The following is a 144,179-nucleotide window of genomic DNA, read 5'->3' as shown; positions in this document are numbered from 1 at the left end:
TACGAAGCTGATCAGTAATTAGTACAGATAATTACTACATGGCAGCTTAGAAACCAGTGCAACGAGCATCAGAATTAAATAATCAGCCCTGTATTATATGACAAAACATTTTCTGCTAAATAATTTGCAACAACCTCCCAGAGTCGGAGACACTTTCCAAGATAGGGAGCTCCTGTGACAAGTTTGAAGTTCTGGATTATTGCTGCTACAGAGATGCAGAAACATAGGCTGTTGGCAGTACGTACTGTGTATAAGATATGGTAATTTTAGCCATAGTCATTTTTAGGTTTAGTTCTCCTTTAAAAGTTTACAGTTTAATTGTATTTACTTTCTTATTAGGGCCTTGGCCTATTTGAAGCATTTTATGTATTGTATAGGTAATAGTGCTGATATAAAAACATGAACACAATAGTTATTACAGCAATATTCACACCACGCTTCGATTATATCGCTGAAATATGGAAAACAATAAAACAATACAATAACCCTTGAAAATGAAGTTCACTTACTTCTGGAAGTAAAATGTATGTGCACAGAAGAAGTCACAGGGATTATTTTGCAATTACAGCGGCATCTTTAGTTTCAGGAGATCCATTTTTTCACAGATAAAGTTCAATGAATTTTCAGTATTGATTTTTATACAATAATTTGCTTTTGAGGGATCTACCTGGCTGTCAGGATGATTAGAAATCCATGCTTATATTAATAATTATGCAAATTACATATTTGAACCGTGGCAAGATTTTGTATACAGTATTCCTAGGTATTATGTAAATAATGAATGGCAAAAAAATATATTAGTTACATGGAAAAATACCTAGAGATCCCAGCCCAGCTGGATCCTTACACTTTTCTAATATTGTTTTAAGAATTGCTGTATTACCAACAGTGATGAGCGAATCTATCCGTTTCGCTTCACCAAAAAATTTGCGAATCTTTCAAAAGATTCGAAAAAAAATCGCGAAACGGCAAAAATGTTGCGCGTCACAAAAAAAATTGTCACCAGCGACTATTCTTTTGTTGCCCGCAGCTATTCTTTTGTCACCCGCGGCTATTCTTTTGTCGCCCGGGGCTATTCTTTTGTCGCCAGCGGCTGTTCTTTTGTCGCCCATGGCTATTTTTTTGTCACCCGCGGCTATTCTTTTGACACGGGCGACAATTTTTCCCAGCGAATCCATGCCTGGCGAAACATTTCGCCCATCACTAAGTACCAACCCTGTAGGCCACTTGGTACATAAATAGCTATATAGATTGTACTTTTCTGATCAAGAAGATAGTTTTCCTGTTCTGTGGCAAGGCCCACAGATAATTTTGCTTGGGCTTCTTTAAAAAACACGAATGTAGGGACCCATAGGGTTAAGCTCCCTATGGCTTCATATCCCTACCTTTCCTTATCTGTGCTGTTATAGGGCAGAGCCCTCTACTCTCAGGTTACAGTTGAAACACTATCCTTAATAGGTTTAGCCAGGTTGACCACTCCCCCTACAGGCTGATATAGTGTCTGGCAGGAGGAAGTGTCTTTCTCTTTTGGCTGCATGCTGGACCGGACATGGGCCCAGAAGCCATTTTGTACCCTAGGGGACCTCATACCCTAGAGAAAAGTCGGGGACAGGGCCCCGTGAATGAGAACAAGCCAGCACAGTCAGTTATATATAATAGCACCCTCTAGGAGTGGTGAGCATAGTCAGCTTATTTAGTAAGGGCAGCACTAGCCCCATCAAAGGACTGTAAGGGTTTAGTCTAACCCAGGCTCTGTATGCCTTGCTGTAGGGACCACAGTTAAGACGTAGGTTTCAGGCAGTACCTTACCCTGAACCATAGTTGGCTGGAGGGGATCCGTTCCAGTAAAGGGCATCCATTCCTGGGCTCACAACTAATACTCTGCATATCCTTCAAGTGGGTTATACTGTTCCTTAAGTGTCACATCTGCTGTATCCATTGTGACCATTCAATCTGCTGTGTCTGTGAGTAATACCCTGTGTGCACTATCACATCTATCTTGCTGGACAATAAATCTGTATTATAGTTTACCATAAAGAATCCTCTGGCGTCCATTAATATCTATTGCACCACACTACTTCAGCTAGTTGTAGTTCAACAACACCCTCAGCTCCATTATATAACTCCCACCTAGCGGAGGCCCACTCCTGTGCATTAAGGTCGCATGTAACACATGCTCTACAGCACGCTACTAGTCTGGGTTGGCCATATTATAGCCAAATAGGTGTTACACGTACTTAGTAGTAGTCTATCAGTGATTTTAAAGCAAACGTTCCCTTTAACAATGAAAACACACAGTTCTCCCATGCAAGGACTAAATCTTTTTCTTATTAATGTTGCTCATTTGGCACTAATTAATATTTAAAATTTTTTGTACTCTTCAGGAAATCTTAAATTATTTTAATGTCTGCAACAAATATTAATGTTCTTAATTTCTATAGAAGCTAGTATTTGGAATATGCGATCTCAGACTCTACTGTTGCCACATATTTGTTGCTGCTTTTAGTGTCACTAAAGTATAACTGCATTTTTTGCTTTCTTTTTTTACTTGTCAAAGAGGGAAATGTATAATTGTTTTAATCTTCAGAAACCATTGTCCAACAACAAACTCCCATAGCCCTGTGCTATAAACCCCTTACGAGAAGTTAAAAGGAAGCAAAAAAGTTATTACCACTAACATTGTTTACTGAAAAGAACTGGAATGAACTATACATTAAAAATTAATACACAAAATAAGGTACAAAAAAAAAGACTCAAGAAGTCATGAATGAGAGGTTAATGGGATCAATGGGGACATGACAGGAAATAGGTGCATTCTAGACTCACCATTAACATGAAATAAGTGTTTGAACCACCCCTCAAACCAGCACTACTGAACACAGGTAGCACGGTATACATCAGGAAAGAGCAGGTTCATGCACTCCATTCTTCCCAAGGACCTGTGTCTGTGGGCTGGGTGTAATGTGCAAAAAAATGCAAGCTTTGCTCCTGTTTTTTGAACTTTACACCCTGCCCTGCCCTTCATAAATTTGCCCTGCCATTAATAGTTGACCATTTAGATGTTTAAAATCTTGAAGATAGAGTAAAAGCCTCAGTGAATGCTTATTTGCAAGGTCTCTGCTTGAGTCTTCTCTAGTGAGTTTTTTTTCAGTGTATTTTATTTTTAATTAAACAACCATTCCATTGCAAACAAGCAAGTATTTTTACTGACTAATATTCACTGTGATAGTAAAATATTATTATTTAGTTATTTACAGGCAAAACTATATCACAGACACAAGGCATTATCCCCCAATAGTAAGAAAAAGCACTAAGTTTGCCAAGGTGCAGTAACTTACAGGAACCAGCGAGATGTTTGCCTTTAAACAGGTGACCAGTAAATGCTACCCACTGATTGGCTGCTATATGCGATAAGAAATGTAGCAAAAGTAGTAATCCAAAATATAAGGCTTGGCTAATCAGTATAATGCCTCACAATGGAAAAAATGGTTGTTTTCATTTATTTTTATTCCTTACATCAAAATCTAAAAATAACATAAGATAAAAGCTTGCCTTCCTCTGAACAAACTGAAACCTAATTTATTTTAACCCATTAAAGGAGAAGGGAGGGTTAACACATTATCAGAAAGGTCTATGCAAATACAGCCATAAACACTTACAGAACCACTGCTCTGGGTCCTAAGCGAAAAGAAACACCATATTTATTTCCTTCTATTCTGTACACGTGATCTTCTGTGTCAGACTTCCTTCTCTTAGCAGAATCCTTTAGGGCATGGCACAAACCTGTGTAGCCTTCTCCTCGCCCCTCCCCCTCCCACCCCTGCTGTAATGTGAGCTTAATGCTGTGCAGGCAGGGAAGTGACGTCAGACCAAGCTAAAATGGCAGCTGCTATCTAAAACAAAGAGAGAACTTCTAGAGCTGTTAATTCAGGTAGGGGTAGTGTTCTAGCTTGCACTATTGTGACTAATATATTGGCAGTAAAATATCTCCTTGAGATAAACTTTTTTAATTGAATATGACACATTAGGCCAGATTCAGTTACATGAGAAAAACCTTGTTAGTCTTAAACTCTAGGGGCTAATATACAAGATAACGGGGGGCACTGGCTTGTGGGTGAGTTTGGGGTATTTTGAAATATAGTTTGGGTTGGTAACATGTGGCAGCCTTTCCCATACTGCCCCCCCCCCCATAGAGAAAATGTCACACGGTAAAAAAAAAATTTCCAATGGGGAAATGCAGAAATTCGCCGTGAATCCATGCCTGCCAAATTATTTCGCCCATCACTAGTGCTGTACAATAAATTAATGTATACACTGAACATACAGATTACATATACACAAAAAATACACCTGATAACTAATACAAGAGGTAAAGAGGACCTTCATGTCAATTTTCCATACAACTTGTGGATTTTATATGTATGGTTTTAAAATGGTGGTTCCCTCTTCCCCCTTTTTACCTTTCTACATTATGTTCCAGTTTCAGGTCGTAACAGTTTTCAGTAGACCACCTCCCTCTCTGTGACATTTGTGGGAAAGAGGATTTCCTGTTATTTATTTATTTATATAGTGCCTAATTATTTTCATAGCACTTATCCACATATCCACATGTGCTTAAAATATTGATCAGAAAACAATGAAATCTGTCAGTAAATGTAAATTACAGGAACGTATAATTTTTATTTCATGTGTGGATGATGTCATCATCAGTAACAAACATAGTTAAGTTGGATGTAACCCCTCTAAGTGAACCCCAACGCTTGTTCCTCAGTGGTGACAGTTAAAGGAAAACTATACCCCAAACAATGTAGGTCTCTATAAAAATATATTGCATAAACAAGCTCATATGTAAAACCCTGCTTCATCTAAATCAGGGGTTCCCAACCTTTTTAGCCCCGCGGCCCGGTAGGAGGCACAAAATCTTTTACACGGACCGAGGGGGGCAGGGCGCGGCGCGTAATACATGCGACGCGCTGGGGGGGAGGGGGCGCTGCGGCCCACTGCCATGCCGTCCGCGGCCCGGCAGTTGGGGACCCCTGATCTAAATAAACCATTTTCATAAACATATACTTTTTTAGTAGTATGTGCTATTGGGTGCTCCTAAATTGAAAACTGCCAGTTTAAGAATTAAGGGCCACCCCCTGGGATCATAGGATTCACAGTGCACACAAACAAGCCAAGGCACACATACATGCTAGGCCACATCAGCCAATGAATGGACAGAGTTCTGCATTTTGCTTCCACACTACTTCCTGTTACAGTCAGAGCTGCATTATTTCTGGTCATGTGATCTCTGAGGGAGCACACAGCCCATCACTAAATGGTGGATTAAGGGAAAGGATATAAAAGGGCAATATTTACTTATACAGGTATGGGACCTATTATCCAGAATGTTCGGGACCTGGGGTTTTCCGGATAAGGGGTCTTTCCGTAATTTGGAACTTTATATTTTAAGTCTAGTAAAAAATAATTTAAACATTAAATAAACCCAATAGGATTGTTTTGTTTCCAACAAAGATCAAGTATATCTAAGTTGGTATCAAGTACAAGGTACTGTTTTATTATTATAGAGAAAAAGGAAATCATTTTTAAAAATGTGAATTATTTGATTATAATGGAGTCTATATGAGATGGCCTTCCCGTAATTCTGAACTTTCTGGATAACAGGTTTCCAGATAACTGGTCCCATACCTATATATATAATCTAGTTTCGTGAGAGTCTTTAAGAGGTCACTGAACATAATATAAACTATCTGTTGGTTAAGTATTCATTCTGGGGGTATAGTTTTTCTTTAAGATAGTAGCAACATGACTACATTTATGCATGTATAACATTTTGTGACTATTAATTGGTAAAAAAAAGTCTTGTGGCTTTCCTGTAGTGAATGTAAAATGTCACACTGAATCATTTTGCGCTATTGTTTTTTTTTATCATGGATGGCTGTATCACATGGATATGGAGAAAATGTTTCCATGTATGCCCCCACTTTAAAGTGCTTCTAAATCTGCTACATCTAAAAAAAAAACCTTGATCTGGCATAATAAGCACAAAGCATCACAAAAAGCATTACATTTAACTGTGCCTGACAAAGCACAAAAGTTATTGTGCACTCGGTTGATGCCGCCGCCTTTACTGTCTCTTCTCTGCTTCCGATTAATCTTGATTAAAAAAGAACACACTGTGCGATCAATAATACAGTTAGTGTTTTACAACTAACTGCTTTACAAACATATTTCCTCAGTTACATTTTAGATTCACTTTAAACCCTTTGTAAAGCCTTATTAGGACCACAGAGATCAAATAGCAGTCAAAAGGAAAGAAAGGAAAAAAGTCTCATATTTGTGAATTACCTATACAAGAAAGAAATGAAGACTCTGTGCAGCATATACACTCAACTGTATTAGACTGTACTGTACTAATGTTTAATTAAGCAATATAAAAGTTGAAGGCAGAAAACATTTAATTATGCACTTGTGCAGCTAATACCCCATACACCATAATTCCTTCATAAAAGAAGACATTAATGTGTAATGCAATTGTATTGGCCTGTTGGCAATATCTTTATGATCTGCCATTATTACGGGGGAAGTACATTTGCATAGATCAATAAAGATGTACAATAAATACAACCAACAAATTCATTTTAGCTTTACCAGAAGCACCATGGTACATCATGTTTTCACTAATAGAGAAACATTATGCTTTTATTATGTTTTAGTATGATGTAAAGTGTCCATGTCATCTGATTATTAAATAGACCTAAATCTTAATGACTATGTGTCTTTCATTGTATTCTGATACTGATATATGCATGTATAACTTTATTTATAAAGTGCTACATAAATACACAGAACTGTACAAATTTACAGTGTAGAAAAGTACACACAGGGAAGACAGGCATAATAATAATAAATAAGTAACAAGCCTGCTAATAAATAAGAATAAATGTATTCGAGTTAAAAACTCTAAAAAACTCAAATTATCTTTCGAGTTTGCAAACTCCAAAAATTTGAGGTATTCGAGTTTTTTATTCCAACAAGTTTTTCTTATTAATTAATTAGCAAGCAAGTTGTCACCCCGTGTGACAACTTTGAAGGCATGGATCATTACTACCATAGAGATGCTGGACATTTAGGCTGGTGCAATAAGTTCAGTATATTAAAACTTTTAGGGTTTTGTTTTCCTGTAAGTCCCTGTATTAGCAGCACTAAGAAATAGGAAAGGCATGGCACACCTGTATATATGCCAGGAAGGCCTCAACTAAAAGAGAGTGACCATGCAAGAAGGAGACTAGTGAGAAAGGCCACCAAGAGACCTGTGAGTAAAAAGCCCCCTTGAGGAGATTGCAGAGACATGTATAAATGCATACAACACCTGGTGCCCTGTTGCTTCACAAGTTGCTTTATGGGAGCATGGCAAAAAGAAAGTCACAGTTAACTAAAACTCATATGTCATCTCTCCTACAGTTTGCCAGATAGCAGTGGATGACTCTGAAGTCAGCTGGAAGATATTTGGGGTAAGCCAAACATTGCACATCATAATAAACACATTGAAGCATGATGGTGGCAGCATTATGCTGTGGGGATGCAAAAGAAAACATTGTGAAATTGTGGGGGAAAGCCTGATGTAGTCGCTGGAAAACTGAGCCTTGGGAGAAGATCTGTAAAAACTTTACACAAATGGCTTGAAAACAACAACATTAATGTCCTGGAATTGTAAGGCAGAAGTTCAGATCTTAATCCAATAGAGAGTTTCTTGCTTGACTTGATAAAGCCTGTCTACGTATGATCCCCATGCAACCTGACAGAGTTTCAGAATTTGAAAGGAATAGTTCAGTGTAAAAATGAAACTGGGTAAAATAGATAGGCTGTTATTGATGCCAAAGGTTCATCTATTACTATGCTGACTTGAAGGGGGTGTATATTTTTGCAATCAGTTATTTTAGTATCTCTTTGCTGAAATCAGTTTTTATTTCGACATGAAAGAGTCTATTTCTGTTGTTCTAGTATTAAAAAACAAAATCCAATGTTCAGCATTCTATGACACATAAAATATGTCAAGGGGGTAAATCAATTTTTATAGACACTGTACAGTGTACTGGACATTTTTGTTTAAAAAATCCCAAGAATATTCTTGATTGCAGACACAGTGGTTAGTAGGCCTCTGGACCATGCAGTTTATAATCTAATTAGGTGGATAACTTTAATACTCACATTGTAGATTAAGTTGAATATTTCTGTACAAATAAATTTAAAAATAACGATGCAGTCGGTGATATAATAGATTTCTGATATTTAGATCTTAGTATTTTTTTAACCACTGACATTTAGAATGAGTTGGATAGCTTTTTAGCTAGGAAGGATATATAGGGGTTATTGAACATAGCTCTAAGTACAAGTTGACCCAGGTACTGGTCCTACAGCCATTTTGGAGTGAGGAACTAATTTATGCCTCTCTGAGGCAAATTCAAGAGGCTTCAATAGGTTTGTTTGCCTTTCTCTGGATCAAATAGCAGTTAGATTTTATATAGAAATTGCAGGTTGGACTTGATGGATGGGTTTCAACCTACAGTAAGTTACTATGTTCTGCAGCTCTCCAATTTTGAATTCACACCATTATCTGGTTGTGAGGCACAATGATCCTAACAACAAGGCAATGAGCAATAACAATATTATTAATAACAATGTAGCCTTACAATCTGCATTACAGAGGGGATATTTTATGGGCCATTTACTTACTTTACCCCATACATGATTTAAGGTTCTTGAGTCAACAAGTACTCCTTGGAGTTACATATTGTTGCTCATTTCCACTGCCTTTCTGCTGCCTCGTGACACAATATTCTGACACAATTACATCCAATGCAAAAAAAAGCACATGGCTATTGTGTCCAAAATTGCACTTTACACAATGCAGTATGGTAAGCAACACCTTTTATCTTTCTTAAATTCTTTTAGATTAACTTTAACTATGCTGTAGTGGTCTTTATTTTTATGGTCTTTCAGTTATTTTGCTTTTTGTTCAGAAATAACCTAGCAACCAGCAGTCGAAAGACAGAAACATGAATAGAGTGACCCCCATTTGAAAAATGGGAAAAGTCAGAACAGGAAGGTAAATACTTGAAAAATGAAGAAAAATAAAGACCAATTGTAAACTTACTAAAATAGGCCATTCTACAACTAAAAGTTTACCTAAAGGTGCACTATCCCTTTAAGAAAGCTGATAGAAAAAGAAAAATACATTTAAAAACAAAAAGATGAAAAAAAAACTATCCTTATTAAGAGTTACATTTTTAACATGCAAATAAAACCTAATTTTAGGATGCACTACCATATGTAGGATTCATTTATTTATTCAATAAACATATTCTTGCGCTTTTATAATCTGGTTGGTTATCATTTATTCGTATCATTTATTTATTTATTTGTGAGAGTTTTAAAATATTTTTTCAGTTTCTAGGATATTTGAACTATAAAACCTCAAAAGGCAAATATTTTGATATCCAGAATATTGGATTTCAAAGGATTCAAAGAAAGAACACTTATATATAACACTCAGGCGTTTCTTTAGTAGCATTATGTTTCAGTTTTGTAATGTGCAAGGTCTGTAAATAATCTTCTGTGCACGAATGGTAACAGCACATCTGTGATGCTCAGAGGGCTTTAAATGAATGCAGAAAGCACTAGAGATCTAAATAGCAAGAGGTTCAGTTAATGTATCATTCATGTGAAGTGATGAGATGATGATATGCACAAAATGGAGCAGGAGAAATGCTGTACAAGAATACCTAAAGGGCCTCTGTCTTGTCTTCCAGTTGGTGCTTGTTTGAACTGACAAGTAGTTCAAAATTCTAGTTGTAATTCAGTGAGCTGAACATGCTGTATCTTGTTTTTTAACCATGATATTGATGATATAGACTTTTATTTTTGCCTTAAAAACTGTTTTGACCCTCAAAATGTCTTTCTGAAAATAAACATTTATAGGTGAACAGAGTGAGAGCAGATCTGCTGAATGGTTGTCTAAGCTATTGAAGACAAATATATATTTATATTTAATCTGCATTATTATCACCACTTTGAAATATGAGGTGGGACTGGAAAAACAAGCACGGCTGTTTTTAGATCATTTAGATTTACATTTAATTTGGATATTGAATGGGGAGAGGACAAGTAGGGACATTGAAGAGTGATGGAGAAAAAAAGAGGCAGAGGCAGCAGGATGCTGTAAAAAAATTCAGTGGGATTGTAATAAAGCATAACCATGTCACAGCAACAGTTACTGATTTAATATATTCCTTTTCAGTTATCTTGCGATTGCTGCAACACATACAGTAGCTGCATTTGATATTTTACAAGTAGTTTCTCTGCATCAAGTGAAGTCAAACTCTACTGCTGGGCGAACTGTCAGTTTTGTGCTAAAGCCTAGGGAGAAAAGAACACATTTTTTAAATGTCGGTCTGTTGTTTTAAATAAAACAAAATGAATTATTATGCCAATATTTTATTGTTTAAAAATCAAGGACAGTCCGGTATCTGATCATTTCATTGCTCAAGCCAAATAAGAGCATTGTCTGTTTTCTTCTAAAGCACTTTAATTTCTAATATACTTGACACCAGGTCACCTGGAAGTCATCTGGTTTCTATATTATGTCCATTACTGTTTGTAAGAGCATATCATTTATACATTAGGGTATTCATGGACAAGTGCACAGTATAAATGGATAAAAGCACTTTGGAATTTCCATTTCATTATTGACTCCAGGGTAACCTGACCTATAAAATATACAGTGGTGTGAAAAACTATTTGCCCCCTTCCTGATTTCTTATTCTTTTGCATGTTTGTCACACAAAATGTTTCTGATCATCAAACACATTTAACTATTAGTCAAAGATAACACAAGTAAACACAAAATGCAGTTTTTAAATGAGGGTTTTTATTATTTAGGGAGAAAAAAAATCCAAACCTACATGGCCCTGTGTGAAAAAGTAATTGCCCCCTGAACCTAATAACTGGTTGGGCCACCCTTAGCAGCAATAACTGCAATCAAGCGTTTGCGATAACTTGCAACAAGTCTTTTACAGCGCTCTGGAGGAATTTTGGCCCACTCATCTTTGCAGAATTGTTGTAATTCAGCTTTATTTGAGGGTTTTCTAGCATGAACCGCCTTTTTAAGGTCATGCCACAACATCTCAATAGGATTCAGGTCAGGACTTTGACTAGGCCACTCCAAAGTCTTCATTTTGTTTTTCTTCAGCCATTCAGAGGTGGATTTGCTGGTGTGTTTTGGGTCATTGTCCTGCTGCAGCACCCAAGATCGCTTCAGCTTGAGTTGACGAACAGATGGCCGGACATTCTCCTTCAGGATTTTTTGGTAGACAGTAGAATTCATGGTTCCATCTATCACAGCAAGCCTTCCAGGTCCTGAAGCAGCAAAACAACCCCAGACCATCACACTACCACCACCATATTTTACTATTGGTATGATGTTCTTTTTCTGAAATGCTGTGTTACTTTTACGCCAGATGTAACGGGACACGCACCTTCCAAAAAGTTCAACTTTTGTCTCGTCGGTCCACAAGGTATTTTCTCAAAAGTCTTGGCAATCATTGAGATGTTTTTTAGCAAAATTGAGATGAGCCATAATGTTCTTTTTGCTTAAAAGTGGTTTGCGCCTTGGAAATCTGCCATGCAGGCCGTTTTTGCCCAGTCTCTTTCTTATGGTGGAGTCGTGAACACTGACCTTAATTGAGGCAAGTGAGGCCTGCAGTTCTTTAGATGTTGTCCTGGGGTCTTTTGTGGCCCCTCGGATGAGTTGTCTCTACGCTCTTGGGGTAATTTTGGTCGGCCGGCCACTCCTGGGAAGGTTCACCACTGTTCCATGTTTTTGCCATTTGTGGATAATGGCTCTCACTGTGGTTCGCTGGAGTCCCAAAGCTTTAGAAATGGCTTTATAACCTTTACCAGACTGATAGATCTCAATTACTTTTGTTCTCATTTGTTCCTGAATTTCTTTGGATCTTGGCATGATGTCTAGCTTTTGAGGTGCTTTTGGTCTACTTCTCTGTGTCAGGTAGCTCCTATTTAAGTGATTTCTTGATTGAAACAGGTGTGGCAGTAATCAGGCCTGGGGGTGACTACAGAAATTGATATTGAAATTGAAAATTGAAATTGATAAACCACAGTTAAGTTATTTTTTAACAAGGGGGGCAATCACTTTTTCACACAGGGCCATGTAGATTTGGAGTTTTTTTTCTCCCTTAATAACGTAAACCTTCATTTAAAAACTGCATTTTGTGTTCAATTATGTTATCTTTGACTAATAGTTAACGGTTTTTGATGAGCAGAAACATTTAAGTGTGACAAACATGCAAAAGAATAAGAAATCAGGAAGGGGGCAAATAGTTTTTCACACCACTGTATATCCTATGGCATGATGATGCCATGATGGGGTGTATATCACTGTGCATTAAGCCTGTCACCCACTGCACTGATTCATCTTTGACTATTTTATACCATAAATATTTTTTTGTGAATATTGTAGCTAATTTCTTAACCTTATATAGAATAAAAAAGATTATGTTTCTAACAACCTAAACTTACTGGGTGCATTTAAGTTAGTTGTATAACTGTGAGCTTGACATTATCTTGTTTCACATTCTACTATATGGTATTCACAATCCAAGGTGGAAGGCTTTGTAGTGATATCATATAAGAACAAGTCAAGAAAGGAGTGAACAGCCAATAGGCAAGTTTTGGTTTACAGTAGAATCTCTATTTGCGATTTTTTTATCTAGTGCAATGTGAAGAGTGGAGCCAGATGTGCTCTCTGAATGAGCAATAACAGGCACAAATTAGTGCTGCTAGAACATTTAGTTTGTTGCTTCCACTACAGCACTGAGCAGGGCCGCCATCGGACGGGGGGGGGGGAAGAAGTGGGACTGTTGCCCTAAGCTCAGTTAGGGAGGCCGAGCTGTGTAATGTTTCTAGAAAGGGTGGGCGATGACACAAAATGCAGCTGGGAAATCATCTAAATAGGCGGTGTGCGACAGATCAGCCAGTGATCCAGAAGAAATTTAATGAGGTGGGGAAGGGGAGAGGGCCTACCTGTAAGCAGGAACCAGGGGTGGAGAAGAAGGTAATTGCAAAAATGTAATAACGGCCCTGTCGTTAGCTGGTATTTTACAGGCTAGGCCATTGAATCACTAGCCAGATCCTGTAGAAGTGAACGTTATTTAGATTGCATAAGTTCCTTATGTTATGTTAAAATTTACAAAATTGATATAACTTCAGTAAAAACTGCCATGACTTGCCTAGAAACTCACATAGAAGCTAACCTATGTATCAAGAAATGACAAGGCAAAGAAGCTTGGACAAGGGCAGGTAGGTGGGTAGAGTTTCAACTCTATGACCACCAATAAATTTCAAAACTTGGAATCTATTTACTTATTTACCCCTAAATGTATGCAATGTGAATTGCATTGTAGAAACTTCTGTAATTTGGGTATCAACCATTGACAAGGCAAATAAGGTGATGGGGCAGGAAGGTGAATAGGGTTTAAACATAGGGCAAACTCCACTGACCCCCAGTGAACTGAACTGACTGAACTGACTGACTTAGCTCATTAATTTTATATAAACTACTTATTATAGACTAACATCAACTATTTATATCGGGATCTATATAAGCTATCACCTACATAAAAGAACGACTAGTTATTGAGCCCCTAAACTCTGGTAACAAAATATTTTTCATAAACTTATACAGCAGCTTTTTATCAATCCCTGCCCTCCCCCAGCTTCAACGGTTACAGGCTCTTTTTTTTCTATAGTTATAGTTGCTTTTCAGTAAAGGAGTTTGTATTATAGCAGCTGTGGATGTAAAAAAATACATCCAACAAGTTCAAAGTCCTAGCAAAACCTACCTACCTGCTAGTTGATCATGTGTGTACCAAACAAGGGACAAGGCAAAATGCACCAAGTTCAACTATATAGAAATGTAAGGACATAATCACCCCATGAGGTTCAAATCAAACATGAAATCCAGATTCCTTTTTTATTAATGCACCTATACCCATTATAAAGGCATTAAAAAATCCCAGCTGTGAATCATATATTGCCTGCCCCACCTTTATGCCTTAGGCATAGAGGCGGGACAGACAATTCATTTCTCTTTCCATTCATCGCTTCTAGATGTCACTCCTTGCTTTCCCCCTAAACAGACAATTGTGTAGCCAGTGCATGGGCATTAGGTGCCTCATTCTGGTACATAAATAAGATTTTGGCATGATGCAAAGCTTGCCTTAATAACAAAATGGCACCTGCCTGCTTGCTTTAGTTGTGTAATTCCAAGACTGAAGGAAACAAGAATTACACAATTTATATAGTATAAGTGAAGTTTATTGTGCTTGACTAATTTGGAATTGTTTCTTAGGGTGACAGGTCCCCTTTAATATCTGAACATGGCCTGATCCATATCTTTTTCCATCATTTTCCCACATACAAAGGGCAATAATATGCTGACTTGTCATTGTTTGGCCATTTTAAAAATGTATTACTATAATATGGCATTTTGTTCCTAGCTCAGTCAGTGTGCATGTGTGCCACTGGAAGAACCGTTTCTTCATTCTACTCATCATTTTCAAATTTTGGATTTGTCAAAATTTGATCTGAGTCAAATTCAAATGTAAATAAATCTTATAAATAAATAAATAACTGCTTATCCCATTGAACTAGCACAGGTTAGTTTAATGAGATAAGCAGTAACATACAAACACAATGCACTATAGCAAGCTGTTAACACATATTATACAGGAGCCATGGTCATATAAAATTAGAATGCAGTACTGTTAGGTAATAGATATATGCAATGGCATGCAGGTTTCTAAAATAAAATGTAAAATCTTGTCTGGTTGCTGGAATCAGTAACATCCAGAAACCACAGAGTAGTTTCAACCCAAGGCTAGATTTATTATTTATTATATTATTTTGATTTCAGACCCTCTGCTTTGGATCTTTTGATATCTTTCAAACTCCTAGCTGGTAGGTAATGTCAAAGGGATCAAAGCCTCCAAGTAGCCTCCAAGTACCAAACTAGAGAGCAATAGGAAAAAAGTTAACTGAAAAACCAAAAGATACAAAACTAATTGGATATCACTATCTACAAAATGTTAAATTTTAATTTTAAGGGGAAAATTCTCTCTGAAATGTAATTTTTGTTTATTGTATTTCATTAAACATATACGAAAGTATGGACCCTGCTACAAAAGGAAAGGATAATAAGTGCTGAAGGTACCAGCTGAAAAAAACATCATCCTACACTGCACTTGATGTTCAAGCAGAGCACCTGTACATACATAAAATTTTCCTCTTTGTATTAAAATCTGAAAGTGGTAAGAATGTACTAGCTGAGCTGTATATAGTCTCCTGCGGTTCTATTAAGGACTCTAGTGCTATTTATGCATTTCTGCAGTGTGGAATTTTATTATTATTACCCATTAGTTTGTTTTTTTTTTTGTGGATAATTCACACTATAATTCAGCCACAGAAGACAAATATTAATTATGCATGAGTATTTATTAAATATGTGTATTTAAATACTCTGAATGAATGCCTTAAATAAAACTAGCATGCTTTAAAATAGTATGCCTGTGGGTCTTGCGGCAGAAGACCATAAAACATAAGCAGTGCTAAGAAAACACCCTGTATTTTGGGGAAAAAAGTTTGTAAAAAAAATGCCAGTGTCGGGACATGGATCCCTCCCTACCTTGTGTGTATGTCACCAGTGGTGGGAAAGACAGTCCTTCTTGGCCCAAATGGCCTAAGATGACTTTATACTTGGCTTTTGGTTCCAAGTGGATTTAAATCTTAAAACAGTTTGAGAAATTGCAGCAGGTCATAGAAATTTTTCAGTGTAATTGCATAGCCCTCTTTGGAAGTGTGTGTACAATTGAAGTTAATTGCAAAATAGCTTAGAAGTCAGCCCTGAGCTTGTGTCTGAAATGGGCGTTATCTGCAAGGAATTAGTATATTCTCCCCATGCCTGTTTGGGTTTTCCTCCAGTATCCTCCCATGGAACAAAAACCTACAGGGAAGTTAATTAGCTCCTGATCAAATGTACCCTTGTCTGGGTAGTTAAGTGGTTAATGTGAGCTCCACTGGAGCAGGGACTAATGTGAAATACTTCATGAAATATGCTGTTGGTATATATAGGGTAATTACACATACCCCCATATGTAATAAAATGCATAACATTAGCCCAGGTGCAGTAACGCATAGTAACTAATAAGATATATCTGTTTAATAGGTGACCAGTTAATTCTACTTGCTGATTGATTGCTGCAGACCAGTGCTGTCCAGCTGGTGGCTCACCGCCGCCCTCTGTGTGGCCCCCACCTGTCTGGCTGCAGTGACTCCTTACCTTAGTGAAAACTTTAAAGGAGACATATTGGATAATAGGGATGTAGCGAACATCGCCAAAAATGTTCGCGGACCCATTCGCGGACTTTCGGCAAAACTCGCGAATATTCGCGAACTTTGCGAACCCCGTAGACTTCAATGGGAAGGCGAACTTTAAAACCTAGAAAAGCCATTTCTGCCCAGAAAACTGATTTTAAAGTTCTTTAAAGGGTGCCACGACCTGGACAGTGGCATGCAGGAGGGGGATCAAGCAAAAATTTCTCAGAAAAATACTTTGTAAAAAAAACGCAAAAAAAAAACACAAAAAAAACCGCCAAAAAAAAACCGCCAAAAAATAACGACAAAAAAAACCGCAAGCTATTCCTATGTATACGCAAAGGCGAAAAACCGAAGCAAAAAAACGCGGCGGAAAAAACCGAGGCGAAAAAACGCGGCGCAAAAAAAAACCGCGGCGAACCCAAAATGGCGAACATCGCCAAAAGTTCGCGAATTTCCGCGTTCGCGAACACCTGATGTTCGCGCGAATTAGTTCGCCGGTGAACAGTTCGCTACATCTCTATTGGATAAATGGGAAAACCCCTAACCCTGTAGGCAATTATGAATAATATACGGTGCTGGTTTCACTTTGTGCTAAAAATTAATCCTCTCTGTAAAAATGGCCCCTTTATTGGAGCTCCCTATAGATCCTATCACTTCTCCGTCCAGTGTGAAATGAAGAGTGGGCGTGTCCTAATGGTCCCTGTCAGAGGCACAGTAGGAGGGTGAGAGCCAATCACAGCCCTGCAGTCACACAAGCAAAGACAGGCTTCAGTTCCCTATCAGGTCAGCCTAGCTGCTGATTGGTTCCTATCCTACAGTGCAGTGTACGGAGGGCCGCCGGCTCCCCAGCTCATCCAGAGAATTCAGCCAGCAGGAAGTGGAACTGATGGGCGGGGCTAGTGGGGTTTTTGTGGAATTTCTCAATAAATCAGTCAGAAGCACAATCCTTCTATATCTAGAGGAGTATAATTCACTGGTACATTCTTAATTTTTATAGGATATGTCTCCTTTAAATGGTATTAGTACTGAGATTAACTGGACCCTTGAATTGCTCACACCTCAGATTCAAGCTGTATCTCTTTTCACATATGAATAGAGAGTGATAGCCCTACAGTGAGCACCAACCATTTGGGTTTTTGCTGTGCTACCACCATTAATGTAGGTATTGTCTTAAAAACATGGGTGTGGTTTGAAGTGGATGCAGTTTAAAAAAGGGGAGTGGTCAAAACTAGCTTCCATTATCGGCCCTCCACCATGTAGGCCAGAAAAATTCCAACCCTCAGTACCACAGAAGTTGGACAGCACTGCTGTAGACAATTAGACCTGTAGGACACTTTGCACCTTTTATTATGTTAGATGATATGTGAGGGTAACAACAAGGCCATAATCAGTGCTAAATTGCAGCAATGTGTTTTAATCAGTCTATTGCACATTTGAAAATGAAAATAAAGATATGATTAGTTGCTATTGGTAACTGCACTGCAATTAGCACCTATGTCAATAAATTACTTCCAGTGTAGCCAATTTTCTGGTATATTAAGGCCCAGCTGATAAAAATTATTTTTCATGCTGGTGTTTTTTTCAGAAAATATGGCAATTCTACTACAACAAATGCCTTTACCCAAGAGAAGGATGTGGTAGGAGTTCTAAGCATTTTCTTACATCTTCTGGTACCATAAACTGCATACAGCACAAAGTCTAAGCACTGAACCTTGCTGTTGGCCACAAGGCAGCCCTGTACTAAATGACTGTCACGAGCAGGTGTTAAGTACAGGGCTCTCCTACACATTGCAACCTATGGGGCTCCTTAGCCAGCATATCTGAATAATATGATAGCTAGGGGTCGTTGAAGGACACACCCACAACCTATTCCTCATATAAATACAATGATGCCTGACACAGTCAGTGTTTTTATCGGAAGTTGCAGCTCTTTTCACTCCATTTCATGGGGCAAATTGAAGAATTCTGTTTTTATTTTCAATGTACCAAGCACAATTTGTATAAAAAGTTAAATCTTGTTTTAACTCATGAGAAGTTGGGGGATGTTAGGGAAAGTATTGACAGGAAACTCAAGGAGGCCCCTAGAGCCATAAAACCTGTTAAATTTTACACAAGCCAAGTAAAAAAAACAGCAGCGATACCCTTTTGAATTCTGCTAAAATGTATTGATTTGGAAATGTTATTGATGTAAAATGTAGAAGTACAACAGAAATATCTAACAGTTATGTTTTGCAGTTCTTTGTATAAAGTATAGTATTACAATAATAGTGCAGTATAAACAGTGCCATAAGAGATAATTAAAAGGAAACATAATAAGGTTGTGTACACAGTATAGCTTATACAGAAAAAAAAAATCTGTTTTTCTATGAAAGCTGACTGTTCGTTAATTCTCTAGTTACCAAATTTGCAGGATTTGTATAAGGTTGCCTGGAAAGTTGAGTTGTGATCAATTTCCCCCTAACTACCTTGAACTACTAGCCCCTTGAGTCCAGATTTTCCAGTAAGATCAATATATAACAACTTTTTACATTAAAATCCATTTTTGTCTACCAGCATACCAAACAAATATTAGTTCTGCTCACTTCTTTAAGCTTTAAATAGCAGTTTATTGCATCAAACAAATTAGATATCAAGATACAGTACCTTTTGACATGAGCCCATGAGTCTAAACTGTTAAAAATAAATGCATATTAATTTTTTTTACACAGACATTTCTACTTGATTGCACTGTTTGAAAGTTAATCATGTAAATTAAGAAATACACTAACTTGAATGGACCATATCCCTTCAGGGCCAACTCCCACCTCATCATGTTCCAAGTCAAAGCGGTGCATTCAGAGAATCAACATTCTTCTTTCTTTTCTGAGAGGACTGCGCATCACCCACTCTACCTCCTTAAAGTTATCATCTGGTCTGAAGCACTTCGGCAGCTTTGGAAGCAAAACTGAGTATTTATTATAATATTTATAAATATTAATATTTAGGAGAATTTGACTTGGTTGTGTCTGCATTTATTTTAGCAAAAAGAAGCAATAAAAATACATTTGACAATAACATATATAAAAGAATCTGCAGTTTGAGCAACAAGTACAGACTGTCTAATAACCTAGATCAGTGCTGTCCAACTTCTGTGGTGCCTAGGGCTGGAATTTCTCTAGCATACATTGTGGAGGGCAGCGAATGGAAGTCAGTTTTGAACACTTCCCTTTTTAAAATCATACCCACTTCAAACCACACCCATGTTATCACAAAACCATGCCCTCATTAATGGTGGTAGCGCAGCACACACCCAAATGCTTGGACCTCACAGCGGGGATATCAACCATCATTCATATGTGAAAGAATTATATTATGTCATATTAAGGCACACTCTTAAATCCATATGCCTCCTCCTCCCCTTTGGATAGCATGACATCCCCCAGCACATAATTACACACCTTAAGGATCATTTAATGGCTATTTTCAACTGCTAACAAACTCCCAGAAAAAAACCCCTGCCAGGTTCAACTTCCACAGGCAGCATAGGACAGGCAGAGTATGGCACACACAGGCAGCATAGGTCAGGCAGAGTATGGCACACACAGGCAACATAGGGCAAGCAGAGTATGGCACACATAGGCAGTATAGCCTGCCCTATGCTGCCTGTGTGTGCCATACTCTGCCTGCCCTATGCTGCCCCTGTGTCGCTCAGGTGATTTTATTGCAATGCAATGTCACTACTATGTGTAACGTGTTTGGTGCACTACTATGAATAACAGCAAACAGCACTGGACACATTAAAGAACAGTAAGTTAAATTAAAAAAATTAAAAAAAAAAATTTATAATAAAAAAAAGTGATCTCTGGTTGGTGCTGGGGGTGAACTACTAGGAGCAGCACATCAGTCCCCCACAGCTAGACTAATAGCACTGGGCTCTATAAATTACAGTAGCAAAGTAAAAAAACACAAATAAAAAAAATGATGTGAATGTGTGGTTGGTGCTTAGTTCACTACTATGAGCAGCACACCTGTCTCCAACACACACAGACAGAGCTGCAGTACACAATGAAAAGAAGAGTAACAGTAATCAGAAAATAAAAGCAGTCCTTACAAGGACTATTGGGTTACAGCAAATGAGATCAGCAGGACAGCTGCCCACAGCAGCTACATACAGAGCAGTAGAAAGTACTTTGTAGATTACTAGTCAGCAAAGCTACCTAAACTGTCCCTCAAACCCCTGCACAGCTCTCTCCCTATGCTAACTCATCAAGCACACACATGCAGAATGTAAAATGGCTGCTGGGCTTCGGTTTATATATGGAAGGGCGTGGTCCGGGGGTGGTCCAGGAGGGAGAGCTGCGTGATTGGCTGCCATGTATCTGCTGGCTCTGGGGTAAGAGGTCAAAATTTGGCTCCAGCTAAGGCGAACCCAAAATTGCGAACATCGCTAAAACTTGCGAACACCCGATTTTCGTGCAAATTAGTTCTCCGGCAAACAGTTCGCTACATCTCTACCTGTGTATGCCATACTCTGCCTGCCCTATGCTGCCTGTGTATGCCATACTCTGCCTGCCCTATGCTTCCTGTATGTGCCATACTCTGCCTGCCCTATGCTACCTGTGTGTGCCACACTCTGCCTGCCCTTAGTTGCCTGTGTGTGCCATACTCCGCCTGCCCTTAGCTGCTTGTGTGTGCCATACTCTGCCTGCCCTTAGCTGCCTGTGTGTGCCGGACAGAGAGATCGGAGGGGGGGGGTACAGTCCTGACGAAACGAAGCAAGCGGGTGCTGGTGGGGGGAGAGGCAAGGAGGGAGCGGACCAGAGAGAGAGATCGAGCGGAGGGGGGGGGGGTGCTGACAAAATGGCGGCGCCATTCACTGCAACAAGTATGTAGAATGTAGCAGGTGTATCTCTGTAAATCTTTCATTAGGCAAGCCAGAATTATAGCGTTTTTACACAGCGATAGTAGTACTATTTAATAGCGTGCTTAATAGATTTTGACTTTCTATGTCTTTTAACATGAAATTGGGAGTGAATGCCTCTGCTTTAGGAAGCCTGACTTGAAGGTCATAGATATACATCTACTGTACATATACAACACACACATTTATGTTTCAAAGTACTTATATAGCTGTTCCAATGATTGTAATGATTGTACTGTTGATCATTACAGTATGGCTAAAATCATGACATTGATGCATGTTACTTATTTCGAAAAAGCTATCAATTGGAACTTGCTCAAGACATACTTTTTTGTCTTAAAGGAACAGTAACACCAAAAAATGAAAGAGCTTTAAAGTAATAAAAATTTAATGCACTGTTGCCCTGCACTGGTAAAACTGGTGTGTTTGCTACAGTAACACTACTATAATTTATATAATAAGCTGCTGTGTAGCCACGGGGGCAGCCATTCAAGCTGGAAAAAGGAGAAAAGGCACAGGTTACATAGCAGATAACAGATAAGTTCTGTAGAATACAATAGTGTTTTATCTGTTATCTGCTATGTGCCTGTGCCTTTTCTCCTTTGAATGGCTGCCTCCATGGCTACATAGCAGCTTATTTATATAAATTATAGTAGACTTTCTGAAGTAAACACACAACTTTTACCAGTGCGGGGCAGCAGTACATTATATTTGAGTTACTTTTATACACTTTCATTTTTTGGTGTTACTGTCCCTTTAATGGAAAGTTTACCTTAAATGTAACAGAACTACTAGGATATAGTCAGTACTAAAAAGGACAATGCACAGTATATATATCTTTCTGCTGTATCTATGTATGAATTCATAATCAATGCTTTAGCACAGAATATTCTGCAGTTAGAAATACATATATAAATCCCTATGCAGATAACCTATTGAAATATAAAACAAAAAAACCAAGAGACAAATATCTAACAGTACAAAACTTGTAAAACTTGGCAGAAGTTAGAGCACAAGTGCTGTGCTACATATATTACCAAATATAGATAATATTTCAGGTTTTGTAGTGTTTAATAATAAAAGTACACAGTCTCATAGCAGACAAAAACCTTTTTTTATTTAAAGCAACACATTGAAAGATCAATGTGGAACATGATGTTACACGTATATTATGGCTAGGAACATGCTGATCTAGAAGCTTTTCTGATTTAAGGCAACTAAAATTGCAACTAGAAAGGGAAGTTTGAGAACAAACTTCATGTTGGGTTGAAAAACGTGAAGTCACTGAATGAAATCTGATATGTTGTTGACTTTGCCCACTTTTTCTAACCTTAGACCACAGTTATATAGAAAAAACCACTGTGAAAAGTTTGGGTACCCTGGTTTTAATAATGTCTGAATGGCAGCAATTTAAATTTCCCCACTGAAAGTCGAGTGATATCTGATTGGTGGTTGGTGGCTCCACCCACTTTTTCTAACCTGGAACTGCAGTTACCCAGTGACTAACTCTGCAAAAGTTTAGGGACCCTAGGATTAATAGTTAAATAATGGCAGAAATTTAAATTGAAACCAATAAAAGTCAATAGGTAAATTGTGATTGGTGGTTGTGCCCACTTTTTTCTTTTTCAAACCTTAAGTCAAAGTCACCCAGTGCCAAACAGTGGGCACCCTGACATAAATAGTGTGAGGATGACAGCATTTTAAATTTAAACCAAGAAAATTCAATCATTGAAATCTGATTGGCTGTTAGTGGCCCAACCTACTTTTCCTATTTTTGAACTGCAGTACCCAGTGACCAACTTTGGGGACTCAGGCATAAAAATTGTGGGAAAGTAAATAGGTGAAGTGGGATTGGCTGTTGGTGGCTCCACCCACTTTTTCTAACTTTGAACCGCAAATACCCAGTGACTATCTTAGGAAAGTTTAACAACCCTGTAATTAATATTATAATGGTAATGGTATAATAAATAATGGTATCAGTTTAAATATAAACCAATGAAATTTAATGAGTGGAAATGGATTGGCTCTGCCCACTTTTTCTAACCCTGAATATGTAGTCAGCCAGTGACTGACTGTCAAAGTCAATGGGAAAATTGGGGGGTTCAGAGCGGCGCCACAAAAAGATGGGGGTGGGATCGCTTAGAAAAGCAACCTGCTACACTATAGGGCGAAGAAGTGTGGAGAGTTTGGGTATTGTACCCCTAAAACTGTAGGAGAAGTAGAAAAATGGGGGACACTAAGAATAAGAAGAAAAAAATGGAAGAATAAGCTGTCGGCTTTTTAACCCAACATAGTTACATAATTTACCAGGGCAACCTCAAACTGAATACATATTCAGGCCAGAGTACTCCCTTCAGAAAAAAAGCATTATTCCAAAAAGCTTTGGTTAGAATATGCATGCCCTGTTTCAACCAAAGAGGAAACAAATATTTGCTTTATTGTTTTAAGTAGTAAACAGCTGGAATGGACATGAACCATTCTGGATCATGACTGTTATATTATTTCTAGCCATGGTAATTTATAATTTTACAATTTACTTTTTTGGCAAGTACATTGCTCATAACCAGGCAGGTATTTCCAAATTACAAGTAAGCTATTAGCAGTGCAACTGCTTTCCCTTAGGGAATCTGTTGCTTTAGTATTTAAAATTGTATCTGTCTGAAAACATGACTCATTCTGATTAATTACAGGAGGTACAAAATGAGTTTATTTTCAGCTCCAAAATATATGGCTTTATTTAGAAAACAACTTATTTAAACTGGTTTCAAGAGCTTGTGGATTTTTTTTTCAGTAGAGGTGATAGTGGAAATGTGATCAGCCACTTAAAGAAGTAAAGTGGGGTTGGGAGGTATCCCCACTAAACAGTCAGTGTAGATGACTTACAGGGGAATGTAAAAAAAGTTGTTAATGGAAAAATATTTTTTAATGCAGAAATGTATGCCTCTGTTTGTACAAATTTTCAAGTGTATCTTAAAAGTGTGCTATGGGCAATTAAAACTCACAGTGCAATAAATATTGAAAAATATTACATTGTGAAATGCAAAATTTAGTGCACAATTAAAACATTTTTGTCTTATTTTACTTTTTGTAGCTTATTTTGAGCCTTAAAAGTCTTAAAAAGTGAAACATAGACACCCCAGTAATAATGCAAAAGGCTACATATGTATCTCAAATAGTATTGCATCTTGATTGTAATTCCTAGAAAATAGTAGATACAGATATAGGATCTACTACCTGGAATGCTCGGGACACTGGAGTTTCTGCATAACGGTAATTTGGGTCACCACACGTTAAATCTACTAAAAATCATTTAAACATTTTTGCCACCAATCTTAATTCAAGTATCTTTTTACACCATATGTCTCTATGGAACCACAAACGTGTAATTTACCCCAGAATGAACTACTAAAATATTTCACCACTTCACTGAGTTCACATTCTGAATCAACATTGAATATACACATACCTCAAACACCAAACATTTTACCTTGGTTTAACCTTCTAATAAAGCCCAGCTACACTTTTGTTCCCCCTACACTCCTATGGCTATCCTTCTTGTCCAAAAATGAAAGAATAACTTTTCAGCCACAATTATCCTCTGCAACCTGTCCAACAATGAGACAAACATATAATTATGCAATAGTCACATCTCTGCTTATACATCACAAAAACTTACCTAAACATTTTTTCCCTTTTTAAAATGTACACTCTGCTCTACCACTAACTTTAAACCACCCAAACTCATTTGTTTGCAAATTGTACTTAGCCCCACAATGTTTATGCACCTCATTAGTCTATCATTCAAACAGAATTGTGCAGTCTCCAACATCTATATATGCACCTAGATGAAAAAAGATGCAACCTCCCCTATTCCTCAAGCTTCTTCCATTCCTCAGGTCTCCTGCATCCAGCAGACCCCTCTAACATCTTAACAAACTGGTAGTGTACCTAGTAGGGACTTCTGTGGCCAGCTACAAGTCCTATTCACCTGTGGGAAGATTGCTTTTTGTAATGGAATGCAAGTAGAATTTTGACATGCCACCTTGATCATGTCACCAAAAATAAATCCTGATCAACTGAACACTACCTTATCAGTAGGGTACTTTTTTTTCAATAAAAGAAGTGCCACCTTACCATTAAAGTTCCTCCTGTGGCTACATCGAATACAAACGACATCAGCTACAAACGAATGTCCCTCTCAGACAGTCATCCATTAATAAATTATGCTTTAAACATGTGGGATTCTCTGAAACACTGAGCAGAAATGATGTCAGCTAAATCACTATTTACCCTTTTGATACACAATTCAGATTTTCCTCCAGGCCTTCTAAAAGGATATTTCTCTACTTGGCGACAAGGCACAGTCTTTCAAATTTTTCAGTTGTGTCCAAGAGGGACCCTTCCTAAGCTGGGAACAAATGAAGAAGACATTTTTGCTAGCTCCTTCTGACTGTTTTAAGTATAAACAACTCGCAAGCTACATCTCTCCGATTCTCATTACAGGGGATCAAGTTTATACCAACTGAAAACCTGTGTCGACCAACGCAGCCCCCTCTATGCATCATCTCCTCATTATATCCAATCCTTCTGCTACACGCCGCCATCCCATTAACCAGCTTGCCCCATTTTATAAAATGGGGGAAAACCTTAGGCAAAACCTTCTCAGATAAATGCTGGCAATATGAACAATCCACCGGAACAATGCTGCACATATTTTGGGAATGCCCGGAGATACAAAAATTTTGGAACGAGATTATAGATATATGCTAAAACAGTACTCTCTGCCTGGAATCTCTCCCCCCCCCACCCAGAAAAGTTTTCCAACTCTCTGCTATGTGATCGGTAGCACAGATGTTTATATTTTTCTTTATCATTTAAAGTATGCTGAGATACTGGGGTATAACTTGGCTCAGATATTAACATTTGTACAAATAATGTCAATGTTTGAGTTGGACATATGTAAAAATCCAATAAAAACTCAAAAATTAAAAAAAATAAAAAAAAAAACAAAGTGCCACCTTTAAGCACCTTCTCTTCACATAACCTTCACACCATGGTTCCCAACTCTTCAGCTGACATGAGCGCTGTTGTTAGTAGAGTTAATCCATGACTCCACACATCTCCAGCCACACAAAATGCAACTTCTCTCCCTCTCACATCCAGAGAAGTACCATGTATGTCCTACTCACACACAAGTAAACAAACACTGTTTGCTTTCCTTTACACAGTGAGAGATCATACAGTCTCATGCACTCTCATACACACAGACAGCAGCACCATCTATCATTTCAGGTTTATTTCTTTAATGGGTTCAACCCCATTACACACCTGGCAATTGTTTGGCTAGGAGTCAACTGTAACCCTGTTTTCTACCCAACAACACCTGATGGTGCACTGGCTGCCCCAAATTCATTTTCAGGATGTCCCATAGAATTATATTTTACAAAGGTTCAACCCCTTATGAATCCTATTTAGAAACTCTAACTATAATGGTTACCCCTAAAAATTATTTGGGATAACCAGTGCACCATAGGTAGTTGGCAAAACAGTTTGTCAATTTGGATTTATGACAATGTGCTTGAAAACCCTATGTGTTTGGCCAGTAAGTGTACAGAAATATATGGACTGCTGGTGTGTGAGAGAGGCTATAAGGTATTGTCTGGCAGGAAAGGGGAGGGGGGAGAGCATGCAATTTGTCACTGTTCTGCCAGTCAAATTATATAGCAAAGCTATTTGACCCTTCTGCTTGTGAACTTTCTGAGCCAAACCTAATAAAGCTGTTTTTAGAACATTTTCATTACACCATTAATCTACATTTCAAATTACATCAATGCATGATTCAAAAAGAACAGAAATAGTTATGTAATTATTGTTTGTAGGTCCCAAAATAAAAAAAAAGAGGATGTGTTTACATGAGCCACAAATAACTTATTTTCTGTTCACTGAATATAGCCATTTGATAAAAAGGACAAAATACATTTTAATAAATTTACATACAATAATAATGTGAATACAATCTAGAACAGGTTGTGCTACTAAAAGAGTTTTGTGGATAAGAAATTGCTTGTGTAATTATTATTCATTCTGCAAAGGTCAACCTGTTCAGACCAACACAAAACAAACACTTTTATCCACAGACGATATCCTTATATTTCAGTTATCCTGAAAATCACACCGTAGTGGGCTGGCCCACATTAGATGTCTTCCACTTTATATATACATATATATATATTTTTTTTAAATTATTTTTTAGAATATTTTCAGTAATATTATACACCTTAATGAGCCCTGGGCAACTTTAAGGCATTGGTAAACCAAGAAAGGTCATTTTCTTCAAAGATTTAACAAACCTGATATAAAGTACTCCATCTGACCATATTGTACTTTTATATTATTGCACAACTGCTCTGAAAAAAACAATCCCTATACATAGGAGTTTTCAAGGTGAACTTTGTGATGCAATCTATTTGCCAGCAAACCTGGTTTCACAGCCAATGCTGGGCACCTGCCCACCTTCTTATCTGTCCAATGACATTATGGCATTTAATAACATTGGAGAACTTCTCAGTTTTGCAAGTCAAAGTGGTTTTTTAAAAGATTAATTTAGTGTATGTATAAACTCGCAGCACATTTTATACTGCACTCATCTTTTAAATCTTATTTACTTTTTTGATGTATCATGTTATATGTTTTTTCTTGTGTCTTGAATTGTGTCTCCCACAGTTATATGTGCCTGATTATCCACATGAGTCCCTGGTTTCTGGAACCATGCATCCATCTATTACACTACTGAACAAATTACTAGACATATGGCACCCTTATGTCGACCATCCCCCAATAACTAGGAAAAAAATATCAACAAGTACATTGTAAAAGCTTGTAATCTTTTCTGTCACATCAGTTCAAGTGTGTCTATCCCAATAAAGGGCAATATGGGATAGCAAATAAGATTTACTGAGCCTCAAAAGCAGTATAAATAAATACAGGAGCTTATCACAGTGGGAGTCCAGCAAGGCTTCAAAGCACAAACATCAAAAATGTGTCTGCTTGCTCACTGAAATTAGCTGGGTGCCTACGCCATTTATTTAGGCACAGGTGCTGAAAAATACAACACATCAGGGGGGTATCAACATCCATCATCAGGTAAGATACAATATACTTGTGTCTACAGAGATTTTATTGAAACCCTTGCCAATACTTTTTTTTATAATCAATCCCAAGTAAACAAAACAAAGAAATATAGGACACAACGTTTTAAAGTAAAAGGTATATGTAAATGCAATCAATTTGCAATCAGCAAAGGCCTACTAACTGCCAAAATCCTTGGGGGCCCATTTATCAAAGCGCAATTGCTTCTGAATACAAAAAAACATATTTTTAAAAAGTTTTCATACTGTGCGTATTTTTTTTCAGCTTTTTCGTTAATTTGCGCAACTTTTTCGTACTTTGCGACAAAAAGCGCAACAATTTGTGTGACAAAATCATATTTGTTGTGCAGAGTACGAAAGTTTTGGATTCATTCAAGCTTCGGTATTGTGGCTTTCCTTGGTTAGGTTGGAGCTGCAGAGTGCCATAGTACTATGGGAGGCTTCCAAAAACATGCACAAAAGGATCAAAGTCAGAAAGTTTTTCCCGCCATTTACAATCGTTTGGATGCAAACATTTTGTGACTTCGGATCGCCAATACGATGTTATCATGACTAATATGATTTTTTTGTAACCATTTTCGTGATATATCAGATCATCAGAAATTATCGTATCTAATCCGAATTTTACCAATTGATGAATCAGCCCCTTGGTATTTTTGTAGCGGCTGTTGCTGCTTAATCTGTAATGCCATGCCTAGAGTTAGTAATAATGTAGGATTAAGCTGATTGACAGGACCTGACAGAAAAGTAGCTGTAGCAAGAGGCTATACCCTTAGTTATCAGAGATAGTTTCCGGGGATTTCCTACGGCTTAAATTGGGTCAAGCAAAGAGATGCTATAGCATAAGGAATGTTTTATTTGAAATTCCTTTTCCTTTTGGATTCCGTACACCACTGTCCAGCATAATTGATTTTTTGCAGCAGCAGCAGCAACTATCCCTATATACAACTAGTGATGACCAAATTTGTCACGTTTTGCCCAAAAATTTGTGAAACTGCTGAAAAATCCACGAAACAGTGACAAATGTGCGAAACGCAACTACCACACAACTTTTTTGACCTGCACAACTTTCTTTGATGCAACTTCTATTTATTTGACATGACTTTTTCCTCACTCTGCAAATATTTTGTGCAGCAAATTTTTGCAGTCTTTCACAAGAAAAATTGCAAATGACAAATGCGGAATTTTGCAGCGAGTCCAGGCCCGGTAAAAAATTTTGTTTATCACTACTCACAACTTTATACATAATATATACTTTTCTTATTAGCTCATCCTCTTAAGTTGAAATTGCACATGTACAATTGAAATGCAACAAAAGGATTTGTAGTGAACATTAAGGTTTCATAAAAACAGATCCTTTGTACCAACGGGATTTGGTGAGAGCGTTATTAACAAATAATCAATCAATCAAACCACCTTCAGACAGAATCCCTCTATCTTAATTCATTTTTTTTACCTTTACTGGCCTTAGAGCAGGGCAATACTATTCACTGCATTGATCCCCACAGTTGGAAACCACTGACTTCAGGCAGAGGCGCTGTTCATATATTTTGGGATACCCAATATCGTCCAATTCTTAATTCTTGGTCATTCCTTGATCATCTCTGGGGTTTCATGATCTTTCAGCCTGTGTCTTTGTTGTGAGTACAGTGGGGTTTTTTATTCTTATTTGAGGGAACAGAGTTTAGAAGGCTTTGGCATCAACTGTGGGAATACCTTTGAAACACAGTCCCTGTACACACTCTATTCATGTCTTTAGAGACCTGCAAAACTCAAGTTTTAATTCAAAAGGAATAATGTAACTGAATTCTACCAGTGTTGTTGCACATAGCAACCAGTCAGATTTAGCTTTTATTTGCTAACTTGTAGACTGATTAAACAGATTGCTGATGGTTCACTATTAGGGACGCGCAAACGTTTTTGCCTGGAACAGTTTTACACCAAAATTCTCATTCTTGCCAGCATGAATATTTTCACGAATATGTGCTAGAATTTTGCCATGGGCTTTGGTTTGCTAAAAACAATGCACAATTTTGTGAGGAAAAAACAATGGCACCATTAGAATTTCTCCATGCATTTTGTTTTGTTGAAAAAGATATGGGGGTTTTATGTGGTAGGAAAAAATGCAGAAAAGTACCAATTTCACCATTTGGCAAATTGTATTTTTGTATATTTTCATTTTTGTACATGGTTTTGTACATTTTCTGATGAACTGAAATGGGCCAGTTTTGCTCATTGCTATCACTATGGCTATTCAACAATTTAGCACCTATGCAAGGAAATGAGCCCAAAACGGTCATTAACAAATTGTGGGGCAGGGTAAAAGTGCCAAAAACAAGCAGAATCCATCATGCCAAACCATGAGCACACACAGAAGCATGTTATTATGCTCCAGAAAGGAGTGCAAGGGCCTGCACTTTCCTAAAAAAAACAGTACATGGGCTAAAATCTTTTGGCTTTACCAGTATTTGTGGAGGGGCAACTGGTTAATGACATGACATGTTTTAAGGGCAGAATGCTCACTAATATAAATGTTGCTTTACTCTGCAAAAAGGACAAACCCACAACAAAAGAATGAGCTAAATAATGTAGCATTTTTGCAAGTGTAAGCATACAATCATGCCACAGTATAGCAATTATTACATGACCAGTTAACAGGTACATGTGAAATAATATCAACTTTGTTATTGAATGACATCCATCCATTAACAACCCTTGGTCTATAAACTATGAATGGTAATGACACCATTATGTCAAAACTATGCAAATCTATATTTTATGTTCCTTTATATGATTATTTGTAAAGCTTAATTTGTAAAATAACCAATTAACTAATGATACACACTTGCGGAGCAATGACCTTTTCTCAAAACTGTAGGAACAGCTTGTAATCATATTCCTTTTCAATATTCACCATAATTATTTTTCAGTGATTAGTCAGTTTTTAAAATGCCAAGAATGAAACTGATTCACAACCTCTTTCTGGTAAATCTTTCTCTTCTAGTCCAACACAATACATTCTTGAGTGCCCTATCTTGTAAGGTATTTAAAGCTGACATTCTTGTAGTGTCACAGTTAATGAAAATCTGAGATTAATTTCTCTGTGCTTAATGGATGTCATACTGGGTAACATTTCCCACTACATTATTTTGTTTGATAGATATACATACGTATATACGTTTTGAGAAAAAATGAGGCAATTGCAAAATGCAGAGTTTTGCTGCGAATCCATGCCTGGCGAAAAAATTCACTCATCATGACATAAACATCTCTGAATATTTTCAGTAGCAGGAAATTGAAAGCTTTATGACCACTGTATAGATTATATCATTTTTAGTAACTAATAATAGCTAATAATAGCTGACTTGTGATACCCTAATGCACTAACACTAATGCACTAACACTAATGCACAGCATAATTACTAGGGATGTAGCGAACCTAAAAAAAAAAGTTTGCGAACATGTTCGCGAACTTACGCCAAAACCCGCGAATATTCGCGAACTTTGCGAACCCCATAGACTTCAATGGGAAGGCGAACTTTAAAACCTAGAAAAGCCATTTCTGCCCAGAAAACTGATTTTAAAGTTGTTTAAAGGGTGCCACGACCTGGACAGTGGCATGCAGGAGGGGGATCAAGGGCAAAAACTTCTCTGAAAAATACTTTGTTGGCACAGCGTTGCGCAAAAAACGCTAGCTATTCTAGCGAAAATACGCGGCTTTTTTGCTATGTCGCGCTAAACACCATGAAAACGGGATTTGCGGAAAAACGCCATGTGTGACTTGTGCGGCGTATTGTACAATACTTTTGAGACGATAAAAAACGCGGCGGAAAACACCGCGCGAACCCAAATTGCGAACATGTGCTGAAAGTTTGCGAACATGTGCGTTCGCGAACACCCGATGTTCGCGCGAATTTGTTCGCCGGCGAACAGTTCGCTACATCTCTAATAATTACATTTACCAACAAATAGTTCATGTAAATAGTTTTGCTGTAAGGATGATGGAGTCTAAAAATCTGCATTGTTGCAGCTATGAAAAAATAAGATGTGCTTTAAATTCACACTACATTTGCTCAATGAGAGATGGGGACTAGGAGGGGAGCTAAACAAAACCAGCAGGTTTTCCATTTAGCCCCTTTTAATCAGGAGTGATTTACCTAACCTCAATTTTACCTACCCCAAGTGAAGTGGGTAAGAACTTTTTTCACAATGAGAGTCTTTAAGGAATTCCATCCGTTGTGTAGGGGAAAAGATACAGCAGATTTACTAAGTTGCTTTCAACCACAGTGGAGGTTTTTGTTTGGGATTGGCTGAAATGAATACACACTTTGAGGCAATTACAAGGGAGGTTAAGTTTTATGTAGCAGAGGTGGTACAGGTATAGGACCTGTTATACAGAATGCTCAGGACCTGGGGTTTTCTGGATAAGGGATTTGGAACTCCATACTTTGTCTGATAAAAAACCATTTAAACATTAAAGGAGAAAGAAAGGTAAAAACTAAGTAAGCTTTATCAGAAAGGTCTATGTAAATACAGCCATAAACACTCACAGAAACTCTGCATTGACTTCTCTGAAAAACGATTAGTTGTGTCTGTAATTCCTGTGCCAGAGACACGCAGCTTTCTGTTCTCTGCTCTTTCCTGCCCCCCCCCTCAAGAATGCTAAGAACTCACTCCCCCACCTTAGGAATGTGGATCTGAGCCAATCAGCAGGAAGCTGACTCATAGTCTAACTAACTGAGCATGTTCTCGGTGCAGGAGCGAGGCATTATGGGAACTTTCTTTACACAGCTCAGCGTTTTTTCCTCCTGTTTGGCTTCAGATCTTCTGAACAGGTGAAGTATGGGGAGACTTAAGGGCACTATTGAGACAACTAAAGGTATGCCTGCAGCTTGAGATTAACTCTTTACTAGCCTTTCCTTCTCCTTTAAAGAAACCCCAAAGCATTGTTTTCTCTCCAATAAGGATTAATTATATCTTAGTTAGGATGATGCAAGGTACTGTTGGATTAGTACACAGAAAAAGTTGGTTTAAAAATGTAAAAAGACTTAATTTTAGTCAAATAGTTTTACATTTTTAAACCAACTTTTTCTGTGTACTAATCCAACAGTACCTTGCATCATCCTAACTAAGATATAATTAATCCTTATTGGAGAGAAAACAATGCTTTTTGTTTTCTCTCCAATAAGGATTAATTATATCTTAGTTAGGATGATGCAAGGTACTGTTGGATTAGTACACAGAAAAAGTTGGTTTAAAAATGTAAAACTATTTGACTAAAATTAAGTCTATGGAAGATGGTCTTTCCGTAACTTGAAGTTTTCTGGATAACAGGATAATGAATCCTATACCTGTACTGGTTCCCTTTCATTTATGTATAGAAGAAAGCACCATTCCTATTTTTCAACATTTATTAGAAAACACTTAAAATGTCAGTTGAGCTGTCTGCCGAGCAGTAACTGTAATAAGAACTGGGACATAGCTATAGAGGTAAAAAACAGTGGCAAGTTTCTTAATAGCTTGGAAAAATTCATTGTTATTGTGACATTTTTTGTTCACAGTTACTGTATATTTAACACTACTTTAATGTAAGAAAGACGTGAAAGTATTTCTTATTTCAGCACGCTAGTTTGTGGGGGGCCTTTTTGTAGATACAAACTGTATATCTCTGTCAATGTCTATGGCAATGTCACACAGTAGCAACTAAAACAAATGCAAATCTTTTTTATGCAAGTGCTGTCTTCCATTAAAGAATGGCTTTAACTTGAGGGAACTTTAAAGTGATACTGACATGAAAAAACTACTTTTCAAAATATGAATCTACATAATAAGTTACCTATAGGTCATGTTGACGGTTTTTCTCTGACAGGTTTGATTTTGTAAGTAATTGTCACTGGAAGTTCCTAAACCTGACTGTTTTGCCAGCCTGACTGTCCCTTCCCAACCTGTCAGTTATAGCTTCTAATGCTAACAGACAAATATGACTGCCCCCCTCATAGAGGAACAGAGGATCAGACAGGTAATGTAATTGCATCAGGCAAATATTTTTATGGCAAAATTATAAAGTTCTTGCTATTTACTTTCTGGTGTTAGTATCTCTTTAAAGATCCCTGGTAAGGCCTCACCTTGAGTATGCGGTGCAGTTTTTGGGCTTCAGCCCTTACAAAGGATATTAATGAGCTGGAGAGACGTGCTTAATTTATATTAACCTTTCATTGTCCTTTAAGCCTTATAAGTTGCTTCTCTTTTTCTAATAATTCTGAATTTCCTGAATAGTTTTCTGAGGTGGCATTAAAGAGCTAACCTAATGTTAATTGTTAATATTTGTTTATCTATAAAAAAGTTATAGTATGCCTATTTAAATTGCCTTCTCATGCAATTTATATTATTTCTTTAAATCAGTTTAAATAAGACATTTTGGGGCCGATTCACTAAAGGTCGATAAAACGAGTGCTATTTATAGCATGCGTTAAAAATTTTATCACTTCTTATTTTTTGTGACTTAACGGTCGATTCACTAAAAGGACACTTGTTATAATTAAGAAGCGATGTTCTTTGCGTTATTTATCTTGCGTTGACATGTTTTCAAGCAATATATTACGCAGTGCGCGACATATTACGCAGCGTGCTATATATTACACACGTAACCATTACTTTCTGAAAACTACTTTTCTGAAAATCACCATTTCCCTGAATACTGGAGGATGCATCACTCTAGGGCCAACACATACTTAAAAATACGACTGCAAACTCCATGTTGTGTTGCCAAAAGCTCACAAACCGCAATTTACATTAAGTACCGCCTGCCCCAAGAAGGTGTTAATATTAACACGATATTTTGCGCGTTTAACTCTTCATATGTGTTTGTGAATCATGCGTTAATATTATTTCTATTCGCTAATTAACGCCATGCATTACAAATAATGCTTTGCGATGATGCATTTTTTTGCGCATGCAATATGTGGATTAACGCATGCGAAATGACTTAATGAATCAGTACTTAATTATTGCATGCTTTTTAACGAAAAAAACTATGTGATAAGCATTATCGACCTTTAGTGAATCAGCCCCTTTGTCACAATTTCCAAATTATGTGCCTAGCAACCATTGACTTTTGCAGTGATGCTAGAAAATGTAAATGAAAAGCCAAGTTACAAATAAACCAGATAGTCTTTTTTGGATTTTGATGAATAAGAAAATCCAGATTAAACATTCGGATATTTACACCTGGACATAGAGCAAACACATATAAGTGCACAAACTGCCCAAAGTATTTTAAAAGGTAGGCATTAGTGATGAGCGAATTTTTTCGGCAGGCATGGATTCACAGGGAATTTCCACATTTCGCCATTGGAAAATTGTTTCGCGAAACTTCTGTGAAAATTTGCCGCAAAAAATTCATCGTACGTAAAATTTTTGTTGTGGTTGCCTCAAAAAAGGGCACGGATGCATCAAAAAAGTGCGGGTGACAAAAATAAAAAAGTGGGCGACAAAAAGACGCGGGCAACAAAAAAAATCATGCAACAAATGTGTTTCGAAAATTTTTCGTTGTTTTGTGAATTTTCTTGCCGTTTCGCCAATTTTATGGCATAGCGAAACGGGACAGATTCGCTCATCACTAGTAGGCATTTTCCTGATCTGTTATAAACACTTATTTGTGCCATGAGATTATTCACATGTAATTTATTATACTTGAGGGGAAAAATGTTTCCACAGCCACAACCAGTAAATGGTATGTAAACTATTTTGTGGTTGTAGCTATGTACTGTCATACATAAATCCTAAAAATAATAATAATTTCACTACTAGAAATATAGAATTAGGTACAAGCACCCCCACATCCTTGCTACAGTTCAGCATCAAGAAGGGTGCTCGTATAAAACTCCATACAGGGTGGGGTTGTAGGATTATATTCCAGTGAATAGCAGAAGATGTTTTTTATACAGAACCTTCCCTTCTTCATTTCTTCTTTCCTACTGATGCAACAGAAAAAGGTTGTTGGGTCAGACACATTCAGGTCTCTAACTGATGCACTTTTTGTGCAAGTCCAAAGCATCAACTGCTAACAGGGATTCTTTGAAGAATAAAGTGTATTTCACAGAATAAGCAATTTAAATGCTGCTTGAAAAACGTTGCAGTATCAACCTAAACATTTGTTATTTTACAATTAATTTTAGGCTTTCGCAAGGATCAAGCTGAATCTCCTTGATTTTGTAAGATTTAGGGCTACATTCATCAAATCACGAGTTTGAATCCCGAATGGGAAAAATTCGGATTGGATACAATAATTTCTGTAGATTGCAAATATCAGGAAAATGCTTCTGAAAAAATCGTATAAGTCACGATAATATCGTATTGGTGATCCAAAATTTTGGTACCGAACGATTGTAAACAGCGGGAAAACCTTTCTGACTTTGATACTTCTGTGCATGATTTTGGAAGCCTCCCATAGGAATCAATGGCACTCTGCAGCTCCAACCTGGCCCAAGGAAAGTCATGATAACGAAGCTTGAATTAATCCAAAACTTTCGTACTCGGTGCGACAATACGATTTGGTCGCACACATTTTTTCGCAAAGGTACGAAATTGTTGCGCAAGGTATGAAATTGTTGCGCAAGGTATGAAATTGTCGTGCAAGTTACGCTCGGAGCGTTCTTGCCTTAATAAATGTCCCCCTTAAATTTGACCAAATACATCACATATCAGCCGAACCAAATCTGAACTCTTCACATGGCTTTAATCTTGTGTAACACTGCCACTAAAACATTATTGCTCAGAGAATATGCAATTTTGTCAACTGTACTCAAAAAGGATGTGAAGATTAGATTAGGGTTCAGATTTGGTTTGGTGTTTACTGAAATGTTTTTTTTAGAGAATTTGGTATACAACGAAAGCAACAATATATTTAGTGCATCCCTAAAAAATGGAAGAATTTTACCTTGATATTTGGATGTTATATCTGACTATCTATGAATATAACTTTAGTATGAAAAATAATGACATCTCATGAGTTCTGTGACCAGATACGTTTAGATACAGGTATACAATCCGTTATCCAGAAACCTGTTATCCAAAAAGCTCCAAATGGAAAGGCCATCTCCCACAGACTTAATTTTAATAAAATTGTTCATATTGTTAAAAATTATTTCCTTTTTCTCTGTAATAATAAAACAGTACCTTGTACTTGATCCTAACCAAGATATATTTAATCCTTATTTGAGGCAAAACAATGCTATTTGGATGAATTAATGTCTGAATGATTTTTTTTGTAGATTTGGTGATCCAAATTATGGAATAACTCCTTATCCAAAAAACTCCAGGTCCCAAGCATTGTTGCTAACAGGTCCCATACATGTACATGACATAAAGTCATGGAATCTAAGACGGTTAATGTGCTGCCACGCAGCTTTTACTGCCTAGCAGTTGTTATTAAATGTTATTGTTATAATGTTATTTGGTATCATCCATTCACCCCTGCTGTTTCTTGCTAGATAGTTGCTCCCGCCCTCCATTTTGTTGTTGTAACTGCCCTTTTTGTTGAGTGTGTTATGAAGAGACTGCAGTGTATGTAAGCTGTGTATCTTCATTAGAAATTTACCTATGGAAAAGTCTCTATGTTATACCCTTGCTACCTTGAAGCATAAAGAAGCATTGGAAACACCTCTGGAGTCTTTATTCATTGAGTAAGCTGTTAAGGTGATCATTCAACCTGCTGCACTCATCCTCACAGACTGGGTCTACACAGGGCTTGTGGCAGGTACAACTGATGCTGAGACAGAACAGTAAATTTCTAGAAGAATCCATTGCATGGCTATACTCTGCAGCTTCACAACCGTGAGTAATCATTTGCCTGTGTGAAGAATAAACACCCTAAGACAGGAATCCATCTTCATACTGTGCACTGAGGCCTAGCACTGCCTGTGTGTAACTGCTACACTTACCAGAAGCATTGCACTGCACTAGGAGCCAGCTACCTGCTGAATATTCCCCACAGTATAACCTACTGCTGGTCTGTGCTGTTGCTCAGCCATAAGCACATTCTGAACTGTGCAAGATTACTACCATAAAGTCACAAGGATTCATTATTGTCAAGCTGTTTGGACTGTGAATTCAATATCTGCATTTATTATAAGAACTATATTCTTACCTTACACAAGGTGATTTTGAACTGTGTTTTTCTTTGCCAAGAATCCAGTTTGAGCTAGCTTGCAGCCCCAGCTCTAAGGCCCAGCCTGCTTACAAACAAAGTATCAATACCTACAGAGCTCAGCTTTGCCAGATTTCCAAGACACTGAATTGCAGCACTTGTCATGTCTGACAGAGATTCTACTGAGCCTGCATTTGCTCATGATAAAGCAGACACCTTGCTTCATTCTGGACATCCAGTTAGGGCCCCTCATCCATCCTTGAAAGCAAGGGAGGCTTATGAAGCAAATAAGGAAGAGACAGCTGATAATCTCATTGCATTATGGGAGAAAACTTTAAGTTGTATAACAGCTGCTAATGAAACTAGCAACAACACTGAGCAACTGAACGCTGCCCTCTCAAGGGTTAAGAAGGCATTTGAGAATTATAAAAGACTTTCTGAAAAGTACTCTTTCCTTCTGTCACGTTCCAAAATGGAGGGAGCTTCACTAGAATTAAAAGACTTTACCTCTACTGAGCAGCAGAGACATAGCACATATCTTGAAACAAAGGTACAGATAGAGGGTAGATTAGCACAGCTTCATGAGACTACATCCTGTATATCTGATTCTTCCAGACATTTAGGAAAATCATCTAGATCTGCCTGCTCACATCATAAATCCTCTTCTAAGTCATTGCGGTCCTGCTCTGTAAGGTCATCACTGAGCGACCAAATACTCAAAGCTCGCCAAAAGGCTGCAGTAGCCCAGGTTCAAGCCACCTGTTCTGAAAGAGAAGCAGCCTTCAAGGCAGAGGCTAAGCTTAAGGAAGCCGAAGCACAGGCAGAAGCTAAACGCATTCAAGCAAGAATACAAGCAGAAACAGAGGCTCATCTAGAAATCCTTCAAAAGAAAAGAGAAAAGGAAGTAGCCTTAGCGGAATTATTTGTCTTGGAACAAGCCCTATTGGAAGAAGAAGGAGCGTCTTGTCCTAGCTTGGTCGCCTGTCAAGACCCTGTTGAAAGGACACTACAATTTCTCTTGACCCAGAACCATAATGATACAGTCCTGCCTACGATTGCAGATTCATCTCATAATCCTCTAGCAAGTCAGCATGCACCTCCAAACACAGACACTCCACTACTACCGCATGCCACAAAATCAAGTGTACCAACCTATCCAGCTCATGTGCCACCACAACCCCTTGTGAGTAGAGATTACAAGGGCACAGCAGAAGACTTCAGAGTGAACTCTATGCCTCCTGCAATACAGCTCTCTTCAATTTCAAATGCACATGGACCTTCAGACGTCAGACCCTTGCCTGGACTGAACCCACCTGCAATACCTTTCCCTCCACCTATTGGCCAGTATCGGATACCAACCTTGATCCAAGATGGTGCACCATCAGTACTTCCTGTGGGTGTAAAAACCGAAAGCACCGACATTGCAGAGTTCAGCAAGTATATGATCCGGCGAGAGTTGATTGCTACCGGACTGTCTAGATTTGATGACCGCCCAGAGAACTATAGGAGTTGGAGATCTACGTTTAAGACAGTAACCAAGAACTTGGATATTGAACCCCAAGCAGAACTTGACTTGCTAATAAAGTGGTTGGGGAGTCAATCTTCAGAACAAGTAAAGAGACTCAAGTCTGTCTACATTCATAACTTTGAAGCAGGCCTTGATGCTGCCTGGGAACGTTTGGAACAAGACTATGGGAGCCCAGAAGTCATTGAATCTGCCTTATTCCAGAGACTAAAAGACTTTCCTAAGATCTCTGTCAAGGACAATCATAAGCTTAGAGACTTAGGTGACCTTCTTCTTGAACTTGAAATTGCTAAGTCAGATCCTAGTTTGCCAGGTCTTAGCTATTTAGACACTGCTCAGGGTGTAAATCCTATTGTAGCAAAGCTGCCTAATTATCTCCAGGGGAAGTGGACTAGCGTAGGATCAAAGTATAAATATGAACACCATGTCTCTTTCCCACCCTTTTCTTACTTTGCAGAGTTTGTGAGGAAGATCGCAAGATCCATGAACGACCCAAGCTTCTTGTATCCAGATACAACCACCCTTCCTTCAACTACTTCAAGGGGTATTGCCACCAACAGTAAATTCAAGGACTTAAGACATCCTATTGCTGTGAGAAAGACTGCAATTGCATCCAATGTCTTGGCTACAGATACTAAACTACAAGATACCAAGGCAAGCAATCGTGATCAACAGTGTCCCATTCATGATGCACCACATTCTCTCTCTATATGTCGTGCATTCAGGGGCAAGCCTATCGAAGAACGCATGACATACCTCAAGGAGCATAATATCTGTTTCAAGTGTTGCACATCCTCCGATCATTTAGCCAGAGATTGTAAGAGCGCCGTCAGATGTTCCCTGTGTAACAGTGCCAGGCATGTGGACGCTCTTCATTCAGACTCATTCAAAGGGAAACCTTTGCCTGGTAGCAACCCCAAGACTACATCAGATGATGGCGGGGAGAGAACTGAGCAAAATGCCAATGTTGTAACCACAAGATGTACAGAGGTGTGTGGAGAAGGGCTTCATAGCAAGTCTTGCAGCAAAATATGTCTCGTTAGGGTTTTCCCTGAAGGATGCCCACAAAATGCCATAAAAATGTATGCTATACTCGACGATCAGAGCAATCGCTCATTAGCCAGTACAGAATTCTTTGACTTATTCAAGATTCATGGAGAGACCTGGTCTTACACCTTGCAGACATGTGCAGGACAAGTCAGCACTACTGGAAGAAGAGCCCACGGCTTCATAGTGGCATCAGAATATGAGAACATAGAGTTTCCTCTACCAACGCTAATCGAATGTGATCAGCTACCGAATAACAGAGAAGAGATCCCCACTCCTGAGGTTGCACGTCATCACCCTCATTTGAATTACATTGCTGATTACATTCCATCACTTAACAAGGACGCGAAGATCATGATTCTTCTAGGGAGAGACATTCCCAGAGTTCATAAAATAAGAGAGTTATGTAATGGTCCAGACGATGCTCCTCATGCCCAGAAACTCGATCTTGGATGGGTGATAATAGGAGAAGCCTGTCTAGATCGAGCGTACAAGCACTTGGATGTAGCTTCCTACAAAACCAATGTGGAGGGATCAGAACGTACCTATCGGTCGATGAAATGTCCATTGCATGTGAAGGAAAGACTTGATTTCAAGTCTGAAGCTCCATGTCAAGCACTTCAAGGTGTTACCTGCAAGTTCACTTCTCACATGGACCTTGGTGAGTCAGTGTACCAGACTACTTGTGATGACAACAAGATTGCCCCTTCAGTGGAAGACAGGGAATTCATCAAGATTATGAATGAAGAGTTTGTCAAGGACAACTCCAACAGTTGGATAGCTCCATTACCCTTCCGGTTACCAAGGCTTACTCTCCCTAACAATCGAGAACAAGCTTTAGCCAGATTTGCTGCACTTAAGAGAATCCTCCGCAGCAAGCCTGAGATGCAAGGAGTCACCTAATACATTAGACTTGAGAAAGCTAGTTAGCATTTTACTGCATGCAATGTAATAGTATGTAGGAAAAATAATTGTGTAGTGGTATCTCACAATACCAGGCGGGGAGTGTGCTGCCACGCAGCTTTTACTGCCTAGCAGTTGTTATTAAATGTTATTGTTATAATGTTATTTGGTATCATCCATTCACCCCTGCTGTTTCTTGCTAGATAGTTGCTCCCGCCCTCCATTTTGTTGTTGTAACTGCCCTTTTTGTTGAGTGTGTTATGAAGAGACTGCAGTGTATGTAAGCTGTGTATCTTCATTAGAAATTTACCTATGGAAAAGTCTCTATGTTATACCCTTGCTACCTTGAAGCATAAAGAAGCATTGGAAACACCTCTGGAGTCTTTATTCATTGAGTAAGCTATCTGTTAAGGTGATCATTCAACCTGCTGCACTCATCCTCACAGACTGGGTCTACACAGGGCTTGTGGCAGGTACAACTGATGCTGAGACAGAACAGTTAACCTAAAGATAGTTAACTAAGGCAGATAATTAAATAAAGAAGCCACTAGGGTGAAAGATGTCTATATGATTAGTATTATAGGACTAAAACGTTAAGGATATGTAAACCCCCACAGAAAAATTGAAATCCTTAAACACTTGCCACTCCAGTTGTTAAAAGGTTAATAGTAAGGCTGCAGCATACCCTTAATTCCTTCACCTTCTCTAACCCACTTGGCTCCTCCCTCTGGAATCTACTTTGGCTGTTGGCTACTGGGCATGCTCACTTCCAGCCTAAGGTAGTGAATCTTCTCAGCTCAGATTACTAAACAAGCCAGTCTAGCAGCCTGGCATTGATGGCATTGCTGGTTCCCATAGAAACTCTGCTCTACCTGTGATGCTGTGTCAGAGGAAAATTGTCATCAAATGAAAGGTGCTATTTGCTCTAAGAAAATGTGACACTGCTGGTGAATAGAGGGGAAAGCAGGAGAAGCTTTTGTCAAAATGCACATTAGGCACTTGACTTCTCCCCAAAGCCACAAGCTTGCATCCTCAGTGTTGCTTGTATGGTATGACTGCTCTGTTATTAGATTGATGGGATATCATAGCCCACGTATCCATTTATTTTACAGGTTCTGTTAGTATATTGATTTCAAAATTTTTTTGTTTGAACAACTTCTGCATTTGCTTATATACTTACCTGGTGTACTTCTATTTATGACCGTAATTGAATGCAAGGGATTTAATCCTTCCACAGCTGACTTTCATTGTATGTGCTTTTTACATACATACATAGTAACATGCGTAACCCTTTGATGTCCATATGACTTAAACACAACTTCTTGCCAGTCCTCCTTTGATCAAGCTATGACTGACCTTAACGATATACTATGTAACCAGTCTGACTCCTCAGTAGTACTTAAACCTAATAGTAGGTTCATGCTACCCAAGAACACCATCTCAATAGTAGCGTTTTTTTGGCAAACTGGTTATGAAGGAATTTATGTGTTTGTCTAATTGGCGTAACTTGACTAGAGATGAAATTTGAGCTATTTATGAAATGGCTGGATTTATGAAATTTGTAATTAAATCCTCCAATAAGAGTGGTAATGTAATAGTCTCGCCAGTAACAGTGTGTCACACTAAGTGACACACTGTTACTGGAGACTTCACATAGATCCTATGATGAAGTTTAGAAAAACGTACAATGGGGCTGATTCACTAAAGGTGACTTAATGCTCGTTTCACTAAAAGGACAGGCGTCATAATTAAGATGCGATGTTCTTTGCGTTATTTAACTCGCGATGAGCGTTTTTCTCACGTTATTTTCCGCTGCATGTGTTATTTCCCACTGCGCGTGATATATTTCGCAGCGTGCTTTATTAGCGCATGATTTTACGCACGTAACCATTACTTTTGGAAAACTACTGCTCTGAAAAAGACCATTTCCCTACAAACTGGAGGATGCATCACTCTAGGGCCAACACAGACTTGAAAAAATCCCACTGCAAAGTCCTTATTGTGTTGCCAAAAGCTCACGAACCACAACTTTCTTTAAGTACCGCCTGCCCCAAGTAGGTGTTAATCTTCGCACAGACAAATGCGATATTTAGGGGCTGATTTACTTACCCACGAACGGGTCGAATGGAGTCCGATTGTGTTTTTTTCGTAATGATCGGTACTTTGCGATTTTTTCGTATGTTTTGCGATTTTTTCGGATTCTTTACGAATTTTTCGGATCCAATACGATTTTTGCGTAAAAACGCGAGTTTTCCTATCCATTACGAAAGTTGCGTAAAAAGTTGCGCATTTTGCGTAGCGTTAAAACTTACGCGAAAAATGCGCAACTTTTCGCGTAAGTTTTAACGCTACGAAAAATGCGCAACTTTTTACGCAACTTTCGTAATGGATACGAAAAACTCGCGTTTTTACGCAAAAATCGTATTGGTAACGAAAAATTCGTAAAGAATCCGAAAAAATCGCAAAACATACGAAAAAGTCGCAAAATGTTCGTTTTCAAGTCGGAACTTTTCCAATTCGGGTCGGATTCGTGGGTTAGTAAATCAGCCCCTTAGTGTGTTTAACGCTTCATATGTGTTTGTGAATCATGCTTTAATAACGCATTGCTATAGTGCCTTTTTTTGTGCATGCGATATAAGTCTTAATGCATGCAAAATGACTGATGAAACGGGACTCCCAGAATGTCCAATTGTCTTGTATTTTCTGAAAAATGTTACTTACAAACTTGCTGAGTGGCAATGGGTGCTTCATTCGCACCAACATACGTAACATATCTATGGGATGGTGGGAGGCGAAATGGGTATTTGGTGATCTCATGGTCAAAAATACCATGTTATGGCATATTATAATTAACAATTTGATATTCTTAAGGACAGGCTGTGAAGGATGCTCAATGATAATAATCTCAATATACCAATCGCAATATAAAATAGGGCACATTAGCTTACAGATCTGCTAATTGATTGGGGTTACACATAGGCATATCGTCATGCTTTAAAAACTCCATGGGCAAATTTACTAATACACAAAAGGTGATGCATAAAGAACAGCCCATAAAGTTTGTTGTTATGCATAGTAACCGATGGCCATTGATCAACTCTATTCAAAGTTAACATTGGCATATTTGCCAGGAAGCTCCTGTACTCTCTCCAATAGACAGCTCTTGGCCATATACCTGACTCTGAGTCACATTTTAACTATGGAGCGCATATTGTTGTCTATTGCTGCCATGTTTCTGAGCATGTTTTCACATTCAGTGGCTGTAATTGGCCGAATGTACTGTACTTAAAAGAGATATGTCTTAATAGTAAGCATGGATATTAAGTGTGATGCAGCGCCTGTACCCACTTTGGGATAGCTTGGTGTCAGTGTCGATATCTATAATTGATTCATTGCCTGGCCTGACACATGTTTTGGTTGTTATCTCTGCAGAAAATGTGCTTGCAAGGGGACATGATTGGTCTTTACTAGAACATTAGAGTGCATTTTAAACAGAATGAAAGTAGAACTCACAAAAATTTTGGGATGTGATAAGAGTAATGATTTGTTATTTCTACAATAAAATTAATGTTTGTGTTTAAGAACCACTGACATAAATAATGTGAAGAGTATATGAGCATTCTAGTTCAGTTTGGAGACCGTTACCTCTAATATTCCTGCGTGGGCCCACTTGAGAGTTACATGTAATTGTGCATTACCTAGAGTGCAGAAGGAGTTAACACACCATATTTATTTACAACGTTACAAATGTTTTTGAATAAACCAGCTTCATATTTCATTGCAGACACCAATAACACTGGGCACAACAATGAAAGGTCAATGCTTCTTATGCTTAGTAAAGCCTGCTTCCTGTTAACTTCATTATTTACAACTTGCTCCAGAAACTGGCACAGGGTGGTCTTACAACCTAGCAACCAATCTCTGTGGTTTGTGTGCATTACTTTATTAAATATAAATGTGTTGCACAAACATTATTCATACAGTATCATTATGGATTTAGTATGTATATATATATCTTCAATATTTCTAATGTATGTACTTATGACACTAACTTATGACACTTATTAGCTGTGCAAATTTAAAGAACCAATGAAATCTATACCAAACCACACTAAGCTATAAAAACATTAGGGATGAGTTAATTTTTTTGATGTAAAATTGGCAAAAATGTTCTCAAATCTGCACTAGTATTTTGCCATGTGTTTTGCTTCAGCTAGAATAAATGAATTTTTTGCATGGTAAAAAACATCCATTGATTTTGATGCACTTGGTGTGAGAAAAAAACACCCACTGACGCCAATGCATTTTGCACAAGAAAAAATTTCCATTGACTCCAACACATTTGGCTTGAGAAAAGACTCCCATTGACTCCAACGTGTTTTATGTGAGAAAAAAAAAGACTTCAGCTAATTTCGTGCCAATGTATTTGGCATGAGAAAACATTTTAAAAACAACCACCTATTGACTCCAAAGGATTAGGTGCAAGAAAAAGCACAACAAAAAAATGTGAGTGTAGTCAAAATGTCCAGTTCATCGCATCGCTCTTCATTTTCCAAATATCAGAGTAGGCAGTTGATTGAAATGTTATATGATTGCCTTCATTGTGATGGGGAGGTAGCTGATAAGCTGCAAGAAAAATGTTGGTAAAGGAAGCATTGTGATCAGTCCAGCAGTAGATGAAATAAAATAAATTCAGATATGCTGTCTGTTGTAAATCGACCAAAAGCTGTCACTTCTGGCACGCTGTGTCCCCTGAGTAAGCTGGCCACAAGACAGACGCACTAGGAATATCACAGCAAGAATAGCCCACAGGACATTGAATGTCATCTTTGATCTCTTTGCTCCTATGGTAACATTGATCATTTCCCCAAAGTTTGGAGTATTTAATTAGCTTAATGCAAGATGAGTTTCAATATTATAAATGCAAGAAAAGGTGATAAAGGCATCTAGGGAAAACTACGTCAAGACATCATTAATACTTTTAAAGTACAGCAGTGTTATGGATCAATGAGTATAATTCCTCATGCTAAGAGATGACGTGTTTTTACTATTTACTATTCTTTGTCAGTTACACTAATATACTGTATAGGTTGTATATCCAAGTAAATACAGGTATGAGACCTGTTATCCAGAATGCCCAGGACCTGGTCCTGGTTAGATAAGGGGTCTTTCTGTAATATGGATCTCCATAAGTCTGCTAAAAAATAATTTAAACATTAGTTTAACCCAATAGGATTGTTTTTCCAACAAGAAGGATTAATTACAGTGAAATTTCAATTTTACATACCCTGATTTTAAGTTTCCCTGCATTTTTCACCAGGTTTTTATTTTACATTTTATACCATTTTTTAGGGTCCCTTGCAAAACACAAAATGAGGGTTCTACTGCATATCTTAGCTAGGATTAAATAAAGGTACTGTTTTATTATTACAGAGAAAAAGGGAATCATTTTAAAATAATGAATAATTTGATTAAAAATGAGTCTGTGGGAGATGGCCTTCCTGTAATTCAGAGCTTTCTGGATTATAGACCCAGCCCATCTTGTACATCCCAAGATGGGTGAGCGCAAGGTTAGAAAGGAAAATGGCTAAACTTCTGGTCATTGACAAAGGGGGTTGGCATAGGGCAGGAAGGATGGAGTAACTGGGCTGGTGGAGAGTCAGGCCCACTACCCATCAGGACCCGCTGGCTCATTGGTCAAGGGTCCTGTGGGTTTCGCCCTAACCAGTGCACCACTACTTACCACGTAGAGTTATTTGCAGGATGTGGACATAAAACCAGAGAGAGCAAGCTACAAAGGAAGCTAGAAAAGTACAGTTGTATCAAGGAGAGAATTTATATTATCTGAATTAACTGAATTGCAGTTCCCTCTTGTGGGACACAAGAGACATACTAAAGAACTTTGATGGGCATATAAATATATATATATATATATATATATATATATATTATATTGTGGTAAATAGTAACTGTTATTTCACTATGGGGGTGTGTCCAGAGGTAGTACATTCCCCTTTTAGGGCTATTAACGTTTGCTTTACATGTAGAATCAGGAAAGCTTAAGAAAGGGTAATGTAAGGCCTGAAATACTGCCTTTTCTTACCTTGTTACTGTACAATACCTTACTCACTGGTATGATTTCCTGAAAAGGGTATATTTGTTTTGCAATCACCAGCAACTAGTTTAGTAAATTGGTTTGTATATGTTAATTTCCATGTAAATATCTCTAATATAAATAAAAAAAACCATTTATTTAGTCTTAATATAAGCAAGTGGTTTGGGCACCAGACTGTGGAAAGTGCAGTAATAAACAACACCATTAACAAGTGGTAATGGTATCTACATGTGGATTTGCTGGTTATTTACATGGAATGTGCACAATATACTCTCCTATGGATATCTGTCACTTATTATATTCCATTATATTCCAATTAAGAAGGCCCCCACACACTACCATTGAGTGGATTTCTAGCATTATTGAATGATTTGACAATTAACCTTTTTTTCTAATTTGCTGCCCAGTACTCCAATTTAGTCAAAACAATTTGCAAAGTGGCAATGTTCTGCAGAATTTAGCATCATCAGCAAAGACAGAGATAGCACTTTAAACAAATTAAAAAAACAAACAAATTAAAAAGCAAAGGGCCAACAACAGACTCCTGAGGTACTTCACTAACACTGGTTCCATTTAAAACCACACTCTGTAATCTATCCTTTTGCCAGTTTTCTATCCAAGTACAAATATTATGATCCAGGCCAGCATTCCTTAATTTAATCAGTATGGCCATAAAAGCATGACTAAAATGTTCATGTTACTGCTCAAGCAAGAAATTTTTGCAGCAACATGGATCCATTAAATGCATCTATTATACAATTAGTAACACTTCATATCACCATAGATTTAATATATTGCACTCATGCTAATAAGCATTGGCCATTATTATATTCTATTGAGCTTAAAAAATTGGCTATTAATGACGGGCAAACAACCAAAAATTTGAAGGTGAATAAATCACAATTACATTAGCCAATTAGCGTCAAGTGTGTATACACATGTACGTATACAATGGATGTCTGGTATACTAAAGTGACAAAACAGAGACTATAACTTTGTTTGCTCTTGATTGACAAATATGTTTATGAATGTTATGTTATGAAAATGTTAGTTATGCCTGTATGACTATACTGTATTTGAGCTCCTGCAATATCAACACAAATCATGTGATGCCATGCACCTTTCCCTTATATCTGTTGGGTGAAATAAATCTTGTGCAAAAGATATTAACCAAGTGTATATTTGGTGTTAGAAACCAAAGGAAATTTCAGCCAAGCCTCCAAACAATAAATTACTTGGCAGAGGTATATTAATATCTTATATGGTGATCTGTTTACTTAACACAAATACAAAAATTTAGATTAGGTCTAATAACCTGATAACTTCTGAGCCTGAACTGTCATCTTTTGTTTTGTCTTCTTCCGACAAAAACAAAACAGGCATTTTGGAAAACATTTTTGTCCATGTTTCCTATTTTGCTCTGCTTACATTTGTAGATACATCACAAAGTAAAAAGTGTTAGAGTAATAGTCTACAGCGTGGCCACAAGCAGGCCCATGGGAATTGTTCCTGTCTCTGTAGCTATGGCTCTCAAGTCTGGGCAGAGCTAAATCTGCCAATTATTTTTCTTAACTGGTCACAATATACCTACAGTATATAATGACTGATAATATCCATTATATACAATATCTGCAGGTTGCACTCAATTTTAAGCTGCCCTGAGGCATTCACTTGAAGATGTTAAAGCAACCCTAAAACTGTTGACCTACTGTATGTGCTCTTCTGCTTTGGTAGCAAGGAACAAGTTATTTTTATTGTATTAAGCATCTGTGAGTATAAATTCATAGGCCATGAGTAGCCAGATCTGCCTGTGGTGGATCCACTGGAGGGAAAAGCAGCAAATAAAGCCTTTAGAAATGAGCAGTTTCAGTTAGTATATAGTTCAGTTGTCTTTGTAGGTCACTTGTACAAACGCAGTAGCATTTAAAACTTTTGTTACATTATTGATTTGTAATTTCTAAATAGCAATTTTTCAGGAATTCATTCAGCTTCATAAAGAGCCATGCAACCCTTCTGAGAAGGTATTCATAGAGGAGATGCTAGCCACTTGGTGTCAGCAGAGAGCAATTTGGAAAGCTTTATCTATGTAATCAGCCTTTGCAGTAAGGTGTTCTGTTATTGTTAATGTTAGTATTGCTTTGTGCTCCTGCTGGTTCTTAATCAGGACTGGTGCCCAGGACTGGAGGAGAGCATCCGTGCTCTCCTTGAAAAGAAGACTTGAAGCTGGGCCTTTCATATAGCCTATTTCTGCCAGTTCCTCTCCTCTTTCAAGTTCTTCTAAAGATTTTTCAAGAGGAGGTGGATGTGGTTCTGCTGGCTCCGTACTGGCCTTATCGTCCATTGCTTCTGATGCTGAGGAGATTGGTGATAGCAGATCCATGGCCTCTTCCTGTGAGAGAAAGTCTGCTGATGCCAGGATCCTGGATAAATTAATTGGGTTCAAATCTTAAAAGCCTGGCGCTGACTCAGGAATCCCCAGAAAGCTGATTATCAGGACAAGTTCTTAGAAGTTGGGGCCACTTAATCTTGCCTCCTCTGAGGACAGTGGACTAGCTTCCTATCTAAAAAGACAGTCTACAGTTGTCCCTGGAAAAATATCTGAACCCACTGGAAGGACCTCTTGTCTGACCTGAGCCCCAAAAAAGCAACCCCTTAATAGACTGAACCTTTGTTTTCTTCTTTTTCTGTAGTAGAAAAGTAATTTTAGCCTGTGTGGCCTAGGCAATTACCTCGTCCAGCTTGGGGCCAAAAAGGCTTTCCCCAATATACGACAAGTTATAGAGACTTAGCTTGGATGTTGTGTCCTCACCCCAAGCCCTAAGCCAAAGGGTTCTCCTGGCTGAAACCGAGACTGCTATAGATCTACATGCCAGCTGATTCAAATCCACCTTTGCCTTAGACATTTTCAACTATGCCAATCCTGTGCTAATATCGGCCGTATCTGTACCATTTGAAATAGCCTTTTACAGGCTGTCAATACATAATGAAACTGCCTTTGCCATTGAAACCAAGGCAACCACTGGTTAGCATGCTCCCGCCACCTGATAGGCCTTAGGTAACGCCATCTCTACCCTCCTATCCATAGGATCCTTCAATCATCAGTAGGCAATGTTGTTTTCTTGGACACATGAATGACAGAAGAGTCAGCTGCAGGAGGAGTATCCCATTTTTTTGTATCCTGCTCCTTAAAGGGATACAATTTTCTTAGCTGATCTACCCACTCCATTGAAATCTATTCTGACACTTTGGGGGAAAAGGAAAAAACTACATTGGCTTTGAAGAGGAAGGAATGATTTAATTAAGGGGCAAACCAGATATAAGTCAAAAGCTGTAGATTCAGAAGCCAGACCTTCTAAAAACCCTCTTATCCTCTAAAGAAGAACAGGACACAATATCTTCTCTGGACACCAAAGCTCCCAGAACATAAGACACCCCCCTTGTCAGAACTGGGGTTTCCCAGCAGCAGACCAAAACAGGGCTTGAAAAACTTCTATCCAAGCAGAGAAAAATCAAAGCAGCCAGCAGAAACTTGAGAAGAAGATCTCAATTCCCTTCTTTTCCTTTGCACTGAATCCACCATGAGGGTAACCTACAAGAAAGTAGCAGCAAAGAAGGCATGAAAACAAAAAAGGTAAGAGAAAGAAGAAAAGAAATACTTCATGCAAGAAGTACCAAACAACATACATTGACATGGTGTGGCCATTTTGAAAACTGGCAATTGTACCCACAAATGAGTGGCACATAAATGTGCCTAACAAGCTCTACAAAAAACAAGCAAAGAGTATGCCCCTCCCAAGATAGATTCCTGAGGAACCAGCATGATCCTACAAGCCCCCCAGCTGAGGGGGCTTCATGCAACAGTTTTACTGAATGAATATCCCTCCGAAATTGCCAGAATGAGGACAAAGCAAATAAGATTAGTTGGTAAGTGGGGCTATGGGTCTTTTATTGCTTTGCAGGGGGGGTTTGCAGACTTAACCAGGGTATGGGGGGGGGGCAATACCCATAGTATTGCTAGCATAAAGTGGTGAGGAAATAGGAAAGTGTTATCTTCTTTCAGTAAATTTGTATACACCATGAGATACTGTTTTATTCATTTTCAGTCAACTGTCAGACCTTATAGCCTACAATTACAGCTTGAAACATCACAAGCCTCATGAGAGAAGCATTGCAGAAATATTTTACAGCAGTAATTCTGACTATAATTGATATGTCTGTGTATGACATGATGTTGTAATGGAGGCATCTGTGAGCACAGGTCATAGAAGGCAGCGATTGTTATGGGTGCAACATCTGAGAACACGGCTATCTGCTGATCTATGAAGAAGAATGACATGGAGAAAAACATCTTTGGGATAAAATCTTACACATCATGCCAATTAACTGTCAAAAGAACTATTAAATGTTATTTATTCACTTCCAGGCTGATTTAGGTTCTGGTGCCGCAGCTGGCTCACAACATATACAGGTATCGGACCCCTTATCTGGAATTAAATATATGGTACTGAACTTAACATTCTCTCTTTTTTTTTTAAAGCCATGTTATTATCATCACAGTTATTAAATATGAATAGTGCATGACATATGCTCCATTTCACATGTATACACAGGACAAATATAGCAATGATAATTCTGGAAATATTATGAAATGCTGCTTTAATAAGATTCACACACATGTACAGTATTTATACAGTATATAGTTTGTGTTAGATGCTAAGATGCCTTTGATTAAGACAAAGTGGGAGCAATCACTCCTTTGTTCCATGACTGCAATGCTAGCTGTTTACATTTCTACTATAGCTTTGAGCATCAGTACACTTTTAAAGGGCACTCAGGTTTCCCTGGTTAACCAGGCAATATATTGCCTAGCAACATTTGACAACTTGTTCTTCATCTGTAACATGCTGTTTACTCTTGAAGGTACAGATGTTGTAGTCACCTTGGAAACAACTATTTTTTATTAACTGCAGCTTTATGCCTTTTCTTCTTCTGTGTTCTTTGCTACACTCCCAGTATAATGCAGAAACCAAGTTCAATATACACTGTAGTTGCACCTGGAGTTGGTCAATTTGGTCTCACTTGACGTACAAGTTATGTGAAAAGACAATTACATTTTGTCAACTTTGCTCATGCTATGCAAATTTAGGTATTTTGTCTACAATTTGGTATTGAATACCTGTCTAAGTTTAACTATACTGTTAAAAAGTGTTGCAGCTTATTCAGAAATATGTAAAGAACATATACTGTGTATTTTTAGTCATATACAATGTCTTTGAAAGAAGAAGAAAGTATAACATAAAATATATGTGCTTACTTGAATGCTGAATGATCCAGTACTCAGTGATGAGCGCAGCTTTAGGAATGATGTGTAAAGGGCAGCGGCAGTGCCTCATTCCACACGCCCGTCACCAATACATTACTAACTTACACAGTCAGTGGCGTATTAGTGAAGAGAGTCACAGGTCTGAAACGCTGCGTGCAAAGTGAAAAAAATGGCTAATTTTTAGACTTTGCACTCTGCATTTATGTTCGCAAATGAGCCCTGTAGGGTTGCCACCTTTTCTGTAAAAAAGCACTGGCCTTCCTATATTTTTATCTTTTTCCCATCTTAATAACATTGGCATCAAGCATTATTTTAACCTGGCCAGGATACTAAAATACCAGCCAGGTGACAACCTTAAGCAGACTGAGAAAAGCTACCTGCGCCTTGGTTGATATGAATCTCTTGACCTTTGCCTGCCATTTCTTTTCCACACTGTGTTTTGCAGAAGTTTATCAGACTGAAGCTCAGCTTTATCACATATTACTGAATGCCTGCTAATATTCAATTTAATTCTTTAGATGAGATAAAGAGATTAGATAAAGTCAGTTCTCCCACTCTATGGGTAAAAACTAGATTTGATGTAATGCCTGACCTTGAATCTAGACAGTCAAATTAAAATCACTTTTAGCATTAAATTAATTAGAGGTTTCAAATAACTATATTTTGTTTGAGATTGTGTTCTGGGAAAAGTCACACAGTAAATGTACCAGCATCCATGGGGTTCTGTGCTCTAGTTGTATATGCATTTATACCATAGGGGCTCAACATATGAAACCTTAATAAATAAGTGATATTATTGTTTGATCCCAAAGTCAAAATTAGTTGTTGACTCTTGACATATATTTAATACATATATAGTATATAACGCATCATGTCAGCACTCAGAATTAAAAGACAGATATTATAAGTGCTCTAAGTCAGGGGTCTCAAACTCGCGGCCCGCGGGCCATTTGCGGCCCTCGGTACAGTATTTTGTGGCCCGCACCAACGCCTTCTCAAAAGCAATGAATGGATCGCGATTTTTATTGCGATTCAAGGGATAATGCAAGGCACGGCGGGAGCTGCTGATTGGGGAAATGACGTTATGCCATCATAACAGTTATTATGGGAAGACGTTCTGTGTGCACAATTAGCTGCTAAGGAGCTAATTGTGCACACAGAACGTCTTCCCATAATAACTGTTATGATGGCATAACGTCATTTCCGCAATCAGCAGCTCCCGCCCGCCGTGCCTTGCATTATCCCTTGAAAGCCAATTTTTTGTGAAATCCCTTATGCGGCCCAGCCTCATCCTGACTTTGCCTCCTGCGGCCCCCAGGTAAATTGAGTTTGAGCCCCCTGCTCTAAGTTGTCTTAATGCAGTAGGTGCTACTTTAACCCCTGTCTTATTTGAAATTTCAGTGTGAGGTTAATGACTCCCAAAGTACAATAATTTAGCTAGGCTTGGTCCTAATCAATACTCTGTGAATATAATCAGAACATAATAGTAATTTGTTAGTTTTGTATTACAAACTGTCATCACTTTTTATTTATTTATAAAATGGGAAAAGAATATATATGGCAGAATTCTTATACTATTACTGTAAAAACTGATAAGGAGCTAGCAACAATGCCTATCTAGGTAAAGAAATTTGTTAATTAAGAAGAGAAGTTAAAGAATGAAATAAAAATATTGCAGAGTACTGCTAACCAGACACAGGAGCAGCACAACAGTCACAAGCAGTAGCAAGGTAAAAGGATTCCTGTGAGTCAGTGGTTGATTAGTCTAAAATCAGTTCATCAAATTCCCAATCATGAAATTCCCAGAAGACAAATAGTGGTACTTAGTGTTCAGCAGGCATGATTACAGCAACTAAAAAATCCTGAAGTAGTATGGCAAGGTAGCTATGTGAATGTCAGGTGTTATGTGATTGCTATGTTAATCTTGTTTGGGAATCAGGCTTTTAAAAACATCAGTTTATCAGAATATAGCTGAAATGATGGAAATGTTTGTGTTATAATTATTTTTCAAATGACCTGCATTAGACAGCACTCTGTTTTAGAAGACAGACAGACAATAGTTAACTAGACATTTATTATACACATCTAAATAGTGCAAACTTGAAAAATAAATCACAAAATTAAGAAATAATATTCTTTTTTAGACAGTTATTATAATGCAAAATAAATGTGTGTAGCAACTTTCTGGAAGGTGGTGTATTTTTTCGGTGCAAAATAATAGGGCTCATTTTCAAACCATGGGGCAGGGTGCAAACGCACTTCAGTAGCCACAGGCTTAGGTCTTGGTGCTCCAGAATAAAATGCACATTAGGGAGCACCAGTGGATGATTGATCCAATGGAACCATGTCCTAGGCAGGGAGTAAGTACATGGCTCTGTGCCTTGCACATTCTGCTAGAGCAAGGAGAAGGTGGCAAAGAAATCCTCTGCTGTAACAGAGCACTAAGCTCAATAATTTTGCACAAGGTTAATTACCTCTAAAGACTTTAAGTAACAATTCTACAACCTGAATTTATCCTTAATTTAAAATCTTGAGTAACATTGATCTAAAGATATGAAGACAAGAAACGTCTACATACACTGTATATCCCTTTGTAAATACATGGCAAGCGAAGACAAAGGGAATTATAAGGTTTAATTCTAACTTATAAAAAATATATACAGTAAGTTTTGTTTCATTTTAGATCACGTCTTTTTTTGTTCACAGTAAGATAGTTAAAGTTTCTCTTTACTTGTGGTTCTAGTGGTTAGCATTAAGAGCAAGAAATGTAGAGATGGAGCTTTATATTTATAGCTTGATATTGAATGCAAGAGCACGTTTACACAGTACCCACTGCCTTATTTGTTTCTGTGCTGATCTATAATTACACAAAAGTGCTATGGCCTTGGTCTGCCACTGGTGATAAATGTGATTTTAACATATCTGTTATTTGTTTATATTAATAATGTATAATTTGTAGTAATTCCTCCTACAAAGCATGTAATTTGAAGTAATTCCTCTACTCTACGGAAACAGTAATTTTTTTCTTTCGTAATCTGCACAGAAGCAATATTTTGCCTTGTGTCATGGAAAAGAATGTTATTATCAAGAACTATTAGGGATTGTAATAATACATGTTTCATCTGAGGTAACTAAGGCATAGTTTAGCAAATGACCCCCTTCCCACCTTTGATTGGCTTAAGCTTGTTGGAAGGGTTATTAGGTCACAGGGCAGAGTTCAGGGTGTATATGTCATTGGTGGTTCATGAGGTCATTGGTGGGCTATATATTGGGACTGCCGCTTATACTGGTTTTTACTACAGTTTATACTACATATTATTCCCATGTTGCACTGCGTAACTGCACACAGTACAATATATATGGCTACAATGAAAGTATATATATATATATATATACAGTATGTATGGCTACAATAGAAGTTGACAATCTGCACTGATTTTGAAGAAAAAAATGTAAAAGTATGAAGCTGCTCCTAAATACAAAAAAAAATAAATGCTTATACATTCAAAGTTGGTAGTGCAGGTTACACTGTCTGTTTCCTATGTGCCATATGCTGTTTATTAGCAGATTGGAATCATGTATAAAATAAGGTACACATCCACACTTTTAATCAACTATAGAAATCTCCTGATAAGACTGTAACCAAAGCCGATCTATTAACTACTCCATGTCTAAGGAGTCATTACAACTATATTAAAATGATATATATATTAATAGTTATATTTTTAAATGGCTTTATTTCTTTCTGTGTAAACTGCAAATTCTCCAAGTGCAACATCTGCTGAGGAGTCAAAAACCTGCCACTGCTGCACTTTGTGCTTCCACCTCAGGAGATCTATCATGTGTGTCAATATTTGTTTAACATATCACTGTTTACGCATATCTACTTTTCTTAATTAAAGTAAATTCTCAGTTTAGTATTTGTTTATTTATATTACATACATACAATTCCCAAAAAATGATTCACAGTTACATTTGGATATTTTTTGGAGATAATAGTGGAGGGGCCTGCTTGTAAGAGCTTACATGAGGTCAGAGTGCATGGTGGTAGAGTTCTTGTTGGTTTATAAAATGATGGTAAGTGCATAGCAAGAGGTGAAAACCAGTGGTTAGTGAGTGTGTGAGCAAAGAGTAGGGGTGTTCAGTGGGTAATCAAGTTGCTGAGGGCTTGGATTATAGGCTTGAATGAAAAGGTGAGTTTTAAGGGAACAATTAAAAGCGTGGAGACTCTGAGTGTGTCTAATGGGATGGAGCAGAGTGTTTCAGAGGATGGGTGCAACACGTGAGAAGTCCTGTATGTGAGAGTGAGGGGAAGCAATGAGTGTGGAGGAGATAAGAAGGTCGTGTGCAGAGTGAAGGTTACATCTGGGGGTGCACTTGGGCATTAGGCTGGTTATATAGAGTGGCGTGGCACCAGCGAGTGCTTTGTAGGTAAGTACAAAAACCTTAAATGAAAAGGCAGCCAGTGCAGGGACTGGCAGAAAGGGGCAGAGAGTCTGTTCATGATGAATTGGAGTGGGGTCAGTTTCGACTGTGAAAGCCCAATGAGCAATGAGTTACAGTAGTCCAAATGAGATATGACATGGATGGGCATGGATGAGAATTTTGGCAGTCTGATATGTGGAAGGGTCGAATGCAAACAATGTTTTTGAGGTGAAGCCAACAGGATTTAGTGATTGTTTACATGTGGGGAATGAATGAAACGGCAGAGTCAAATGTGGCTCCTAGACAGCGAACTTGTGGAACTGGGTAGTGATAGGATGAATTTTCTCCATTTTGCTTTGCTGAAACAATCCACGAAAAGGTTAAAAGTTTGCAAAACGTGCATCAAAAATATTGTCGCTCACTTCAAAAAAATGACGTGTGTCAAGAGAATGGCAAGCGCACAATTTTTTTTATGCAGTTCATATTTTTGGTGCACGCAACCCAAATACTTTCCACAGCAAATTTTTGTGACCGTTTTGCTGAAAAAAATCTGCTAATGGTGAATATTCGTGGAAATTCGCCGCAAATTCATGCCTGGTGAAAAATTTTGCTCAGCACTATAACTGGGGTTATATTATTATTTTCCATGAAAACAGTGATGTCAGGCAGAGAAATAGTGTTGGAAGGTGGGAAGATGACCAGGTCAGTTTTGTCCATGGTGATTTTTAGGCAACGAGAGAACATGAATGCTGAAATTGCTGATAGTCAGTAACACAAGCTAGGAACGAGGGCAGGTATGGGGAAGAGAGGTAGATTTGAGTATCGTCTGCATATAAATGATACTGAAACCAAAATGAGCTGATTATCTGACCAAGACCTTGAGGTAGAGAGAGGGCATATGGGTCAAGCAGTGGCATTACTAGATCAGGCCTGGATGTACTATGCAGGAGCTTAGGGAAAGGCTTGTGCTTTTCTATTGATACTATTTTACTCTGGATGATAATAAAAAATTTTAGCCTCTCTTTTTTTTATGACTGAAATGGTTATATGGCTTTCTTATGAAGCATTTAGAACATGCAGTAACCAGTACCAGTAATTAAAACAGTGACTGAAATAATTAGACTATGCCTGCCTTTTTTGCTGTCACATTTAATTGCTTTTTTTATATTTGAAATCATCCCCATATATAATGTGAGTACTGCTGCAACTGGTGATAATAAGCTTGATATGTCCTCTGTCTGGCAGTGATATTCTGACAGGCCTTGCTGACCTTCAGCTTGGAAGAGAGAAGCAGCAGTTTTCCCTGGCATGGATATAACCATGTAAATTAGTCTGTAGTCTTCCTATCTCAGCACTGGATATGAAACACCTGGCTGTGCTATCTAGTCTTTGTCTGTCACTCAGTGATTCACTATATGCAGTTTGATACTGTGTGATTAAGAGGTTCATTAACCACAGTCTGTATAAAAATAAACCAGATGCAAACCTATGCCGACCAGGCATGAGCCTTGGTGTTAATTTTTTTTTAGTGAACTTTAGTGGCTTTATTTTTATTTTAGGGCTGTGCAGAGGACCCCATATATTGAGTGCATGAGTGTTTTAATTTGCTGTATGATATTTAAATAATTGTACCTACATTAAAGTGGTCTAATATCATACAACTAAATAGTTTGTGCACATGAATTATAGCCTTAGCAATGTGATAACATAGAAGCAAGCCACTTATCTGTGCTTATCTGCTGCAGGAGGTGGCCCAGCTGACTCCAACTCCGTACCCCAGTGGTTCTAACTGTGGGCTGGCAACATCTGCTGTCGAATCAAAAACCTGCCACTGCTGCACTTTGTGCTTCTGCTTCAAGAGATCTATCATGTGCCATTGTGTGTAAATATTGTTTAAACATAACTGTTTATGCATATCTATTTAAATGTTTTGATTAAAGTTAATTCTCAGTTTCGCATTTGTGTATTTATTTTGTGCATCTTTCATGCATTACATATGGGTCACACAGTAGCACTACTGAAACAAGCAGGCCTGGATGTACTAAGCAGAAATGTAGGGAAAGGTTGTTTCAATATGCTTTTCTATTGATACTGTTTCACTGTGAGTGATACTGAAAACATTTAACTTGTCTTGTCCTTTAAAGTGACAGACACATAGACATGCTTGCGCTATTCTTATTGGTAGATGGGAACAGAAAGAGACAGAGAACAGCAGCAGATGTTTAGCCAGGATGCATGTAGAATTTTCATGGAAAACTACGTTTCAGTGCTTCGTTCTTGCAACTGGTACAGAATTATTAATAAGTTTATATTGCTAAATTGCTATTAGAATTCATTATTGGCCTCCCTATGTTTTCAATACATTTTGGGGGTCTATTTATCATGATGTGCAAAGAAATGGTGACCAAATACCCTACTCATCACCATCTAATTGGCAGACATTGCTGTTTGAAAAGCAGTGTATTTATCAAGCCATGTATTACATTTTGGGTGTAAAAGCTCTTGCATAAAAAGTAGCAGCTGCTTGAAAATGCTGTGTAAAAAACAGAGATCCTCCACTGACAAATAAACTACTGTTTTTTCAGTTTTAATTGTGGGAATATCCTTGCTGCCCTAATTTTTTCACTTTAATGGTTACGCCATAAATATAATGGCATAAAATGAACTCAATAAATACAGTAATTGGAAGATGTAAATGGAAATAGCTCTAAAAATTAACAACCATTTTTTTTCCTGTGTAAATAATTTTACACAGCATGATAAATAATCCCCATAATGTGAGTACTGCTGCAATTGGTGATAATAAGTTTATTATGTCTTCTGCCTGGCAGTGATATCCGGACAGACCTGGTTGACCTTTAACTTGAAAGACAGAAGCAGCAGCTTTTCCTGGCATATAACCTGGCTGTGCTATCTAGTGTTTCTGTCATTCAGTGATACCCCATATGTAGCTTGATTGTGTGACTGGATAGTTCATCAGCAACAGTCTGTCTAAAAATCATTCAAGTTTTTGCAATAATCCAACAAGTACATTCTACTTATTTTTATTTTTAGTGAACTTGTAGCTAGTGGCCTCATTTTCCTTCCATGCAGGAGACTCCCACATATTTAGCGCATGCTTATTTTAAATTGCTGCATGGTATTTAAATAATTGGATATGCATTCATGTTGTCTAATATGGATGAAACTATTCCACCTGAATAATGTCTGCACATGATATACAGCCTTAGCAATTTGATGGCAAAGAGTAATAAATACATAAAGCAAATAAAGTATAGGACTAAGCAGGAGGTGGCCCAGTTGGCTCCAAACCACCTACCCCAAGGGTCATTGATTGGCAACCATGGGGTGAGCCTGCGTATCTGTCTTTGGTGTTTTTGTACACTTACCAGAAGGCACTTCTGCATGGGCTGTATTAGATAATATATCTGTTGTGAGGATGTAGTGTGATCTTAATCGGGAAGTGGGAGTAAAATAAGTGAAGTGAGTGGCCTGCTGAGTAAAGATAAAATAAAGGTCCCCATACACTGGCAGATCCGGATCTTCTCCCGATATCCCCCACCTACGGAATTATAATGACGGGCATAGGCAAAGTCGGTCCGGGGACCGTATCAACGAGCCGATGCGGTCCCCGATACGACTAGATTTTCTAACCTGCCCGATCGAGATCTTCCCGATTCCAGGCCAGATATCGGTCGGCAGGCCCGTCGGGAGTGCCCACACATGGGCCGATTAGCTGCCGAATCGGTCCAAGGGACCGATATCTGCAGCTTCTATCGGCCTGTGTATGGGGGCCTTTAGAGTGATTATTAAGAGAGTGAATACAAAGGAGTATGAGTAAATATAGGGATATGCTGCTTACTTCTCACTGACATAGTTGAATTGGGTTAATCCATTTAGAGACCAATAAACTGCAAGTTGCTGTACTATCCTGCTCTTTTCACAAATCACAATAACAAGCTTTACACTTTTATGCCTCTTTAATAACCACAACAATCTACTGCATTGCAAAACAGATTTACATTGCAAATAAATGTAATCATTTACATGGCTAGACTGTCTAAAAGGACAAGGCAACGCAAATTATAATTTTTTGCCTAATAAAAAGTTTGTAATGGTTTTTGAGTTATTTGTATATATAACTGCTATTAGAAGCAGTGTTTGCCTGTCCTTCTCTATTCTCTGCCCTGGTGGCTCAGACTGTTGAAACAATGTAACCCAAGACAGCAGACTGACAGACCTGCCTTGCTGGAGAAGCAAGACCTTTGCAACATTGTTTAAAATGTAACAATCAGGAGTTCAGCAAATGCTGCTTTCAGTATCAATTATATTTACAAATAACATTGAAAGCGCTACAAATTTTTAATTGTTTCATATTGGAAAGTTGCTTAGAATTATGTTTTCTTTCATTATGCAAAACATTATTTTTGGGGTTGACATGCCCTTTAAGCCTCTCCTCTACAGAAACCTGTAATGTGTAAAATGTTGCATTTTTATATGCTCTGCATGCCAAACCACTGATACTAGTGAGAGAGTGATAAACCTTTTCAATGTGTGTGTCAGTGTTATGCCCTAGTGACTGCTTTATTCTGCATAATAAACTTGCCAATAACACAACTAAACTAATTCTAGTTCATGTAAGCTACTAACCCACCAAGGTTGGACTGTTTTGCTCCCCTCAAAAAAGAGAAATAAAAAGGTTACTGGCATAGTTAAACTCCTGTGTTTTTATACAGGTTCCATACTTCTGCTTGGATGATTGTGCTATTACTCCTGATATTTTTCTGTGCCTTGTATTTCAAAAGTATATAACCTCTGCTAACCTACAATTTACATGAGAGCTTTTCATTGGTGCATGTATAGTTTGCTCTCATAGGTCAAAACCACTATAAAAGGAAGGGTCCCAGCTGAAAACAGATATCATGCCTTTACCTAAAAATATGATCTGCCATATTGCTTGCCATACTGACATTTCTCTCTGCCCTGTATTCATGGGCTGATCATGGGCTCTTACATTCCAATCTGGAGCACAAGAACTTCCAGCCACAAACACTGTCAGTAAATGCGCCCTAATATATCTTAATTAATCATTTGACAAACAAAAGATGTACCTAAAAGTATAAATAATTTGCTTTTCTTAAACCTGCTTTGTAGATTAAATTGTAAGAAGAGTGAACTTTGCTGAGAAAACAATGTTGTCTCTAGTGCCTTTACAAAGGTATATGGCAAATAAGACCCACTACAAAGCTTGCACAGTAATTAGAGGGAATTGTCATTCTCTGACAGTCTGATTGTCAAATATAATAGTTTTTATAACCCAGCACTGCTTGGAATTGTGCTCCTGTCGGTAATGTTCTAGTGATGAATTTTCTTTTTTTTTTTTTTATCATTGTGGTTTGGAGTGTCAGATGCACACTGCTGTGAATAGAGGATGCTTCCTGCGGTGGATACTACATTGTCTTTCAATAATGAGTCATTTCTGAGATGTTTCTCACTGGAAAAACTTGTTTGTATTTTATTTCTGTCCAATTGATTTGGACACCCTATTGTTACAGCAAAATGTAGGATGTATTTTTATCAACATGTAGACATGCTGTGCCTTTCCTTTTGAAGCACAGGGTGATTGTATATTGATTGATAATAATTATAAATTTAATTGTGCAAGAAACCAATATCACATATCCATTGTCCATACCTCTTCTAGTTCATTTTGTTGAATGGTCAATTTTCTGTATAAACTCAAAAAAGAAGAATAAACTGTCCCCATAATAAGTATGGTATTGTTAAACTTTAAAAGGATAAATGACATTAATGTATAAAGCAAGAAGTGAATGGTGAATGGCAGGTAAACAGTCAGAACAACCACATAAACTCAATCCTATATTGAAACAAGGAATACATTTAAAGTTGGCTGGGAATGGATTTGAGAGACCAGAGGCTGACCTGGAGGCTAGGAATAGAGATGTAGCGAACCTCACAAAAAAAGTTCGCGAACTTCTGCCAAAAAGTGCGAACTTTTGCGAACTTTGCAAACCCCATAGACTTCAATGAGAAGGCGAACTTTGAAACCTAGAAAAGCCATTTATGGCCAGAAAACTGATTTTAAAGTTGTTTAAAGGGTGCCACGACCTGGACAGTGACATGCCGGAGGGGGATCAAGGGCAAACATTTCTCTGAAAAATACGTTGTTGTAATCAGTAATCAGAAAATAAAAGCAAATAAAAAGGACTATTGGGTTACAGCAGATGATCAGCAGGACAGCTGTCCCCAGCAGCTACATACAGAGCAGTAGAAAGTAGATTACTAGTCAGCAAAGCTACCTAAACTGTCCCTCAAACCCCTGCACAGCTCTCTCCCTATGCTAACTCATCTAGCACACACAGACAGCATGTAAAATGCTGCTGGGCTTTGGTTTATATATGGAAGGGAGTGGTCCGGGGGTGGTCCAGGAGGGAGAGCTGCCTGATTGGCTGCCATGTATCTGCTGGCTCTGAGGTGAGAGGTCAAAATTTGGCTCCAGCTAAGGCAAACCCAAAATTGCGAACATCGCTAAAAGTTCGCGAACTTGCGAACTTGCGAACACCCGATTTTCGTGCGAATTAGTTCGCCGGCGAACAGTTCGCTACATCTCTAGCTAGGAATCCATGAAAATATGCACTGCTTGGCCACTGCTTGGCTGGCTTTATGGGAGGGTACAACCACTGTAGTGATCTATATAGGAAAGTTGTTGCCTGCAGCGTCGGATCTAGTGGGCCCCGGTGGCACAGACCCAAACCCCCCATGGTGCTCCCGCAATCTGCCAGTCTCCCTCCCCCGACTCACCGCAAGTGAGATTCATTTAGGAGTGCTCTGGGGAGAGGGTCGCCGGGTGTTGGGGGCTTCTACGGGGGGGGGGGGGGGTGAAGGCGGTGAGCTCCATTGGGGGGTGCGGGCAGAAGCCCCAGTGAGCCCTGCACCCCCCCAGTCTGACCCTGTTTGCCTTGGATGGTATACAATTAATAACCCCAATGGGCCCCTGGTGCTGAAGATAGAGCTAAATATTTCCAGAGACACAGGTGTTAACACTTACTAATGAAAAGTGGGCGACATTGCCAAATAAAATGACAGGTGTATGGGAGGGCAACACAATATGAGGTAAAAATAAAAGAGTCCTGTGGAATTGTGCTATTGTTCAGAGTGGGATTCTTTCTATATTTTGGAGCACTGCTTCTCAAAACATTTAAATATTAAAAAAAAAATCCATTAGTATGAAATTATGCTAATGTAATTACCATAAAAAAGAGAAAACAGAGAAATAACAAATATGATTTTACAGTACTCAATACACTATAATTTGGTGTGCCTCCACCCCGGGACAGGACAGACTGGGCTGTAAAAACCCTCATTGATAACTTCTTTGATCCACAGTCACACACAGAGGAAAATTGTATTTTAATGACACTTACCTTTAAACTTTCATACAGCCTGCCAGCCAGAAGCTATTTCATATAACATTTCATATTGTCTGATCTCTGTTTACTGAGGGGGTGAATCCCCACGGACGTGGACCTTCCTTTAGAGTCCTGAGAAGGGTTGTTGGTAATTTTAATTTACCAGAACCTTATTATACAGTAAGACCCTGAGACAAGGTTCTCAGCATAACTGATGCTTTATTCATTAATCAAATGCAGAGTCTTGTGGAAGCTTTCGGCAACACAGAACAATAACTAAAATGTGTCATACACATTCAGGTGAGACCCTGAATGTTTCAGCCATTTATAGATGTTGGCATACCTTATCTAAAAAGTAAATGACACCCTTTTTGCAACTTTCTGTGTACTGTGTGGTTATAGCTGTGCAAACAGCAAAGTGCATGTGGGGGCTTTGATAGTCAGCACTATCATGTCAGGTCCTTGTGGTTCTATAAGATGTCTTAATAAACTTATATTTTATACTTTACATAGCATATTTATATACTTTTATCTCCTACCTGATCTGCCTTGGGTTGTCTTTATAGGGAACACTGGCAGGGTTGTACTGGGGGGTGCAGGGCCCACTGGGGCTACTGTCCCAGGGGCACCACACCCCCCAAGGTGCCCCCGCTGTGTCTCATGCACCGCCCAGAGAGGCCCCTGCCGTGCCCCCCCAACCCACCGCAGGGGCCCCCGCCACCTGCCCGACATCCTCTCTTGAGTACACGTACAGTAACTGAAACTTACTTTCAACGAATCAGAGGAGGGACACCAGTGGAGGGGGAGTGGTGACAGGAATCGGATATGGGCCTGACCCTGGACACTTGTGGAAATTTTCCCTTTATACACAACTTACCTGTCATAAGTGAGCCTCTCCAACAGGATTCCCATGCCCTGAAAAGAGCACACCTTGTTCTTTAAAGTTCTGATAAGGACTTCCTTTTCTTCTGCGTCGTGTGTAACATCACTTCCAGGTATTGGAAAAAAAATTGGCGGCATTTTTTAAAAAATAATACTCTAGGTTGACAGCTCTGCAGTCTCTCTACAAATAAATTAAAAAATGAACTGATTGGACTGTATGTGACAGTTCCAAAAAACTGATCTCATACCTGTACCATCTACGGAGTACAAAAAAGTTGCATTGGCCAGAGGACCATATTAAGACATATCAATATTTTCACTAATATGTTTCATTAATGCTTGTGACCTGGGGTTTTTCATAAAAGGGCTGCAACGTTTTCCTGCACTGGACAAATATTTGCTGCAGAAAAAAAATCACCAATGGCGAAATGCTGAATTCCACAGCGAAAAAATATGCTCATTGCTAATTTTGAGATTCCAAAAAAGGCCATTATGCCATTATTCTTCTCACAGGAACAGCTGGCATTCCTTTTTTAGATTATACAGTTTCATATTACACTGCAGTAATTCTGCAAACTGTTATGAATGTATTGCCAAAAAGATTTAATTTCATAATTTAACTAAATGTAGTTATTTTGTAAAGTGTTAGCAGTCATGTAGCAGCTGATTATTACTGATTAAAACATTTCACATTAAAAGTGCAATTACTATAAAGTAAAGTAACTAAATAATAAGGGAAATGTGCACTGATAATTAATTACAGCAAATGTTGGAATAGAAACTAAATACATAAAAATGGTATGGATAATTATAGAAATATATACAAATTGGTATTACTAGTTAAAGAACGCAATTATTAATATAGAGATATAATCAGTTGAGGCTTTGTAAGACACAAAGATTATTAAAACCTAAATTTTTCTATATAAACTGAAAGACAATGGTCATTGTACCACTAATCTTTATTACAGCATAAAAATCAAACTATCAGACCTGCAGTATGCATGGCTTTTCTGATTGAAGGAGAAGGAAAGATAAAAACTAAGTAAGCTTTATCAGAAAGTTCTAAAATACAGCCATAAGCACTGAGTCCTCTATCAAAAGAAACACAGGATTTCTTGTCTCCTTTTTTGTGAACATGTTCTTTGGTATCAGACTTCCTGTCTTTTACGGCTCATTCAGGTTTGGGGCTTGAGTCTGCTTCTTTCCTCTCTCCCTCTCCCCCTCCCTTCTGCTGCTCCCCCTTCCTACAAGAATGCATAAGAACTCACTTCCCCCACCCTTAGGAATATGTGATCTGAGCTTCCAATGGCTATAACTGCAGCAGGAAGCTACCAAAACCAAGCTGAAATGGCAGCTGCTGACAGACAGAGCTTCTAGGGCTCTTTACTCAGGTATAGTAAAGCTTTCTGCTAAACAAATATAGAGTTCTAGGTGGCACTAATGTGGCAAATCTATTGGCCGTAAAATGCCAAAATGACTTTCCTTCTCCTTTAAGCTATGGTATCCAAACTCTAACTTATTGTGTTGTTGCTTAATTACTGGCTTGAACAGCCAACCCCATGATAAACTATATCAGAGCACAGGTTAAGGAGCATTCTTTTAATCAAATAGACCCTATATGAAGGAAGAAGGGTTCATATTACAGTTTAAAGCAAGAAGAAAAATTGGTGGAGTCAGTGCATCATTGTTAGCTCTCATTCTGAGCAATCATGTATTATCTGTAATAAAATAAAATAAAAAAAATATATTATTATATTTAGAAAATGGGGCATTTTTTTCCCTGTAAAGGGGTAGTATACCCCCTTTTCATTGGCTCACTGAATATGTCTTGTGGTAAAAATAGTTTTTGTCTTTTATTTTAATTAATTAAATAAATATGTATGGTATTTATTATTTTTTTTTTGCATTAAGCAAGGCAAAACAAAAGTTTGATTGTTGAGTCAGTGTTTAGGCTTGCATGGCCCTTACCGGGGCCAAGGAGGAAGCAGAGTTCAGGCAAGGTAGTGTAGGGACCCATAGGGTTAAATGCCCTATGGAGTGATATCCCTACCTCTTCACATAGATCCCTTGTTACTGGCCAGAAGCCTTTGTAACAGTTTATATTTGTGCCTATCCTTTATTGGCCCATTATGGTTGTTCACACCCCTTGCAGCCTCATATAGTGTCTAGCAAGGAGGTGTGGCTTTCTCTTTGGTTGCCTGTATGCTTCCCAGCAACAGCTCCATTGAGCCTGGGTGCAGACATAGGCCCCAGTAAGCCATATTAAAGTCGGGGACAGGGCCCCGTGAACGAGGTAAAGTTAGTCTCAGGACTAGACTCTGTCATAGCACGCTCTAGGAGTGTGACTCAGTCAGGGCTATTTAGAAAGAGCAGCTGTCGCTCCAACAAAAGAGAATTTAGTGGGTTTAGCATACCCCAGGCTCTGTCTGCCTTGCTGTAGGGACCACAGTTCAGACACATGTATCAGGCTAGTATTAACCCCTGAACCACCGTTGGCTGTATGGATTCGGTCCAGTAAAGGGTATTCAACCTTGGGACTTCTGGCTAGTAGCTCACATCTATCTCCACCTGTGGTGCTGTGCTGTTCTGTACACAACTGCTATTTACACCTGTACCATTCTACCTCAATTACTGTGAGTATTGACTGATCCCTGTGATAATAACATCTGTCTTGGACAATAAAGAGTTAATTAGTTCATCTGCAAGAGCTCCTGGCATCCTATTATTTTAACACACTACACAGTACCAGTGGGAGTTGTAGTACAGCAACATCGTTCAGTTAACCTTCCATTTAGCGAAGGCCCACTCCTTTGAAAGAGAGTCCCAATGTGCCCCATGCTCTGACCATAGCCTGGCGTTTAAAGTGCTTTTTAGCCAAAAAGGGGTTACAGTAGAATAAATTCAATGTATGGTATCCGAGGGGTTAAGAGCCTCTTAGTCAAAGTTTAGGCTTAGGTAGGGACAGGCAGCAATCAGAGTAGTCAAAACCAGGCAGGAGAGTCAGGATCCAAGAAATCAATCAAAGAATTACATTTAGACGCCCCAGAAACTCGCAAACAAATTTCTATATTCAAGTAGTGAACCCAGGTCTTTGTCGTCTATTTATTTTGTCAAAGGCTAAGGGGCAAAAACAGGGTCTTTTTGGCAGGATCAGGAATAAACAAAAGCGACAGAATTAAAACATACTGTAGCTCAAAGACACAATCCCATTAGTCCTGTAATGGAAACAGTGGAACGGCCTTGGCATTTGATACATCAGAAAAGCCCGGGCCAATGCAAAACACTTCATTACATCTTACACATTCTGACATTGCATTAATCGTGGAACTGCCACAACTGTGAGTTTCCATCACAACCTGCAAGATGACTTAATTTTGAGGATAAAGTTTGAAACTGCTGAAAAATTCACAAAACTGTAAACAAATTTGCCAAATGCAGCTACTGCACAACTTTTTTTATGAGCACAATTTTTTAGATGTGTCTGCATTATTTTTACGTGACTGCAACTTATTTGACGCAACCACGACTTTTTGCACATGACCGCCACCAATGGCGAACTGCAGAATGAAAGCGATGAAGTGCAGACCTTTCTAAATCTTACAAAATCCCTCATTTGATGTGCATTCGCCCTCTTTGCAGGAATGCACAAAGCAAAAGGGTAAAATGCTTCTCATTAGGGTTCCTCCAAGGTAGTGCGCACACTGCCTTTCCTTTTTGCAGAATAACCGCAGGCCTCTGTGCTCCATACCAGTACAACTCTGCCTATATTGCGTATTGCTATATTTGTTATAGCTAATGGCACATAGGCACTCCCCTCTTTTTCTTATTTCAGAAAACTCAACTAATGAGGTTTTTCCCCCAAAACCCTGCGTGAGTTTCTTAACTCCTGCGGGCTTTCCTTTATGATTGCTCAAGCTGAATAAAGAGCTAATGCAAAAAAATGATTAAAATCAAAATTGGGCAAAATGAAGTCATGTTCTAGAATGATCTATTTAGGATAAGGAATGTGCATAGCATCCCTTGTAACACTGATATCTCTAATTATCAAAACTAGGTCAAATATAAAAGATGGCCAAGTTATTTCTGAATTTTAATCACAGTAAATGGAATTGCCTTCATAATTTGCATGAAAAGTATGCATGCACAGATTTCCTTCTTTATTTAGGTTAAGCACATCTAATTTTAATCAGGAAGCAGTAGGGTCTAGCATGCGATTGCATCTATCAAGCATGAAGCTTTTCATTTCATAGGCAGCACTTGGTGATCAACCTTTCTTAATAAAGAAACAAAATATTAATCAAAATAATTAGAAAAAATAAAAATATTATATACTGTTATACGACAAAGCTATTAGAGGCTTTGTGGTTCCATAGGGGCAGATTTACTAATGCACAAACGGACCGAAAGCGGCAGAACGTGTTTTTTTTGTAATGATCGGTATTTTTGCGACTTTTTCGTCACCATCGTGACTTTTTCGTATGTCCCGCGATTTTTCCGTCGCCGTTATGACTTTATCGTATATTTTCCGCGACTTTTTCGACGCCGTCACGAAAAAATCGGATTGGTTTTTCTGCCGTTTACAATTGCTCAATACGAAAAAATCACGACGCCGATGAAAAAGTCGCGCAAAATAGGATAAAGTCGTGACGGCGATGAAAAAATCGGCCAAAATACGGAAAAAACGCGACAGCAACGAAAAAGCCGACAAATTTTTGTTTCCAATCCGATTTTTTCCTATTCGGGATTCGGATTCGTGGATTAGTAAATGTGCCCCATAGCGTTAGTTTCCCATTATACAGTATATCATATATGTAATAATATATATGTCCCTATTGTTTTCAATTTTATTTTGGGTGAAATGAAAGCAGAACACAAAGGTCCAGGACCGGATGGGATTCATCCCAGGGTATTAAATGAGCTGAGCGCTGTGATTGCCAAGCCTCTTCACATAATTTTTCAGGATTCGTTGAGGTTTGGCATGGTGCCGAGAGACTGGCGGATTGCTAATGTGGTGCCGTTATTTAAAAAGGGATCTCGTTCTCAGCCTGAAAACTATAGGCCTGTTAGTCTGACATCAGTAGTAGGAAAGCTTCTGGAAGGGGTAATAAGGGATAGGATAGTTGAATACATTGCAGTTCACAATACTATTAGTTTGTGCCAGCATGGTTTTATGCGTAACAGATCTTGCCAGACTAATTTAGTTGCCTTTTATGAGGAGGTGAGCAGGAACCTTGATGCTGGAATGGCAGTTGATGTCATCTACTTAGATTTTGCTAAAGCGTTTGATACAGTACCTCACAGAAGGTTAATGATCAAATTGAGGAATATTGGCCTAGAACATAATATTTGTAATTGGATAGAAAACTGGCTGAAGGATAGAGTACAAAGAGTGGTGGTAAATGGAACATTTTCTAATTGGGCCAGTGTGGTTAGTGGAGTACCGCAGGGGTCAGTCCTTGGTCCTTTGCTTTTTAACTTGTTTATTAATGACCTGGAGGTGGGCATAGAGAGTACTGTTTCTATTTTTGCTGATGACACTAAATTGTGCAAAACTATAAGTTCCATGCAGGATGCTGCCGCTTTGCAGAGCGATTTGACAAAATTGGAAAACTGGGCAGCAAACTGGAAAATGAGGTTCAATGTTGACAAGTGCAAAGTTATGCACTTTGGTAGGAATAATATAAACGCAAACTATCTACTGAATGGTAGTGTGTTGGGGGCATCCTTAATGGAGAAGGATCTAGGGGTTTTTGTAGATCACAAGTTGTCTAATTCCAGGCAGTGTCATTCTGTGGCTACTACAGCAAATAAAGTGCTGTCTTGTATAAAAAAGGGCATTGACTCAAGGGATGAGGACATATTTTTGCCGCTTTATAGGTCCCTGGTAAGGCCTCACCTTGAGTATGCCGTGCAGTTTTGGGCTCCAGTCCTTAAGAAGGATATTAATGAGCTGGAGAGAGTGCAGAGACGTGCAACTAAACTGGTAAAGGGGATGGAAGATTTAAGCTATGAGGTTAGACTGTCGAGGTTGGGGTTGTTTTCTCTGGAAAAGAGGCGCTTGCGAGGGGACATGATTACTCTGTACAAGTACATTAGAGGGGATTATAGGCAGTTGGGGGATGTTCTTTTTTCCCATAAAAACAATCAGCGCACCAGAGGTCACCCCTATAGATTAGAGGAACAGAGCTTCCATTTGAAGCAGCGTAGGTGGTTTTTCACGGTGAGGGCAGTGAGGCTGTGGAATGCCCTTCCTAGTGATGTGGTAATGGCAGACTCTGTTAATGCCTTTAAGAGGGGCCTGGATGAGTTTTTGAACAAGCAGAATATCCAAGGCTATTGTGATACTAATATCTACAGTTAGTATTACTGGTTGTATATATATAGTTTATGTATGTGAGTGTATAGATTGGTTAGTATAGGTTGTGTGCTGGGTTTACTCGGATGGGTTGAACTTGATGGACAATGGTCTTTTTTCAACCCTATGTAACTATGTAACTATGTAACCATGTCTCTACGCAATACCTACAGTGTATAGAATTTTAATCAAAGCAGGACTTTGTCTTGGCTTCAACTTTGAAAAAGTAGGAGTAAAGAAATCTAAGACAATGTGATAAATCACCAGTAGTGGAGAGCAAATTTTTTTCTGTAGGCATGGATTGGCTGCGAAATTCGGCCTTTTGGCATTTTGGCCACAACAAAAATTTGGCAAATGAGGAAAAAGTTGCAGACACATCAAAAAAGTTGCAGTTGCAACAAAAAAGTCCCATAGCACGTGCGTTTTTCAAAAACTTAACGGGACAAATTTACTTACCACTGATCATCAAATTCTTATTGGTATTTGCCATCTTTTTAAGCTTTACCAAAACTGAATGTATTCTTTTAAAATGAATTATATAAAATATATAAAGAACAAGCAAGGAAATTGATTTGTAAATTGAATCTCATAATTAGAAGAAAAGGATCCAGTGGATGCAATGAAGATTTGGAAATCACATCAATATTAAACCATATTAACTTTTACTGTATAAAGAAAGACCAGAGTGCTTTTTTCTGTTCGAAAAGGGGAGTTTACAAGTTGATATGGTAATGGACATGTTGATATGCAATATAAATATGCTAAAAGTTAGTATAAATGACTGTATTTCTTCATTCTTAGGAATAAGCAAGAGTTTCAGATTGTAAAATGTGAGAAGGAACAGAGATATTTTATACATTAACATGACATTTTTAACTGTAATTATAACATTCCGCTGCTTATGACTTTGTTTCGCACACATTTCTAGCCCTAAAAGAGTTAAAACGATATTTTTGGATCTTGGGATATTTTGAATATGACAGGGCACAGGATATTCTCTTGTCTGTATGATTATTATGGCCTGGGAAAGCAATGTGCAAAATGCTAAAATAGGGGCAACCCACCATTTTTTGGTGCACTTTGCAAACTGCCTTCTACTCTTTTTAAATTGTCTCAGCTCTCTGTACTCCAGCTTTAATAATTGCAGAAAATACATTTTTTCTCAGGCAATTCCAGAAGCAACAAGAGAAGTACAGTATGCTTTGATGTTTTACCCTGATTAAGTTTTACCTGTCAAATGACCTCATGGGTCATCATTAATCAGATTTCACCTCCTGTATCTATTCTAAATATAAAAGGTACCCTAGGAATTTAATGAAGAATTCACAATGTGTGCATAACTGATGAGTTGAGACTCATAACAGACTGCATATATATACATTTTCTAACATATTAAGACTTGAAATGCACATTTAAAAAAATGGTATTCTTTTCTCCTTTCCTGTGCATCTTTAATAAGGCAACCCCTATAGTATATTCTTATATAGACATATTCTCTTTGACAACAGGCATGCCTCCTTTATTTAGATCAGGGCTGTCCAACTGGAGGCCATGGGCTGGATGTAGCGCTCCAAAGAATTTTTATGGCTCCCAGCCTACACACAGGGGCACATTTACTAACATTCATTTTTTCTGGCCTTGAAAGTCATATAAACTCGACATGGTATAAATTTGAATTAAATGCCATTATTGCTGTATTTATAAAATGTCACGATAATGGTTGAATCATTTGTGCGAAAATTCATTAAAAAATCATGAATATTTTGTAACTCAAACAATCTGAGATTCAACAGACATTTGTTTCCATGAATCCTGTTAAAAGAAATCTGCTTACGTTTCACTTGAAACTGGGTGAAACTGAAAACAATGATGGGATTAACTTTCTCTTAAAAACATGTGAAATAGAAACCAATGAGGGGATTAAATTCCCCTTAAAACTGGGTGAAACTGAAAATAATGAGGGTATTAATTTGCCCTTGAAAATTTGTCACTGACTAATCCATTCCTCTGCTATTCTAAACCTCCATAGGACTCAATGGTACTTGACAGATTAAACCTGTCAAACTTTTTTTTTTACAAAAAAAAGTTAACTAAACATTAATAAATCACAAATTATGGGAGTTATTTTCGAAAACTCAATTTTTTTCTGGGAATAATCATGAAAAAATGAAGTTTTGGTGAAAACCTATTTGTAAATCTCGAAATGATCTAGAAGTAAGTAAAAATCTGACTTTATCTCATAATTGCTTAGTAAATGTGCCCCATAGACTCCATATGCTTGACTGTATGACATCATCATTTTTGTTTAATTCAGCCCTTGAACATGCTGTATGAGAAATAATCAGCCCACTACATGTACTAACTTGAACTTGGATAACACCGATTTAGATAATGGCCTGCTAATATGATTTTTGTTTTTTCTTTGTCCAAAGCCATTGATCATCACTGCCTCTTTTAAGTGAGAATATGAAACTCTTAATAACATGAAAAAAAATATTATAAGTGACTTTAGAACTCTTTGCTTAGTGTATATTATTATATGTAAAGAAAGTTATGGTTTTGTGAAGCCATATTTTCAGTAAAATCTTACCATGTTTCTTTATAGATGTCTGTTTCCCTCTCTTAGGGGCTGATTTACTAAGACACGAATTCCGACCGAATTGGAAAAATTCCGATTGGAAAACGAACATTTTGCGACTTTTTCGTATTTTTTGCGATTTTTTCGGCGCCTTCGCGACTTTTCGGAAATTATCGCGACTTTTTCGTTACCAATACGATTTGCGCGAAAAAACGCGAGTTTTTCGTAGCCATTCCGAAAGTTGCGATTTTTTCGTAGCGTTAAAACTTGCGCAAAAAGTTGCGATTTTTTTTCGTAGTGTTAAAACTTGCGCAAAACGTCGCGCCTTTTAAGTTTTAACGCTACGAAAAAAGCGCAACTTTTCGCACAAGTTTTAACGCTACGAAAAAATCGCAACTTTCGGAATGGCTACGAAAAACTCGCGTTTTTCCGCAAAAATCGTATTGGTAACGAAAAAGTCGCGATAATTTTCCGAAAAAATCGCAAAATACAGATCATTACGAAAAAAAACGCAATCGGACGCATTCGGCCCGTTCGTGAGTAAGTAAATGGGCCCCTTAGTTTCTCATTATGCAAAAAGTATTTTTTTAGTTTTCTGTTTTTTTAAACACATGTACTGTATATAATAATGTAACTTAGAGCAAGTGTAAAACTATCTTGAAACTAAGTTTCATGCAGGATGTTGCCACATTGCAGAGAGATTGAAAAATTGCAAAAACTTGGCAGCAAACTGGCAAAAGAGATTCAGTGTTAATAAATGTAAGGTAATGAACTCCGGCAGAATAGAAATTGTAAATGGTGAAATTTTGCAAAATCCTTAGACATTTTGCTTTGCAGTTATTGTGCATGTGTGTGTACAACAAAATGTTTGCTTCTGAAGTTAAAAGCTAGAAGTAAAATAAAATAATAAAGCCCAGAGTAAAATAATATTACTGTAATAATCTTTTATTTAATGTATAGAGATCCATTTTATTAAGATTTAAAAAATACAAATGTTAGGAACAAAACAGTATTTATCCAAGGATATATATAACAAAATATTGGACAAATACACAATAAAACACTTTTTTTTTTCTTTTATCAATAAACAATACTGCACACTCATGAAGCAAATACTGCTCATCAAACACACAATGCTACCTTTGTTGAGCAGACACAAAAATAATAACCTTTTTGATCTACCTGACACACTGTGTGAAAATAATCATAATCCACTCATGATCCATTTTATTGGTGGTACAAAGGTATACCTGAGCATTTAGTATACAAGATCATAAACCATCTACTAAAAGAGTATTACTTATATTTTACATGAAAAAACATTTCACACATCTGCTTTAGCTATTGCACATGTTCAGTCTATTTACAAAAGGGCAACACCCAGAAAGGATGAGTCAAGCCCTTTCTCTGAAATAGACCTGTGTATTTATGCCTACCAAACAATGACGATAGGACATTTTACATTTACATACTGTAGCTTGTAACTTAACTGGGACCAGTATATTTAAGAGGCACTGCCAGTACAGTTCTTTTAAAGAGCAATTTGGTAAAAACACAAATGGTGTTATTAATGCAAAAATGCAATCCCGTGGTTTTCAAAATACAACATTGTATGTAGCAGAAACTGAGTGGAATAAATAAAGGTGTTTTTTTGTTTATTCTTTCTAAAAGCCACCATGTATCAAAGTAGCATATTCTGGTCACAGAAGTATTGAACTCTAATATTCAGTACACTGACTTCTTTAGAAAAATGCATACCACCAAATTTAATTAACTGTTGTTTAAAAATGAGGGTAATGATAAAATAAAGAGGGATTTCAGTTTGTTTTTAGTATGTTGTAGATGGATTTACTTTAAGCAACTTGTTAAAATGATCTTGTCTATTTGTTTATTTAACTGCCTTGTCCCAGCCTGCAAATTAAAAGATATCTGGTTACACAGACCTTATCGTTTTATTGTAATTCTTGTTTTTGTTATTGCTTTTATCGCTGTTAAGGTCCTCTTTTCTTCTTTGATTTTTAAGTATTAAAACGCTATTGAGCATATAACAGGTGTCTGCCATGTACGTGGAAGTATGTGGCAGCTTATGGAAGTCTGCATGCATTGGCCTTACTTGCGCAATTTTGAAAGAAAGTATGTACTTATATTGCATATATGGATTTCTGCAAATGTTTAACAGTGTATATAGATAACTGTTTGTAAATATAATTTTAGACGTCAGCCATGTTTAACATTATGCATGTTGAAAATGGCAGCACTGTTTGACAAGTTACACACTCAAGATTGCAGATTAAAATTGGACTAATTTGCTGCACTTTTTCCTTTTGTCTACTACGGCTTCAAAGTGTGAAGGTTATTTTCCCAATTTAAATATGCATGAAACATCATCTCATGCAATGAACAAATAATTTGCTCAATTCTGCAACTCTTGTGTTTTGAATTATTGTAAGACCCCTCTTTGTTATAAATGAATGTAAAGCGCTGTTTAACTTGCTGGCACTATATAAATGAATGATCATGATGAACATTGGCTTGTTTTGTTTTCAAACTTCTACGGGATCAATTATCAATGTGAAAGCTCAAGCAACAAATGTCCAGTTGGTGATATGGTGATAAACATACACTTAGTTTTAATAGCTTATTACAATTCAAAACTGTAGAATGGAAAAAATACAGGTAAACAACAAAAGGTAAATTTAATTTGAAGAAAAATTGTGAAAAGTAAGGTTGTTTTGTGTAAATCAGGTTTTTATAACATTATATGAATCACTAGCTTCTTATACAGTAGTTTATGACGACAATGTAATTTTCTGTCACAGAAAGAAAGAAAAATGTGTGAAAAGTAAGTAACTGGAGCCTATGTTGTTTTCAAAGTAATACTTTCAAACTAATGTTATCCATTTGGATAACAAGTTAGCTATTGTGGGTAATACTATTCAATAAATGGGTATTATTTTTGTCAACTAATATAGCTATATAACTACTCAGAAAAATAGTTTTTTTATCATAGAGTACATTGCCTTATTCCTTTCCAGTGTAAGAATGAAATACTTTGAACACCTGAGCCAATACAATGGATCTAATTTGCAGATTTCGGATTCCGTGTGTATCAAGGGCTGGGGTTTTAACCACGGTCTACAATAGAGTTTATTAGGTCTGTGAGTACAAATGTGCAGGATTGTGTGCTGACTGTGTGTGTTATTTTATGTAAATTTCAGTGGAGGAAAAAGTGCATAAAAAATGACAGTTTTTTACGCAGTGAAGCCTGATGATGTGTGGCAACATTTGTGTCTATTTTTTACATGGCATAATAAATAGGCCCACAAGTATTCTGTGCCCTCACCCCAAAATTAAAATTATTAAAATGTATTGACATACTGGTCAATTTTATTGCAGCATGTTTGATATCAGTTCTGCTGTTTGCATCAGTATTTTATCTGTTACTTAAACAAAGCCTTTTGTTTAACTGACCCTTAAATAATGCACAAATTAATTGACTAAAAGGAAGCAGGATGGTTCCTGCAGCAATGAAAACTGTCCCTGGTTTTTTTTTTTTTTTTTGCTTCCACTGCTTCCATAGCACACTTGCAAGTAGTTCACCTTTAAAGGTGCTGTTCACTTTAATACAACATTCACAAATCTAACGGTTCACATTAATAGAACAATCTTTGTCATAAACATAGTTATAATATTATAGAGACCTACATTGTTCAGGGGTATAATTTTCCTTTAACAAAAATGTGCAGCTGAAGAGATATATCCCTCTGCTGATCCTTTACTTCTTCACAGACCCTGTGCTGGGGGGGGCAGTTCTTTTTTTTTTATGAAAAAAGGATTTTCTAACATGCTGAGAGCATTGCTGGTGGTTTAAAAAGATTTGGACACTGAAGGTGAACAACCCATTTAAGTTAATTTTTAGTATGTTATAGAATGGCCAATTCTAAGCAACTTTTCACTTGGCCTTCATTTTTTTTTTTCGAATTTTTGAATTATTTGCCTTCTAACTCTTTGCAGATTTCAAATGGGGTCATTGACCCCAGCAGCCAAAAAACAATTGCTCTGGGAGGCTAAAATGTTATTGTACCTTTTATAACTATTTTTCTATTCGGGTCTCTCTCCCTCTTTTATTCATATACTGCTTGGGTAATTTGGACCCTAACAACCAGATACCTGCTGAAACTCCAAACTGGAGAGATGCTGAACAAAAAGAGATAATTAAAAAACTCCAAATAAAGAAAAACAAATTCAAATTGTATCAGAATATTACTCTCTACATCAGGGATCCCCAACCTTTCTTACTTGTGAGTCACAGTAAAATGTAAAAAGACTTGGAAAGCAACACAAGCATCATAAAAGTTCTTATGTGTTACCACTACCCACAATAAATGGTTTGCAGTAAATCTGCTGAAGCTTTTTTCCTACTTTTTGGATTTTTAAAAGTTCTTGGAGGTGCCAAATAAGGGCTAAGATTGGCTATTAGGAGCCTTTATGCACAGTATCAGCTTACAGGAGGCTTTATTTGGTAGTAAATCTGCTACACCTATCTATCTGCACCTTGAGCTAATATACTACTTGGCCTGGCTCTAACAATGATACTGTAATAAATTCTGCAAGGTCTTAAAGGACCCAGTTCTAAAATCACATGCATGTTTGATTGACTGTGATTGTGTCTACCATGGACAGCCCACAGAGAATAACACCATCTAACTTGCTTAAAGTAAATACATCTAGAAAAAGGTGCTAGTATCAAACAATCCTGAAGCTCAGCCTGAAACAACAAACTGGGAAAACATTCCAGCTGTATTGCGAATAGAACATTTTTGTTATCTACTGAATGTAGAAAAAGTTTGGGGAAGAAGGGATAAAATAGTTCATTATATAATATTATGTTTGCCAAAAAATATTTATATTTTAGAACTAGTAATGAGGAAATTTTTTTGAGAGGCATAGATTCTCTGTGAATTACCGCATTTTACAATTGGTGATTTTTTTCTGTGAAATTCACCAAAAATTTGCCAAGAAAAAAGTCATAGTGCCCTGAAAAAAAGTCATACACACGTCAAATAAGTCTTGACCTTCTCTGCTGCAACCACAACTTTTTTTCTGATCAAATTTTTTCCAGAGGTCACGGCAAAAAATTTGCGGTCTTGTAAAAATAAAAAAAAAGGCACATTTGCATCAAAAAAAAAGTTGGGTGGTAACCTTATTTAGCAAATTTTTCACCATTTCATGAACTTTTGCAGCAGTTACGCTAATTTTTCAGCAAAGTAAAATGGGACAGATTGAGTCATCACTATTTAGAACCGCCCATTGGTTAGAAATACATTATATCTAACTAATACTAATCTTTTCAGTAAAAAATAATACAAAATATTTCACAAACATTTTAGATTGACATCTGAACCGTTACCTTGCTAAAATACACTGTACATATATTCAGCTCTATATTCAATCTGATTTTTATTTTATAAAACATAAAACATTTCTGATTATAGTTCTCTGCAAAATAAATTCTTTTCATTGGTGCTTTTTAGTGTAAATGCTAGGTAGAAATTTAAAGCAATAAAGCAGTGCATGTTATTTAAGCCAGTGTTTAGATAATACACTGTAGGCATCAAATAAAATGCTTTTATCAGTCAAGCTTTTGCTGTACATCTGTTTTATGTTAAGTAAAGTATGTGAATGCCACTAAACTCTGGAAGTCATTTGGAGGAAAGCTAAATATAACCCTAATTTTATTCATGTGCAGGGCTACACAGTTTGTGCATTGCTGTACATACTATTATTTAGGCACATTGACTTCTGGCCCATCTGAGCTTACTATTAAGTTCTGGCACACAGAAGTTTAAAAAACAGACTAATCCTGAGAGACCCAAAAGATAGATAGTGAAGTACCAGTAGTGGTGGGGATTTGCAGATCACAAACAATTTCTTAGGTCACCCATTATTCAGATACAGTATATATGTTTAGTTTTTGTGACACTGTAGCAGTATTCTGACATTGCAGCTTTGATAAGCTTTAATGAAACTTTGATGGAACTTGACATGAGAAGCAATGGTGTAACTACTATAATGTGGGGTATAACATGGGGTTTAATCAATGGGTCTTCCCCAATCTAGCTTCACGTGCTACTATGAAGCAACAGTCCAGTGTAAAAAGATAGATAGGCTGTACAAAATAAAAGTGGTATAGTATAGTATAAAGAATGGAGTAAATGGATATCTAACATAATAGCCAGAACACTGCTTCCTTCTTTCAGCTTATCTTTTAGTCAGTCAGCGACTAAAAGGGTGATCACAGGGTACATGCTCAGTTAGTTTTCTTTTGATTCTGAGCACTCAGGTCATGTCCCATGAATCCCCCCTTCTAGTTGCTGACTGACTAAAGGTTGCCATACAATCTAAGATCCTCTCGTTTGGCGAGGTTGCCTAGTTAGCAGATCTTCTCCCGATTTACCCACCTATGGGTGGGTGACATAGGGATAATTTAATCGTTTGGCCCTAGGGTCAAACGATCAAATTAAAATGGTGGCCATAGGCACCGTTGGATCTGATAAAACCTGCCCAAAATTTTCGAAGAAGCTGGGATTATGGTAAAATTCTTTTAACAGCATTTACATTCAGAAAAGATGAAAATGTTAGGTCCAGATCTCAGGGAGGCCTGTCGATGGTCCCCATAAAAGGGCAGATAAACTGCCGAATTAGTCTAAAGGACCAATATTGGCAGCTGAAATTGGCCACCTTAACAGGTTAGAGAGATGCAAAGGAGGAGGTTGGTGTTCTGACTATTACATGAGATATCTGTTCACACCAATCTTTATAGAATACATTTTTGGCTAACTAACAAAAAAACATGTTTTATATTTCACAGCCTATCTATTATTATGTTTACACTGAACCGTTCCTTTAACTTTAACAGCAAAAGAGCAAGTGGGTGGGTGGCCAAAGAGGAACTGCAGTCACGGGGGTCAGCCTGGCCTTACTACATTATGCCATTATTTGTCACTCTGCAGCATATTTAAATTACACCTGGGTTTTGGGGTGATTGATGTAAAAAAAACATGAGAGAGATCTTAATTTCTCTTGTGCTTTCTTGCATCAATTGCTTTTTTCCCCATTGTTTTCTACAAGCTATGGTTTTAAGATTTAACTAGGTTAACTAAAAATAAATACATATATATGAAGCTTGCTTTTAAAACACATTGGAGTGTAAGGAGTGTTTTATTAATGACATAATTGCCTTTGATTAGTCAGTTTTAAGGAAAAGTTTCAAATTGCCCTATACAAGCCATTGCCACATGCTTAAATGATGAAAGGTAAATTATTCAGATGCAAAAGAATTACCTGACAAAATTCACATATGAATCTTCAAACAGATATTTTGATAAAAAAACACAATCGACTGTTTAGGAAAACATTTTCACATAGTTTTATAGTCCATAGAGTTTAAAAATGTGTATCACTTGGTTCATAAATATATCATATTTCATGTGAAATGTCTAATAATGTCACTGTTAAAATGTTTGTAGGCAATATTATTACTAGTTTTATTATAAATATATAAAATACAGCACATAAAATAACCCACACATTTTTTTCTGTAGGTAAGATACAGGACCATTAAAATGACACAAGTAAGCAATAAGATTCCATGGGAACGCTTCTTTGGCTTACACAACCCACATGAGTGATACAGTCTTGCAGTTTTGTATTGTCAATGCAGATATGCAGTTATCTGCACTTTATATCTTTTGGTTAAAAAATATTATATACACATTTTCAACAGGAAAAATACTTTTAATTTAGGACCATAAACATATTTAATTTCATATTAAAATCTTGTTTCGGAAGTGCCTCTTTTAAGATTGTTACTCAAAAATTCATCATGTTCAAAACTCAAGTTATTGTGGGACCGTGAAATCATCAAGAGTTTCTCCTTGTTTGTGTAGTCTTTTTTAGCAGACTGAGCTTGAGGCACAATTAGCCGGTCCATTGGGTCCTCTTTGTTTTCAAGTTTCATATACCCTTTGCTATTGCTTCGGTCAAGTCTAGGCCAGCTGGGGTGCTTTCTTTGTTCAGCTTGTACAGTCAAGGTAGAATGACCTCTGTCTAAGTCTAAAGATTTCGAATGGGCAGATAAAATATGTAAAGAGGTATTAGATCCAAACGGCTTGCGAGCAGCTCCAGGAGATAAAAGCTGTCCAGTGTTTGGTACAGGTGTGGTAGAATGGTTACTTGGCAGTGGCTCCATGATAGAAAAGCTTCTCGTAAGGGGTGCATTTGTAGGTTTGAAAGGCCTGGTAATATCTGGGGAAGGAACAGATAATGAATCCACTGACATATTCCTCGGTCTGGTATTATTAATTTCAGAGTCTTCTGTGATGTTATCAATATCCGGTTCATCAATGACACAGTTGTTTAGTTTTATTACAGGTAATGTAAAGGCATTAATTGATGATGATACAATTGACTTTGTCTCACATTTTTTGGAACCTCCACACTTATCATCTCCTAATTTGTTTGAATGACAAGGAATTCCAAAGACTGAACCAGAACCTTCCATGAGAAGTGGGGGTAATAAATTTGCAAAAGTTTTGGTTTCTCGAGGGAGGTTTTCCTCATCCCCCATAGAGCTGCAATTTTTGTAGCTGTCACTCATTCCAGAAAATGAGGCAATGGTGTTTGCTGCTAATTTAGATGCACATGAATTTTCAGAATGTCTGAATTCAGATTCCCCATAAAAACCAGAAAATGTGCCATTTAAATGTTTCTGTTCCTTGATTCTTGTACTGTGAATATCTATGACAGTTGAATAAATGTCTCTCATATGAATAACTTTAGTCTCCTTGTCTCGGTTTTCATGTAGTATAGCATTGGCACAAATAAAAATAAAAATTCCAATCCCCATGGTAAATGGACCTAACATTTTCATCTTTTCTGAGTGCAAATGCTGTTCAAAGAATTTTACCATCATCCCAGCTTCTTCCAAAATTTTGGTTCTGTTAACCTCAACTGTAACTTCAGAAGATAAAAATGGCTCCTTCTGTGGCCAATATCCAAGTACTGCCATAGCTATTCCTGCAACAGATATTAAAACTCCCAGGATAAGAAAAAAGCCAGATGGAGAATAAAGGCGTATTTTTCCTCGCACAATGACTACATCTGCTCTTGGTCGCCGTCGAACTGGTTTTTTATCTGGAGGTGGTGAAGTAGGTCGTGACAGCAGGTGCTGTGATCTGGCAGAGTCTTGCCTTTTTAAGGCTGCCAGTCCAGTTATAACTCCTCCAGTTGCTATCATAATTCTCACTTAGGATCTGCAGAATTAAAGAAAATAAAATGTTGAACTCTAAAATACATATAGAAAATTATGGCATTAACTAGCATGCCATTTTATGTCTAAGCTTTATGGCATGCCTAATCGCTTAGCTCGTCAGTCTTTCAGTCAGATTGGCTAATCAATAGAAACACAAAATAACACCTCCTTTAGTTGTCTTATTGACTACTGCAGGGTATCACTGAGAAATTCTAAAGGTCTAGCAACATAACATAGAACGTGTAGATTAACACACAGATCTAATTCCCATTTAATGCAATGTGCCCTACTATTTGCTTTCCATAGGGACAATTCTAGAAATTCTAGAGATATCGCTGCACTCCTTTCATTCCCCCTTCCTCCTCACCATCGAATTGTGTAGCCAGTGCATGGGGCAAGGGCATCAGGTCCCCCATTTTCTTGTGCACAAACAAGGATGCAAAACTTGCTTTAATAACAGCGCCTACAAAATGGCCTCTGACTGCTTGCTGTGATTGTGACTTCCTAAACTAAAGGAAACAAGAGTTATACAACTTATAGAGTGTAACTGAATTTTATTGTGCTTGAATAACACAATAGAAAAGGATTTGGAATTATTTATTAGGGTGAAAGGTCCCCTTTAATGACTATGGTTATCCCATATGGCATATGATAAAAACTAACTGCAAGAAATAAGTATATGGTATGTGGCATATTCTTTATTAGGATGTAATTACCACATGAATTTAAATTCATTATTTTGCTTTTTAGAGCAAAAGTAATGACTTTTCCAGTTACAAAACTTTCTTCCACTGATAAACTGGTTGTTTAATAATTTTGCAGTTTTATAAAATAAAAATTGTTCACATTGTAAAATATTATTTCTGCTAAATTTTATGATATATCCTCATAAGTGTTATGTAAATTTTTCTTAATCACTGCATTCATATGTTGCCTACAGGGCTGACTGCCATTCCCAATAACTCTTTCAAACACTGCAATAGCAATATAATTTATCTTAGGCACCTTGTATACATATAGAGTTTGTTGAACTACTAGATGTTTACATCTGGTAAATTGAAATAAATAATGTAGAGTTTTAACATCTAGACAAATCCCTATTTAAAACTTTAAAACTAAAGCTTGCCAAACCTATAACTTTTAAATAAAGCTGTCCTTAGAAAATAATTGTCAGCCCTGACAGAATTTGTTGATTCCCAACCAGGTTTCCACAAGAGGAACTGAGAAATGACATTGCCTCTATTATGTGTCATTAGGAAATGTGTATACAAGCCATGGCTTTCATTCACAAGAATCAACAGAATGTTCCACATCACGATTGTCTCAAAGTCCCCAGCTGAGAATGATACAATGGCAGCTGATGCTGTTGTCATACTTTTAGAGATGTTGTTCACAGTGTCCTGTGGTGAAATGTAAGATTTAACAAGGCTGCCTCCAATATTTTCTGTTTGTATCCATCAGCCTGTTCACTTTAGGTCAATCTAGTAAGCATGCATGTGAAAAGAATATAACATTTTACTGTATCATGTAGGAACAATGTCATTTTTGGAAACTGCACTGAAAAAGATCTGCTGGGAAAAAGGAAAATGTACAAGGCAGCACTGTATCCAATAAATATTGTTTAAAAAAAAATGTGCTGTTGTTTTTGCCTAGGAAAAGTTTGCACATGTTACTCTTTTAGGTTTCTTGATTTAATCAATAGTTTTAATGTACCTATTTCCCAGTTCTCATTCTTACTGTAAATACATAATATTAAAATGGGCTAAAAATAAGTAAAATGTAATATTTAATGTGTATAGTATGAATGCCACAGTATGTCTCTTTTAGAATAAGTTTCACATGCTACAAAGTGTCCCAAGAAATTATGTTTAAATAGTGTTAGCTGAGAGATATGTGTGTAATAAATATTAAAATACTCAACATATATCACCAGGGTCTTCCCCAATACATTTCATGCCATCTGCTTGGTTTATGCCTGCATGCACTGTAGTACTGATAGTATTTATGGTTTGAAAATGATTTCTAAAATGTTTAATGATATGATAATAGTTTAGACTTGGCCTTGTTTTACCCCACATATTCAGTTGTATTTCAAGCTGCCCTCATCTCACAAGCTATAAAGCACTATCACAATTCCCTTACTAATCATATTCTATTTAGTTTTTTTGAACTGTATTCATCCTTCTATTCTATCTAATATTCCAAACCTGCTACTGTCCTGTTGGTGCTTCATTTACTTCTCATGTTAGCTCCCACAACATCCCAATAACATTCCATGAATGGCGTTTAAAATGTCAGAGCTAAATGTAACCTTATAGATCTATAATATTTTATAACATTGTCAAGAAACATTCCACTTTTCATCTTCACAATACAGATAAAAATAAGGTTATAAAATCATTTTTAAACTAAATGGCACTTAAAATAAAGGCAGTTGTACTAACCGTAAAACTATTGCATTTAAATGATATGTAATCAGTGCAGCCCTTTTAGCTGGATACTCTAGAATTGTCCCCGTTTTCTCAAGATTAGGTAAATCAAATTCCACTATTGTCCAGATTCACTAAACATCCTTATGGATTGATAGATTTCGATTGATATTGAATATAATTCTATATTATACCCCAAAATAATGTAGGTATACTGCATAAACAAGTTTATATGTAGTGATGAGTGAATCTGGTGAAAATGACGCTTGTAAAAAAAACGTTGTGTGCGTCATATTTTATGTGTGCAACAAATTTTTCCTGATGTAGGAATAAAGCACAAGCAGACAGCTATCAGTGTACCCAAGAAGTTGTTATTATTATTATTACTAACATTTATTTATAAAGCGCCAACAGATTCCGCAGCGCTGTACAATAAGTGGGTTTCATACATTGGACATACAGTAACTAATAAAGCAATCAATAACCGATACAAGAGGTGAAGAGAGCCCTGCCCAAAAGAGCTTACAATCTACAAGAAGTGCAAAGATAATGGTGTATTCTGTGTTATTCTGGGCCTGTGCACAAGGTCTCTCAGTAATCTAGAAATGTTACTAAGGAATGGAGGGCTAATGGACTGCAGAAACAGCTTGGCCCATTGTGGACACCAGGGAGAGGAGAGGCCAATGGCTCAGGGGGGCTCAGAGGCAGGAAGGCTTGTAGTGGCATTTCATGCAAAATACAAAGAGTCAGAAGAACAGTACACAAGAGAACGGAGAGCACAGGCATGGCTGCTCACAAACTTAGCAGTATGTATCTTATCCATTATATATTTAAAGGATAACATATAACTGTTGAAAGGTTATGAACTTGAACTACACCCACTGATTTTAAAATACGTAAAAAAAAAAAATAGCAGTGCTGTGCCAAAAACAAGCTCTTAGCAAAAGTTTCATGCATAATTAGAGAATTTTTTTACCATGTTTTACATCTGAATCTAAAAATAATTTATGTGCCATCTAATGTTTATAGATATATCATCTGCACCGATGCCTGGCTTTATCAGCACAGCAAAGGTCAAAAAGCAGTAAGCATTAAAGAACACATGATTAATCTGTGCCCAGCAGATGTTAATCTTTCTGCAATTCATTAATCCACATTTGACCTTGACTCTAATGCATTATTACAATATGTTTTTCTCCTTAAAGTCCCAAGTGCATTTAAATTCTGAAAAGTGCCAAATACAATATACATACTATACGTTGCCTTAAATTTATTTCATATGAAGTGCTTAAGTTTGAGTGTAGCAAATTAGCTTTTTTTCCAATGTAAATCAGTTTTATTTATGCTAAACACTTTTTTTTCCCATTAAGATATCTTACTGGATAACATCATTACTGGTTGAAATGCAAATACATGCACAATGTTGATTTTGATCTATGTTTGTATTTTATAGTAAGAATAAAATAATGTAGAGCTCAAATTCCTGTTCACGATTTGTTTTATTGTTATACACTTTATTTCACCTTTACCATTTGATTTAATAATCATCAATCTGCTTTCTTCTCATGGAATGACAGTGATGTTGTAACTTAATCCATCTTTTAGGTTAGAAGATAAAACACAAGGGGCCAAGTAGAAATGCGAGTACACTGAGCAATGTGTCATTTACCAATTTGCACCTGATTCGATTTTGCCCATTGAGGAAAAATACACGTAACTGTGCATAAGCGTATTAATGAATAAGAATCAACTGTGCTAAAATGTTGTTGGGATTGCATTATTTCCAGTGTGTTAGGGATTCTGTGTGCTGCAGCCCTCTGTAGGAACCCTGGAATACTATAATAGTGGTACAAATATGTTTGGGAGCAAGTACCTTTATTAAACTGTATAAAGGCATGCAACTGCTTCCATTGTTGCATGATCACTGCACTCCTACAAGGAACTAACAAAACATGCCCATTATAAAGTCCTGGTTTGCTAATAAAAAGTCCAAACTTCCAACATGCCCTGAAGCACTATTAAATGTTTTTAAAAAATGTAGTGTACCTTTCCTGATTCTGCCTAGAGACGTCTGACCAGGTAAGGAGGGCATTAATCTAAAATGCAACCAGAAGTCCAGTAATAACTAAAGCAGATGAAGAGATTCACAGCTGAGATGTGTCCAAAGGAAAACTATAATCCAGAAGTTTGAGTATGCTGAGCTTTATGGCAACACACAATTTAAATTACAAGGAAAGATTTAGGGGCAGATTTATTAGCATTCTGATTTTCGTGGTTTTAGAGTTTTTTGAAACTAGGACTAAACTAATTAAAAAAAAAAACATGAATGTCTAGTCATTTATTAAAAGATCCAAACTGAAAACCACAAATCAAAAAAGACGTGTATTGTCACACAAATGCAAGCGTAAAAAAACCCCCAAAAACCTCTAAAACTACAAAGCAAAGAAAGATCATCCAGTTGAAAAAGGACATCTCCCATTGACTTCTACATGATCTTGAAAGTTTTTAGATGGTGTATTTTTTCTTTCAGATTTGTCACAGTTTTGTTGCATAATAAATTGCAAAAAAATCATGCTTTTTACCATAAATTGTGAAAAAAAATGTAACATTAGTAAATGCCCCCTTAAATGTAAGGGATATTATTCCCTATTGAAATCTTGGTGTGCTTGCCTCTAATCTAATGCGTGTCTCTTTCTATCATTTTCAATAGCATGGTATGTTACAGACCCTAGGACATACCCTTTTATAAAGATAAATATACAAAACCTCACTGCATCATTTTCTTCACACTAACATATAATTATTTAGTATCTGACTAAAAAAAATTCATTGCACAATTAAACAACAAACTATTTTTATGGCATTTTAATTCCCAAAGGGACACAGAACAGACAAGCATTTGCTGCATACCCTTTAATTTACCTTCACTGCTGATGTTATTAAGATGCTGTTGGGACCTGTTCAAAACATTATTCTTTATCAGTGATTGTCTCAGGTGTTACATAAAAGTCAACATAATATTGCTGCTTACTTATTATTTGTCTTCTACAAGCCCGTGCACAAGCAATACAGAACCATATGAGGATTGGCCTTTTCATTTTAATATATGTTTTCTTTCATATTTACATGTTTTAAAATTACTATTCTTCACAATTATGTTTTTCTGTATCATGAGGCATTATAGGTTTAAATTGTATTACTGAACTAAAGCTTCTTCTTATAATAGAGCAAACTCATGGTTACATGCCCCATAACGGAAATTTGGAAACCAAGTATCTGCTGTAGGCCCTGCTTCCTGGAATACCCAAAGGTGTCCCCATTGCCACCTTGACCCACATGGCATTCCTCCATCTAATATTTTGGTAGACAAGCAGATTGCACAGAAATCTACCAGAAAGATTATCTTGAATAAAACAATATATAATTCTGCTACTTGGTATACCACTAAAGGGAAAGAACATTTAAGTCAAAGTGAAATGCTTGTCTGGGACTGAAACTTTATATTGCTTTTAGGCAAAGGAGCTTCAGAAAAAGGCAAGTCTTAAAGAAAAAAGATTTTTGTTTTATTTGGTCAATAAAATGTGCATTATTCGGAAATCTTGTTATACAGCATCATGTAGCAGCGATTCATATCTGAGCTTTTTATTTATATATTATATTTTACAGTAGGCTATTTAACATCTAGAACAGTGTTTGATTTGATGTCTGTATTTCTCATTATATGAATATAGGTATATCATTGGGGTATGTTCTATAATGCTCTGGATATCTGTTTGTAATTACTGTGTACAAAAATTTCACATGTTCACATTTCACATACTATATGATCAGAACTGTAAATTAACTGTCAGATTCTAATGCAGGATCAAGTCTCTGCATGCCTGTGTAATGATGGGATGACGAGATACAGCCATGTTTGATCTGGTATTGTTTTATATACTTTGGAGGTACAAGAGAGATGAAAGAATCACAAACTGGTTGTTTGTTTGACTCTTGTATGTTGGACCCTGTAGCAGCAGAGAGATGATCCACTGAAGGTTAAAGAAATAGGCAGATGATTTTTTCCTGCCACTATTTTAGTGAATTTCCATGATTAAGGTGAATGTAAGAGATTGCTAAAAAACCAATACAGTGATAAGTCTAAATTTTGCTTTTTAAATATTCTTGAAAACATTTTACAACTCGTCTGAGCTGTTTTCGTAGTAGGTAGGAAATTCACTGTGGTTCCATTGAACTTATTATAGGTATTTAGAAAAGCAATCAAATAATACAAAACAGTTATCTATCATGTATAATTCACAGCTAAGGCCCTGAATATGTAATAATTAACTGAACAATTTACCAGTGTCACACACAAAAACATTTATTGGTTACAGACAATTAAAACTGAAAAATCAACAAAAATTGCATACTATACCAGGCAATGAAAATGGTGCATCCTAGTGCCACATTTATTAATATTCATTACTTTATTAATTGTCTGTAACTAATATATGTTTTTGTGTGTGAGACACTGCTAAATTGTTTATATAGTTAACTTATTCAGTAGCTGTCAAAGAAAAAATCTATTCACGATTGTACCATGACTCTCGTTGCGGCAGGGGTTTATTTTTCTAATTACATGACTGTAAGTATGACCAGCCGTGACAGGGATGTTAATGCGGCATTACTATTGAGAATGTTCTTGTTCACTTATGTGTTAAGTGAAGGCTAGGTTCTTGTGTGTTTCATTTACATATCTGAACCCAATACCTATCTATGTGTTGTTCCCCAAAACATGTTCAAGTCCCTCTTTTCTACTTCTCCTGTATAAATGGGAAACATAGGTGAACCCATTTTTGTTTATGAAACACGTCCTTATTCTCAAACCTAGTGGTGTTAAAACATAGGTCCAGCAAATGAAAAATATTGTTTTGGGTTGAGTTGAATTCTGCTGCTGAGGATGATGTCTTGTTTCATCCATTTTCCCACTGTTTTCTAAAATATAAAATGTTCTGCAATGTACAGGTATGTAGTTTTATGGGGTCTATTAAACGGTTTGGAGGGGTTTATGAAGCTCTAACTGTGGATAAAAACATTAATTAACATGTTCAATTGTGAATTTTTAAAGTTCCACATTTAAAAATTCCATTTACAAATTATTCCTTGTTAGTACAGAGTAAATAAAAAATTTATGAATTCATCTTAATATTTAATGTAAACATTTCATAGTGTTTTAAACACATGCAACCATATATTGCCCAAAAACATCTTTGGGGGCCGTGGTGCACTACAAACCTACCATGCCTGCCCAGTTTGGTAGGATGGGGGGATGTTTTACAGCTATAGAGGTCTGCCCCCCCCCCTGTGACCATATGGGTCACACTGGACTCTCTTACCCATATTGCCCCTTGCTTAAAGCGGACCTGTCACCTTAAGAAATAATTCCAAATTGTTTTCTATTGTGGTTGTCAAGCAAAATAAACTTTATTTACACTATATAAATTATTTTAATCTTAGTTTCTTCAGCCTTGGAATTCACAATTGCAGCAAGCAGGCAGGGGCCATTTTGTGGACACTGTTATCAAAGCAGGCTTTGCATCCTGCCAATATCTTGTTTCTGTGCCAGTATGGGCGGACCTAATGCCCATGTCCATGCACTGGTTACAAAATTACATGGTGAGGAGGGAGGGGGAATGTGAGGAGGGCAGCAACATCTAAAAAGTTCTGAATTGAATGTGAAAGTAACTGTCTGCCACACCTCTATGCCTAAGGCATAGAGGCGGGGCAGGCAATATATGACTGACAGCTGGGATTTTTAAATGCCTTTATAATGGGTATGGATGTGGTAATAAAAAAATGATTTTGGGTTTCATGTTTAATTTGAAAAGGGCTTTTATTATACAGCTTTTTATGTCTGGGTGACAGGTCCACTTTAATGGAGGAGGAAGGCAGATAGTGTTGTGCAAATACACCCCTCTTTTGCAGTGTAGGAATAAAAATTTGATAGTGGAGGTTCTTTCTAATAAAGCATAAAGCACTACAGGATTACAGTAATATACAAATGAGTTAGTATGCTTATGCTGTCAGATAGAAGAAGCAATTGTCACACAACAATGGAAATTCTTGGTAGGTTAAGATACACCTCTTTTAAATGAGTTGTTCATCTTTATGTTAACTTTTAGTATGATGTAGAGAATTCTGTAGAGAATTGTCTGAGACAATTTGCATTTGGCCTTCATTTTTTATTTGTGTTTTTCAGTTCTTCAGTTTGGAATGTCATCAGCTATCTGGTAGCTAGGGTCCAATATAACCTAGCAACCAGGCACTGGCTTGACAGCTATTAATCTTTAGGTAAAGCACAAGGCTGCTCTTTCTAGCTATGCCTTACTACCTGAAGGGGCCCATTTACTTACTCACGAACGGGCCGAATGCGTCCGATTGCGTTTTTTTCGTAATGATCGGTATTTTGCGATTTTTCCGGAAAATTATCGCGACTTTTTCGTTACCAATACGATTTTTGCGGAAAAACGCGAGTTTTTCGTAGCCATTCCCGAAAGTTGCGATTTTTTCGTAGCGTTAAAACTTGCGCAAAAAGTTGCGATTTTTTCGTAGTGTTAAAACTTGCGCAAAACGTCGGGCCTTTTAAGTTTTAACGCTACGAAAAAATCACAACTTTCGGAATGGCTACGAAAAATCGCGTTTTTTCGCGCAAATCGTATTGGTGACGAAAAAGTCACGATAATTTCCGAAAAGTCGTAAAGGCGCCGAAAAAAATCGCAAAAATACGAAAAAATCGCAAAACGTTCGTTTACAATCCGAATTTTTTCCATTCGGACTCGGATTCGACCCATAGTAAATGTGCCCCTATGTGTTGGCATTTTTTCTAACCTAACATGCTTTGATTAACAACATTTGTTTCTAGAATGTCAAAACTAATACTAAAATCTGACTAAACCTTATTCAAGGGATCCCTGTTCTCTAGCTTTCTCTTGAATGGTTATCCCTCTAGGGCAGAACTCTTTACTGGGCCTTGTTGACACCAGGCTCCCCAGACACATCCACCTGGGTCAGAAGATAACAGGCCAAAGAGGTAGAACCACCCCTTTCCAATTACTAGATTAAAGTGTTACAGGTCACTAACCCAATGGGCCAACAACATAGATATGTAAATGAGGTATAGGCTTAGTAGCTACAGATATAGAACTTACATGAAATTTACATCCATAGAGACTGTTAACCTTATGGATGACAACATATAGTTTCTTGTTTGCATTTATGCCCCACTCTCACAAACACAATAAGGGTAAATTAAGGTTATTAATCTAGGGAATCATCATCTGGTTTTTGTTGCATGTTAACATCCCTCTTTGCTTATAGCATGCATTTCAGTTATTTTTTTACATCTTTCAAATGTATAATTTTTAGAGTACTGTGAAAAAGTTATTTGTCAATTAAAAATCATTAACAGGTTATATAGCAATGGAAGGCACAGAACAACTTGTGCACATCCTTTGGGACATTTTTACTGAATTAATCCAGCACTCCAGCTAGGAAAGTATGTTAAATAGCCTCCATTATGTCTGCTTTTCTTCTCTAGAGATTTTTCTGTCTTTTCTTAATTAATGAGCAACCTTTACTGCAATAATAGAACATTCCTGAAAATATATTTCATGAACATATAGGCAGGCAGTCTTGCCTCCATATGGAGGTGAATATGCATCTAGCCCTATGTGTGTGGCCTCATTATAATACCAAATATAATTTGCAAGGTTAATTCCCACGAACCAAATGATGCACAGGAGTCGTTATAATTTTAATTTGAGGTGATAGAGGTGAGACAGCTTATGATGAGCAAAAATTTTCACCAGGTATAGGCATGAAAATACCCAGCGAATAAATACCCAATGTATTTTGCACAGGTAGATCTTATTTATTACTGTCACTAAACACAGTGGTTGGATTGGCCTTTTCTCTACCAGCGTTTTTCAGCTTTTCATGTTTGGGTGACATATTTTCCAGTGTTAGTCACACAAGTGATGACTGCTCCCTATTCTTTAGTTCTGCACCTATTAATGTGTGGGGCATTTGATAACTGCTAATTGTAGCAGCATAAACATACCCAACCTGAATCACTGAACCATTTTTGTTGACAGGAAGAATTAACTAAAAACATGCATTTAGAACACCAGTAGGAACCTACATGGATTTAGTCTAGCTGACTTGCACTGACCTACATACCTTTTCCCCCCACACCTCAATCCACTATACCCTGCTTACCAAGAACTGACATCACTGTTAGCCTGAAGTCATATGACTGCAGGGCTGGGAGAAGCAGACAGCCAACTATTTCTTAAATCAGAGCTTCTCTGACTGAAATTCAATTTGCTTTAGGGTTATTTTGCAAATGCCCACATTTACCAGACCCAGATGGAGGACTCTATATGTGATTTATATTGCAACCAGATATTCTATTCCTGCAGATTATAACAGAATCACTTGTGTCAGTAAAATTGAACCAGCCACTTTTGGTTCAAGTTCAATGCCATTTAGTAATGGTAATAAAAAGCATACATTTCAGTAAATCTGCGCCTGTCACAATTCATTGAAAGTAGCATAAAAGATGTAATTTTTACTCATTGATCTTATACTTTGAAAAGCTAGAATACCAATGCATGCACTATACTAAGGTATCTGTCACTTTATAGAGACCTAATCACTTCCACCTTGAGACTGTAGAGACATTTTTACAGTTGTGTATATGGTACAGTGCTGTGAAATAGGTTGGTGTTTTATAAATACATGATAATAACAATAATTTATAAAATAATTAATAACAACAGTTTTGTGATGTACAGCAATGATATATAATTTAGCTGAAACTAGTCTGCCAGGGACAAATAAAAAATGCTATACCCTCCATATCAAAACAGGAATCTTCTAAATTTTTAATTTGTAATATTCAAGCAGGTATTCAGATTTGTTTTTTTGTTTACATAGGAATATAGACAAGTGAAGTTCATTCTTCTGACACCAGAACAGACTGGTCTTCTGGCAGTCTGAAAAATGCTGTTTTTTTACACTGCATCAGCAACTATGCGGGCAACCCAATCCAGGAAAATTCTAAATATTTACTCACAATATTTTAAGCTTTACTCCTCATCTCTCTCAGTTGCATCCCCTTACATCCTCCTTTTTTTTCGATTGCACAGTCCCCCACATATTGCAACCCCCCCCATCAGCAAATATGCTCTAGGCACAAGCCTTGCTTGCCTACTCCTAGTTTCCGTCCTGCATATACTGTATAAAGGGGCTGGTCTGCAAGGAGCCACTGTATAGTAATACTTAACCATATAACCCATGAAGTATAATATCAACAAGTGCAAAAGAAGGCAAATTCATACTTTCAATAAATGTTAAAAAAAAACAACTGACTTAAACACAATTAGAGATTGTGTAACAGTTACATATATTTTTTTACATCAACCGGTATTGCAGGTGTTGCTAAGTAACTCTGGGGCATGTCTTCCATACATAAAGGGAAGAGCTTCATTCGTTTTTTTCTCATATAAAGATATCATTGCTAGTATTAGCAGAGGCTAGTAAAAGGAATTCACTGAGCTTCACTGGGAAAACTGAAACAAGACTGAGCAATTTCAATTGGCCAAGAAATCCTTTTAGCTTCAGTAATTAAAATAAATTCCAACAGTACTCAAATGTATTCACTACTACTCAGTAATCTAAAGCAACTTAAAATTCTTAATTGGCTGAAAAAAAAAATCCTGAAATAGGAATGGTGACCCGTAGAATAATATAAGTTAAAGCAAGCTATATATAATTATACATTGTATAGTACAGGTATATATATATATATATACACAAAGGATGGCACACCGCTACATAACATACCTCGGGTGCTCGGTTTTATACTATATATATATATATATATATTTAAACAGCAATAAATAAGCAATAAATGATTTCAAATTAATGACAGGCCTGCAAATCTTGACCACACATTTACTCTGTATTATTTATAGTAATAACTGGGTGCAAACTTGTTATTTATCTTTTTGATTATGAATTTCAGTTTTCAGCAGTTCTTTCCAATACATCTGCAGTTTCATGCAGATATTTAGCTGTCAGCAGCAGCCATTCTTTCTATGCAATCAAAGGAGGATCCCAGCTGTACTATAGGAAATTACATTCACATTTGGTAAACTATAATAACTACAAATATAGTCTAGGGTATTTTCATCTGCACAAAGAGCAGAGCTCTTCTGCAAACTCTTGATGGTTAAGTCCCTTTTCTACTAAAAGATAACTCTTCAGCTTCCAAACCCAATGAACTATGAATAAGACAGCTGGATGAAAAGCTAAACCAAACATATAGTACAAAGTCAGCAGGGATTCTATAGCTGTGTGTGAATAAAACATGTTCTCTACATTGTGCCAATCAATAACGCATGATCAATAGTCCAAAGTCAACTACAATACATGTAATGGAATACTTATCAAAATCAAGACTCCTGCTGTGAGTTAAAATTTGTATTGATATTAACAGAGAATTGTTTAATAACAGGAAGCAATTAGCCTCCCCAACATAATTATTCCACAGGACGTAGGATCCTTTATATGATACAATTACTTCCTTAGATAATAAACAAAATAAATTAAATGTAATCTGAAAGACAAAAATCTATTTAAACCATCTTTTTACCCTTTAAACAAACATTTATTACAATGTTCTATGGCTTGACCAAAGGTAGAAATGTAAGTAGGCAAATGTAGTTAAATAGGGAAAGGTACTGTATTTTTTGATCAATCACTTGAGAGATGCAGCTAGTGAACACAGAAGGCAGATGGTAATAGTGGGATAACTGAACAAACTATAATATCTGGGATCAATTCTAGGATGTCTTTATTGAATGGCTAATCAGTTGGCCTGTTCATACCCTATTTCAGTAGAACCCTTTTGCCACAATAAATCCATTGTAATATTATGTCATGTGACTGTAGTGTGTGACCCAGTCCTCACTTAAAAACATTTTGTGAACCTTATTTTATTTATATTTTTATAATTTTATAATTTTTTTTCTTCCTTCATTGACCAGAAACTTTGGAATCTTTACCACCAAGGTGGGGTTCAGTTTATCCTGCCATATCCACCTTCTTCTACACTGCATCATCATTTATTTATACAGCACCAGTAAAGTAACCAGCTCTTTACAATCATTTATAACAAACAGGGGTCTTAAAAAAAATTATCAAACAAAAATTGGATCAGTGGGCCTGGCTCACACAGGCTACTCTGACTGGGTAGTAATTGTTAAAGGGAGAAATTGGTTATGTGCAATCTAAGAAAGTTCCTTGTATATTAGGCTCCTCTCACAGTATTTTATAAAAATGTTACATTTCTGATCCGTTTCCTCATGGAGCAGTGCCTTGTACAATTAAGCACTGCACTTCTAGACATCTTATTTTTTACTCATAGAGACATTTTGTGTTCTCACTAGCAGATAAGCTGTGTAAGAAAAGAAAACATGACTGTCACTCTAGTGTTACATTTTTAAATTGGAAGTTATCCAAGTGTGTTATTGTACCAAGAAAAGTCGAAACAGAATCTGTAATGTAATTCTTTTTATAACATTTTAGCATACCTAGCTTTCTTTCTTTAATTACAGTTCATTACAAAATGATAACATCAAGTTTTGTTCTGATCACTAACCTTATTGCTGGTAGCAGTTGATCATACCACTTAAGCCATTAGGTAATTAGTGTACATCATGTCCCTGTTACTGGAGTGAAACCGAACAAAGGGATTTTTTCTGATCACCATTACTGCTGTCAGTACATAATAGAAAAACTATCATTACAACTTAACTGCCATTTATATGGTATCAAGGCTTTTTACAGCTGTAGTTAATTGCAATAACCATACACATGTTTGCGCACATGGAGCTTGTAAACACAGTAGATATTTAATCTGTTGAACCAGAATTAAGGGTAACACAGCATAGTCTTTATGAGGCAGTGGGCATTTTCTGAATGAGAATTCTTGCCAATGGAAGGTTTACTTTATTTAAAGGAGAAGGAAAGTCATTTTGGCATTTTACTGCCAATAGATTTGTCACCTAGAACGCTATATTTATTCAGCAGAAATTTACTATACCTAAGTAAAGAGCCCTAGAAGCTCCCTCTGATAGCAGCTGCCATTTTAGCTTGGTCTTGGTAGCTTCCTGCTGCAGTTATAGCCATTGGTAGCTCAGATCACACATTCCTAAGGGAGGGTGCTGTGAGTTCTTATGCATTCTTATGGGAGGGGGGAGCAAGAGAAGGGTGGGGAGAGGGAGAGAGAAGAGAAATAAGTCTGATACCGAAAACTATGTTCCCAATAAAGGAGACAAGAAACCTGTGTTTATTTTGATAGAGGACTCAGTGCAGCTTTTCTGTGAGTGCTTATGGCTGTATTTACATACTGTAGACTTTTCTGATTAAGCTTACTTCATTGCTTTGCAGTTATACACAACAGTATATTCCCCTTGTAAGCAAGGAGAGGCATCGCAAAGCAAAACCTTTATGGCTGAATAAAAGTGTTAGTGTCGAGGTTGGTAAGAAAAAACGTGCTTTTAAAGCATTCAAGTTAGCTGGGACAGCAGAAACTTTCATCAGGTACAAGGAAGCAAATAAAGCATGCAAAAAAGCTATCAGGCAAGCTAAAATAGAAATGGAAAGGGATATTGCAGCTAGGAGTAAAAAGAATCCAAAATTATTTTTTAATTATGTGAATAGTAAAAAAATGAAGCAAGAAGGGGTGGGAAACTTATTATCACGGGGGGGGGGGGGGGGGGGGTACGTTGGTTGATGAGAATGGGGAAAAAGCAGAAATTTTGAACTCTTATTTTTCATCTGTCTACACATCTGAGGAGCCAGCTAATGAAGGCTTCCCTTTTAATATGCCCAGTTCTAGTAATTTAGCTACTGACGCATGGGTCACTCGGGAGGAAATTCAAAAGAGACTTGAACATGTAAAGGTAAACAAAGGTCCAGGGCCGGATGGGATTCATCCCAGGGTATTAAATGAACTGAGCGCTGTGATTGCCAAGCCTCTTCACATAATTTTTCAGGATTCGTTGAGGCATGGTGCCGAGAGACTGGCAGATTGCTAATTTGGTGCCGTTATTTAAAAAGGGATCCCGTTCTCAGCCTGAAAACTATAGGCCTGTTAGTCTAACATCAGTAGTAGAAAAACTTTTGGAAGGGATAATAAGGGATAGGGTACTTGAATACATTGCAGTTCACAATACTATTAGTTTGTGCCAGCATGGTTTTATGAGTAACAGATCTTGCCAGACTAATTTAGTCGCCTTTTATGAGGAGGTGAGCAGGAACCTCGATGCTGGAATGGCAGTTGATGTCATCTACTTGGACTTTGCTAAAGCGTTTGATACAGTACCTCACAGAAGGTTAATAATCAAATTAAGGAATATTGGCCTAGAACATAATATTTGTAATTGGATAGAGAACTGGCTGAAGGATAGATTACAAAGAGTGGTGGTAAATGGAACATTTTCTAATTGGACCAGTGTGGTTAGTGGAGTACCGCAGGGGTCAGTCCTTGGTCCTTTGCTTTTTAACTTGTTTATTAATGACCTGGAGGTGGGCATAGACAGTACTGTTTCTATTTTTGCTGATGACACAAAATTGTGCAAAACTATAAGTTCCATGCAGGATGCTGCCGCTTTGCGGAGCGATTTGACAAAATTGGGAAACTGGGCAGCAAACTGGAAAATGAGGTTCAATGTTGATAAGTGCAAAGTTATGCACTTTGGTAGAAATAATATAAACGCAAACTATCTACTGAATGGTAGTGTGTTGGGGGTTTCCTTAATGGAGAAGGATCTAGGGGTTTTTGTAGATACCAAATTGTCTAATTCCAGGCAGTGTCATTCTGTGGCTACTAAAGCAAATAAAGTGTTGTCTTGTATAAAAAAGGGCATTGACTCAAGGGATGAAAACATAATTTTACCTCTTTATAGGTCCCTGGTAAGGCCTCACCTTGAGTATGCGGTGCAGTTTTGGGCTCCAGTCCTTAAGAAGGATATTAATGAGCTGGAGAGAGTGCAGAGACGTGCAACTAAACTGGTTAAGGGGATGGAATATTTAAACTATGAGGTTAGACTGTCGAGGTTGGGGTTGTTTTCTCTGGAAAAGAGGTGCTTGCGAGGGGACATGATTACTCTGTACAAGTACATTAGAGGGGATTATAGGCAGATAGGGGATGTTCTTTTTTCCCATAAAAACAATCAACGCACCAGAGGTCACCCCTATAGATTAGAGGAACGGAGCTTCCATTTGAAGCAGCGTAGGTGGTTTTTCACAGTGAGGGCAGTGAGTTTGTGGAATGCCCTTCCTAGAGATGTGGTAATGGCAGACTCTGTTAATGCCTTTAAGAGGGGCCTGGATGAGTTCTTGAACAATCAGAATATCCAAGGCTATTGTGATACTAATATCTACAGTTAGTATTAGTGGTTGTATTTATAGTTTATGTATGTGAGTGTATAGATTGGTAGGTGTGGGTTGTGTGTGCTGGGTTTACTTGGATGGGTTGAACTTGATGGACTCTGGTCTTTTTTCAACCCTATGTAACTATGTTTACTTAGTTACCGTTTCTTCTCCTTTAAAAGGGGGTGCCCACCTTTTTAGTTAATATTTAGTTTATTATTTAGTATATATTTTGTTTTAGTTGCTTGCATGGTGATCGCCATGGTGCCCACATAGTACTGGTAATACAGGGATGTACTAGGCAAGTGCAACTATTAGTAAGTGCATTCATGAATTTGTGTTAACATTTGTGAATAAATCTATCCCCTTTGTGCTGCTGTTTTAAAGTGATGATAAATTCTGCTACCTATGCCCTATTGGAAGTAGGTGTCCCTTACTGGGACATGGGTAGTTCCCGTCCATAGGTTGAATTATGCAAGGGAGCACATGGCTCCTATTCTGTAGACTCTACCTGCTTCCAGTGGTGGATATGCTGTGGAGCCTGGAGCTTGAGTCAGAAGATTGTGCCCTAAGGGAACTAACGTCTGGGTAAAGTTAAACAAAGGGACCCAGTGAATAAGGTGTAGACTCGGGACAACAGCCCTTATCATAGCACACTCCTAGGAGGCAGGAATTAGGGAGGTTAATTAATTAGAGTGGTTTGTGCTCCACCAGGGATATATAATGGATCATTTACAAAGGCACTTCAAAGGTGCAATTTCATCCTGTCTTTACCCACAATGTAGATTTTCCCCATTATTCAAGTGTAATAGTGGTCTTGAAGTGGCAATGCACCTGACACTATTGCACTGATTAGGCACATACAGTACGATTGCAACAAATGACAATTTCAAGTCAATTAATATTTTAGTCATATCTGAATGAGAGTCCTGAAAGAATTGTTGCCTTTTATAGAAACATTAAAGGACATAGCAGGCTGTGGAGACTTATTCCCTCCCTTCCTGACTTAAATAACTAAACCAAGCAAAAAAACACCAGGACACATATAAGTGGGGTGCAGGTTGGCCACAGCACTTCATCATTAATCCTTGCCATATGTTTTTTCACATGTACCAAAACATCTTAATGAACTTATAGCTGTTTTATAACCGAATGCCAGCCACTGCAAACACAGTGGGCATGTAACAGACATCAATTAACACCAGAAATTAAACGGCCAAGGACTATCACCTGCCATTTGCTGTGACGACTTTTATGAGTATAACAAAACAATGGCCTGTACAATTATTTTTTTTTTTAATATTACAGGTATTGCCAAGTTAAGTCCAGAACAGACAGAGTGGGAGGGAGGGAGATGCAGCTCTGACCCAGCAGTGAGGGAGAGGGAGTGCACCACGGTATAAGCCACTTATACGCGGCTCTGCACTGGAAAAGATCAGGTAAGTTAACCCTTTCATGAGCAGAGGTCATTTTGCATAATGCTAGCTCCCCAGTCCCTCTGCGCTTTCATTATGCTTTCAGCATTCTCCAAGAAGTAAGTGCCTTCTATCCAGTTTAGGTTATGTAATGACTGGGAGACAAGACAGCTAGAAATAAACAGGAAACAGTCATACCAGTATAGGGATAATAAAGATTTATCTGATGAGTATATTTAACTATTAAGGGAATACACAAGACAATCCATGCAACTAAATGGATACACTCTAAAATTCAAGACATACATCCGGAATAATCAGAATTGCAAGAAGTGAAAAGGAGCTGTCCCAAATCTGGCTATGTATGTGCATCCTTAAGGTGGTCATACACAGCACAGTACAGTCTGACCAACTGGACTGCAGACCAAACTAATTTGTTGTGGTTTCTTGTTTTTTGATGGTACTGTTGCTGGTGTCACAGCAAAGAAGTATATTTTTAGGTATCCATGTTGTGTAATAAAGAATAGTATAAAGTGAAAAAAATAAACATAGATTGGGATTATTTTTTGAAGACTGCTTCCTCTCATAAATCATTACATAGGAAGAAAGTGGAGACAGATCTGGTACAAAGTAGATTTACAAAGCTAAAATATTCAGCTCATTAAGGCCAATCCACTTGATGATATTCAGTCATCCAGATATGCTTTTGTGCACAACATCTAGGATGATAAGGGGTGAACTAATATTAAACAGTGGAGGTAGTGGTTACATCAAACTATAGATTTGTAGTTCTGGTGTCAAGAAATAAAAATAGACTTATTAGTATTAGCCTAAACAGCAATAAACACATACTTGAGAAATTGAAGAATAACCAGGGTGGAACATATTCTATTTTCCTAACAAGTGCACAAATATTGATGCATTGGCTGCAATTTCTTCAAAGAAATTCTCATCTGGTGAAAGCAATGACTGCATAGTGGGTAAAAAACATAGTTATTGAGTCCAAAATTGTCTTTTGCACTAACCTTTCAATCTGTGGAATCAAGTATGTCTGTAAAAAAAATACATTTATATTCATTTCTGGATGTTCAGATAGCATTTCTACACCTTTTTTACATAAACCCAACTAAATGACCTCACATCAAAAAGGGGAGTATATTTTCCTTTAGCTTTTCAGACAGAACTACTGCTCTAAGCAATATCTGGGTAATTAAAATCCTCCATTATTAATAATTGCCCCAGACCAGCAGCCTTTTCTTTTTACAACAGCAATGTTTACACAAGGGGGTTCATAGCAAACTCCTTCAATTGATTTGCCTTTCACCTTAAGGGCTCTGGCACACGGGGAGATTGGTCGCCCGCGACAAATCTCCCTTGTCACGGGCGACTAATCTCCCTGAACTACCATCCCACCGGCGAATATGTAAGTCGCCGGTGAGATGGCACAGGCTGCGCAGGTGATTATGGCAAATCGCTGAAGTTGCCTCGCGAGGCATTTTTGGCTGGCGGGCGACTGATCTCCCCGTGTGCCAGAGCCCTAAAATCTCTGAAAGTTTGAACCTTACATTTTTAATTCCATCTTATTTAACAAGCCAAGCCTCTTCTGTTCATTACTGGTACCAGTTTGTAAATTGTGTATATGACTTCTGGCCTTACCTGTCATTAATGATGCCCATATTTAAACCTCCGCCTTCCATTGTCTCCTATTGTGGCCATATCCTTATCTAAAAACCCATTGCCAATTAAGTTCCTGCAGCCTCCCTAATGTAGTATGTACAGTAGTGTAAGTAATCTCTCTCAGATAATTAAGTCCTAAGCTTTACCTTTTCACATAGTTTTCCGAAATCATCCTTGAGTACTTTTTCCCTTCCTCTAACATTAAAGGTACAAATATTTACCAAGCAACAGAGTCTTTTCCAGCCCCTTCCAATAATCTCCCCCACTGCTGCACCACATGCCAGTTTTTAGTACCAGGCAAACAACAGATGGTTCAGCATGAAGAGCCCTTGCACCAGATTACCCTAACTGTTTTTATAATATCTAATTTTCCCTGTTACTACAACCTGCCTTTCCTTCCTATCACTCATCCTGCCTCCTGTACTAGAATGACTACCCACAAAGGAACTCTGTCAGCTTGCTTCATACATGCCGGTTCAGAGCTGTTCTCTCCAGCATCTTCACCCAAAATGGCTTTTATTTTTTATCAAAACTTTTATCTTTGTATTGTGCATGTGCATCTCTGCAGCCTGAAACTTAAAAGCTACCTCATTACTGAATTCAGTGACTTTAGAAACCACAAAAAAAAAAGAAAAGTAAAAATGAAGAACAGTTAATGTTATTACATACTTAATTTAAAAGCAAATTCCCTTTTAATGGGTTTAAGTACAGTATGTAGCACATCAGCATTTTATGCTTGTGCTGCGCTTTGTTAAATATAAACCAGATTCCTCTTTTCCATAATACTCTTATCATGCTGATGTTCTGCATGGTTTCCTTTTTAAGCACTTTCCAAAGAACATCCTCTCCCCAGTTGCACTATTGATTCACATTTTGATTTTTACAGTGTGTACTCTGAATAAAACTGTAAGGCCATTTTAAGTGACACCTCTATAAAGCTGCTGTTAAAACGGAGATACAGTGTAACTACCTATATTTCTAAAACTGCTGGCATTGACCTACATTCCCTCTATCTAGCTTGAATGCTTAGCTTTAGAGGAGCTTTAGGGAATTGGAGAAATACCGGTCTCCATTACTGGATTAGTCACACCCCTACACAGAAAAACAATGTTTTTAGAAAGCAATTTAAGGTTTCATATGAAATAGCATGTCACTTACACTCTGCCTAGTAAACAAGAGGCAAGGAACAACCTTCCACAATGAGAGAGATTTAAGAGAGTTAAGCTGCCATATAATAAAACTATATACGTATACAAACAAGAATACTAACGTTAGTCTTAAAGGACTAGGAAAGAAGGAGGGGGTGGTAGCAATTTGTTAGGCACCACCTCCACCTTTCCCCCCATTTTTATTGCTGCTTACTTTTTTTCCCCTGGACTGGCCCTCCCCTTTCCCCAAAGCATTTTTTTATAGGCAATAGGGTTTGCATTTACTGGGGGGGTGCCTAACAAATTGGCACCCCCAAAAAAATTTGATTTCCTTGTCCTTTAAGCAAACTTATAGGAAGTAATGTATCCAAGCACCACTGTAAGATTCTAAAAAAAATGTTCATACTCTTTAAATATTCATACAAAAAGAAAATAACAAGGTCATTTTAGGATTTGTTGCTGGCAGAAAATATTGTGCTGCACCTGACAAGTTACCAAGATTATAGATAATGGATGCACACAGGCTCCTCTCCAGGTATTTTATAGAAAGTCACAGCTACCACAACCCCGAAGAAACCTCAAAGATGATATTCATCTCCTATGACCTATTTTCTGTCATTTCACGGCCTAAGATTCTGCTGTGTGTGCATAATAGTGCATACATAATACAGTGACCATGCTTTTTCATGTGTCATGATCATTTCATTTTTTTTAGAATCAATAGCATTAATGATCAATATCTTGCATTGCTATACAAGTTCATTACAATGTCTGCTTTTAAATATCTGCAGTTCCTATAAGGGTGTGCCATAAAATTGATACCAAATGGAATAAAAAATAATTTAGGAATTGTTACATTAACAATAAAAAGAACATTTTAGGAAAATAGTGGGAAACTGTGGCATATGTATTATATACAGAATGCTGCTCCTCCCTCTAAGCTGCACTCTGTGTATTAAAACTAACTTTGTACTGGATTCACAATGTCTGAAGCAATGTAAATCTGTGGAGAAATCATAACCATTTTGAAGTGGCAAAACTTTTCATAACGGGGAAAGTACAGGGCACACTATAGGGAGGTGGGCACATTATAATTGATTATTCCATTGAGTTGTACAGTACTGTATAAAGTTGTATACACCAAACATAATAATTACATATGAATAATAATAATCAATGCAGACAATGGAGGCTGCTCAATAAAGCTTAAAGTCTAAAAGGAGAAAGGGGTATAAGACACAAGGCAATGTTAGGTGTTAGAAAGTAAGAGCTGTGACATCAAGCAATGCAATAAGAAGATGGCAGGGGCAAACAGTGTATACTGACAGAATGCTAAGCTAGATGAGAGTGATGGGGTTATGTAATAAAGCTTATGTAATAAAAAGCACAAAATTGCCCAGGAGCAGTAACCCATAGCAAACCAATCAGTAGGTAGCATTTACTGGTCATCTGTTTAAAAACAAACACTAATTGGTTGCTATGGGTTACTGCTTATGGGCAAACTTAGTGCCTTGTATTACATATGGGTGTGAGTGTTCTAAAAGATCTCTCAATGGCAAAGCAAGCAAAGCTTGATGGAACATGTAACAGAAAGGCTATAACTCAAGTATTATCGTACTTGGAAGTTCAGATGTGTAGATTGGGGCAGCATTATGAATTGCTTTGAACGTCAGGGTCAAAAGTATGAATCTTATTGTGAAAGGTAAAGGAAGCCAGTGTAGAGAGGCATGGCAGAGGAATAATGATTGAAAAGGTGTAGGATTCTGGAACCTACATTTATTATGGGCTGTAGCGCAGTTGCAGTCTGTGGAGGGGACAGTCAATCAAAAGAGATCCCTGTGATACAGTTGAATTTTAGAAATTTTACTTTGCTTTAAAATACCTGTCATTCAATTGGCTCACTGATAAAAACAGTATGAGTAAATATATAAATATGTAAGTTTTTTTATTGGGAAACCTGTTCTGCTCTATATTACAACTTCTATTGGATTTACACATTGATTTTATTCTGTCAGTGTCAGTGCAAGAAGCACAAAGGCAGTAAAAATATTCTTTAGGTAAAATTATCCTTAACATAAAAGCAGAAATGCATACATTATTAAAGTAAAATTTCTCAATATTCCTTCATTTGCTTTAGCCTTTTTCTGCAGAACCAGTTAGTCCTACCGGAGAAGATTAATACATTCTATTTGCTGACTAAGCCAGCATTATTAGTCACCACATTAAAACTAACTTTTACTTTATTCCAGTCTTTTGGAGATTCGAAATCAAAATAAATAAAGTGGGTTAGGGGTCTTTAAAAGCATCTGTAGCAAGAGAGCCACTTAACCTCAGTTGGAATGTTTATTGCAAGCTTCCACGGGCCCCTGAGAAATGAGACTGGAGAAGACAGGTAGAATGATGGGGCCATGCCTGGGGACAAATATGGCCTTTTTTAGAGGTTCCTTCCATTTAGACTTTCTACAAGGGGAGATCAGCTTCACTCCCTCCCTTAGGGCTGAATTGGAAAGTAGTAATGGAATGGAAATTAGTGGAATTTTGAAGCAACAAGAAAATAATTGATAGAAACGCTTTGTCACAATGAATAGCATTTTTGTCTGCATAATGAGTATTTGTATGGACACAAGTCAAATGACCCTTGTAGCTACATTTTTTGGTATTTGGTTAGAGAATTTGACATTCTGTAATATGACAGCTAAGTATAGTAATATAAGTACAATTACATGCAACAATGTTTTTATTAAATGCTATAATGTTTTTATTCCAAAGTTAGTCAAATGGATTTACACTATTGCTTCAATGCAACACATAATATATAGTTAAATTTAATACAGGGTTAATACTTAATTTAATAACAAAGATTGGATTCTGATTGTTAGTTCCTATGATCGAGGGCAAGACACTTGTGTAACTCCCTCAGGCATAATAAAATGAAATGTTGATCTCTGTAGAAAAAGGTATGTGTTACACCTCACAAAACAAAACATAATTAGTCCTTTGGGTCTCATCTGCCAAGCAGCTCAGTTGGTAATGTTGATTCCTCACAGTGCTGTTACCAAGTTGGATTCTGATGTGGGCACTCTGAAAGTTTGCTGTTCTCTCTATTTCCGGGTGAGGGTTTCTAAATAATGTTGTTAATTGGTTCTCATCCAATGACATATACAATCATGGCTCATGTTATTCCCCCTACTTGCAGGGCATGAGTGTACACTATGTACACTATTGTGGCCCCAAAAAATAAGAGTGTGCAGCCACAAAGAAAGCCTACTTTTTGCCGTCCAGTCATTACCAGGTACAATATATAGTTCTACATTGTACTTTAGTCACAGTATAATCGGATTAGAGCAATGGACAAAAGAAAATATAAGGGCTCATTTTCTAAGGGACTGATTTAATAACATTGGAATTGGTGTTTTTACCATGTTCATGTTCATGTCCAAAATAGGGTTTCCAAAGCTTGAATGTTTAATATGTGCAAAAAACTTGAAAAACTGTAATGCAAAAATTCGGCATCTAAAAGCTGGCATATTGTGAAGTGCTTAACCCATGTAAATAGATCCTTTCGTGGGTATGGTGCTAGTCAGCAGAGAGATCCAACCTGCCACAGGCCATAAAGTCTATTGCTGTCTTAGCCAAACTTCAAGTAATTTTTAAAATTTGAGTTTTTTTGAGAGTTTGTAGACTCCTTAAGGTGGCCATACACCAGCAGATCCGCTCGCTTGGCGATGTCGCCAAGCGAGCGGATCTTCCCCCGATATCCCCACCTATGGGTGGGCGATATCGGGGAGCATTTAGGTAAAAAAAAAAAATAATCCGATCGTTTGGCCCTGGGGCCAAACGATCGGATTATGTGGGCGGCAATGGGGCAGTCGGATCGGGGACCGCATCAACGAGCCGATGCGGTCCCCGATCCGACCGGATTTTCTAACCTGGCCGATCGAGATCTGGCCAATTTCAGGCCAGATATTGGTCGGCCAGGCCGCTCTGCCCTGCCCATACATGGGCCGATTAGCTGCCGAATCGGTCCAAGGGACCGATATCGGCAGCTATAGTCGGCCCGTGTATGGCCACCTTTAGACATGAGGCAGAATGTGATTCCACTGGGCTTTAGGGTTTTTTCATGTTTTTGAAGAGATTGTGTGTTTGAGATATTAGTTTTTTTTAAAAAAAATAAATAAATACTGGAGTTTGGTGAGCTTTCGAGTTTTGTACTAAAAAGAAATTAAAAAATTACAAACTTAATTTCTGAAATGATTCCTTGTGCAAAGTGCAAAAAACAAGCACATCCTGCCCCTTGCTTCAACCTTAGACACAAGTCTTAGTGCTCCAGGATGGAGTACAGTGACCTGCTGTGCTTCTGCCATGAATACAGAACTGTCTGTGTGCACAGGGTATAATAAAGCCCTTTGCAGGTGTTACGTACAGGGCTACCTAGACTGGACCAGGCTGGGGGGGGGGGTCAGCTTCCTCTATAGCCGCTTTACCCCACAATAAAATTGTGTAAGTGGGCAGGAGGGGGTGTCACTTGCAGTGCGTGCCAGGCTCCTCCAAAGATTTTCTTCAGGGGTGGCACCATTACACTGCTGGCTAAGGCTGTGCTAAATGAGCCCTATAGGTTCAGGTTATCAGTGCAAAAGTTTACATATTTTTGTGCACCTATCCCTGAGTTCTCTAATCATCCAAAGAAAACTGGTTTATCTTATGATATACTGTACTCAATAGCTATCATAGTGAGCACAATATACTGTACTCAATAGCTATCATAGTGAGCACAAACGGGTTAAAAGAATGATGCAAGAAATTTTATTTCCCATCCCTTTATTCATAATCATAGGTTAATGGAAACCATTTTCCAGAATAGTATAGACCAGCTCCTACCAGATAAGGGATCTTTCTTTAACTTGGGTTAGTAAACACCAAGCATATGACATATCACTGCAGCAAAGATTGTAGGATTATCATTATAACAAAAATGTGGGAATGGTTTTGCAGGTTTTTAGAAAACCCCACCTAGTTCAAATATATTTCAGTATGCTACATTTAAAAAAAATGCCCATCATTTTTAAAAGTTCTTGAGCGTTATAATTATTGAAGAAAATAAAAAATCAATTTATTTCAGTCCTAGACAATCAGAATAATTGTCCTTGAGAAAGACTAAACATAAAAATGTGTACTTTTTTATTGCTACTGTTTCTACTTGCATACTTCACATTTATGTTATAATAGATGACATCAGTTTTCTGTTTCCATAGATACAACCAATGACATCTCCTTACTGTAGAAATACTCACAATAAAACACTGGATAGCATGTTCAGAAGGCCTTTAGAAAGGAAAGTCAAAGTGCCCTTCTATTGCATCCAGCCTATCTATTGATTTCCTGTTATAATGCATTTAGAAGCAGCAGGGTTTTCCAACAAGGTGAATCTAATAGATGAGACCTGATCTCTTGAATAGATTTCATTTACTTGTCATCAGTAAATTGTCTAAAAGTCAGCTAATGTAGAAAGTAGCAGGGCGCCCAGTGGAGAGTCATTCTTCCTTCATGATGGCATAGTGATTCATTCCCAAATTGTAATTACTAAAAGTAATAACAATAGCAGAAGGTATAATAAAGCAGCAATCCTTTTATTATTTGAGAAGTCCATTTCCAGTAACTGATCCTTTGTGCATATATACTGTCTTAAAATACAATAACTATTACATTATCACTGTGCACAGATGAAAAACAAATATAATTTAATTTCTCTTAAAAAAGGCTTGGGAACAGGGATTTCAGCAATCTTTGTATTGCAATTGTAAATGTCTTGTGCATTACTTCGGTGGAACATATATTCATGTAATACAGGTATAATACGCAAGCACCATTGATATATAACTTGTAAGTTATATCCTTTAACACTGTGCCAAAGCATGTATGTTCACTTCATGACATTATACAATCCTGCACCATACACAGCTTACCATTATATATTGAATAATGTACCCCCTATTGTAAGGTTACGATCAGCCACCATAACCTTACCCTGTTGTTTAATATAAGGATATTTGAAGTCACATATTAGTTCTGTATAAAATGCACCTGTATAAAAGCACTATACCTTCTGCCTTGTAACTTTATACTGTCACGTAACTCCCTGGTGACTGTTAATATTCTCAATATTTTTCAATAGTAATTACATTATTAAATATATATATATATATATATAATGGATCAGTGTAAATATGTGTATGGTGCAGGATTGTGCAATGTCCTGAGGTGAACATACATGCTTTGTCACTATATTTTTATGTTATGGTTATGAATTATGTTTATGAAATATACTTATAGTATGACACTAAAATTTGTTTCTCTAGAAATCTTTTTTTCATTACTACAACAGTACAGAGCTCCCAGACTGTATGATATGCTTTATGCATACAGCCATTTATTAGTCCAGCATACATTCTTTTTGGAGGAGGAGAGCTTTCAAATCAAAGCCTTTTGGTTGCACTCTGGGTAAGGGCAACACAGATTTAAAGAAGAACTAAACTAAAAATAAATATGGCTAAAAATGATATTTATCATGTACTAAACTTCCTGCATCAGCCTAAAGTTTCAGCATCTCTACAGCAGTAATGATACAGGCTATCAAAGTTGTCACAGGAGCTCCCCATCTTGGATTTTATTAGAAGCGTCAGTGAAACTCATGCTCAGTGTGCTCTAAGATGCTGTTGAGAAGCTAAGCTCAGGGGCAAATTATCAAGCAGAAAATAAAATAGGCCTGATGCTACAGGCCTTATTATTGAATTGCACTGGTTTCATAGTTGGCATGTAATTAGCATCTGACTTAATTACTAATCAGCCTTATTTTGTGAATTTTATATCCTATATATACAGTTTATTGTGAGCCAGTCCCTAAGCTCAGTAACTGACAGCAGCACAGAGCTTGTGCTGTGAATTAGCAGAAAAAAAGTTGGGAGCTACTGGGGGCATATTTGGAGCACACAATCTTCCCTGTTAAAGGGCTGTGGTTGTCTTGGGCTGGTACAGGAGACCATAACATAATGTACAACATTTCTAGCCTACGTCTTTAGTTAGGCTTTAGGGCAGTGCTCCTTGCTGAAGCCCCAGAATTGCTGCTAAAATTAGAGTACAGTACTTGGGTCAGTTGCCCTACTACAGTATATCTAGCTAAGATGAAGGGCTTATCTTTGATGTGAGGGAATTTTATATGAATATATTACAATAATCACAAAAAAACCCACAACAAGCCAATAATTAATTTACTATCACAGCTACCAAGGGTTTTGCACAGTAATATACTGCTTTAAGTACCTGTGCTACTTTGCTAACTGCTTAATATGTACTGTATCTATACTGAGCTGTTGCAGTTAGACTAATAAAGCTGGCCATACACGTGGCGATCTCACGATGTTTCGTACGACCGTCGGTCGCACGAAACATCGTCAGATCCGCCACACACCATTCAGGGCTGAATCGGCAGGTAAGGAGGTAGAAACAATAGGATTTCTACCTCCTTCTGCCGATTCAGCTCTGAAGGGAGAATTTTGGTCAGGCGCCTTCTATGGCGCCCGATCAAAATTTTCTAACTTGGCCGATCGGCGAGCCGACCGATTTCAGCAGCTTCCTGCGATATCGGTCGGCCCGCTGACATGCCATACACGCACCGATTATCGTACGAAACGAGGTTTCGTACGATAATATCGGTGCGTGTATGGCCACCTTAATAATGGCAAATATTGCCTTTGGTTGCTATGGGAATGTGTAAATGTCAGAGGCCATAAGCACAATTCATGCTCAGCTGTTGCAACTCTATCTACCAGTAACATCACAACTGCTAGCAGGTGTCACAGATTTCCAGTGTGTTGCTAAGACAAATATCCACAAGCTAAATTATCCAAGTAATTAGTGCTATGTTGCTTTATAGCTACAGTATATTTGTCAAAAAATTACTTTGAAAAATCATTATGTTAGCCTTTGTCATATTTTCTCAATGTGCACATCAACTGGTGAATAGACAGCATGTTTGTATAATTAATTGCAGAATGTCACATGGTGTTAAGTGAAATTTTGAAATTCTATGTATGTATTCTATGTAAAAGCCTTTTTTTTAAAAAACATACAAATCTTTCAAACAATGGGGCAAACCTTAACAACAGGGTAAGGGGCTAATTAAATTGAGCACTGGTGACCTGTGGCTCAACATTTTCCTACCCTGTTTGGGGGGTTAAGGCAAATACTTTGACTTTGTGAACCCCCTCTTCCGCCTCTTGAGCTGTCAACCTACCTATTTTATAGGGAGTTACCAGATTTTTGTGGCTCTCTTTCAGTCTCCCCAAATAGCATTCTCCTGATTTCTAGAAAATCCCCCGAAGTCCATGCGCGCGTACAAATTTTCAGATTTGGCACAATTTTTGTGCATGAGCATGATTTCTCTACTGGAAACGCAGCCCTCTATATGTAACGTACTTCCACTTGGGCAAAAATCACTGTTATTAGGCACCCCATTAGTGATTCACTAGTAAAATAATCCTGGTTTGCCATGATGGAGTAGGGCAGCCTAATTACAAATACACCCCCAGTCTGACCCTTTGCCACACTTTTAGGCTCACTTCATTGCGTGGGTAGTGGAACTGTGATGGCAAACTTATGTTTTTTTCATCCCATATTACCTATACAACTATCTTTACACTTACAACACTTTATACAACGCTTTAACACTTATATTAATGACAGTTTGTTCTAAAATCATTTTGAAACTCCACCACTGACATTGCCATTAAGGTTCAAGCATCTGCAAACAATGCCGTTAAATTTTGAAACAAGTGGTAAACAGAGTACAGGTACAGGATTGTTATGTGGAAACCCATAAATAAGAAATTATGGGAAGGTCACCTCCCATAGACTACATTTTAATTTAATAATTCAGAATTCAGAATTTAAAAATTCAATTTTTTTTAAATATTTTCTGTTTTTCTGTAATAGTAAAACAGTACTTAACTAAGTAACTAAGCTGCATGAAGCCATATTGGTGGCAAAACAGTCCTCCAGGGTTTATTTAAAGGAATACGGTCATAGGAAAACATGTTTTTTTTCAAAAGTAATGTACAAATAATTTAATAGAGGTTCTCCAGCAAAATCCTGCATTGAAACCCTTTTTTTAAAAGATTTTGTAATATTTAATTTTTAAATTTCACATGGGGCTAGCCACATTTCCCAGGGTGCCACAGCCATGTGACCTGTGCTCTGATAAACTTCATTTACCACTGTGCTGCAAGATGGAGTGATATCACCCCCGTCCCTTTCCTCCCAGCAGTCGTTCAGCAGAACAATGGGAAGGTATCAAGATAGCAGCTCCCAGTAGTTATAAAATTAGCACTCAATAGTAAAAAATCCAAGTCTGGCTTGGGACGTCTCCAGTTACATTTCCCAGGGTGCCACCCCCATGTGACCTGTGCTTTGATAAACTTCAGTTACACTTTACTGCTGCGCTGCAAGTTAGTGTGATATCACCCACTTCCCTTTCCCCCCCAGCAGCCAATCAGCAGAACAATGGGAAGGTACTGTAGCAAGATAGCAACTCCCAGTAGATATCAGAATAGCACTCAATAGTAACAAGTCCAGCTTGGGACTCCTCCAGTGACATGGGAAAGCAGTTCTAATGTGTAGCTCAGGATCAGGCAAAATGCACTGAGATGGCTGCCTACACACCAATATTACAACTAAAAAAAATACATATGTTGGTTCAAGAATAAAATTTCAATTGGTAGAGTAAATTATTTGCTATGTAAACAGTGTATTTTAGAAATAAAAAGTACACCATAAAAATCATGACATAATCCCTTTAATATTTAATTGATTTTTTAGTAGACCAAAGGTATGGAGATCCAAATTATAGAAAGATCATTCCAAATCACTCCAGATCCCGAAAAACTCCAGGTCCTGAGCATTTTGGATAACTGATTCCATAATTGTAATTGTAATGTATTATTTATTCGAATAAGTGCAGAAAAGTGGGATTATTACATACAGTTTTACAGATATTACTTATCACTCTCATCCATCACTTCATGATCCAGCAGAACTTGCAAATGTAACATTCATACACACTGTTGTAAGTTTCCAGGGTTTTTAATTTTTAAAGTATAATTTTCCTATAATTTTAGTAAAGCTAGACACAGAGAGAACAGATGCCATACAGGTGCTTGGGTCAGAATCAAACCCAAGACGTCAGAGCTGTAAAGTGTCATCTGTCATTATAATAATTTACCAAAATGGATCTTTGATTAACAGTATGCTTACTTGACTGAAGCAGACTTTTGAGGAATTTTATTGCCTTGATAAGTCTGAAACATAAAATATCAATATGATATAACAAACTCAATACAGATAATCAACAACTAGATAAATGCAACGTCTGCTAATAAATAAATATACTGCATGCTTTACAATAACACAGCCACAAAACTGGCAGTAGAATTTAAAAAGAGTTGTTTTCTGCATATTTTCATCAAGCCACTAAAGTCGAAAAGCACATACAAAAGTTAAGAGATTTCTTCATTACAAGCCGGTGCTTAATAGCCAGGCACTTTTAATGCAATAGTGTGAAGGGAAGTTACACTATACAGATGAAATGTAAATGTTAACACGTCAACCAAGTTTGTTAGAAAATATTGCAGTCATCATTCAGTGAGAGCCTTTTATTTGAAATAATGTGTTTATAGTAAAAGAATGGGGGGGCACAATTTCTTGTCTCCAGAGGCATATATTAAATTCAGCTAGTGAATATAATGGAATAGCAAGCACTTTGTTACTCTGACCACCCACACATTCTGCACAAATACAAGCTACATATAATGTTCCTAACTTAATTCAGTGCACTGGCTGTGGTAGGAGATTTACAGAAGACTAAAATGATCAGAAGATTTTCACAGCTGGATATAAACCTGCTGGTGTCTGTTTCATTAAATAAGTATATAAATACCACAGTAAAAAAGTAATCTAAATGACCTGTGCTACTGAAGATGTTGGCTACAAATAAAACCATTTTCAACTCCATGGGGCAGATTTATTAAGGTGTGAAATTAGAGCCAACCACAGAAAAACATACCCACTCTCTTCTTTCACATGGGATTTTTTAGAAGTGTATTTATCAAATGGTAAACTCTAACTTTCCTCCAAATAAATACACTTAAAAAATCCCATAGAAATAAATAGAGAGTGGATGAGCTTTTATTTCACAAATTAATAAATCTGCCCTTAGATTTTCTGCATCTAAAATTAAAGGGGATTTGCAAAAAGCAATTGTACTTTGATTAAAAACACATGATAAAGTGACAGAACCACACTTTTTTCTCACTTCTCCTCAGATCCAATCAGTCAGCCAGTTGGGTTGAATGAATATGGCAATTATATTCGTCCCACTCAGCGTATTGCCATATTACAGAATATCCAAATGTTTGCCATGTATGCTGAATAACCCTAGGGTTGACCATATATAGTCATTAACAATATAACTCTACATGTGCTCAACACATAATGGATTATGCTTGATTCTAACCCATTTGAGTCAAAAGATTCTTGCAGTCTATTGAGAAAATTAGTCATAAGTAACATTTATCTAAACCAGCAATTGCAGGCTGGAGCAGGGGTTGATGTGAATGGTAAATAAACTCTCGAGTTATAGTGGATAGTAATAATGATATTTTAGAGCATTATGTTGTGCCCTTGTCTAGAGACTTTCTCAACATAACCAAAAAGATTTGCTTCAATAACAACAAAATGATCACATGCTAATGCATTTCTCAAAATAGTGCAATGGTTCCGTGACACATAAGGGCAGCATGTGTTTTCCAGATGGCCGGGCAACCCTCTGGGAATGCTGCTTTGAGAGAAAAAAGAGGGGAAAACATAAGGAAAATATGACACATATGTGGATTTTCTTCTGATGTTAGGCAACTATAACTTTATGAGTAGGCCCTTCTTTTATTAACCTACACAAAAAAACTTGGAATTGATTATTTTTACAGAATCAATGGCTCTTCAACGTTAGTAAAAACTAGTACAGGTATGAGTTGAATTAGCTGCACAGAGCTGTTCTGCAGATTTAAAAAAAAAAAAAAACTTACATGCACATTATTTATTGTCTTCTATGGTATCTATTCAACAGGATTCATATAGCAATGCACAGATCAATGACCTAGGTATGTATTTTCTCTCTAGGCGCTAATTGAACCATATTGTGTGCACACAATTCAGTTCAGAGTTCAGAGTCTGATATACTAGGATATAAAACAGAGCACAGACCTGGGTCATCTAATAAACTGCAGAAAAAACCTCTAAAAGTTTAAATTAAAGAAGTGTAACCTTTGAAAATAACTTCATTGAGAATGCTATTTCCTCAGTACTATGATTATCTTCTTCATGTATTTTATCAATCAAGTTTGAACATTTTTTATAGTAGCACAACAACTACCTGCTTGAAAACATACATCTGGTTGCCATAGGTTACTAGACATTGTGCAAGGTTTGCGACTTCCCTCAACTCCAAGCCAATTTTAATATTTTAATGCACTACGTGTGCCTTTACTTTGCCTTTTGGTCCACCATTGCGTGAACTGTCCTGTACAAAAAAAACTGTAGCACTGCAGCAAATTGTAATGTCAATTTTAGAGAGGTACAGACTTCACAACTTAATTAATAGTTATTGAGATTATAACAGATGGAAACTGCAAATTTCTGAAGTTAAGAGATATGCAAGAGAAAATGAAGAGGCCACATTCAATTTTTAGTCTTAATCCATAAAAAATAAATATCCCCAAAAAATTGGAATATTGGGCACTAAATGTCAGTTTTTACTGTCTGATATGAAATACAGGTCTGTTTCATTTGAGCCTTTTAAAATGCTGCTCTGTTTAGGTCATAAAAAATGAGACCCCAAAACCACTTTATTACAAGCAGGTCAATCAAATGTAAACTTAATACCCTTAGGCACACCCTATATATTTTAGGTATCAAGATCCAATCGCTCTTTCTGTAACTGAAATTAGATCAGTATAGTATGAGTAACCCTTTTAACATTTTGCCATATACCAGCAGCTTAAAATGAAAATTGGAAAAAGGCAGAACATGATATTGTAAAGAGGCAGAACATGATATGAATCTGTCAGTTGTGACTGGCAGCATAAGAAGTAATTTGTATATCAAGCAAAATATTTTTCAACATTAAGAAACTCAAAAATTAACCCATAAAATAGTCTCCTAGAAACAATGACATTCACCACCTTAGAAACAGAGAAGTATTTTTTGCCTTCACATTTCACAATGAAAGATTTTACAATAAATAATTGGACTTTTGATCCACAGCATTCTCTATCATCTTCATTTAATTCAAACTTAAATATTTGAAAAGAATTTACTTAGTAACTGTACTGTTTTTCTTTTGATAAACAATCATCTCACTTTGCAGTAGATTCTTTTAGCTCTTGTTTATGCTGTAGTTGGAAGGAATTTTCTGTTGAATTACAATCCAAGTACAGTACATGCAAACTAGTACTTTAAGACTTTAAAAAGGATTAACAGGTTAAAAGGAGGACACCAGTTGTTGTTTCTCAGCATTTTCTAATGCTTTTTCAATGTGACTGCAACTTGTCTTTAACATCAATTTGACTTAAATTAATTTCCCAAAGGCAAAAAAGGACTCTTATTTAAATTTCTGTTTCCACTAACACTGCCTGGCCATGTCTCTAATTTATCCAGGCCCCTAAACAGATTGCACCATGACTTTTTTAAATCTTTTATAATTTTATTTAATCGTCATCAGTGGAGACTGTCTAAGTCACTAATAAACATATTAAAAAGTAATTGTCTTGTGTAAGGAGACCAAGCTACAAATCAGTTACTTATCTTGTTCTGGAGTCTTGTGTCTAGACTTAATTTCCTAGCCTATGCTTAATAGACATGATATGGCACTGTGGCACTGTTTGCTAAACACAGAGTATTTATTGTAATGCAGCAAGAACTCTAGATAAATTATGCAATAAAAAGTTATGCTTGGCTTGTCTGATGGGGGAAGGAAACTCTATAGCTTTTGGTGAAAATAAGGATTAATTCCTCTGACATATGCCCCAAATTCATAAAGACTTATATTAGAGAAAAGAAACCTTTGGACAACTAACATTATATGCAGGCTAAAATGAATTAAAGTTTAACGTTACATTTTATATAATTTGGCTTCTCCCATGATGAGATGTTGGCACCTGTGGCTAAAATGAAACCAAAATTAATTTTTTGTGGACTGCTGATTTGTTTTACTACACTGTGCTCATAAGAGTCAGGAAGTAGAATGTGATTTTGATTTCAATTTAGTGCAATAAATAACAAAAACCTACATATCTCGTAATTAAACCAACACGCGGAAGGTTTGTTAAGCACAGGCCAACACTGAACTAATATTTCAAAAGGGGTTGTACTGCCCCTTTAAGCTGTCACTGATTTTTTTTTACAGTCTTTGCTTTGCACAGAGGCACTAATGTCCTCTGGTTCTTCAGTAAAACTTTTCTTACCAAAAGGCCCTTCTGCAGTGTAATAATCTACATACAAGAAACTAACAGGCAAAGGCTTGTGGTCTGATGTGACTTGTTGCATTGACAGTCCCAAGCATTTTAAGCACAGCACAAAATTATTCAAAATCATTCCATTTTTTCCATTATGTTAAATGAAACCACAGAAAAAATAGCAAAGAGTTTTCCATTCAGTAGAAAGGGAATTGGCAAGGCCACTTTTGGGTTTTTTGGTATTTTGCTGCCCAATACTGCCCAACATCCACCTAAGAGCCAGATGGATTAAGTAGATGGATTTATTATAGCTTAACACAAGGCAATGTAAATGCCAACAAATAATCATAATTAATCATAATTTTAGCAAAACAAATAATCATAATTAATTGTTATAGGTGTTTAAAACTCAAGTAAAAAAGAGATGGGGACCGTATTTACCATTTAACCATTGACAAATGTGCATGAGTAGGAGCTATAAATACGCTCGTAAGAAGCTGTGCAGGAAAGGCAAGATAAATGTGAAAGTAATCCAGAACTGCCAACCTAAATTACTGTATATGTTCTTTTTCTATATATCCATAAGCATTCTGACAAAAACTTAATAAACACATTAATCATAATGCTGAACACAACATCTCTCTTTTCTAATTCAAATAAATTGTTTCCTATGGCATGATTTTCTAATTAAGGTACCTTACAAAAAAGATGATACTGTATTCAAAAAAAAAAATGTTACTTAGTAGAAAACCACAAACAACATGAGGCTGATAAAGATTCATAAATTGTTAAATGAAATAAATTTACCAGTTATATGTGGCCTATTCTATGTGCAAGATCTTCTTCATTCAGTATCAGTTGGCTACCAATTTACATATTTTTCTAAAAAGCTGCTTACTGTAATATTAAAGGTAATGTAATGCACTTAAACCTGATGTGGAAATGGTGCATAAATAAAGCTTACAATTGTTCCCCTCTGGTATAAAGGCATATCCCCCCGCATGTATTTGTTGGTGGAAAGTATTTTTGCCTGATAATAATGAAGAACATTGTCTTTTAGAATTAATGAATGTCTGATCTTGATTTGTACTATTTCTATTAGTACAAAGTCTGATGTTATATTGTTTATACATTTGCTGCTTGAGAACTCACTGAAATGTTTTGTGTTTGATTAATAGGCAAAGCCAGGGAAGTATTAAATTAATAAGCAAAATGTCATCAGAAATCATCATAATACAGTTATGCACATTTATATATACTGTAGGCCCTGCTGTACATAACATGGACATAAGGAGTCATTATGAATCTTGACACATTTGTTAGTTTAATAAAGGGTACAAATACATACCCCCTAAAGCTCATTCAATTAGCTCTTGCGTCTGAGGTCTTACTGCACCCTGCACCACTCAGCACTGTATTTATTGGGCAAAGGCATGCAGGGAAGATACCTTCAGCAATTCAGAAAAAGCAGGCCATAAGTATACAAAACATAAATTCCCATTTTTTTTTTACTTTGCACCCTGCTACACACTTTGTAAATGACCCCTATAGACATTACCAAATATATCAGAACTGAAAATGTTTATGAATACCAGTGTGTATTGCTGAATAAAGTGCTGCACAGGTGAAAACTTTTTTATTTTACTTCTGAATATGCTTAATCTCTCTTTGTATTTTTATGGGTGAATTCCTGTAGATATCTCAATATATCAAAATATAATTGGCTCAGAGCTCAGTGTAGATTAATGGATCTCTCCAAGCAACATCCCACCCAACCTCCCCCCCGGTGTGTACAATGATAAGTTAGTATATAATTTAACTATCAACCCGCTAGTGGGGGACTGCTTTTGTTTGGGGGCTTATGCCCCAATTTATTACAACTATGTAGCAGACTGGGATCTGTTAAATGCCCTGTGGGCACAGGTCCTGCTAGGTGGTAAATCAATTGCCTCATTTAACTTGCCCACTGGCCCCCTCAGAGTTTGATGGCTGGTATGATAGGTAGCCCATGTGTTGGTGCTTGTTGCAAGCATTCCTTTGGAATGTTTTTGGTATTGCTCCCAAACGTATTAGGTTTGAAGAAATGATTATAGGTTTTATTATTTATGTCATGTTATTCTGTAAATTGTATTCTGTAAAACCGGTCTCTCTCACATTTAGTTATTTAGTAGTTTAAAGGAAAGTAATGGGAAGCTCTGGTAAGTACATTGGGTTATGCCTACTTCATGCTGCTCTAGACACAGTCCTGTTTTACTTTATTGCTGTGATTCTAGACACACAGAGGCTTTATCATTGGGCACATTAAGTACAACAATGACATTTCTCAGGGACCAATCCTCTTGATAGATACTTTTGGTTAATAATACAGAGGGCTCCCAAGTTGGGGCTATGCATATCTCAGTGCTTGTGTAGTGTTATTTCATGTTACCAGGAAAAGGTGATGTACCATGTTAGTCAGTCAAAATGTTTACAGGGTAACCCTTTTGAAATAAAAAATAACAAAAGTGGTATAAAGGTGATACTGTACCTTTATTGGCTAACTAAGATAATCATAGCAAGCTTTCAGAACATTTTAGTTCCTTTTTTTTTTCTAGCAAGCTTAAAAAAGGAACTAAAATGTTCTGAAAGCTTGCTATGATTATCTTAGTTAGCCAATAAAGGTATCACCTTTATACCACTTTTGTTATTTTTTATTTCAAAAGGGTTACCCTGTAAACATTCATGTTACCACAAAGTATTATTGGAAAGCCACAATTCTGACAATCAGATTTTAGCATTCCATAGTGTATTACCAAATGCAAAACACACATACCTAGTGGTCTTCAAAAGTCCACAAACTGTTTATGCCAAAATCACATGCCTTCAGATTGTGCCATTCAACAGTATTGTTAATTTTCTCAGAAGGGCATTGTGACAAAGTACAAACATACACCTAGAGGTACTAAAGATGCTGAGCTTAACGCTACCATCTGTTTACCCCAAAAGCTCATGCCCCCCATCTGACCAATCAGAATGTATGACTCCATAGTTATGGTGGATTATACTGCAGCACATTGTAGACTAAAACTGTAAAATAGTATAGACATGTTCTGACTTTTAAAAACTGTGTTATGGCCTAGAACAAAACAATTGTTGACACAAAGGTACAACATGATGGATATATTTAAATGTAAAGTTCTGCTTTAACACCCCTTATTTTCCTTTTCTAACAAAAACTAAGGAAATGAAAGTTGCTTATGCAAAAGCTCTTTTTATTTATGTTTAAATTTCAAACAGTTATTTAATCTGGATTTAATTGAAATAACTGATGTCAGTGGGCTAAGCAAACTGTTTTAGTTGCATATACAAGTCTAGAAATAATGGAAACAATGAAAATGTTTTAAAAATAAAGAAGAAAGAATAGAGAGAGAATAGAAGAAATAGAAGAAGGGCAACATTTCAGGATATTTCAGAGGCTTATGCAAGTTTAACTCAAATTCAGTGTAATAACAAAATCAAGGTTGAAAAGGTATTATTAAAGACCACTATATCAGTTAGCAGTGCAGGATATGCAATTTGTTGAGTTATTAATTAAATATAAGCAAAGATCTTTATCTACTGGCATTAACTAGCAAAGTGTAGAAAATACCTTAGAATGACAGAACACTCCTCGGAACTAGCAGTAGCAAAAGTAGATTTAATATTGTTTGAGTGCCATACCTGCTGTATTTGTCAGGCATCATTTTTTCCGGGGATTTCTCAGCTTTTACATTATCCATGGTCACTGCCAGAATAGCACTTAATCCATCTAAGTGTCAAAGGTTTTGGACATCTGTTACACCTACTGGGCACAGCAAATGCTTTATATTTTACATTCCTTTAAATAAGACTGTGGAAAGTATTAGCTAAACCTAGGCTGATCTTTCAGGAGTATTGAAAGTGTAAACATAAAAATGACATATTACTAAACAAACAAATTGATTTTACTTTAGTTTTTTTTCAGCTTTTTTTTAAATTATTGAATCGCCTAGTTACACAACAAATAGGTTGCCAGAGTTATGATAGATTGCAGAGAAACATAAGATTTCACACATTCTCTTAAACACAAGCCCACATAACAAATGGCAAAACATCTCAAGACAATCTGGGATGTTCATAAAATTCCCTTTGTGCCTTTATAAAGCAATTACTGGGGTTCTCCTCACTATGCCATGGGACCACTCTATGACCCTTTCTGTTAGGCACCTTTCTGTCCAGCACTGCAGGAGTTAAGGAGCTGGATGTTAGGCACCTTTCTGTCCAGCCCTGCAGGAGTTAAGGAGCTGGATGTTAGGCACCTTTCTGTCCAGCCCTGCAGGAGTTAAGGAGCTGGGATGCAACTGGCCAATCAGGAGGAGAGGAGAGGCTATTTGTAGCCCTCCCACTCATTGGCAATTTGCCAGTGCAATTCGTTACTTGTAGTTACAAGTTGCTTCATGTTGTTTGGCTCCTGTTAGAAAGTAACTGTTACTCCGTTGCCAGTTACCCCGATTCCTTCCCTCTGTTCGGCGCCCGCTCGGCTATTTCACGCACTGCACTTGGCTATTTCACGCGGCGGTGCTCGGCTATTTCACATGCCGCACTCGGCTATTTCTCGTGGCGGTGCTCAGCTATTTAACGCTGCGTTTCTGCACTAATTAGACAGCCCATTCAGGCTTCCACACTCCGGTGCTCATTCCTGCAACCGGGCTCTGTGTAAACCCTAACACTTCCTTCAGTTAAAGTAGATATACTTATTTTTTGAACATACTACATAAGCTATAAGTGCCCTGGTGTTTAAAACAGAGACACTGTAATGTAACTACAAACCAAGGATTTTTTTTTATTCACAATTTATTAAATTGGTGGAACTGACAATTATGAAAAACAAGATAGATATAAGTTGAAGAAGGTCTCCAAAAATAGATGCAGCTAATTGCATACAGATTAAAAGGTGTCACACTCCCAGAAGCAAAGACCTTCTTCCACTACAGTGGACCAAACTTAACTACCCCCACGTGTGAAACAGTTGTAGCCAAAGAGCACCTGGTTACCATGGCAACAACCTGCTTTATTAGTGCTCATTTTTCCTACATTATTGTGTCATTATTGATTCATGCTATTGACAATAGCTAAAGTAAACAGATACTTAGTTCTTAAAATGAAAAGTCTTAGGACTTAATGTACTATAACTGTTCAATACTAATGATTCTTGAAGCTGCAATAAATGGACTTTTCAGGAAACATCTCCCTAGAAGATATATAGTAAATCAATAAGTTTGAGAGCAAGTTTTATGTCTCCAATTATAAACAACAAACCTGTCACTGCTATGTACTGAATGCCCCTATTAGGGATTCTTTGCTGCAATTTATTGAAAATGAATGCCTGATGTTTGCTTCATTAGGACTTTCATGTTCTAACAGCCTCTCTCAACCTTTATGCACCTGCAGGAAAAGGCATAGCAATCATTCTCACAAATTCTATTAATATCAATGCTTGCTAAATAAAACTGCTTTCATTATAAGCAGGCATCCTCAAACAGGAAGTATAATTGAATGCAATTCTGCAGTAGTATACATTAAAAGTATATTCTAATAACAGGTAAGAACTAGTGCTAATGTGAAAGTTATTTATTTGGACAATATTTTCATTAAATGATATATAAAAGTGAATCCATCTTTTTCTATTTAGGACACTATACAAAGATACCCTTCTAGTAGCCGCATATAAATAGTAGCATATAAATAGTAGCCACATATAAATAGTGCATATAAAGAGTAGCTTATAAATAGTAGCCGCAAATAAATAGTAGCATATAAATATTTATATGCGGCTACTATTTATATGCTACTATTCATATGTGGCTACTATTTATATGCACTATTTATATGTGGCTACTATTTATATGCTACTATTTATATGTGGCTACTATTTATATGCACTATTTATATGTGGCTACTATTTATATGCTACTATTTATATGCACTATTTATATGTGGCTACTATTTATATGCTACTATTTATATGCACTATTTATATGTGGCTACTATTTATATGCTACTATTTATACATGGTGACTATTAGCGCACATAATAATAGGCGTTAATTAAATGCCGCATGCAATATCGCGCGTAAATTAGCCAAGTATGCTTAAATCGAATCGTGCGATAAGTGGCGAAAATTTAGACGCGATAACATTTTTATCGCACGCTATAAATAGCACACGTTTTAATGCACTTTAGTGAATCAGCCCTATTATTTTCTAATTTTTTGTAGCTGGTAAAGCCTGCTGTTTTCATAAAATTATGACCAACGTGAATCTCTTAACTCCTAACTAACAATAATTGAGAATGGTAAAATATTAAATACATTAATACTAAAATGATAGACAGACAGTAACTGATTAATCCAACACATAGCTAAAACACGTAGCTAAACCAATGATATCTTATCAATAATATCATTCCTACAGACCTATCTCCTTTTCCATATCTCTCGGGTACCCTTTATTTGTGGAGCATCCACCAGGGTAGAAATCACACTAAAGTTCTTCAGTAAAGTTTAGGGCTCCATAACTATATATATCTATGTTATGAATGATCATAGAAAAAATCAACATAATAGTATTTAGCCTTGCATTTGCTTTCATATGGTGTTCTCCTTCCTTCTTTTACTGGAATGTACAGCTTCCTGGTCACATGTTATATAACTTAGTAACATAATGACTCTGGGTAAAAGACTTTCAAAGGAAAATTAGCACTGCTCATTAGTGATGAGCGAATCTGTCCCGGAATGGCAAGAACATTCACGAAACGGTGAAAAATTAACAAAACGCATTTGTCGCCCGCGTCTATTTTTTTGTCGCTCGTGGTTTTCTTGACGCGACCATGCCCTTTTTGTGACACGGCCGTGCCTTTTTTGATGCAACCTTGTCTTTTTTTGATGTGTCGCGCCCAATGTGACGCAACCGCACCCAACGCATTTTCTGCGGCAAATTTTTCTCGATAGATTCGCCAATGGCGAAATGCAGAAATTTGCTGCGAATCCATGCCTGCCAAAAAAATTTGCTCATCACTACTGCTCATATGGGAATAGCACAAGGTCAGAGGCTTGTACAACATTTGCTTCTCTGGAATATTTCTGCCAGTAAATAAATTGCTGTAGCTGCTTACTAAAGTCGTATAAGGTAGCAAAAGGTAGATTTTGGCCCTAAAATGCTTAAATGACATTTACTTACAGTAAATAGCAGTCAGCATGATTCAGTGACAGAGGTTTTTCCACTAATGAAAAGTGTGCTACATATTTAGGAGGTTTTAAAACACAATGTCTCTCTTCTGCAAAGCAAAACAGAGAGGTTTAACAGAAATATATTTATTTAAAAAATAAATGTTTAATGTTCCAGTCCATAAGAAGGATATTAATGAGCTGTAGAGAGTGCAGAGACGTGCAACTAAACTGGTAAAGGGGATGGAAGTTTAAGCTATGAGGTGAGACTGTTGAGGTTGGGGTTGTTTTCTCTGGAAAAAAGGTGCTTAGGAGGGAACATGATTACTCTGTACAAGTACATTAGAGGGGATTATAGGCAGATAGGGGATGTGCTTTTTTCCCATAAAAGTAATCAGCGTGGCAGAGGCCACCCCTTTAGATTGGAGGAACAAAACTTTCATTTGAAGCAGCGTAGGTGGTTTTCACGGTGAGGGCAGTGAGGTTGTGGAATGCCCTTCCTAGAGATGTGGTAATGGCAGATTCTGTTAATGCCTTTAAGAGGGGCTTGGATGATTTCTTGAACAAGCATAATATCCAAGGCTATTGTGATACTAAAATCTACAATTAGTATTGATGTTGGTATACAGAGTTTATGTATGTGAGTGTATAGCTAGGTCAGTATGGGTCTATGTGTGTGCGCTGGGGTTTGTTTGATTGAACTTGATGGACTTTGATCTTTTTTCAACCCAACTTAACTATGTAACTATGTAATGAATTCACACAATTTAGGGTAAATAAGAGGGTATTAAGAGATATGCAAGTGAGATGTGAATATTTTTCAAAAGCATTACTAGTTTGCAATTTAAGTTAATGCCCTTCTCAATATTTCTCAGGGGTTTGGAAGAAGCAATTACAAATGGATACCTAGAACTGTTGTAAAAAAGCAAAAAAACCCTGGTGATAGTTTTTGTATTTCCTTAATGCTCTAAAACTGAATAGAGTTTTCTTAAGAAGAGAGCTATACATTAAGAAAACTGGATACAATATACCTCTAAGGGGCCTATTTATTAAAGTATGACAGGTACGAAATACAAAAAATTTGTAGTTGATCATACTTTTTTGTACTTTACGACAAAATTTGTGCGACAAAATCGTATTGTCACGCTGCATACGAAAGTTTCGGATTAATTCAAGCTTCGTTATCGCGACTTTCCTTGGGCCAGGTTGGAGCTGCAGAGTGCCATTGAGTCCTGTGGATCAATACAATATTATCGTGACTAATATGATTTTTTCGTAAGCATTTTCGTGATATTTGCGATCATCAGAAATGATCATATTTAATCCAAATTTTTCCTATTTCAGGATTCAAACTCGTACTTTAATGAATAGACCCCTTAGTGTGAGCTTCATAAATAAAATAATTGTACCTACCAAAGTAGAAAATTCACCCCCATTATATCCAAGAATGTGCTTACCCTGCTGGATACTCTATAGACAAGTCTTCAGTTGAGCCTAGTAAGGATTTTTGGGAACCTGCATCTACCAAGGCTTGTTACATGTCCCCACAGGAATTTAGGAAATGATGGCAATGGTAAAGAATGGGGAGGGCTAGTTTTAAGGTATTCATGGATTCATTTTTAATCCCTACATCCTAAAGTCTGGTGCATATTAAGATGATGTAATTAGAAGATTGGATCCCAGCATTACTTAAAAAAAATTAAGCACCTATTATTTGAGTATAACAGTTATCCTCTATGAATATACAGGTATGGGACCTGTTAGCCAAAGCTTGGGACCTGAGGGTTTCAGAATAAAATATCTCTCCATAATTTGGATCTCCATACTTGAAGTCTTCTAAAAAATTAATTTAAAATTAAACAAATTAATTATATCTTAGTTGGAAGCAAGTACAAGGTTCTGTTTTATAATTACAGAGAAAAGGAAATATGTTTTAAAATTTTGAATTATTTGATTAAAATGTTGTCTATGGGAGATGAACTTCCCCTAATTTGGAGCTTTCTGGATAATGAGTTCCTGGATAATGAATCCCATTCCTGTGGTAATTGCTTTTAGGCCGTACTGATTTATTATGACTCTATGCTATCACTTAGCCAGGAACTTACTTTCAACTGTGCGGATAAGAATGAAGACTTATTATTGCAGACCTATTGTATATCTTACTACTTTAGATTGGGCCATGTGGTCTCTTATTAGAGATAAAAGCTGTGATACACTCTTTCATTGAGCCATGTGTTCTATGAGGGCTTTATAGGGGTAGCCTCCTGTTCTTCAGTTTCCTTAGCTACATCCTGGAGCGTCCACAGCTATCTACCATATAGCGACTCAAATTGTGAGTTGAGGCTTGTGGTACCTCCCTGTTTAGCCATGGCAAAAAAAAATATTTTGGACATAGATGGTGTGCCTTAGTTTTTCAAGATTTCTCTTAGTTGTAGCAGCTGACCTGGTCCAGCTGTAATATTCTTTAAACTGGTTGCTTCAGTATACTGTGTTTCATAATCCAATATTGTGTTGGTGTCCTTTAGCAGACTTGGGTAAAGGGCCTACCAAGTCTATGACAATCATCACAAATGCGACTTGGATGATAGAAAGGCGAACCAATGAACTTCTGTAATGGGGCTTAGGGGTTATTATTTGACATTCAGAACAGAAGTTAAAGCCTACTTAACATTTCAGTGAAACCCAGGAAAGTGGCTATTTTTATCCACTTCCAGGTACTCCCCCATACTGAATGTATATTATTCAGATAAAACATTCTGGTGTGGGAATACGTATTTGCCCTTGTAAAATGGGGTTTGCCACTTACAAATTTTATATTATCTCAAGCTTTGCTTAAGCTTGGGCCATTATATGAATAGTTCCAAAATTGTATCAGGGCAAATATACTGAAAAAGATTTGCTGTTTTTATGAATGCATGTAAAACTTAGAGTTGCATTGTTGTTTGCCTCATTCAAGGTATTTAACATTATAATAATGTATAATGACCAAAGTTATGTGGTACACCTCTGTTAATATCCATGCAGCATGTCTCTGACAAGCAAGATGGCAACTTCCATTCACTCATATTTACAAATAGAAAGTAGCAGTAGTAAGATATAATTTAAGTATGAATAGATTGCCTTTATAAATGTTTATCTTTACTTTAGATTGGGATGTGGCCATGCCAAATTGTGAACTCAGCAGTGATAGAGACTAAAGGTCACAGGGTGATTATTTATTCCATATATTTACACCAGTAACACAATGTTGAGCTACTTGGGACCAGAGGGACATTACTATTGATACCCTATGATGTTTCGTTACTATTGATGTCCCGTGCGACACTGCTAGCAAATGCTTGACTGCAGCATGATGAATGACTCAAATCCATAGGGACAGGATATTCATCTGCTTCCTATTCATGTATCATCAATGGGGTTAAATATATAATGGATATATACCAGGCACATTTAAAATGATTTCAAAAGATACTTTAGTAAGAGCTAATGCCACCATTGGCAAATCAGTTGACACTTTTGGCTTAACAAAAAAATAGGGCATCTTGCAAAATGATATATCACTCCTTATTGCTGATGAGAAAACATGCTTTTAAACATAGAAAAACAACATTTTCCTGTTTTTCTAGCATTAGCAGGAAATCCCTCCTATTGGAACGTCATATCCATGGAAGAAGAGTGCAGCAGGACCGAAATACAAATAATTTTAAGCCAAGACCAGCACTGATTATTTTTATGCACAAACCTGAACTGAAAAATGGGATGCGAAAAATATATTCTAACTTGACAAAATAACCAAATGTTGCCTTATATTGAGACATACTGACACAAATTAAACTCTCTGGAAAGCAATTTCAGTGGAATGCAGTAAAATCCATGTGATTTGTGCTTATATTTAGCCCTTTGTGTACACTGCTATTTTACTAAATGAGCCCTAACATATTATATCAATTCATTTAACACTCTTGTAAACAAATAAACAGTAGAAAAGAAAAACATATAACTGAAAAGGAACACAAAGAAAAGAAGAAATGTAGTTCACGCTTCTAGGAAACTCCAGTTGAAAGGTTGCATTATGCATACATAATAAATAGGTATCTGGAGAATTATATTGATATGGACCATATGGTAGGATTGGAGTAACAGGTGTGATATGCAAAATTAATTTGGATTTAGCTGAATGGGTGGAGAATACAGTTTGGGTATATGGAATGATTTCAAATTAAATGGAGAGTGGCGTTACTGGCTGTAATTAATCTGACTCCGTAGAGCCCCTTCCTAAGGGAACAGAACTGTTTTTTTAATCAGGAAATTTGTAAAAAAGGAAGACCTGTACAAGCAATGGGTTTAGTGGCTAATCCCCTGCTACTTGCTCACTCTCCAATATTCTTTTACATCCAATACTGTTTTACATAGATACTCTGGGGAAATATATACTGTGCAGCTTAAATCTAAAGAGCCAACGTAATGAATTAAGCAAAATACAGTATATAACTGCAGAGCCCAATTTCTCAACATTCTGGGTATGAAGTGGTCAACTAGAAACATGCCACTACTTTCTAGTATTAATTCCTTTGTATGTTTTTCCAGCAAAACTATTTGCTCTGAAACGTTCCAGATATTTTCACTAGGTTCTCAAAATCCAAATCTTTGGCGGTGAAGGAAATTTATAGGGGTAAAAAATGTACAGTATGTGTAGCCGATGGCCTTTTCTTTCAGTACATCCTAGCTCTTGTATGCACTGATTATTTTATCTTTAGCCATTTCAGAGAAAGACTAATCGATTATCACCTTTATTTCCATATTTTCCTCCACCTTACATACTTTTTTCAACACATACTAATGAGATGTGCTGGGGTGAGTGTCTAAAATGAAATCAATCACTTAACAAGTATTCTATAAAAACCTACATCCTTTTGTGTTCACCACTAGCAAATTAACTTGCTAAATTGGCACTCACAAAGAAAGTGAGACAGGGCCAAAACATCAAAGTGGACATTTATGAAAGAATTGTATAAGGTCCGGGAAAAATAAGTAAATTGTAGCTGGTTATACATTATCAATGTAACCAAAACAGAAAATCCCTCTATTACCTTTTGATAATAAATGCTCATATGTGCTAAAATATCTTCTTGATGGAAATGGACATTTTGAAAGGGTTGTTGTAAATTAGATCATGTAAAATAAAGTTTTAGAATGGTCTGAATCAGTTCTGTACTGACAGCCATGTGGAAGTTCTTTTATTTCATATAGTTCTTGCTTTTGCTAAGGCATTATCCATAGGTGGCAATACTAGCTGCTTTTTATTTACTGTAGGGAGGTTGTGCTTAGGCTGTCAGAATGTAATCAAAACTTTGCTCTGCTGTTAGCAAGATAAAACTTCCTAGATAAATGCTTGGAGAAACGGAAGTTATGATGCAAGAAAAAAAAAAATACTGAATTTAACTCACCAAAAAAATAACTGATTCTAACTATAATACGCCACCATATCAAATGCCTTAACAAGTCAGAGGCAATATGATCAAAGTTTGGAATAAATGGATAGCTGAGAGATACTTTTTATGTTTTGCGCATTTTGAGCAGTTTTATGTTTACCAATAGTGATGAGTGACTTTGTTCTGTGTCGCCTAAAAATTTGCGATTCTTTCAAAAGATCCGTGAAACGGCCAAAAATTTGCGAAACAGCGAAAATGTTGTGTGCCAAAAAAAATTGTCGTCCGTGGCTATTCTTTTGTCGTCCGCGGCTATTATTTTGTCGCATGGCTATTATTTTGTCGCCCGCAGCTATTATTTTGTTGCACGGCTATTCTTTTGTCGCTCCGCGGCTATTATTTAGTTGCACGGCTATTCTTTTGACACCGGTGACGATTTTGGACGTGCGGAAATTCGCCGCGAATCCATGCCTGGCGAAACATTTCGCCCATCACTATTTACCAATACTACAAAGCTTTGCTGATTTTTTCCAGGCTATTGTGATTTTATTACATTTGTGTACACACAAGTATTTTAATGCTAGTGCCACACAAGGCCAATTCTTGGCTTGAGGAAAAACGCAGACCAAGAGCCAGCCCCTTTGCTGGCACCAGCCTCTTACTTGCCTGCACCAGAAGCATTGTGAGACAATGCTTCTGGGTGCAGGCAAGGTAGCAGGCTGGTGCCAGTGAAGGAGCTGGCTCTTGGACAATAGTACTGTGTTTTTCCACAGGGCAAGAATCAGCCCTGTGTGGCACTAGCCTAAACCTCTGAGTGGCGGCTGTGGTGGCTGTGACAAAAGACAAAAGAACCCAGAAACATGGATTATGCAGCACTGGCATTCTAGAAATTCATTGACAGTGCTGAAGATTCTATTATCTATATTAATATACATCTGTGCTTAACACATGCCCAGTAAACAGAGTATGTGAGAGACATCCAACATAAGTATATTTTTTTTTTTTACACTTCTAGCAATTGTGAAGATATTTAGTCAGATTCTCCTTAATAGTAAATCCCCTGGATAAGCATAAGAAGCATGGGGTAAGTATTTTAAATCTCACTATTACACTTTAAATGAATAAAGTAAATATTGGATGCTCGTAGGCCCTTTTAAATAAGCTGGCAACCTAGAGTCCTGTGTTCAACCCAAAACAATAGATTCTTATAAGGTATCTATTCATTGTAAAACATTTATTCACGATTTACTCACGATGTCAAGTCGATATCTGTATATTGCGAATTCAGAGAATTCACAATATTGCGAATTCAGTGGACTATTTAGACAACCTTTTGTGTAACTCAAAATGAATTCCTTTATATTTGAAGTAGAAGAGAAACAGATATGTGGCTAAAATATTCAAGGAAAATGTTATTGCAAAGTTCACTGCGTAGGATATAAAATATAACCGCCCACAGAAAAAAGCTCACTTGCGGGGAGATTACAGCATTTACTGTCGTACAATATAATAGGATTTCACATGAGAATAAATCTCTTGATAGCTTCTCTGAAATATGTTTTATCTGATCTCAGTATATTTTGGCATGAACTATTCAAATAATAATACTGCCTTTTTTCACCTACAAAAGCATTTTCTGTTGAGAATTAGTACTCAGCTCAGCAAAATCTCATGGCAGTGTTATCTATGGTGTCCTTCCACAGAAGAATCACTTCCAAAAAAGGAAGTAAAACACATATTCAGTGAAAGAGATTTTACAGAAACCAAAGCAGTTGGTAGGGAATTACTTATAAACTGTAATATGTCATTGAGTGCACATCTCTCAGCAGGCCTAATCTGTTTGCAATTCAGTGACAGTGATCCTTGCTCCTTAATCTTACATTCTGCAATATTACGGCTCACTTGTAACATCAAATATATACACTGGATAATTATTTAAGTATTGCTCTTGTAGGAATAGGCATTAAAAATATGAGAAATAGAGAACTCCCTTTGCAAATCATTTTAAAAATAGCTACCTCTGTACATTCTTCTTATGGAGATAAATACTTGTGTATTATTGTTATCTTTCGTGTTGCTGTGCTTTTTGTTAAGCAAATATTTATGTATGAAGATTTAATGTGGTATAGCAGGAAACTGAGGACTGCCATTGAAGCTGCAGACAATTACTTCACCATAATGACTAAATATATTTTAATGTGCCAAGGCATAGCTTCTAAATACAGGTGGGTGGGTGACTGGGATGCTGGGTTTACTTTCCAGGGCCCCTCATATAATCAAAAACCCCAGTGAAATAGATTTAGGTATAAATATAGAAAGAATGCTGAAATTTTAGTTAATGCCCAGCAAATTCTTGTAGATGCCACACCAGTAATTGTAATGGGTATCAGCCTTTGAGAAGGGAAAGATTATTATAAATAGCAGGTATAATAGGTATAATATCATATCTGTAACTATCAGAATAATAACCTCTGGAAAAGGTTATAGCAGGTATAGTATAGCACATGAGACACAGGCTCATCTCTCTGCCTGCGTTTTCCCCACAGGTGGAAGGAATCTGATGCGCTCCCATCCACTCAGCTGTTCCCCTGCACTGACAGGCACAGTGCCAGTCTGTGTGCTGACACACTGAGTAGATATTGGCTGAGCTTGTACCATGTGTGCCCTCAGCCTGATTCTCTCAGTACACCCTCTACACCTGAAGCTTGCTTAGGGTGCTGGGTATTATAATTCAACAGCTGATCTTACATTTACAATTATATTGTTACAGGTACATTGTAAACCTGGGTAAAAAAGACAACTGTCCCTCAGGTTCAACACTTATCATATATCCCCTAGCATCACTGAATAGCATTAGGAAAGAAAAAATTCACTTGCAGACTGTGAGGATATTTCTGTAACTACCTTCAAACACATACTGCCAGAAACAATTCCATTAAGTGTATAAAATGTAACTAGTGTTCATAACTTTGCATATATTTTTAAACTTCATTTGTCAGTTCGCTGCCCAGTCCGCAGTTTATTCAAATCCCTCTGCATAATGAAAACATTGTGCATAAAGCGTATCATCTTTTAGAAATTTGTACAATTAGCAAATACAGAGACAGTGCTTGCAAAGCCCATGTCAAGATCATTTGTGAACAAATTAAAAACCAGAGATGAAGGACCTCTGTGGTATTACACTAACACTTATCAACAAAAAAATCACATAAAAAAAAAAAATCATGTTAATTACATTTATCACTACTCTTTGTAATCTATCCTTCAGCCAGTTCTCTGTCCAAATATAAACAGCATATTCCAGGCCAATATTCCTTTAATGTAACTAATAACATTCTGTGTGGTACTGTATTAAATGGTTTAGAAAAATCTAAGTAGACCACATCATTATAAACACATGGAAAACTACCGTGTAACAACATTTTATATTTAAAGTTATGTCGGGGTGGAATATCCCCATCTCAGTTGCTTTTCCAACATATTAACATAGTTACAAACCATCCAAGTTCAACCCTTCCAAGTGAACCCAGCACACACAAACCTATAATGACCTATCTATGCTCTCAGGGTCGGACTGGGCCGACCCTTGCCGGTGCTCCTCCTGCCTGACTGTTTCTCCCCTGAAGCATTAAATTTATGCGTGCTTGGGTAGGACGTCGGGTGGGGGCCACTGCGGGGGGATATGGGACGCGGCTGGCAGGGGCACCTGCAGGACCCCTGGGGCAGGAGCCCCGGTGGACCCTGCAACCCCCAGTCTGACCCTGTATGCTCTAACATACTGTGTATAACCTATATATACCAACATCAATACTAATTGTAGATATTAGTATCACAGTAGCCTTGGATATTATGCTTGTTCAAGAACTCATCCAAGCCCTTTTTAAAGGTATTAACAGAATCTGCCATCCCAACATCACTAGGAAGGGCATTCCATAACTTCTTTGCCCTCACTGTGAAAAACCACTTACGCTGCTTTAAATTAAATTTCATTCCTCTAAACTAAAGGGTTGACCTCTGGTGCGCTGATCATTTTTATGGAAAAAAAAAACAGCCCCTGTCTGTCTATAATCCCCTCTAATGTACTTGCACAGAGTAATCATGTTCCCTCGCAAGAGAAAACAACCCCAACCTTCACAGTCTAACCTCATAGTTTAAATCTTCCATCCCCTTAACAAGTTTAGTTGCAGTCTCTGCACTCTTTCCAGCTCATTAATATCCTTCTTAAGGACTGGAGCCCAAAACTGCACCGCATACTCAAGGTGAGGCCTTACCAGGGACCTATAAAGAGGCAAAATTATGTTTTAATCCCTTGAGTCAATGACCTTTTTTATACAAGACAGCACTTTATTTGCTTTAGTAGCCACAGAATGACACTGTCTGGATTTAGACAACTTGTTATCTACAAAAATCCACAGATCCATCTCAATTAATGATCCTCCAACCACTACCATTTAGTGTTTAACTTGCATTTATATTTTTTTCTACGAAAATGCATAACTTTGGACTTGTCAACATTGAACCTCATTTTCCATTTTGCTGCCCAGTTTTCCAATTTTGTCAAATCTCTCTGCAAAGTGACAGCATCCTGCATGGAACTTAATAAACAAGCTAAAAAGCAAGGGACCCCTGCAGCTCTCTACTAACAACACTGGTCAATTAGAAAGTGTTTAATTTACCACCACTCTTTGTAATCTATCCTTCAGCCAGTTCTCTATCCATGTACAAATATTATGTTTCATGCCTCAATTTTATCATTAACTTTCTATGTGGTACTGTATCAAATGCTTTAGCAAAGTCCAAGTAGATTACATCCCCTGCCATCCCAATATCAAGCTTCCTGCTCACCTCCTTACAAAAGCAATTCAATTAGTCTGGCAAGATCTGTTATGCATAAAACCATGCTGGCACAAACTTATAGTATTGTGATTTGCAATGTATTCAAGTACCGTATCCCTTATTACCTCTTCAAGAAGCTTTCCTACTGCTGATGTCAGACTAACAGGACTATCATTTTTAGGCTGAGAACAGGGTACCTTTTGTTTTCAAATTTACATCTGGAGGCTAGTGTTGTTATGGTGTATAATTAAAAAAAATCAAACTGTACAGTCTAAAGGTGGCCATACACGCACCGATAATATCGTACGAAATGTCGGCGGTATGTCGGCGAGTCGACCGATATCGCAGGAAGCTGCTGATATCGGCCGACTCGCCGATCGGACCAGTTTGAAAATTTTGATCGGGCGCCATAGAAGGCGCCTGACCAAAATCTCCCTTCAGCGCTGAATCGGCAGAAGGAGGTAGAAATCCTATTGTTTCTACCTCCTTACCTGCCGATTCAGCCCTGAATGGTGTGTGGCGGATCTGACGATGTTTCGTGCGACCGATGGTCGCACAAAACATCGTCAGATTGCCACGTGTATGGCCAGCTTAACTATGGCGATATATGCACAGATACAGTTGGTTGGAAAAAAGGTCTAGTAATCTCTTTTAATCATCTTAACTGTCTGGAAAAAAATGTGTGATCTGCCAATGCCTTTTGTTAGAAGATGCATAAATCATTTGCAGTTCTTTCCTATAACTGCTGGTAAATGATTGTTTGAACTATTGTGCAAAAAAGCAGATCAATTCTATTTAGCCATCTATATGGATAGACAAACTGGACAAAGTGCACAATATCTGGCCACTCAATCAGATAGCATCAAATTCAGCAAATGTATAGCCACTGTGAAAATGTAAAAAAAAAAATAAAAAAAAAAATATATATATATATATATATATATATATATAGATTTGAATGTAAAAAGGTATATGTTATTATATCTTTTTCATAATGGTTTATTTTATTAAATTATACACAACGCCAATGCTTTACAGATTATTATTTTCTGCTTCCAGATACTTCCGGTACTACTTATATTTACAGGTAATCGCAAATATATCAAAAGGATACACTTTGGGACTAATTTACTATAACACAGTAGGTACTAGACTGTGCAACTGCAGTTTGCTATTGAAATCAATAAGTTGTTTGCTTTCATTTTGTAACTGCTAGTCGAGTGATAAAAACAAATTACTGATTAGTTGTTATGGGCAACTGCAATTCTGCAATTTAGCATATATGATTGTAAATGAGTCCTTTTAATTCATTCTCAGAGAAAAAACAAGGAGAATTAAAAGGTTTTGCAAGTTACTTTTCTTTAATGTAACATAAGCATTTGCAGAAAAGCCACTGTTTAATCTATGCCTTGGGCTCTAGGAGATATACAGAACTTGACAATGTACAGTAGCCAAAGGATATATTAATTCTGCTGATTTTCTTAGCTGCAGTAAAACCTCAGACCATTTTCTTAAAAGGCAAATTATAACCATTATTATAATATAACCATGCTCTTTGTAGCTTACCTCAATTTAAAGAGACCATCTATAGAATAGTTTGCATATCCCATCATTCCTCTGCCAGCCCAGCTCTAAAAATGTGTACATGGTGACACTTCTACAACTGTTACTATTAACACCAATAGCCATTCTCATTTTTTGTAGGTAAGTGGCCACATTCATACTGTATATAACGGGACAGTGGAATTATGGCAACTGCCTACTCTTCCATTTTACTATGGTGGCTCTGGTTATTTTATAACTCCTCTTTGTAGGGCCAATTCAATACTAAGGGGCAGATTTATTATGCAGTGTAAAAAACAGTGACAAAATCTGGTGTTTAGACGGTATAAAATAAAACACACATTGATAAATTCACCATAACCAAATCTGAATCCTTAAAATCATGTGACATATATTATATTTACATATGCAAATTAGGATTCGGTTCAGTATTCGCCCAAATCTTTTATGAAGGGTTTGGAGTTCCGAAAATAGTGGATTTGGTGCATTCCAAGTTGGAAGGCATAAGACACTACGACCTCCAATACAGTGTAATCCTGTACTCAGCAGGGCTAGATTTACAGCAAGGCATACCAAAAATGTTTTCTTGGTGGGAAATTATACAAGACACAAAAGACATATTATATGTGATTACTTTTAGTTTAGGCATCAGAGATGTCTAACTTGCAGTCCTACAGTAAGGCTGTTGGTGGTATAATAGAAGTCTGTTTAACAGCTGCTAGGGTGCCACAAAATGAACACCCCTGATTTATATAATTTTTTCTAAGCCTTAGAAGAGGACCCCTGAATTCCTTCATTGCCAGAGGCCCCTTTTTCTTATAATTCTCTAATTCAGACCCTGGTTGCTGATCATAAAAAACAGCCATTGTTTCTTACTGCTTTTATTAACTCCTACTCATCATTTTCCATTCAGATGTAACTGTGGGGGACAACCCCCGTGCATAGTGATTCATACATTTCAGTAGCAGGAGCTCAGAAACTTTTATGTAGGTTGCATAATACTCCAAATGCTGCTCATTTCTTTGTGGAGCAGAAATATCACTAAGCAAGGGAAATTTAATTTTGTTCTTAACTAAAGTAGAATAATGATACCAGCTGTATACAGGTGCATGCAATTTTGTGCATCTGAGTTTCCCTACAAAAGTCACACAATTAACACACATAAGCATACAACCAATAAGGACTGACAAATGAAAAATAAGTCTTTTCGGTATTTAATGCAGTTCTTTGGGGGTGCCTTCAAATCTGATTTATCACTTTGGCAATAATAATGACAATTTCATTCCCCAGATATATGTTCTTCTGAATGATCCAGTTACGTAGCAGCAAAGCCCAAGTACTTAGATAAAGCAGGAATATCAGCAGAAGATTTTCATGTTCTTTTACCTTGTATAATACCCTTTTCTCTGCTAATGGAAGCACTGGAATCCTGACAAAACATAACCCATGATAAAGTAGTTTCTAAACAAATGTTAAGCCAAACACATATCTATCAACGTCTCCCTTCAGGGAGTGCTTTTTGGTCTGTAGTGTGTCAGAGGTATGCAAGCTTTCATATATAGAAGGAATCGTCCTTTGATCAGAGCTGAGCACAGCTCACAGCCCATGCAACCACAGAAGCCCCTTTGACGGAGCAGAGGCACGTGCTGCATAAAGAATTGTCAAACCAGCAATGAGCTTGTTAGGTAACTTTACAGCCTATGAGTGCTTTATTATATCATATATATACGTTGTATATATAGAGAGAGAGTTAAAAGTTATAGATATTAATAAGCACTATAATGTATAGAAACTGGTTCTGTTTTATGCATTTCCACCACTACAGATCTGTAAAGAAAACATTTAAAAACTGAGACTTCCATAGTTGGGGGCAATTCTATTTTTACATTTTAGATGTACAGTAACTGTCAATGTAAAAACAGTCCCTTGCAATATAAAAGCTACAAAGGCTTACATGAATATTCAGGTGCTGTCTTTATTGCAAGCATGGACAAGGATTCCTTTTTGGCCTTGAAAAAGCATACACGATATTCTGTGTCCTCAAAATAAGTGTAGGATTTATAGAAACCAATCTGTGCCTCTGGCTTTCCATTCCTCTCTTCATAATAAATTGTTACCTTCTGTGGCCTAAAGCTGCAATGTGTGATTCCCTTATTATACCACTACACACAATGTCAGGCTCTATAAATAGCACATTATTATTTCATATCATCGTACCTGTGAGAGCCACTAATGGGTTGAAGTGAATGCATTACTCATTGATGTTCAGCCTGTCACCACTATCTGGAGCTTAAATATAGCTTAGCAATTCCATCTTTTATTCTACAGAACAGAGGTAACTGTTATATTAACTGTAAACTGGGAATGTAATGCACATGGGCTTGCCCATCTGCCACTGCCCGGAATGGAAAAAAACCATTTCACTGTGACAATCCACTAACCTTTTATTTACATTCAGAGTTACATTCTGTTTATGCTTTTGGGATTTCACATCTCCACACACCTGTATGCCTACCAGGAATAGCACCTACATGGAAAGGAAAACTGAACTCATTTGACCCCATATTTAAGATGCCTGACATGCAGCATCATTGTATAAGAAGACAATCATTTTTTCTAATACTTTCCAATCTGGACTCATTTTTCATGCTAAAGAATTGATTGATAAATGATATAATACTTTGGAATTTTAGAAAGCAAATTCAGGTTGTCACATTGCAGACTTGTATGTATTTTGTAGGGTATACAGTAATGTAGTGATCTCACCTGTAATGGAACACAGCACCCTCCTCTCACTTAGTCCGCTAGAGGCACATGGATACGGGTGCTTAGCTAGGTGAGTACAATGGGTTCCTAGTAGCCCATGTTTCCAGCAAGCATAGCATCCAGAAAATGGTTACCAAGGCTCTGCATCTGCTAACAGTTTATTTCAGCTGGGATCAGAACTTACTGAGCATTGATTCCCCATGGCACAATCTTGCATTTGATTAACAGTAGCTGAAGACATGAATCTTGAGTTTCTACATACGCTTGCCTATCAAGGGTTAAACAGCTTTAACGAGAAAAACTGGCTCCACTGTGTATATCAGATCCAGAAATGAACCAGAGTCCTGGGGGAGAAGATAAACACACACAGGAAATCAGTTTCACTAAAAACAAAAGAAAAAGAAATGGTTCCTAAACTGAACTTCAGCCAGTAACCCATCACTCAGACTCTCTCTCCCTCTCTGCTTTCACCAATGTAGATTAACCCCCTATGTAATAAAAGGCACAACATTTGTCTAGGTACAGTAATCCATAGCAGCTAACAAGAATGTTGCTTTTAACAGGTGACCAATACATGCTACCTGTTAATTTGTTGCTATAAGTGATTGGACCTGTAGCAATCTTTGCACCTTTTATTGCATACCCACATTGCTGTAAGACTCATTTATTAAAGGGGGCAAGGTGCCAAGTGCTAACAAACCACATGGTTTTGGAAAGACCACTTTCAGGTACACATTATGTAAGGGTGGCTTGTGGGCATGTTTCAGAAATCCTACAAGTACAAGCAGAAGTACCTGGGGGTGCAAGGTGTATTATAAGCCCTAAGGTGTCATTTATGAAAGAATGCTAATGATAATTGGCACACATTCTACCTAATAGTAAACCTACCCCTGCTGCAGTGCAAGACAATTTTGTTACCTTAAATGTTTTAGCTAAGTCAGTGCAAGATGAAAAGCACATCAGTCTAGAGTGTACCCAAATTTGTTCCTTCCTTTTCCCTGGGGGCATACGATGCCTACATTCCTAACATGGTGATTAAAACCTGTGCTTGCCTGCACAGGTCTCTGTTAGTCACAAATCTTTGGGCAAGGTGATTTTGGGGGCAATTTTGTACCCCCTTTAATAAATGAGCACTCTGAACTTATTACTAAAAGCAAGTGTTACATTCAGTGTTCCCATTTATTCCAGACACACTAACATAGGTGCAAACAACATTAGGTATAATACGAGGTGCAATAATAATTGTGTCCTATTACAGTCTAATGCTAAAAAGCTTATCATGTTAGACTGGATTACATTTTGACAACAGGTTAACTTTCTGTTTGACACCTGTCTTACAAAAGAAAGTTTCACACCTTATGTGATTAGATAGATAGATGGATATATATATATATATACAGTATATACATGTACTGTAGAACACATCTACTGAGATAAAGCACATACTGTAAGAATGTTATAATGATGCACTAAAAGACATTACTTTACCAGACAAAGAAATATATACTCTGGACATACAGGAAATATGATTAAAACTAATAACAATATTTAAGTCATTTTAACTTAGTTTGTTTTACTTTGATTCTTTATAGCATGCATAATAGGAATTCTATTTAAACTGTTTAGAGTTTTAGGAAGAACAAACTTACCTTGGACATTTGGTACGAGTTTAAGTAGTGTGCAGTGCAGTCTCCCTGCTGCATGTGTAGTATGAGGAAGATATATTGCTTTCTTTTAGCTGAAGTACATCCAAGGCTAATCCAGAGTAAAATAATGAAACACTGCTGTTCCCTTTCTCCCTGGTGCTCATCCCTGCTACTGATCATTGCTCACAGCTATCACTAGGAAGAGGGAGTGAGGGGGTGGAGAGGAATTAATAGGAGGAGCAGCAGTGACAGAGGAGGGAAATCAGGCATCAAGACATCAGGATAGCTAAAGGAAAGATTTGTTGCTTTAGCTTGTTAAGAGAAATATATATATATATAACTGAGGACATACAGAGAAGTTACAAAATAAGGCTTAAGCTCTAGAGATGTTTTATATAATGAAGAAATATTTTGCATACATATTTTTGCATTTACCACTTAAATTTAAAAACTACCA

At 37.2% G+C, this 144,179-nt stretch overlaps 1 protein-coding gene across 1 annotated transcript; it reads right to left on the bottom strand.

The window, feature by feature from the left end:
- Nucleotides 1-81,692: 81,692 nt before the first annotated feature.
- Nucleotides 81,693-143,923, bottom strand: tmem200a (transmembrane protein 200A). Its single transcript, XM_002936304.5, has 3 exons — nucleotides 143,726-143,923; nucleotides 142,077-142,420; nucleotides 81,693-84,550 (listed from the first exon to the last, which is right to left on the bottom strand). The coding sequence occupies exon 3, from the start codon at nucleotides 84,532-84,534 to the stop codon at nucleotides 83,068-83,070; it is 1,467 nt and encodes a 488-aa protein (XP_002936350.1). The 5' UTR covers nucleotides 84,535-84,550; nucleotides 142,077-142,420; nucleotides 143,726-143,923; the 3' UTR covers nucleotides 81,693-83,067.
- Nucleotides 143,924-144,179: the final 256 nt, after the last annotated feature.

This window comes from Xenopus tropicalis, chromosome 5 (assembly GCF_000004195.4).
Source record: "Xenopus tropicalis strain Nigerian chromosome 5, UCB_Xtro_10.0, whole genome shotgun sequence".
NCBI lineage: Eukaryota > Metazoa > Chordata > Amphibia > Anura > Pipidae > Xenopus > Xenopus tropicalis.
This window is presented reverse-complemented; position numbering and strand designations above follow the sequence as displayed.

Bases quoted from the DNA above. Each gene is read 5' to 3' on its own strand.
- tmem200a (XM_002936304.5), bottom strand. From the start codon at position 84,534: ATGATAGCAACTGGAGGAGTTATAACTGGACTGGCAGCCTTAAAAAGG.